The 139136-nt window shown below is 33.1% G+C and overlaps 20 protein-coding genes across 29 annotated transcripts in view; 9 read left to right on the forward strand and 11 right to left on the reverse strand.

Moving 5' to 3' along the window:
• Positions 1–417, forward strand: part of LOC107906445 (protein TOPLESS) — an 8147-nt gene extending 7730 nt beyond the window's left edge. For both annotated transcript variants that reach the window (XM_016833431.2, XM_041093663.1), the window contains exon 27: positions 199–417. The gene's annotated coding sequence lies outside the window, so the exon portion shown is untranslated. The remainder of the gene's footprint in view (positions 1–198) is intronic.
• Positions 418–1986: 1569 nt separating this feature from the next.
• Positions 1987–4991, forward strand: LOC107906446 (DEAD-box ATP-dependent RNA helicase 35). Of its 2 annotated transcripts, none has more exons than XM_041093664.1 (3): positions 1987–2211; positions 2393–3302; positions 3908–4991. In XM_041093664.1, exons 2-3 carry the CDS (start codon positions 2404–2406, stop codon positions 4770–4772), a joined length of 1764 nt encoding a protein of 587 aa, XP_040949598.1. In that variant the 5' UTR covers positions 1987–2211; positions 2393–2403; the 3' UTR covers positions 4773–4991. The 2 variants fall into 2 exon arrangements, with proteins under 2 accessions (XP_040949598.1, XP_016688921.2); XM_016833432.2 differs by having other exon boundaries at positions 2015–2211; positions 2360–3302.
• A 165-nt stretch (positions 4992–5156) lies between these two features.
• On the reverse strand, positions 5157–6397 carry LOC121202869 (uncharacterized). Of its 2 annotated transcripts, none has more exons than XM_041093666.1 (3): positions 6268–6397; positions 5570–6133; positions 5157–5427 (listed from the first exon to the last, which is right to left on the reverse strand). In XM_041093666.1, the coding sequence occupies exons 1-3, from the start codon at positions 6299–6301 to the stop codon at positions 5354–5356; spliced, it is 672 nt and encodes a 223-aa protein (XP_040949600.1). In that variant the 5' UTR covers positions 6302–6397; the 3' UTR covers positions 5157–5353. The 2 variants fall into 2 exon arrangements, with proteins under 2 accessions (XP_040949600.1, XP_040949599.1); XM_041093665.1 differs by having other exon boundaries at positions 5565–6133.
• Positions 6398–8399: 2002 nt separating this feature from the next.
• On the reverse strand, positions 8400–9900 carry LOC107906447 (arogenate dehydrogenase 2, chloroplastic). The gene has a single exon (XM_016833433.2). It carries the CDS (start codon positions 9898–9900, stop codon positions 8785–8787), a length of 1116 nt encoding a protein of 371 aa, XP_016688922.1. The 3' UTR covers positions 8400–8784.
• A 2377-nt stretch (positions 9901–12277) lies between these two features.
• LOC121217696 (pyrophosphate-energized vacuolar membrane proton pump) lies at positions 12278–18075 on the reverse strand. 2 transcript variants are annotated; one of them, XM_041093668.1, is made up of 9 exons: positions 17623–17956; positions 15356–15930; positions 14851–15230; positions 14387–14473; positions 14230–14300; positions 13970–14142; positions 13180–13590; positions 12868–12927; positions 12278–12742 (listed from the first exon to the last, which is right to left on the reverse strand). In XM_041093668.1, exons 1-9 carry the CDS (start codon positions 17870–17872, stop codon positions 12536–12538), a joined length of 2214 nt encoding a protein of 737 aa, XP_040949602.1. In that variant the 5' UTR covers positions 17873–17956; the 3' UTR covers positions 12278–12535. The 2 variants fall into 2 exon arrangements, with proteins under 2 accessions (XP_040949602.1, XP_040949601.1); XM_041093667.1 differs by having other exon boundaries at positions 13970–14300; positions 17623–18075.
• Positions 18076–24986: 6911 nt separating this feature from the next.
• Positions 24987–27969, forward strand: LOC121202870 (protein FAR1-RELATED SEQUENCE 6). Of its 2 annotated transcripts, XM_041093670.1 has the most exons (3): positions 24995–25133; positions 25340–25506; positions 25848–27969. In XM_041093670.1, the coding sequence occupies exon 3, from the start codon at positions 25848–25850 to the stop codon at positions 27855–27857; it is 2010 nt and encodes a 669-aa protein (XP_040949604.1). In that variant the 5' UTR covers positions 24995–25133; positions 25340–25506; the 3' UTR covers positions 27858–27969. The 2 variants fall into 2 exon arrangements, with proteins under 2 accessions (XP_040949603.1, XP_040949604.1); XM_041093669.1 differs by lacking the exon at positions 25340–25506 and having other exon boundaries at positions 24987–25133.
• A 6620-nt stretch (positions 27970–34589) lies between these two features.
• LOC107906451 (pentatricopeptide repeat-containing protein At3g29230) lies at positions 34590–38000 on the reverse strand. The gene has a single exon (XM_016833441.2). The coding sequence runs from the start codon at positions 37499–37501 to the stop codon at positions 35699–35701; it is 1803 nt and encodes a 600-aa protein (XP_016688930.1). The 5' UTR covers positions 37502–38000; the 3' UTR covers positions 34590–35698.
• Positions 38001–40854: 2854 nt separating this feature from the next.
• On the reverse strand, positions 40855–44235 carry LOC107906453 (adenine phosphoribosyltransferase 5). 3 transcript variants are annotated; one of them, XM_016833443.2, is made up of 8 exons: positions 44113–44227; positions 43939–44022; positions 43697–43807; positions 42911–43003; positions 42093–42242; positions 41953–42011; positions 41740–41818; positions 40855–41098 (listed from the first exon to the last, which is right to left on the reverse strand). In XM_016833443.2, the coding sequence occupies exons 3-8, from the start codon at positions 43800–43802 to the stop codon at positions 41010–41012; spliced, it is 576 nt and encodes a 191-aa protein (XP_016688932.1). In that variant the 5' UTR covers positions 43803–43807; positions 43939–44022; positions 44113–44227; the 3' UTR covers positions 40855–41009. The 3 variants fall into 3 exon arrangements, with proteins under 3 accessions (XP_016688932.1, XP_016688931.1, XP_040949605.1); XM_016833442.2 differs by having other exon boundaries at positions 43939–44232; XM_041093671.1 differs by lacking the exons at positions 41740–41818; positions 41953–42011; positions 42093–42242 and having other exon boundaries at positions 43939–44235.
• A 9508-nt stretch (positions 44236–53743) lies between these two features.
• Positions 53744–56781, reverse strand: LOC107903238 (uncharacterized). The gene is made up of 5 exons (XM_016829277.2): positions 56616–56781; positions 56005–56147; positions 55524–55601; positions 54853–55378; positions 53744–54677 (listed from the first exon to the last, which is right to left on the reverse strand). The coding sequence occupies exons 1-5, from the start codon at positions 56642–56644 to the stop codon at positions 53888–53890; spliced, it is 1566 nt and encodes a 521-aa protein (XP_016684766.2). The 5' UTR covers positions 56645–56781; the 3' UTR covers positions 53744–53887.
• Positions 56782–58384: 1603 nt separating this feature from the next.
• Positions 58385–60589, reverse strand: LOC121217697 (uncharacterized). The gene is made up of 5 exons (XM_041093672.1): positions 60189–60589; positions 59656–59755; positions 59462–59561; positions 58973–59052; positions 58385–58824 (listed from the first exon to the last, which is right to left on the reverse strand). Exons 1-5 carry the CDS (start codon positions 60412–60414, stop codon positions 58590–58592), a joined length of 741 nt encoding a protein of 246 aa, XP_040949606.1. The 5' UTR covers positions 60415–60589; the 3' UTR covers positions 58385–58589.
• A 17566-nt stretch (positions 60590–78155) lies between these two features.
• On the forward strand, positions 78156–89260 carry LOC107906455 (pre-mRNA-processing-splicing factor 8A). Its single transcript, XM_016833446.2, has 23 exons — positions 78156–78665; positions 79251–79467; positions 79591–79981; positions 80409–81686; positions 81784–81869; positions 81945–82442; positions 82537–82841; positions 82923–83377; positions 83463–83589; positions 84090–84331; positions 84439–84562; positions 84651–84840; positions 84927–85034; positions 85237–85490; positions 85614–86230; positions 86328–86434; positions 86581–86835; positions 86920–87393; positions 87490–87651; positions 87774–87971; positions 88049–88327; positions 88453–88695; positions 88819–89260. Exons 1-23 carry the CDS (start codon positions 78403–78405, stop codon positions 89008–89010), a joined length of 7065 nt encoding a protein of 2354 aa, XP_016688935.2. The 5' UTR covers positions 78156–78402; the 3' UTR covers positions 89011–89260.
• Positions 89261–89562: 302 nt separating this feature from the next.
• On the reverse strand, positions 89563–93184 carry LOC107906456 (PTI1-like tyrosine-protein kinase At3g15890). The gene is made up of 5 exons (XM_016833448.2): positions 92857–93184; positions 92494–92612; positions 91903–92050; positions 90514–90776; positions 89563–90425 (listed from the first exon to the last, which is right to left on the reverse strand). Exons 2-5 carry the CDS (start codon positions 92535–92537, stop codon positions 89810–89812), a joined length of 1071 nt encoding a protein of 356 aa, XP_016688937.1. The 5' UTR covers positions 92538–92612; positions 92857–93184; the 3' UTR covers positions 89563–89809.
• A 1350-nt stretch (positions 93185–94534) lies between these two features.
• Positions 94535–96109, reverse strand: LOC107902758 (protein TOO MANY MOUTHS). Its single transcript, XM_016828883.2, has one exon. It carries the CDS (start codon positions 96026–96028, stop codon positions 94559–94561), a length of 1470 nt encoding a protein of 489 aa, XP_016684372.2. The 5' UTR covers positions 96029–96109; the 3' UTR covers positions 94535–94558.
• A 222-nt stretch (positions 96110–96331) lies between these two features.
• LOC107906459 (transcription factor IIIA) lies at positions 96332–99636 on the forward strand. Of its 2 annotated transcripts, XM_016833451.2 has the most exons (7): positions 96332–96518; positions 97047–97218; positions 97342–97467; positions 98155–98443; positions 98567–98802; positions 98966–99109; positions 99223–99636. In XM_016833451.2, exons 2-7 carry the CDS (start codon positions 97087–97089, stop codon positions 99376–99378), a joined length of 1083 nt encoding a protein of 360 aa, XP_016688940.1. In that variant the 5' UTR covers positions 96332–96518; positions 97047–97086; the 3' UTR covers positions 99379–99636. The 2 variants fall into 2 exon arrangements, with proteins under 2 accessions (XP_016688940.1, XP_016688942.1); XM_016833453.2 differs by lacking the exons at positions 96332–96518; positions 97047–97218 and adding an exon at positions 97885–98065 and having other exon boundaries at positions 97341–97467.
• A 156-nt stretch (positions 99637–99792) lies between these two features.
• LOC107906457 (uncharacterized) lies at positions 99793–101830 on the reverse strand. Of its 2 annotated transcripts, none has more exons than XM_016833450.2 (4): positions 101264–101830; positions 100579–101134; positions 100226–100317; positions 99793–100139 (listed from the first exon to the last, which is right to left on the reverse strand). In XM_016833450.2, the coding sequence occupies exons 1-4, from the start codon at positions 101755–101757 to the stop codon at positions 99995–99997; spliced, it is 1287 nt and encodes a 428-aa protein (XP_016688939.2). In that variant the 5' UTR covers positions 101758–101830; the 3' UTR covers positions 99793–99994. The 2 variants fall into 2 exon arrangements, with proteins under 2 accessions (XP_016688939.2, XP_016688938.2); XM_016833449.2 differs by having other exon boundaries at positions 100579–101155; positions 101264–101800.
• Positions 101831–103501: 1671 nt separating this feature from the next.
• LOC107906460 (SNF1-related protein kinase regulatory subunit gamma-like PV42a) lies at positions 103502–104965 on the forward strand. The gene is made up of 3 exons (XM_016833455.2): positions 103502–103974; positions 104078–104429; positions 104511–104965. Exons 1-3 carry the CDS (start codon positions 103550–103552, stop codon positions 104850–104852), a joined length of 1119 nt encoding a protein of 372 aa, XP_016688944.2. The 5' UTR covers positions 103502–103549; the 3' UTR covers positions 104853–104965.
• Positions 104966–105113: 148 nt separating this feature from the next.
• LOC107906462 (phosphatidylcholine:diacylglycerol cholinephosphotransferase 1) lies at positions 105114–107086 on the forward strand. Its single transcript, XM_016833457.2, has 3 exons — positions 105114–106161; positions 106326–106463; positions 106642–107086. Exons 1-3 carry the CDS (start codon positions 105739–105741, stop codon positions 106954–106956), a joined length of 876 nt encoding a protein of 291 aa, XP_016688946.1. The 5' UTR covers positions 105114–105738; the 3' UTR covers positions 106957–107086.
• Positions 107087–107518: 432 nt separating this feature from the next.
• LOC107906461 (palmitoyl-monogalactosyldiacylglycerol delta-7 desaturase, chloroplastic) lies at positions 107519–109841 on the forward strand. The gene is made up of 5 exons (XM_041093674.1): positions 107519–108239; positions 108318–108458; positions 108545–108685; positions 109191–109297; positions 109407–109841. Exons 1-5 carry the CDS (start codon positions 107667–107669, stop codon positions 109603–109605), a joined length of 1161 nt encoding a protein of 386 aa, XP_040949608.1. The 5' UTR covers positions 107519–107666; the 3' UTR covers positions 109606–109841.
• A 10316-nt stretch (positions 109842–120157) lies between these two features.
• LOC107906464 (protein LURP-one-related 12) lies at positions 120158–121999 on the forward strand. The gene is made up of 2 exons (XM_016833459.2): positions 120158–120879; positions 121441–121999. Exons 1-2 carry the CDS (start codon positions 120655–120657, stop codon positions 121834–121836), a joined length of 621 nt encoding a protein of 206 aa, XP_016688948.1. The 5' UTR covers positions 120158–120654; the 3' UTR covers positions 121837–121999.
• A 10651-nt stretch (positions 122000–132650) lies between these two features.
• The window catches only part of LOC107906465 (pleiotropic drug resistance protein 1), a 7366-nt gene continuing 880 nt past the window's right edge, over positions 132651–139136 (reverse strand). Inside the window, exons 3-24 of the mRNA XM_016833460.2 lie at positions 139082–139136; positions 138913–138997; positions 138659–138818; positions 138403–138479; positions 138117–138170; positions 137934–138024; positions 137538–137839; positions 137055–137336; positions 136654–136970; positions 136398–136558; positions 136199–136302; positions 135818–135974; positions 135629–135730; positions 135345–135466; positions 134925–135257; positions 134550–134840; positions 134382–134465; positions 134153–134286; positions 133827–134054; positions 133552–133723; positions 133183–133437; positions 132651–133095 (exon numbers count right to left, since the gene is read on the reverse strand). The exon at positions 139082–139136 is cut by the window's right edge and continues 34 nt beyond it. Of these exons, the coding sequence (XP_016688949.2) occupies positions 132838–133095; positions 133183–133437; positions 133552–133723; positions 133827–134054; positions 134153–134286; positions 134382–134465; positions 134550–134840; positions 134925–135257; positions 135345–135466; positions 135629–135730; positions 135818–135974; positions 136199–136302; positions 136398–136558; positions 136654–136970; positions 137055–137336; positions 137538–137839; positions 137934–138024; positions 138117–138170; positions 138403–138479; positions 138659–138818; positions 138913–138997; positions 139082–139136 (3824 nt within the window). The 3' untranslated portion in view covers positions 132651–132837. The remainder of the gene's footprint in view (positions 133096–133182; positions 133438–133551; positions 133724–133826; positions 134055–134152; positions 134287–134381; positions 134466–134549; positions 134841–134924; positions 135258–135344; positions 135467–135628; positions 135731–135817; positions 135975–136198; positions 136303–136397; positions 136559–136653; positions 136971–137054; positions 137337–137537; positions 137840–137933; positions 138025–138116; positions 138171–138402; positions 138480–138658; positions 138819–138912; positions 138998–139081) is intronic.

Raw genomic sequence — 139136 nt, forward strand, 5'->3', positions numbered from 1 at the left:
TGTATTGTGGTTACATTATGACAAACAATCAAGTTCAGAATTGCAAATAGAAAAACCACCACCTCCTATAAGTTCCTCTGCTTTATTGTCAAGAAAGCATTACTGTATTCTTGGACTTGATATAAGTTTCGATTTTCTAGTTGTTTTCTTGCTGCTTTCTTCTAATTTACCCTTTTCTTTTTCCTTTTAAATTTGCAGGTAGGCATCAAGAGTTGTGATCTGAGTACAACATGCAAAGTTGTAGATTTAACATATTTGTTAGATACAATCTTAAGGTAAATTGCATAGTAGTATTTAATAGCTTTAAAGTGTTCTCTCATCCCTTATTTGAAGGGTACTTTTTTTCTTTCCCATCACAATGTTCTTTTTGTATCAAATTTACATGTTTTAGAAACCAGTTTTCTTTGTTTGTTGCCATCATGATTATCTGATTGACCTAATCACTGTCTCGTCCTTTCTTCAATTTCTTTTGGTGGTACAAAGGAGACTGCACCCCGGGGATAGGGGAAAGGGTTGCAAATGCTAGGATTCGAACCCCAAACTTGCTGGATGCCACCTCTTATAGGTGGCCGCATAAATCAACTAATCTAAACTCTGGTCCATGTTCTCCTCCAGTTAGTTGTTGGAGATTTAGTTTGTTTTCAACATGCAGTGTTTCAGACTCACTTGCAGTATGGTAGAAGTTAGAATCTAATAACATTTTGGGGACCATTAGGAGCCAAAATATCAGAAAGTTTGATGAAATATAAAGTAGTTTAGGGTTTATATGGGTACATCTGAGGAAGATGGAAATGAACGTGGAGGCTGAGCAAAGTGTGGGGTATGAGATAACTATCATACTATAGGTTATATATATAGTATACGCTGACGATGCAAAGCTGTTTCAAAAGGTCTGAACTGTTGGTTTTGGAAGGCAGTTTCTTGAACTTGATATGGAGAAATAGATTTTAATTCCATTTTTATTATGCTCCATGAATGTGTAATCATTGAAATTTGTGTATATTGCTTTAGTAGCATATTTATCAAAATACCTGTTTTTAGAAAAAAAAAGAGAATTTAAACAAGTTTTTACAGTATGGGGATTAGGAAGCTTTTGTGAGTGTAGCCTCTACTTGAGTTTTTGGCAATGAACCTTAGAATAATACCCTTTGAAGGGCATTCCAATGCTACACCTACCCTCTCCCTATTTCTTCATAAGTAAACCCGCCAAAATTTCCATCGACCTAACCCAACCCCTCAAAAAGTGAATATGGTCCCAATATGCAGCTGACCTGACGTTGACCAATTTAGTGGGATGAACAATGATGTTTTCAGAATCCCTACTCGGAACTGCAGTTACTAAATTCAGAGCGTAACATTCTGCCCCTCAAAAAGAAGATTAAGGTAGTTGACTTGTGTGATTGTCCTTAAAAGACGATGATATGTAACATGCTTTGGATTGGAATTTCAGTATCCTAATTACCTCTTTTGTACTAAAAAAAATAACAAGTTGCATTAACTAACATAAAGATTACTCGCTACCAAGAAAATATAACCAGATTTACGGTTGGAGCAACCTATAATGAGTAAATCCCCTCAAATTAGCAAAAAGTGAGTTCATGAAAAATCAAATCTTATGATTAGAGGTAGAAGATGAGATAACACGATTTAAATCCGTGTCAACTAAGTGTTTGGTAAAAATTTTAATTATAGTTCTATTCAACTAAAGTTAATGCTTATGAATATGTTAAAGTTTATATAATATAAACTATTATATATAAAATAACTTATCTCTCATTAGAAAGTACATATAATTAAAAAAAATACTAAATACGATTGTAATATAAGATATAATACCAACATGATATTGATACGTAAATCTTATGCACTAATTTTGGATTATTTTCAATTCTAAAATTTAATTAAAAATTATATTTTATACTCTATTTGAAAAAGTATTAAAAAATTATTTATTTATATAAAGCTGAAATGAATATAATATATATAGGATGTAGATATTGACAAATGACAAGTTTTTCAAAGCAGCGAGCCCATTGGACCGCTCTCTACAGTTTGGAGTTGGGTCTTCGACTAATCCTAGATCCTTCTTACAACCTTGCCCGACTCATCTCATCTCTCTCTCTCTTAATCAATTGGACACGGCGTCACCCAACCGCTTTCCGCCACTGCACCGTCTCCGCCTGCCGCCGCCTCGTTGCTTTACCCAACAAGGTAATTATTGGAATTCTGATCTCGACTTTCTTTCTTCCTTCCATCCCTTCTTCGTAGCTTCTGTATTCAAGTCGCGGAGAATTTTAGGGTTTTATGCGTTATTTGTTCGGCAATTATTTTTTTTACGATTTTTCCTTCGTATTTTTAGATTATAACTTAGGGGGTTTTTTGGGCGATACAGAAAATTAGAAAATGGAGGAAGATGATGATTACGTTGAGTATATTCCGGTAGCGAAACGCCGCGCTATGGAAGCTCAAAAAATCCTACAGAGAAAAGGCAAGGCTTCTGCGCTTGAAGATGAAACTGAAAAAGCCAATGTGGCCGAAGTAAAACCTAGTTTACTTATAAAAGCAACTCAGCTTAAAAAGGATCAACCCGAGATCAGTCAAATGGAACAAATTGTACAACAAGAAAAAGAGATGATTGAACATTTATCTGATAGGAAAACCCTCATGTCTGTTCGGGAATTGGCAAAAGGGATTACTTATACGGAACCCTTGTTGACTGGGTGGAAACCACCTTTGCATATTCGAAGGATGTCTCGAAAAGATAGGGATTTGATTCGAAAGCAATGGCATATTATCGTTGACGGGGACGAAATTCCTCCTCCTATTAAGAATTTTAAAGATATGAAGTTTCCAGACCCAATATTGAAGAAATTAAAGGCAAAGGGAATTGTGCAGCCGACTCCAATTCAAGTCCAAGGTCTGCCTGTTATCTTGTCTGGGAGAGACATGATTGGGATTGCGTTTACAGGGTCAGGGAAAACACTTGTATTTGTGCTTCCGTTGATTATGATTGCGTTGCAGGAGGAGATGATGATGCCAATTCTTCCAGGAGAAGGCCCTTTTGGGTTGATCGTCTGTCCTTCAAGGGAGCTTGCTAGGCAGACATATGAAGTGGTGGAGCAATTTTTGATACCTATGAGGGAGAATGGATATCCCGAACTCAGGCCATTGCTTTGTATTGGTGGTGTAGATATGAGGTCTCAGTTGGATGTTGTGAAGAAAGGGGTTCACATTGTTGTTGCTACTCCCGGGAGGTTGAAGGATATGCTTGCCAAGAAGAAGATGAGTTTAGACAATTGCAGGTATGACACTTAATCCAGCGCTTTTGGTAACACCATCTTCAATTAGTACACCATCGCCAATTTAGTATGCATTGACTGATCTTAGGAGTTAGGTGCTAAAATGTCGCAGACGCATGCTGGGAACAAGCTACCTTTGTTTTGCCTATTAATTTGTTCACACTTGTTTAAATATCTCTGTATTTTTGCCAATTTGTAGTGCTATCTGTGTAATTATTCCTGATGAAAATGTGTATCGTTTTTTACATTGGTTTCCTTTCCATTTTTTTTTCATTTCTTTTCTAAGATGTTGGATGGTGTCAAATCTCTTACATCCAATTTAGTCTGGGTTAATTGTTAATTTCTTCAAGTTGCATTTATTGGGAAAAGACTTTTTTTGTTTGTCTTTATTGTTGTTGATTTTGTTTAGAATTCTCTATGTAATTCGGGTATTTTGTAATTTTAGGTGTTTCTGCATCGGTTTTATATGCTTGTACTTGATTTCAAAGATAACAAATGTGTTGGATCTGTTATAGCAAGCTTTCTTACCCCCAAAACATAGATTTATGTATTCCATTTAGTCTTTTTAGATAGGTATTGGTAATCGAGCAATTGTTTCTCTTCTGTAGGTATTTGACATTGGATGAAGCAGATAGACTAGTGGATTTAGGCTTTGAAGATGACATTAGAGAAGTGTTTGACCATTTTAAGGCTCAAAGGCAAACCCTTTTGTTCTCTGCTACCATGCCTACCAAAATTCAGAACTTCGCCAGAAGTGCTTTAGTAAAGCCAGTGACTGTTAATGTTGGGAGAGCTGGAGCTGCAAATCTTGATGTGATTCAGGAGGTCGAGTATGTGAAGCAAGAAGCAAAGATAGTCTACCTCCTTGAATGCCTGCAAAAGACTCCTCCACCTGTTTTAATATTTTGTGAGAATAAGGCCGACGTGGATGACATCCATGAATATCTCCTGCTGAAAGGAGTTGAAGCTGTGGCAATTCATGGAGGGAAGGACCAAGAAGAGAGAGAGCACGCCATTTCATCCTTTAAAGCTGGCAAGAAGGATGTGTTAGTTGCAACTGATGTTGCTTCTAAAGGTTTGGATTTTCCTGATATTCAACACGTGATCAATTATGATATGCCTGCAGAAATTGAAAACTATGTCCACAGAATAGGACGAACAGGAAGATGTGGTAAAACGGGAATTGCAACCACATTTATAAACAAGAATCAAAGTGAGACAACCCTGCTTGATTTGAAACACCTATTGCAAGAAGCCAAACAGAGGATCCCGCCCGTCTTAGCTGAGCTCAGTGATCCAATGGAAGATGTGGATGCAATCACCAATGCAAGTGGCGTAAAGGGGTGTGCTTATTGTGGTGGATTGGGCCATCGTATCCGAGATTGCCCCAAGTTAGAGCATCAGAAAAGCATGGCTATTGCAAATTCCAGAAGGGATTATTTTGGGTCTGGTGGTTACAGAGGAGAAATTTGATTTATGTTTGTAAGTGCTCTGAATTCGTTTTGGTTTATATCAAACATAAAGAATGTAGGAGTGAAGCCCCTTTGCATCTTGAGTTGTGGGGCCTTAATGCAAATTGTGTTTCTTTCTTTGACGTGAATTAATCTACGTTCAATTATGGCGAGAATAGAATCATGTGCCTTCTTGTTTGTTTAGTAAATTTTGTACATCTCATCATTGAGATTTTTGTTTTGGGATACTTCGCCTCCTGTTTGTTTTTATTTTTTAAGGATTATCTTTATGTTCTCGTATGGTGATCTATGAATTGAAATTTAAATGAAGCCTGTAGTCAGGCAAATAGTCAGGCAAAAAGGATATAATTTCCATTGGCCGGTAGTGTAAGGGATAAAGAGAAGGTGAAACAGGGGAAAAATCTTAAATTCAACTCATTGTCACTCTTGACATAGGGTTTCTCAAGATTGTAAATTACTTGAGCATTGAAACTTGGAAAGTCCTTTAAAATGATACTTGATAAACTTATTCAATTACAACGAAATTTTATGTCTTATTGTGTGGATGTGTAACTCTGACCAAGTATTGCTAATGCATTGGCATTAGGATCTCCAGAACGTGGATTTTCCAATAGAGCATGTAACAGACTGCTCTCGGCTGTTCCTTGACCCGGTCCCTGTTTAACACCATGTTCATCAGCATCACTGTTAATTATCTTGCTACGAATTTCTACTCCTTAAAATTATCATCTTGTCCCAAAATACGTAAGAAATAGCAGAAGCAAAAATTAAACCAAGGCTCAAACTGGAATACCTTACAAGGTTTGATGATCAAAGATCCAGAGCTGAATGTGTGTCCATCTTCTTGAGCCTTAGGTAGGAGGGTGTACCGCCGTGTCTCTAATAACTTGTATATTTCATTAACTAGTTTTTTCCTTTCCGCCATTGTCTCTAAGAGTGCTTGCTTCATAATTTGACTTTCTTCCTCAAGGATCTCCAACCTCGTGTTTAGGTCTTCAGCTTCACTAGCCTGCAAAACTGCCTTACCTTTACAAAAATTGCTGCATACCCTTTTCCTTGGATGACTTATTATAACTCCAGATTGATTCAGTTCCTCTTTTGAACTCCAAGACCCTTCATTCCGAAGATCGGGAAACAAGTGTTCTTGTTTCATTATAGAATCTGCTGAGCTGCTTGTTGCATGCTTACAACTGCTACTGTATGCTGCCTTGAAATTCTTGAACTCTGAATCTAATCCCATCTCAGGTGAAGCAAGTTCTATCTTCTTCCTAGGTAGAAATTTTCGAAGAAGTTTCACGGAATTTTGGTCTATCAGTTCTGATAGGACCAAAACAACACTCTCTGCGATACAATGGAGCAATCCTGAAAGCCAAACATAAACGCTAGTTGTTTTTAAAAAAAAGAAAACATTAAAAACTTCATCAATAGACGGTTTTATGCAAAGAATCACTGAAACTGTAGTTGAAATTATAGTGAATGACGGTTGCTTTGCTTACCTGAGAAAGATACACCCAGTGACATGGACAACATTTTTTAAAAGAATGTTATCCCCCTTGTTTGCTTGTCTTCTAAGAGAGTTTGGACAGTGCAGTGAAAAGCAGCGCGAGTGGCAACTGCAGTTGAAACAAACTCCTTTTTAAGTTTGCATATGAAAGACTGATGGTTTTGCTGTTGAATTTTGAGAAAGAGTGGGAGTTAAGTTATCGAGAAATTGCTAAGCACTTTCACGGAGAATGTCACTCTTTCAAACACTTGCCCCTCTTTGCAACCATTCCATAGGTGACCAAAGTCGGTTTCACTTAACAAGATCTTCTCTAGTCGGAAATTTAAAGAGGAACTATCTACATCCGAATTCACTTAATTCATATGATATATGGATTCGTTTATTGTATGCTTCCTATTTGAATTTGTTTCCAATATTCAAATCTGTTAAAGAGAGAAAGGAATTTAAATATATGGGTAAATTTACCCCCACTTCCCCCTCAGTACTTCGACTGCTAACCATACGTTCAAACATACGAGGATGAGATGGTATATGAATCGTCGGTCAAACTAACTTGTGGTTTTATGATTATTATCACATCAAGTTCAGGCTAAAACCATAAATCTTCTTCGCATACTGTTTAATCATACAGTTTACACCTTATGGTCCAAGAAAAAGATGCCATCACTCAAATAGTCGCACCAAGTGCAATGCAAGGAACCTCAGTAACCTTCAACAGCTAAATTACGTTTCTGTGAAGCTTCAAACATTCCAGGATGGATGTATGGCACCATTTTACAGAAAACAATAGCTTTATTTCGACACATACATACATCCATAAGGAAAAAGGCTTTGTGCTATGCAGTCATCTCCTTTTCCAATTATTGGCCTAATCAACAGGAACTTCGACGTCAAATAAGATTTATTTGAGCAGACTAAGCAACAAATGAAATCTAACATATGTGCGAAAGTTATGGTGGTCATACAAACATTCCCTCTTCTTCAACAGTGATTTCAAGCTAGTCATTAAGGATAGCTTTAGTAACATTATAACAAGCATATTAACAGACCTTAGTGCAGGTTTCTAAATGTTTCTTAAACCGTAGAGTTCAGCATTTGCTTTTTATCAGAAAGCCATTACTTCTTAATCCACTGCTATATGGCCCGTACCATGTTGGGGTACATGGCTAGCCCATAGCCCATATATCTCATAAAAATGCCTACCCAATGGACCTAGATATCACTGCTGCAATGTGGCCGTATTTTATTTTTTCCTTTTCTTGATAAGAAAAAACTGAAAAAGGTGGAGTTTATCCGAGCTCAAATTTGGTGTTAATTGAATCTTTTCACCAGTCCATAATGTGAGCTGTGTTTCGAATTGCCACTGAAGAGAACAAGTACAGAAATGGAGTCGAAAAGGTTAATGAACCTACCTCTGAAGATAAACAACATATATGCTACACAACTATCTGAACACAACATGATTGCCCCCTCATTTTAGATTTATACCCTTCATTTAAAGTATCATTTCTGATTTGACATTGGCATCAACAACATACACGCTTCATAACTCTCAAGGCATAGTAACTCACAAAGTTTCAGGCAAATTTTAGAATCTTAAACTTCTGACATGGGAATGGAGAGACTGACAGGAGCTTGTTTCCACAAATCCATGGCAAAGTCATTGAAAGTGAATATAGGCTATCATAGAAAATTTTCAGCGCAGCTAATATAATACCCGGACTCTTTATTTTTCATAAAGTATTTAAATTGGACACTGTATAATACATATGAAAATATGATCTTCCTGTATGAAAGTCCTTTAAAATTGATCATGCTCATGTAGGAGTAGGACACATCTGCATCCAAGACTCATCCAAATCAGGGTAAATACAGGCTAAAAGTTCATAACTGTTATGAACAATTCACAACCGTTTACTGATATTGTCCCATATCCAACACTCATTTGAGTAAAACTATGATAAACAATTGCAACCCTTACCCTACTAATGTTGTCCTATCATTCCAAGCCAATAATTCCATTATCAGGCCACAAAAATCTCAATAACAACACTAGTTAATGTCATTTACAATTAAAAAGGCTACAGTATTGACAATTAGCAAAAATAATAAATTCTCATAGGATAGAAAACAGAATAAATCTATTTATGATCTAGCCTTACATTATATTGTCCAAAGGAGGTTCAATCTTACCCCCCAAAGATTTGAAGCACAACTTCCATAAATTGGGCAACAAAATCTCAAATGTCCTACAAAGACCTAACACATATCTCATTAGAACCACCTCGAATGCAACTTACCAAATCCTGAAACATTCACTTGGATGGATTGGAAAAACATTAAACAAGTGAATTTTACCAGGTTCAAGCAGCAATAACTAAGCTAATTCCATTTACAATTATCTAGAAGACCACAAAGCTAACATCTTGACAAAATAGCAATAAATTCTCATACCATAGGGAGACAGAGAAGCTCTGTTTTTTTTTTGTTGTTTTTCACATTTGCTTGTTCAAGATCCATCTTGTCTAACATTATCCAATGGAGATTCGGTTAAACTTCCATTGCCATGCAACTGCTGAGCCAAACTCCTCTTCTTCTCCAACTCTCCATTATTATCCCCAAACAATTGCTTCCTATAAATCTGATGGAGCCTCCCAAACAAGTCCTTCTTAATCGACTCGAATGCCATATCCAACCTTTCCAACTGCTCCAAAGCGTTCTGGTTATACATAAACAACCCATAATACAAATCAAAGCTATCCCCTTTAGTATTCTCCACCAAATTCAACAATGTCTCGTACCCTTTGGTGTTAATAGGCGAAGACTCCAACCCGAACTTCTCCAGCACTCTCCCCATGGTATGGGTCACGAACTGAGACCCCGCCGCGTACTTATCATGCTCCATGCAACTCATCTCCACCATTCTACACCCTTCTTTCTCGAAAATATCCAAAAACTTGTCGCATCTCTTTATCCGACTCTCCTCATCCCCGATCCTCACTTTGTCGTAGACAAAAGGAAGCCCCGCCCACGAGGTTTTACCACTTTCGGGTCCAAACATGGGATGGGTACACAAGATATCGAAATCTGGGGGTAAATACTTCAAGAAAAGGTTCCTGGGGAACTCTTTAACAGAAAGCACGTCGACGAAAAGGGTGTTGCGACGCAGTCGTTGAAAGGGCAGTTTCTGAAGAAGAGTTTCAGTGGAAAGGATGGAAGTAGAGAGAAGGACGACGTCAGGGTGTTGCTCGAAAAGGTCGTGTGGGTCGGCGTAGAAGGAAACGCCGAGGTGGTTAGCGAGGTCGGCGTAGTTAGTTCTGGAGTGGGCGAGGAGAGTGTGATGGCGGAGGAAAGTTTTGGATAGGAATTGGCCGAAGTTACCGAAGCCGATAATGGCGATCTTGAGGGAAGTTGATTGAATGTAGCGGTTTTTGAGATGGGACTCGTAGTCGAATGGTTGAGCTGCGTCTATGCAGTTGATATGGAAGGAAGGGAAATGGGGGGATTTGGAGGGAGTGGGGAGAGACGTTAGTGGGAGAGGGAGAGAAATGGAGTGGGAAAAGGAGAGGTAAGGGAGGGGTTGGGGATTCACAGATCTTATGGTTGTGGGAGAGAAAATCAACATGGTTGAATTCTGGAATTTCAGTTTCAAAATTGAATGAATTGTGAGATTTCCTTTTCTTATTCAATAACAATTAGAATAATTCAAAGAATGGCTCAAGTGTCGCCAAATGTTTATTTTTATATTATTCAAAAATATCAATTTTTAAAATGTAAGAAAATAAACTTTTACATTTTTTTGGTGTTTTTTTTTTTTCATTTGTTCAAAGATCACTTGTACAGTTGTACATCACCAAAGGCAAATGTAAAGGGGAGGGAGGCCTAACCCCCAAAAATGACAATTATAATTTTACCCTTTGTAAATTATTAAATTATTATAAATTTATTTTAAAGTAAAAAATATATATATTTAATTTTTTTTAAAATAATAAAATCATAAACTAAATAATAAAAATATATAACTTTAACTTCTCTAAAATTTATAATTTAATTCGCCACTCCACTCCACTCCACTCCGCTCCACCATTACTGGTCCAAACACCACAAAGATTTCAGCGAAAAAGCATTATATTTTAAAATTCCCTCTTGCTGAGGATAAAAAATAATCCAAAGAAAGCAGTCTTAACTGTGCTACGCCTACCTTGCGATTTACAATAACACAGGAAGAAGATAAGGTGAGCATAACGTACACCAAGTTTTAATGATAAGAATAAGACAAAAGCAATACGTACATTTACAATTTTTATATAAATTTCACTGTATTCTTTGTATAATGCATTTGTAAATGATGTAATTACTCTTTTTTTCCCGTATAATAAGCTAATAGTTTCACTTTATTTCCCCTCTAGTAAGGTAAACAGTTACCTTAATGGAGGGGAGGGTAACCAAAACGCTGCAGTTTCTTTTAGGCTCTCACCAATTTTTTTGGCAAATATTTTTGAAGTCTAATAAATTTAAATATTAAATAGATAAAATTTTAATTATTGTTATTAAAATCATAATTTGAAGCACAAATAAAAAATATTAGAATGAAATGATTTAATTAATTGTTATTAACATATTTGTGAAGAAAGAACTCGTCAAAAAAATTTTAATATAAAAAAATCAAAAAGAAAAGAAAAAGAAGAAAAGAGAACTCATCAAAATAGGGTTTTTTACCCAAATAATATTAAAAAAATACCTAAATGGCATGTTGATTCAAATGGGTGGAGGGTGATAATTTTTTAATTACTAGGTGTACCACTTGATTCAGACACAATCTCATTAAAAAAAAAAAGGTATAAGGACATTATGCCTATTTGATGGGCGGCACCAGTGACCCCTATTTGATAGGTGGCATTAGTGGTGCCTATTTGATAGGTGGCACAACTAGTATCCCCCCACACTCTCCCATCCGGCTCATTTTAAATATTTATTAAAATACCTAAATTTTACATATTGCTTTTAATTACAAAAAAAAATCAAAAAGTTTTATCCACATCATATTTTTTGCTATACTACATTAACAAAATAAATATATCTTATAAATTTCAACTCAAACTCCAACTCAATAGTCTCATTCACAAATTTCATCTCAATGGTTTAATCTTTTACCTACATAAAAAACAAAAAATTTATATTAAAATAATAAAAATAACATGCCAATAAAAAAAATATAACAAAAACATAACACAAACGATACATAATAAACATGAATATTATTATTATTTTAAAATGATAATAAGTAAAATGTTTTGGTTTAAAATAATATATATATATAATAACTTGCCAGCTTAATTATTATCAAAAAATATAATTTTTTTTGTATAGAACCTCAAAAAAAATTTTATTTTTAATATTTATAAAAAACATAAAATAAAATTTAAAAACATAAACTCTTATTCTCAATTATAAAATCTTAAAAAATTAGAACATATAAACTAATTCCTAATTTATCTCATAAATTTCAAATTCCATATCAATACTCATATTTTATCTACATAAAAATAAAAAAATATTAAAATAATCAAAATAACATGTTAAATGAATTTCATAAAAAATAAATCTAATCAACCTAAAACACACATAACAAATAAATTATATAAAAAATAAAATATTATTTGCACATAACATAAATAGACTTTTTTATTTCAATAAACATTAAAAATATTATTTACACATAACATAAATAGACTTTTTTACTTCAATAAACATTAAAAATAAATTATTAATAAATAAAAATATAAAATAAATACAAACATACTCTTTTTTTAACAAAATTGTGTCAAAATCAAAGTAGTGCCGCGTATATACCACCCTCCACCCATTTGAATGTACCATTTTGATACATAATTCTTGCAACATGCCATTTTAAGTTTTTTTTTTTAATATCAAAATATCATTAAGGTTAAATGCTGGAAAAGATTTTTTGCGAGTACAAAATTTCAAAATTAAGCAAGCTGTTCTAGAACTGGAAAAGTAAGATATCCCACCTTGACTCGTCCACGATAACAATGATTGTTTTCGGTGATCAACCTAACCCATATCTCAGTTATCATCGATATCAACCTATCAAAAATAGCAATGACTAAAGCTAAGCTTCGCTAACTATGAGAGTTTGGACGGATACAGAAACTTAATGGGTGAACAGGAACAACACTCTTACATAGGGCCTGTAACTAACAAGTCACCCTCCCTACTGCTGCTTCCGCCCATCCCCTCTAAAAGATCTTGAAAAGCAAGCCACCGTGAGTGGCAAAGAAGGGAGCAAATACGAGTGACTCGACTGCCATAAGCTTGATCAGGATGTTGAGTGAAGGGCCAGAGGTATCCTTGAGTGGATCACCAACCGTGTCACCAATGACAGCTGCCTTGTGAGGATCCGATCCTTTTGGACCCAGGGTCCTCGCGTGCTCTGAGGCACCAGCCTAACAATCAAAATATAAGGATCACTCATAAGATATTCTGAGGGCACGATGAAAGTGGCATAACAAATAAGCCAGTAAACAAGTCAGAAAAAAATTCGTCTTGAATTTTCTCATTAACTATTTACCTCAATGTACTTCTTGGCATTATCCCATGCACCACCAGTGTTGGAAGCAGATATTGCAATCTGTCAAAGAACAAAGCCAAGTAACAGTAATCAATGCATTTTTAAGTTCACCCACTTTTCCAAACAAACTCCATCATGCTTTCACGAGTAGTTTAAATTGGGGCAAAAAGATACAGATTAGCTTATGTCATGGGGCTAGACCATCCGCGGCCCATGACACTTACAGCTAGCATAAGTATAGTTCACAAATAAACCAAAAATAAAAAAACACTGAATGTTGTCAGAAAAACTAATCTTGTTTCCCAACTTTACCTGAACACCAGAGACAAGGGCACCAGCAAGGACACCGGCAAGAGTCTCAACACCAAAGAAAGTTCCAACGATTAGGGGAGTAAGCATAACAAGGGCACCAGGAGGAATCATCTCCTTGATAGAGGCATCAGTTGAGATTTTGACACAGGTAGCATAATCAGGCTTGGCACGACCCTCCATGAGACCAGGGATGGTGTTGAACTGCCTGCGAACCTCCTCAACCATCTTTAAAGCTGCACTCCCCACGCTTTTCATGGTCATAGCAGAGAACCAGTAGGGAAGCATGGCACCAACTATTAAACCAATGAAAACCTTCGGGGTCAAGACATCAACAGTAGAGATAGCTGCAAGGCTCACAAAGGCACCAAATAGAGCCAATGACACCAATGCTGCTGACCCAATGGCAAATCCCTGGAAACATATAGAGAATTGTATATCACATATGCAATCAATAATTAGGAATTTCAGCCTGAAAAGAAGTTTAAAGAGAACTTGGGCATTGTAAAAAAGATAATTAACTCAGAAAATAAGAATGCCATACATAAATGACCACAGCGCAGTATGATAGACAGTAGCTCAAAGTGTTTTAGATAGGTTACCGAATGGAAATCAAAGACTCAAATCAATTTTGGGGGTTTCATAAAGAGATCAAATTCACACATGTTTCAGGAAGCAGAAACAAAATAATAGCAGAGTTACAGCTTTCCCATGCATCATTTATGCTATACCATGATTAAAGCAACTACAATATCCTAACAACGGTCTCTAGGAAAAGAATTAAATACCGCACCTTTCCAATGGCAGCTGTAGTGTTTCCAGCAGCATCTAGTGCATCAGTTCTCTCACGAATGTGATGGCTCATGCCAGCCATCTCAGCAATGCCTCCAGCATTGTCACTGATGGGACCATAAGCATCAATGGCCAACCCAGTTGCAATGGTGCTTAACATTCCAAGGGCAGCAACTGCAATCCCATACATGGCAGCAAAGCTAAAACTAACAAAAATGCTGATCGCAATGGCAAAAATTGGGATGATCACAGATTTGTAACCTAAAGCAAGGCCAAATATAACATTGGTAGCTGCTCCTGTCCTGCAGGAATCGGCAACATCCTGCACGGGACTAGAAACACAGGAAATGATTGATCAGGATATAAAACCTGAAGCAACATTGCAATAGATGATAAGTCAAAAGACTGTTTCCAGTACCTGTAAGCATTACTGGTGTAGTACTCAGTAACAAAACCAATAATAAGTCCAGCCCAGAGACCAACACCAACGCACAAAAATAGTTGCCTGCAAATAAAAAAATTTCATTTTAGTGGTTGCAAGTATCATGAGCAAGGAAAGCTCAAGTGTGAAACAAGATACTAGGCAAGACATGCTTCTTGCCACCTGCTTCAGGTCTTTATGAAGTTCATAGTAATATTCATGTTACTAAAACACAACAAATCGGGGCAATTTTCTCAAGATATGTTGATCTTAAGACACTAATTAAACCAGGATAAACTAAGTGGTAACTCACCTATCAGAGTTTGAGGAGTTAAAGGTCCTAACCTTTCCTAATCTCACAAAATTAGGAGCATCACTGAGTTATAGCATGCACCCAGGTGGAAAATCCAGAAACCACTATTTTATAACATGCATACTATGCAACAATCATGTAATCTTACCAGTTCTTAACAACTTTCTGATCCCCAAAATTGTAAATGGTGAAGGACGATGGCACACCAACCCAAGTAACAATTGCAATCCCCACAGTCATAAGAACAGTAGATATAATAAGCTGCTTCTTCAAAGCTGGTTCGATTTCTTTGACAGCCTTAATTTCGAAGAAATCCGTAGCAAATAGGGTTGTGATCAAACAGACAAGAATACCAACAGAACTAATGAGCAGAGGATACAACATGGCAGTGAACTCGTGGTTTATTCCAAAAGAGGATATAGAAGCAACAACAAGAGCAGCACAGGAAGATTCAGCATATGAGCCAAATAGATCAGAACCCATACCAGCAATATCCCCAACATTATCGCCAACATTGTCGGCAATGACCTGAGTTACAAAACAAATTTAAATCATATACGGTTCTAGAAGCGAATTAATTGCCTCTAAACAGAGGTTGACAAGCATATAATAAAGATGGAATAACCATATCACACAAGAATAATTTGGCTTACAGCTGGGTTTCTTGGGTCATCCTCTGGAATGTTCCTTTCAACCTTTCCTACAAGATCAGCACCGACATCAGCAGCCTTTGTATAGATACCACCACCAACTCTTCCAAACAGTGCCATAGAGGATCCCCCAAGACCATAACCAGTAATAGCCTCAAAAAGGCCTTCCCAGTCATCACCATAGTACAGCTTGAATAGATTGATGGCAACGAAAAGCACCAACAAGCCATTGGCAGCGAGGAGAAAACCCATTACCGCGCCAGATCTAAATGCAACAATAAAAGCCTTTCCAACACCCTTTCTTGCTTCTAAGGTTGTTCTTGCATTGGCATATGTAGCAATTTTCATCCCAAGGAACCCAGAAAGAACAGAGGTGATAGCACCAAGCAAGAAGGATATGGTACTGAAGATAGCAGTGGCAAGAGCTGGTTTGCACGTCTTCTCCTTATCATAGGTGCAAGGCTGGCTCTTTGAGCTGAAGCCCTCAACAGAACCCAGGAAAAGGAATATCAAGATAGCAAAAGCAACCATGAAGATGCCGACATACTGATATTCAGTGAAAAGAAAGGATGTTGCACCTGTTACACCATGCATCAATAGATTAATATAGATAATCATCAGTCACAAACAAGGGACTGTCAATAGTTCATGATATCAATTAAAGTGTTATTGATTACATATAAAAGAAAAGAGGACAAGATGACATTTTCATTCTTCCCTTCAATTAATAGGCAGGTTATAATTGTCCATTGAATCTTAGCTCGATTGGCATGGACATTGTTGCCAATGCAGGAAAACATGAGTTTGAGTGCGCTGAAGCACATTATTCTCCTATTTATGAGTTGGGAAAAAGCTATGCTTAATTCTACGCATTGTATCAAAAAGAGCATATATAATCAGAACTTATGATAAGATTATTAAAAAACAAAAAATAAATAAATAGGTTATGATTAACTCAATAAATTATAGAGACAAATTTTAAGATATCGTATTTTTTGTTATTATTATCTTGAAATATATTAATGTAATTCGACAAGACAATATGATATAGTTTTATTGTTATTTTACATATATTAATTACAAAATACAGTATTTTTATTATTATTGTTAATACGATTAAAACATAACTATTTGTTATTTTTGCTAGCTAGAGCCATATACTATTTATAATAATAAATTAATACTAGAGGGAATAAACTAAAAACTTCATTTATTATTTTCAAGCCATTGGATGAAAATATAACTATATATTTGGTTACTAACTACAAAAAACGAACGCTTATATTAGGTCTGGCAGAACACATAAGATAATAACAGTTTTTGTTTCTATTATTATATTATTGAACCATTGAACCCGAAATATTCAGAAAACAATTATTTCGCAAACAAAATTTAACCCTTCCCAAAAGTGATAATAAATAAGAGGTGCATATGATACGTTCATAAGACACGGCAACAGTTTCCAAAAATAAAACAAAACCCAAACCAATAAAAAAGTTTAATCTTAATCAGATTAGTATCACTATCTTTTTAGTTACATAACTATAAAACAACCATCAATATTCTATGCTGATATTTTATTCTCACTTATTATTTCAAGATATATGTGCATATATGAAAATGAGCAACGTGGGGAACACGTGCCGAGCGCATTAATAAAGCCAAATAATTTATTTTAGATAAGACAATATATCACGACTACTAATAATGATAACACCAACAAAGATAGAGCCTGTCCCAGTTATGACACCATACCAATTTACCAAATTAAATCTAAATCAAAATCTAATCTGAGGATCAGATTAGAAAAATATGAATAAGTACAAAGTAACATTGGGAGATTTTTTATAAAACATAATTTTGGTTAAGAACTATTCAACTAAATTTTATAGTTATAAACCCTATCATTAAAGAGCATTCACAATCTGAGATGATTAATTAGAGATAAGTTTAATAATATTTAAAAAAAAACGAGAACTTACAAGGTAACTTTTTTTTTAAGTTCAAAACCGCTTTCGAATGCCGCCTTGCAAGGTTGCAATAGTGAAATAATTTTTAACCAAATTACAGATTAAAATTTTTGAACAGAAGCAATGAAGTTGAGCGTTAAGATTACTAATTTCATTTCCACTTTAAATACACCAAGGTTACCTGGTAATTCTTGCGGCTCAACATAAGTCCACGAAATGAAATCATTACTCAAAAATAATATTACGAAAATAAATAAGAAAAAAAAGGCCAGATCTAACATCAAAATCCAAAGATTTCACCTTCGGAGATAGCGCTTTGAATTTCAGCGCACTTGGTGACGACACTGGGGTCATTAAGTCCTTCCTCTTCCTCAATCAAGTAATCACTGTAACCGTTCTTGTTGCTATTCCCCGATGCATGCCGCTCCGGGTTAAGCTTCACGCGCGACACCAACAGCCACTGCACCAACGAGAAAGCAATTCCAATCACGGCGCACACTGGCACCACGATCTCCGTCGCAAACTCCGACAACAAAACCGCTCCCATCATTGACAACGCTACAGTCCTCCCGCCTTGAGACAGATAAGAGTGGGAGATAAACAGAGAAATGGAGTGGAGCCTCTTTTATATAGGGTTCCGGTAAAATTATACGAGAAAAATATAGGATATTGGCTAACTCCGAGAGAGGAATCCCCTGCAAACGAGTCTATTATGATATTTTGTTTTTAACCTCTAAATTAATTGATTATATTTATCAGCAGATGATTTACTGTGTATGATGGAGGGAGGATGATAGCGGATCTATCAGGAATCAATCACTTTAGCGCGTACTTTCGATGCATCCTTGTCCAAATCAACTTTATTTTATTTATTTTAGGATAAAATATTCGATGTTACGTAAAAAATAAAATAAGATAAATATAAGTACTCTCCAAAATAATTTGAGAGATTTGGGTTTAAGAAACAAACTGGAGGAGGTAAACTTAAAATTATTCCATTTGAGAATTTAAATAGTCAAAATTGAGATGATGTGATGTGAGAGTGTATTTGTTCATGGTGAATAATATTTTTAATTGATCTATATTAGGTGAAGGCTACAAAGTTGTCGTAAAAGGCCGGAGACGAACTCCAGATAAAATTAATGAGCCCCTTGACCTTATAGAAAAACAGTGTGTTTATTTGGAATCATAGGTGACTCAAAATCTTATCCATTCGTTCCAGTTTAAAATGGTGGTAACCATTTTGTGTATCAATAACTCCTTCAAGCTTCATTGGCTTTAATGAAAAGTAGCAGAATACGACACCACTAGAAGAATTGCTCATGGGAACTATTTTACTAACAATATTCTTTTCAATTTTTACGTTTGTTTCATAAAAAGATCGATTGAAAGCAATACAATTTTATTTTTTTTGGGAAAATTAACTTTTCCTTTTTAAGACTGGCAAGCTCCTAACTTGATTTTTATAAGGACATTAACTTAGAATAAATCAATTTTTATTATTTTTAATTTTTAGTTTTAAAATTTTAAAAATACTGAAATATTGACTTCAAATATTATTAAATATGCACATTTATATTTAATTCTTATAATAAATTATCATTATAATTAATATAATTTATTATTTTAATAAAACCATCTAATATTATACTTTTATTTTAATAATACATTTTAATATTAATAATTTAAATTTTAAATATTTTTATTGAAAAATATTTTATATTAATATTTTAATAATAAACATAAATATTTTATAATATAATAAAGTATTTACTTAAATTCTACTTAGCTCAATTCTCATGTGTCATTATTCAAGTAAATCTTGATGATGTCGACATGTGATGGAATTTAAATCCAAAATAATTTGAAAGAGAACCGCATACATAACATTGGTATACATGAGACTCAAACCTAAACCACATTAGTCGTAAGGCTTCAATCTTCCCAACAAACCAATAGATCATTAACAATATTAATTATTGCTAAATAAATATAAAATATTATAAGTATCTTTTTTTTGTGAAAGGATATGTTTTTATAATGTTTTATAATAAATATAATGTATACAGTGTTTATTTTATGAAAAACAAGTTTCGAAAAATAATCTCAAAAAAATTTATTAAACAATAAAAAATATTTGATGTAAAAGCATTCAAACACTAAAAAAATTTTAACAAATTGCCAACTTTTTAGAAATTTGTTATTCTAAAAATTTATTCATTAAAACGAATATAATCTAAATACGAATTATTCAAATATAAAATGTTTCGAACTTAAAATAAATTGAAAAAGAGTGTCGAAAATTTTTAAATTTAATCCGATATAATCTTCCCAACGAATAAATCTAGTCTCAAAACTCAATGAATATGCTAATAAGGCCTCAAAATTCCGAAATTATAAATTATTAAATATTCATGATCGAATCTGGCTATACTTAATTATTAAGTATGAGTTTCCAGTCTCATTTTTTGTAACTTTAATAAGTGAGTTTTATGCAATTATATCCCCATTTTCCGTCATTGATGGAAAAAAGAGAGAGTTAAATTACAAGTTATAAAACAATTCATTGTTACATCTAAAATACATTATTTTCTCTTTTTTTAAATAATTAATTGCATTTTTTAAAATCAATATCATTTTATCCAGGTTTATGGTTATTTTATTGGTTACCATTTCACAGAAGTGGTGGGGGTTGTAGATTGGATGCGAAAGGATAAAGGAGCAGCATCTCCTATGCAGCTATAGCAATAACTCAGCAAAATGGCTTGGCTTTTCTTTTCTTTTTTTTCCCTTTAATTGGAATGGAACGGCTGTAGAGGGGAACGCGAGTTGGATGGCGTGCAAGCCATCGCTATCGGATAATAATATTTCTTGTTTCTTTCATTTTATTTTAATAAAGAATAAATATCCTTTTTATTATTTGGAAATACAGTGGACACATTTAATATACAAAAAAAAAAGACTTTAATATAATACTTACTGACATATTTGTTTGTTTCTTTTTAAAGGACGAAAAACATGGTTGGGTGCCCTCATGAATTATGAACAAATGTAGCTTGGTTGTATTTTCGCGTTTTTATAATTATTTGGCATTCCCATTATTTCATCTAAATTGATTTGTATAGTAGGGTTTATCTTCAAATAGGAATACATGACCGCAGGATTGAACTTTTTAAGACTAGGGCTTTGCCAAATACCAAAAACCGTGCGGATGTAAAATATGGTATATTGTTTCTCTCGATGCAGTGCTTGCTTGTCATAACGCTATCCTATCCATCTCGCAACCCAATGTTGCAGCTGTCATTTTTATCTTTATTGGGTCAAGTGGACACTACGTAATTAATTGGAAAACAATAATTAAAATACCATTTTTTTTATATATTATTCAGCTAATTCAATCACGTATTTTAAAATTTTATTATATATTTAATTCGGTTAAATACATTTTATATATTATTTTATAAATGTTATTTTGGATTGTGAACTTTCAATAAATACAATTGTATAAAAGTTAAAATTTTATATTAAAAATATCTTAAACAGGGACAAAATTAGGGGGCTAACAGTTCTTGGCTCCCCTTAAAATTAAAAAATTTTCATATAGTTAATTTAAAAGTTTTAATAAAAATAAAATTACACTTTAACCTCTTAGAATATAAAAAAAATAATTTAATACTTTAAAAATTATAAATATATAGTGTATTAAAATAGTAAAATTATATTTTTTTATCGTAAAAAATATAATTTAATTTTAATCTCCTAAAAGAATTTCTAATTTCGTCCCTGGTCTTAAATTGACTTTAATTTGATATTATAATATTGTGACGAAGAAACATTTTTATTAAATTATTTAAATATGATTTTGAAAAATAACTTGTATTTTATACAAAAGCCTATACTTTTTAGACATAAAAATAAAAATATGCATTATTAGGTACAAATGATTAATTTCTATTATTGCTCATGTTAGAATTAAGTTATCATTATCTTGGGTGGTTAAAAACATTTTTTATAGGCAGGTTGATTTATTTCCTCGTAAATGAACGGGATTTATGTGAATTGATGAGATGATTAATTAATCATTTTACATTATATTACCCTTTAATATTTTTCATGCTATATTAAAAAATTACTAATGATTTTTCTTATTGTTTTTTTTGTATTTCTAATTATTATTCGAGTAATAAACTGTAAATATTTTCGACAAGTGGAATTGATTAATCATATAGCATTTATTCTTATAAAAGGCCGTTTTTACATTTTTGACAATAACAATAACATGTTTTTTATACGATAAAAGTTATCTCGTATAATTATTGAATTTTTAAGATATCATAAATATAAATAAAATTAATAGAAAACACATATACTTAAAAAGTATTTTTTTTAAAATAGTCTTGAAAATAATGAAAATCTCAGCATCTCTATATTAAAATGTATTATTTTAAATATATTTTTTTAACTTTATAATTTTTTTCACTAATTACATAAATTTTTATTACCTATTTGGATAGTTTTGATTTTTTTCACTTTATTTTTTATTCCCAATGTTTATTTTTTATCCATTCTAATATTTATTTTTCTCTCAAATTTTATTGTAATTATTTTGATTCTCAAAATTTACTATTTTTATTATCCATTCTAGTTTCTCTCTCTTTTGTCTCTTTGACCTTTGATAATGTTAACACATTGTGGAGCTAGGTACAATATTATTTATAATTTAAATGGTACCTAAATTTTAATAAATACTTAACATTTTTTTATTGAAGAGCGATATTAAAAATAAGATAAATGTCTTCTATTTTCAATTCAAATTTAAGTAATGTTGTTTTTTTATTTCACTTAACGAAAATCAAAAATTAAAATTTGATATTTATTTTGTAAAAATTTATATATAAGATGTTTAAAAATCAAATAAATTGATTAAAAAATAAATCTAATTGAAAATAACAATAAATTGATTATAAATTAAGTCAAACCATGCAACAAGCGGTGATATTCTTAATTTTTATATAATATTAAGGTGAAAATAAAGATCACATTGTTTGAATTTATGTCAAACAAATATCTAATAAAAATTTTAACAAGGTGACATACAAATCAAGACATTTGAGTTATTAATACAACACAAACTCTATAAACATATACTAATACGTTAATATTTAAAGAGGTTTGAAACCAACTTATTAGGAGAAAAAAAGTGGATTTGATGTGGTGTTTATGGAAATATATGGAAACAAATGAAAGAAATTCGATTCAATAACAAATACTCAACAAGATTGTACAGTCCTAAATCAAAAGACATTTTATTTACGGTGATCAATTCCACACCGATTTTGATTGTTTTAATCGTATTGTTTTAATATTAAAATAAAATATCAAATGAATTTTTTGCATCGGTAAAAATTTTAATTCGTACCGATCAATTCGGATCATACTTGATAGAATATGTAATATTAAAAAGATATTATTTTTTATAGTTTGCTTTATTTGAAATTTTGAAATGTTAACACTTGCTCAACCAATAAAAAAACCTATACTTAATTGGATAAACTTTAAAATTCAAACTATAAAACTAAAATATAATAAAAATAAACTCACTCACCCCTTTTACCTTCTTTTATCACAAGAGGAAAAGAATTTGAATGCCTAAATCCTTAATATTTCACCCTCTGGCTTAATTTTAAACATCTCTTTCAACCTTTATATGTATGTTAATATTGAATGGGCAAATGTTGTGGATTATATTGTTGTTTAATACATGATATTTTTTCTTCTTCTTAAATTTGGATTTATTGGCTGAAAGATTTTTATTTTGGATTTTATTGATTAGTATTTTATACAATTAATAAATATATTTATATTTAATTTGTATTTAATATCATTCATTTAATATTTTAAAATATTAAAATATGCATATATTAATTTTTAAAAAATCGATAAATTCAGAACAATAAGTCGAAATAAATCAATACCAATTCCAGTATAAAAGTGGCGTGCTCATCGATGCAATACTGACTAGCCTGCAAATATAGGAGAGCTAATTTCCAATCTAAAAATCAGTCATTCATTAAACACACCCATTTCAATTGGAAAGCTCTGAAAATGGCCCAGAGGCACTAACCGCACAAACTTCTCAAACTTGGTCTTAGAAAAATAATCGTCCATTGCCTATGTTTTTTAAATGGGATCGTGATCAAATCAGTGAGGTCACTGATTCACCAATCTGACCGATTCAATTAGTCTAATTAAAAAGTAATAAAAAATTAAATAATATTAGTTCAATCAATTTATACTAATTCTTAAATTAATTAATTAAAAATCTCTCTTTAAATAAATACTCCCGATCTGATCTAATTCAAATAACATTGTCCACCACCGGAAGAAAAAACATTTTAATTTGCAAGCATATAAAATAAACATCTAAATGGGCTTAAATTATTTATTCACAAATAAAAAATAAATTTGTATAAAATACTAGACTCCTATTTCAAAGTAACTTTATCCATCTTCATCTCCTCCTCTAGGATGATTGGATTAGGACAGAAACTTCATCCATGGTCGAGCCTACCACATATGTAGCAGAACAAAGTAAACTGCTTATATTGATATCGCGCATAGACTGGTTTGCGCAGACAACACAATATTTTTCCTTCTCCTCAATGGAGCGCGAATGTCTACTCAAACCCGGACATACACAAAATTACGAACACCACTTGAAATTGACTTCGCATCATAATCAACAATTTTTTCAATGAAGTTCTCACACTGTTTTTGCGCATATTTCTGAAATCATGCGACAAATCATGAATTTAAATCCAAAAATCTGTGAAGTATAGAGAAATTTAAAATCTATTCATTTTGTCAACGATAAAAAATCAATAAATGATTATTAAAAGTTCAAAGAGCTTCGTCAATAATCCTATCCAAATAATAGAAAGGGGTACCACTTTTCCCCAAAATCAATAATAAACACCTCCGCAGATGCCACAAATTGGTCACGTTTGTAGTAAAAAAGCAACCCACCAAGCAAAGACTTGTCAATATCCTCTATCAGATCCCCGAGATCCAAGGCTTAAGATATTGAATGTTTAAGTTCAAGTTTCATTATGTTCATTAATGCAAGGGAGGATTCTCAATTTATTTATGTATCATAATAATTTGATTCTAATCGTAATTATATGAATATAGTGATTGTATTTATAATCAAACTCATCGAATTAAATAAATATTTCGATTTTTAAATAAATCTAAATAAAATATCAAAGCAAATTAAACTATTTATAATTATTTTGTATTTTTACTCAACCATTACACAATTAAGCAGATGAAGTAAATACTTCAAATTCGTCACTCCCAATCCTAAAGCGTTTGATATGATATAGTTACTTTCCTAGAATTTAGGATTTTATTCAATACCTTCCAATATATATTAAACATTGCAAAATAATTTTCTTGACAATCACATTCAAGTGAATCACATTTCAAAGAATTACATTCCATTAGAATCATAACATGGGAAAGCACCAAATGCTACTAATTGTCTAGTTTAATCAATTACCAACATTTTTCATAAATATCCAAAGATTTGAAGGACCTCTCTGAAAGAAGAACGATAAAGGCAGGCCCTTATAAAATTAATAAAGCATTAGGGTCTTTGAAAAAGCAATTATACCTAATGAAGTCTTTATCGACATAAAAACAAAATCCTTATGTTCTCCATTGATCTCGTTAAGAAAAAGGGTTGAACTAATTTTTCTTCACTCTGTTCTCAAGACTTTGAAAGATCAGTTCTTGAATCAATTCTTATGGTAATCCTCTCGTTTTTTTTAATGAATTTTTCTAAGTTTTTTAAAGGTTTTTGAGCTGAACTAGACTGTCATCTATGCTTTGAATAAGATCAACTCATTTACTTCTTTCTCTCTAATTTTGGGTTATTCTGGCTTTGATCTTAATTAAGAATTCAAGTTTAAATATCACCCTGTTTTTTAATTAATTTGAACTTCTCTTTGCAAAGGGTACCCACACTGAGTTATTGCTCTTTACATCGCATCTCTTAGTTTCATTGTTAATGGAGGATTTCAAAAGCATAAAGTAATCGTTAAAATAGATGGCGAAGTATTTGAAAGAAAAGGAAAAATTGCTACTGGGCTTAATCTCATTATGCCGTGTTTTTATGCCTAGGTAATTACTCTTTTCTTCTTTATTGAGTAATATATACGAACCCCTGATTATTCAATAAGATCCTTGTTGATTTGCAAAAAGAAGAGTTCAAATCCGCTGTTTGGGGGTTTGATGATGGAAATGTCCTTTTGTTATCTGTTGGAACACTGCACGGTGTAATACATAATTCATGTAATTGATGTGGTGAATACCCCTCATGTTGTATACATTGCTCTCTAGCTGAACCCCGATTTTGTCTTGGTAGTTGGTATCCATGATTCTGTTTGTATTTAGAATCTAGCTTGCTTCATGTTGCTTATCATTTTATTGATTTGTGGATATTTGATGTACTTTTGTTACAGATGGATGGAGTTTCTCTTAATACCGATCCGGTTGTTGATGATGATGCTGATGCTGATGAATTTGAAATTGAAGGAGACTGTGGAATGGCCAAATGTATTAGTCAAAGTGGTGTAATTCAAGGAGAGAATCCGCTGCCTCCTGTTGTCGGAATGGAATTTGATTCGTACGAGGATGTATATTACTTTTACAATTGTTATGCCAAGGAACAAGGATTTGGTGTTAGAGTAAGCAATACGTGGTACCGGAAGACCAAAGAAAGATACAGAGGCAAACTAAGCTGCAGTAGTGCAGGATTCAAGAAGAAGAGTGAAGCAAACCGGCCCAGACCTGAAACGAGAACCGGATGCCCTGCGATGATAAAATTCAGGTTGATGGAAAACAAACGGTGGAGAATCATAGAAGTTGAGCTTGACCATAACCATTTGATCAGCGCCGTAAGTGGAAAATTCTACAAGTCTCATAAGCAATTAGGTATTGGAACCAAAAGAGCACTGCATTTGGACAGCGCAGAAGAAGTTCAAAAAGTTAGACTTTTTCGAACAGTGGTTATTGATGTTGAAGGAAATGGAAGTGTGGAAGTCAGTAGTGGAGAATTCCGGAGTAGTCATAACCAAACCAGTCAATTAAGGCTTAAAGATGGAGATGCACAAGCTATTCATAATTATTTTAGCCACTTGCAATTGATTGATCCAAATTTCTTTTATGTGGTGGATCTCAACGAGAAAGGATGTTTGAGGAACTTATTCTGGAGCAATACAAGGTCAAGAGTTGCTTATGGTTACTTTGGTGATGTAGTTGCGGTTGACACTATATGCTTAACAGACAAATATCAAGTTCCACTGGTTTCATTTATTGGAGTGAATCATCACGGACAATCTGTGTTGTTGGGTTGTGGTTTACTTGCTGGTGATACTATCGAAGCATGTACATGGTTGTTTAGGGCATGGCTTACATGCATGTTAGGGCGCCCTCCACAGGTCATCATCACTGATCAATGCAGAACCCTGCAAGCCGCTGTCGCTGATGTTTTTCCAAGGGCTTTTCATTGTCTGTGTTTGCCACGTATAATGCAAAAGGTTCCAGAGAAACTTGGTGGACTGTATGAATATGAATCAATTAGAATGGCATTAAATAATGCAGTTTATTACTCTCTAAGGCCTGAGGAGTTCGAAGCGACTTGGGAAGATATGATCCACCATTACGGACTCAGGAATCACGTTTGGCTTCAAATGTTATATGAAGATCGCAGACAATGGGTTCCCGTTTATTTGAAGGAGATATTTCTTGCAGGAATGCTTCTAACTCGGCCAAATGAGGTTGTGGAGTCATTTTTCGATGGCTATCTCGACAAACATACTTCTTTGAAGGAATTTTTAGACAAGTATGATCAAGCTCTACAGGCAAATCATCAGCTTGAAGTTTTGGCAGATATGGAATCAAGAAATTCAGGTTTTATGCTACAATCAAGATGTTACTTCGAGTTGCAGCTTGCAAAACTGTACACAAACAATATCTTAAGGAAGTTTGAAAGAGAGGTGGAGGGAATGTACTCATGCTTTTGCACGAGACAAATAAATGGCGAGGGAGAAGTAATTACATACATGGTAAGGGAACAAATCGAAGTAGATGGAAACAGAAGGGAGTGTAGGGATTTCGAGGTTTTGTACAACGCAACCGAAATGGAGGTGCTTTGTGTTTGCGGTTTGTTTAATTTCAGAGGATATTTGTGTCGGCATGCACTTAGCGTTCTTCACCAAAATGGCATTGAGGAGATCCCGCCTCAGTACGTTGTATCACGATGGAGAAAAGATATTAAGCGGAGTTATGTTCTGAATCACAGCAATGGTGGTATTGATATTAATAACCCAGTTCATAGGTATGATCATCTGTACAAATGCATTATGCAGGTGGTTGAGGAAGGCCGAAAATCGGAAGTTCGTTACAAAGATACAGTTCAAGCATTAGACCAGATATTGAGGAAGCTTAATCTTGTGGAGGGTCGTTTATAAAATATTTTTGAGACCCTAGATCTTAGAAGATGCGTGTTAGAGTGCTTTCATGTAATTGCCACCTGTTTTTTATTTAAAAAAAAATTAATGGTGAAATGTGCTTTTCATTTAACATGTGAGCTCTTATAAGTGTAAGTTGTCACCAGTTTTTATACTCCCCAAGAATTGGAAAATTAGGAGGAGATTGAATGTTTTAACGATCGAGTTCTTAAATAAAAATCAGAAAATTGAATGTTCTAACGCCATGAAGAAACAGTGAGTCAAGCGGGGGAGTAAGGGTATTTGGGAGTATGAGCGGAAGGGAATATAGACTCTTTAATTACAAAAGGAAAGGTTTACAAGAGAGAAAACTAAAAAGTAAAGTAGTTGGTAATTTACAATATGCTATACAATTGAGCTTTCCTCCCTATTTATAGAGGAATTTTAAAAATTCTATACAATTGTATTTTGAATCCCGTACAATGTTTCTGATAAGGACTCGGCTTCTTTGTGGATGTGGTTGCTTCTACGTCTCCTTCTTTTTGCATGGCTATGGTTCTTCCATGTGTCATGCTTGCATTTATGACCGCTGTTATCACTGCTTGTGTCACAGCTACTTTTTATCATCTCTTACATCATCATTGTTTTAATGATGATTAAGACTTGATTAAGACTTTTTGTCTTCTTCATCAGTTTATCCATCCAAATTATGAATAGTAGATATATCTTGATGACAATTTTCCTATGTACTTCTGATTTGTTGCAGAATGTTAGATGGAAAATCTTCAATGTCCATGGCTGCTATCTTTTTTAGCAGATTGATGCCGTCATCATTTTCTTCAATAAGATATGAATAATATGCTAATATTCTTCTTCTATCAGTTCTGAATTGATAATTTCTTTCTTGAAGAAGATATTTAGATTTAGCCATTAAATCAACACCGGCTTGGATTTGATAATAGCTTAAATTATTTTGACACTTGTCAATTGTTTTTGCCAAGTATTCTTTATCTTCATTTACAGCAGATAGACGGGGGCTTTCGAGCATTCTGTGGATTACCTATATTTGATATGGCTGAAAAATTTTTCTTTTTTCGAAATACCAATAAGAGTACTTATTTGTATATAGAAATAATAAAAAAAGTCATCGTTTTTTACGATGGTTTGTAATAAAGATTTTACTACAGCTGGAAAATCTTTTAAAAGATGAAAAGAAAAATTTTGTATTACTATTTCTCTAACAAAACCCCATTCGATACTTGTTATATCAAACGGTTCGTGATCTAGTCTAAATTTTATAGCTGAATATTCTTTGCTTATAAAATTTGTAAAAACATACGATTGTAGAAAATATTCAGAAAATGATTTTTGAAATTGAATTATCTGTTGGTTACAGATAGTTTCGTTAATATTGTTGAATATTTCCATAGGTAAAATCTGTCTAGATTTGTTATATAAACAGATTCTAAATACTTTATTCATAGTAGGATTGTTTTTCCCTTTATGAATAAAATATTGAATAATATCAAGAAGATTGTTTATCTCCTTTATATCCATGAATTCTAACTGGAATTCATCCCATTCTCTATATAAAATAGATTTTAATAATAAATTTTCAGCTTCATTTTCTTTAGTTATTTTTTCAACTAAAAATGATGAAAATCTGGTAAGAGCTCTTCAGAAATTGGCTCTTTGATTTGAAATATGGGTTTTCCATATCTCATTTATAAAATCATAAAATTCTGGTGATAAACTAGGGTTATAAAAATCTTTAATTTTTGAAAGATCTTTTAGCTCCCTTAATGACTTCAGCATAACTTGTTTGTGATACTGAATTCGGATTTTGGGACCATTGTAATTGACTCACCGTTTTTGGGGTCAATGAAAAAGTATTTCTCATTGGTTGGTTTACTATAGGATAATTTAAAATATTTGATCCAAGTGGTTGGTTTACCATCGGATAAGACACATAATATCCTTGGTTAGGATAAAATGGTATTTGTGCAGGTTCAAATCCTTTTTTGGAGTTTGATTCTGCTTCCCCTTTGTTGGGCTTTTTGTGAACGGTTGTCCATTCACCAACTATTAGAGGTTGTTTACCTCTATCCATGAGGCCTGCTCAAGAAATCAAAATATTAGTAAATACTAATTAATTTTAATAGGTGTAAATTTTTTATTACACACTTTTATATTATTTCCTTCAAGTGGAATTTCTACAAAATCTTCTTTTATTGATAACCAAATAGAATATTTATCAATAGTGAAAGGTAAATACTTACAAATAAAATTATTTCCTAATAATAAATCTGTTTTCATTTTTGGCAAACAAACTATTTTAGGAATCATAAATTTAACATTATTTATGTAAATTGGTATGTTTTTAGCTTTATATTTTATTATATTTTTACTCCATATATTCCCAATATTTTTATAGGTTTTTTCATTAATTCCCATCTTTCTACAGGAATCGCATTTTCTCTGCAACTACAAATTGTAGCTCCAGTATCAACCAAAGCATTTAGAGAATATTTTTTATATTTTCTAAATTGAAATGTAACTTTAATCGTTATTTCAACTTTTGACTTTTTAACAATTGTTGAAGTTTGAATTTCTTCCATTCTAGTTTTTCTAGAATTATTATTAGGTTCAGTGGGAAATATAAGAATTTGTACAGTTTTTATTCCTATTGGTATACTATTTGTACTAATATTATCCTCTTCTTCTTCTGGTTGAGAGGTAGAGGGTAAAACTAAATTTTCATTTGTATTTGTTATACAATTATTTTTAAAATACAATTTATTACCTGATGACATATATTCTATAGTACTAACTGGTTTAGAAGTACTAGAACTATTAATTTTTTCCATCATCCAATCTCTTGGAATTGACAGATTTCTTATATCTAATAACCTTGGCTGAATTTCAGTAGTGAACCTGTTTGGTTCAAAGAGTTTAATAATTTTATTATTAATCTCTTTTATTTCTACTTCAGCAGTATTAGTATATTCATTAATGGAAGTCCAGCTAATTGCTAGATCTTCTGCTAAATCATTAATATTAGAATTTTTTGTCTGAATTCTAAGACAAAGACACTCTTCTATTAGAGGGTCTGTAATAGAAATAAAGTAATTATGTTTAACTTTAAATCCTATTACACCCGTATGTAAATTAGATTGAATACCTCCAATAAGTGCTTTTATTGGATTTTCAAATTTTTTATCTAAAAGAACTGCTATAATAGGAATATCATGACCTATTTTAAATAAAGCTCTAATAGTAATCATGATTATACCTAAATGAATATATCTAACTTGAGGATATTTCTTTCTAATCCTTTTAATTTTTTCTTTAGTAAAGAGAGGGATTTCTATTAATCCTCCTCTTGTATCTTTAGCGACTGTGTTACCGCTAATTTTTTCTATATGTCTCTGAGTTCATATTTTAAACTTAGAGATCTTATATATTTCTTCTTTAGAAATATGATTTTTATTTATCTTTTCTATCATTTCATCAGAAAAGTCTTTTTCTTCTCCGATTAAATTTCCTAATTTAATATCCTGTTTTTCAGGATTCAGAATTTCTTCTAATTGATTATTAGAACTGCTTCCTATATTAAACATAAATATATATTCATCGTTACTATCAAAATCTGTTTCTGATATTAACTCATATAAAATTTCTTCAAGATTTATTTACTTTTGATAACATACTTCTAAATCTTGTTCTTCAAGACTTTTTATCATTTTTCTAGCATTTTTTCCTTTATTAGGACAACTACTAGCTATATGACCTTCTTCATCACATATAAAACATTTACAAATTTGTTTCTTTGGTTTGGAATTCTTTTTCCTAACCACTTTTTGATTTTTCCCAGAGAATTTTTTATTACCTGGTTTTTATTTTTTTAATTTATATTTTTTTACGTTTTTTATAAGTGTTGGGATATATTTGTTTACACCCAAATTCCCATTCATTTTCTAAAATTTTAGAACAATATTTATGACTTAACTTATTTTTGACCTGTTTAGCCGCTTTACTTTGCAAACAATGTAAAGTTATTCTTTCTTTTGCAAAGTTAATTCTATTACCTATAGTATCTATATTATCTTTTGAAAGCCCTGAGTTTCTACAGTGCTTATCTAAATAAGATACATATTTGTTTATACATATCTCATCCCAAGGTGGGGGTAACTTATGAAAGTATTGGTTTTTCCAAAACTCTATATTTTCATTTTTTAATTTCTGATATTCATGAAGAAATTTTTTAGAAAATTTCTCTAAATATCTAATATCACATAATTTTATTTTTGAGAGTGTGTAACTAGCTACACTATCTTGATCTTTTTTATCACAATAACCACAAAATTCTGTTTTTAGAATAGAGGTTAAACCTTTTAAAAGATCTTTAGGAGATCCTATTTGATTTAATCAAAGCTCCTTTTGTTCTTTTCCTTTCTCAGACTCTTCCCATCGTCTAAGAAATTGAAGAACAACACCTTGAAAAGTTCCAACAAAATAGTTTAAAAACTTTTCTTTTGACCTAGTGTTGTTGTTTACAACAATAGTCATTGACTGTGCCCAATCATCTATAACTTTTTCATAGTCTGATATAGGAGTATTAGTTAAATCTAAATATATTCCTCCTTGAGCAACATTTTTTTTATTTAAATCATCTATTCTTGGTTGAACAGGTTGATTTGAAGTTTCCCCTGGGTATTTAGGTTTTACATCATTAGTAGCTATGTTTTCGGTTTTATTACCAAAAACCATAAAAATTTTTCATTATCAAATTCAAAGTCTTTATTAGAAAATCTAAGATAATCATCTGTTTGACTATCTGACTCTACTTTTCTTTTTCTATATGGATCTGGTGATTCAGTATCCATGGGTTCTGGAATATCAATATTTTCATCTTCAGATGAAGTGGTTTCTTCATCAGAATTATAAGTTGAGACTTTTATGTCTTCATCCTGATTTGTTGAAGTTTTTTCTTCATCAGATTGTTTCTTTAATAATTCTGTTTGTTCAGAATTACTTGAACTACTACTATCATCATATTTTAACATATAATGATAATTAAATATACTAAAAAGATCTTTATGTTTTTCATAAAGTTCTTCTATTAATTTTAAATATTCAACTCTTTCTAGTTGATCATTACTATTAGTAAATTTTTCTTTCCAATGTTCTATAAGAGTTTTATAGGACTGGAAATCATATTGTTTTTGTTTATTATCTTTTTTGCGTTTTTTATGTTTTTTATAAATTTTTAACATAAAAGCTGACTCATCAGAAGAAGTGTTTTCTTCTTCAGATAAAATTAAAATATGATCTTTACCATAGAACTTGATTAACTTGTCTTGGCCATAGAACTTCCAATCTCATACCAAAACAAAATACTTCAATTGTTTTTTTCCACTGCTAATCTCGTTTTTTAACTAATAAATTGTTTGATTATATTAACATTTACCCAGGATCTTTGCAACCGAGTCAAATTCATTACTTGGGTACATGATATAGACCTAGCTTTCCCCACTTCAAAACTCATTTTAGTTTTGAATCCACCATTTCATTTATCTAAATATATACAAAAATAGAGAAGGGGGGGGGGGGAAGTTAACCAAAATGCATTAGCCTGCACACGCTTTCAGTCTTCACCAGGTTGTCCAGCCGTGGCAGCCGAATGAATTTTATAAGTAGGCTATCTGATTGAGTGTAAAATTACTCGTCCTCACCTCCAAACATCCCCATCATGTCTTTGGCTGGACCCATTTGCTTCATCAAGTTCTGCAAGCCTCCCATTCCCCTGATCTTGGGAGGGAGGGCCTTGCTCCTGTGCTGAGCATCCTTGTTGCACGACAAGGAACTCAATTTTCCCCTTAGGAATTTCAAGCCCCTTCATCTTGCTCCATAGCTTGGCTAGCCACTTGTACTCCCATCTCCATTACCTCTTGAATACGACCACATCCCCATGCTATCTGCATCATCCTTGACACATTGATGAGCTTTGGATTTGAACTATCCAACTCTGCGGCATGTTAAACAATCAAAGCCATAGGAAAAAGTAGTGATCCTTTTAAAATAACATTCCTCAAGAATTGAATAAAGCAGGAATGTAATTGCCTTCACTCGTCTTCGAGTCCATCATGGTTATGTAGTGCTTGATCTTCACCTGGCTTTCTTTCTTCATTACCTTTTGGCATTAATCTAGCGCTAAATCCTGGTAAGCATTGAGAAAACCTGCCGAAAAGCAACCAAATTAAATTACCATCCAAACCCTTAAAACTATGAGCCCTGATGTAAATATACTTAAAAAAAACTAGTGACCAAGCAAGTCAATGTAAATGCAGAAAGAATTTAAACCTATTTTTTGAGGGAGACATGTCACGTTCAGCTTATTGGAATGTACAAGTGCATCCTGATCAAATACAAGGCAGCAATGTGTGCTGATCTTGCATCCAAGCTTAGTCATCAATTATTAGACAAGCTTCTTATCATAATACCAAAGTACTGATAATTCTATTTCTCTTGCAAATAATGTTTATAGTTTAAACTAAAATGTCATCTATGGAGCAATAAGCCTGTTATCAAACTTGCCAGAAGATTTAATATCATTTACTAATTTCTTTGAGTAACATACTTCAGAGAAATTAATAGCTAGCACAATATAATATTTTTTTTATCAATGTTTCTCCTAAAGTCTAAGGGGGTATAAACCAACCAAAATTGAACATTACATCATTAGCTTTCAAATAAATGAACATGCCATAAGTTGCACGCAATATGGCAAAATCAGTACAAGGCACAACCATTAAAACAAGAGTCTTCAACTTTACTCGAAGGAAAATGCAGCAGAAACCGACAAAGATTCAAAGAAACCTGCCCAAATCGACCCATGTTTAGTATGGTCTAAAGTTGCTCATACATACACCTTAAGATAAAGTTCTGTTCTGAAAGCTTATGGAGAAACTCAGGCTGTTGATCCATAGGAACAACTTCATGAATTTTGTCCATGAATCCAGACAAATCACGCATGCCTATTCAGAAAGATAAGCAATAAGATGAAGTTTCCAACAATCAGCCATCTTGTAACTCACAATTCAGTGGTCAGAAGGATACACAAGGAAAAGAAGAAATACGCCCAAATGACGGCTCACAAAAATGCATGATTTCCTATTTGAAGCCTAACAACCTCTTGGGTGATTTTGTGCTTGCTATGACCGGCAGCTAGGTCATTGAGATAGATGAACTTCTTCATATTAATTTGCATATCACGAACGAGCTTGAATTGAATGTTGGATTGAAGAAGTGCTCTCTACTTTTCAATATTTGAGTATACAATTATAGATGGACCATAAGGAACCATACATATTGACTAATAAAAACATTGCATGTTTTGAAGATAAATTAGACCACACTTTAGAGCTTATTGTATGTCTTTTGCTTTATACATATATATAGATGGACCATAAGGAACCATACATTGACTAATAAAAACATTGCATGTTTTGTAGATAAACTAAACCACACTTTGGAGTTTATTATATGTCTTATGCTTTATACTGCAGTTTACTTCACTCAAGCTAGTGCTTCTGTAACTCGCGCCTGAGGCAATATAAGGATTCTAGCACCACGACTGCGTTGCACCCCTGACAACACAGTTGCAGGCATAGTGCATTAACCTTTCCATGAACCCAGTTTATTCTAGATTCCAGAACTTCTTATATAGATGCTAATGAATCTTTTAACAATCAATTTTGAAAAAGACCGCTTGAGACACATTGGTTGAAAGCGATTGGATTATAACTCGACCGTTGAAATATGTCATGAGTCTCCTAGATTCAGCAATATCTCTTTTCACCTCAGTCCCCATATCCAAACTCTTGAACATGTGGTATATATCCACATGATCTACATAGTTTAGTCAATCCCCTCAAGGCTCCATATATTTCCTTTGTTTCAGGGTGCCTCTCATCTAAGGAATAAAACTCAACTACACAGTCATTAACCTCAATTGAGCTACATCCAGGTACTTTTTTATAACCAGTATCTCGCATTGCAACTTTTAATCTTGCCACGTCTTTCCACCTACCAAGATCCCCATATATGTTTGCGAGTGTGACAAAATTAGCAGGATTTTTTGGCTCAAGTTTATCAAGCTGTTCAAGAGCTAATTCAGCAACTTCAACATTTCTGTAAACACGAGATGCTCCAAGTAAGGCAGCCCAAATAACAGCATCAGCCTCCATAGGCATCTTCTTCACAAAATCCAGAGCCTGTAATAATAGACCAGCTCGGGCTAGAAGGTCAACCATACAACCATATTGCTCAATTTGAGGTTCAATTGAGTAATCCTCTACCATAGACTGGAAATATGAAAGGCCATCTTCAACTAAACCCATATGCGTACATGCACACAGAACACCTATGAAGGTAATTCCATCTGGAATGACTCCACTATTCTTCATTTGACAAAAGAGATCTAAAGCATCAGCTCCACGCCCATGCATTGCTAAACCCCCAATTATTGTGTTCCAACTTATCAAATCCTTCTTGCTCATGCTTTTGAACACATCAACCGCATCCTTTATCATCCCACATTTTGCATACAAATCAATTAACGCATTCCCAACATAAACATTTCCTTTATATCCATTGTTCTCTGCATAAACATGAACCCACTTACCCAAATCCAAAGCTCCTAATCTAGCACATGCAGTTAACACAGTTACAAGTGTAACATCATTAGGAAGAACATTACCATCTATTAGCATCATCTTGAAAGCATCCAAAACCTCCAAGAAAAACCCATTCCTTACATACCCTCCTATCAATCCATTCCACGAGAAAGCATTCTTCTCAGGAATCTCTTCAAACAACCTCTCACAAGCCTCAACATCCCCATTAATTGCATAGCCCTGCAAAATTGTATTCCACGACATTACATCCTTTTTAGGCATCTGATCAAAAAGCTTCCTTGCTTCCACCATTTCCCCCACCCCAATATAACCCGAAACCATAGTATTCCACAACACAATATCACGCTGAGGCGCCAAATCAAAAAGACACCTTGCCTTAACTAAATCATGACAAAAGATAAACCCATTAATCATTGAAGTCCAAGCAACAATATTCCTGTCAACCATTTCATTAAATATTCTATAAGCTGCTCCTATCAGTCTACAACCTGAATACATCTCCATTAACGAAGTTTCCACGAAAGGGTTTCCTTTAAAACCACTCTTTATCACAACACAGTGCACCTCCTCGCCTTCTCTTAAAGCATTACACTTCAAACAAGATTTAAGAACAATAGGAAAAGTATAGCAATTGGGTGCAGAAAAAGATATGTTTTTCATTTGACTAAACGAGAGTATAACTTTCTTATAGAACCCATTTTCTGCATACCCTTTAATCATTGAATTCCATAGAGCTGTGTTTGGGTCAGGATTTCTATCAAACAATTTCTGTGCAATGCCCATTTGCTTCAGTTGGACGCATGCCGTCGTAAATCTTGGAGCAATGTAACGGTTTTGGTCAAAGCCACGAGTGAATATTTGCGTTTGGATTTGGAGGAGATGTTTTAAGGTCTTACATGATTGTATGAGAGAAATAAACGTCTCTTCAAGAATCCAATGAGGAGGCTTTTGGGCAATTTTAGCCATTATGAAAGAAAGGTGTGGCTAATTTCAGCAGACTAAGGAGATGAAGGCGAGCAATGCCGGAGCTTCTAGGAGACAGAAGCCGATAGCATCGACGGGATATCCTCCAAGAACGATCTCCTACTCCCGCACACTGCCGCACAGCCCCTCTCTCTCTCATTTAGGGGGATAACTTTGGGTTTGGAAGTGACTATACTGTTTGGTTGTGGATTCTTTTTCAAAGGATTTGCCTTTGAGCTTAGGGTTTTCTCATTTGTAGGATCTCTTTCCGTCTTATACAGCGACCGTTATGTTCTTTGTTATATTATTCTTTTATTACGATTATTGAAAAATGGGAGCCGGCGGCTGCTTGGGAGGATTATGGAACTGCGAGGTGGTGTGGGTCAAATCTTCAAGTACGAACACAGATTATCAATGGCTCTCATTTAGTGATGGTGACACTAATGAAATTATTCATAGCCAAATTCAACGAAAGAAAAAATGAGAGTACCGCAAAATTTGAATTCCCTAATTCTGGGATAGGGGACGTGAATGTGGGAGTACAGGTAGCGTTATTACATTTTATTGATTTGATTGAAAGATTAATCAGGTAGTTACAACTTATATGTCACCTGGATTTTATGTTTATCTATAAAAATAATTTTTAACAATAAAATTAATAAAAATTTTAATAAAAATATTAGTTTACTTTTTAATTTAACGCATAAAAATTAATTTTTGTTAGAAAAAATTATTTTATAGACATTTTTCTATATATTATTCATGGTCTCGTTCAATTAAAAGATAGTAAATAATATTTTTTTCACATCATATGTACATTTGGACTAAACTTATAAACCAAATATGATGTGTCTTCTTTTAATTGGTCGGGATCACGAATGATATGATGAAAATGGTCTATAAAATAATTTCTCGACTGTCAGGTTGATTACATGGTATTTTTTAGTAGGCTTAAGGGTTTAAAAAGCCCTCAAACTTTTAAAAAAAAATAATAATTAAGCCTCTATTTTTTTTGCATGTACTTAAACTTTCAAAATGTATTAAAAATACCTTCAAACTTTTTCAAAAAAATAATTAAGTCATGGGTTTTTCTTTTGGCACTCAATTGAGTACTTGAACTCTAAAATGCATTAAAAAAGCCCTCAAAGTTTTTCAAAAAAAGCAATTAAGCCCTTTTTTTTTTGCACTCAATTGTCAAAATGTATTAAAAAGACCCTTTAACTGTTAACTTTAACAGTTGATCATTAAAGTTAATTGTCCCTAATTTTTTTCAATTAAAGTCAACACGTATCACACTCACAGCGTGACATGTGGCAAAAAAATATAAAAAATTTATTAAATTTTAATAATAAAAAATTTAAATTTTGAAAAAATATAAAAAATATTGTAAAATTTTATAAAAATCATATATAAAATTATAAAATGCATCAAAAAGGACTTTTAACCATTTACTTTAACCATTGATCGTTAAAGTTAACGACCCTCAATTTTTTTCAGTTAAAGTCATAACGTGTTGCAACAGTGTAACATGTGGTGAAAAATGATAAAAATATAAAAAATATAAAAAATTTATAAAATACTTCTGTTGGTACGATAATTTTTATATTTCTTTATATTTTTATAATTTTATTACGAATTTATAAAATTTTATAAATTTTTTCTACATTTCTATATATTTTCTATTTTTTATAATTTTTAATATTTTTATATTCTTTTATTAAAATTTAATAACTTTTATAACTTTATTTTTTTAATCATTTTTTTGCCACATGTCACGCCATGGTTGAGACATGTGGTGGCTTTAACTTAAAAAAATTAAGGGTTGTTAACTTTAATGGTCAACCATTAAAGTTAACGATCAAATAGCCCTTTTGATGCATTTAGTGTAAAAAAATAGGGCTTTAATTGAAAAGAGGGCCTTAATTGTTTTTTTTAAGTTTAAGAGTTTTTTTTATGCATTTTGACAGTTCAAGCACCAAGTGAGTGCAAAAAAAAAGGATTAATTGTTTTTTTGAAAAAATTTGAAGGTCTTTTTTATGCATTTTAAAAGTTTAAATACTCAATTGAGTACAAAAAAGGGTAATGACTTAATTACTTTTTTTAAAAAATTTTAAATATTTTTTACACCATTAAGCGTTTTGAGTATAAGATGTTTATGGCATTTTTACTATGGGAGTGCCATGGGTTGATTAATTGTCGGGCTTATTTGTGAGGGAATCCACGCATTGGAGATGTCAGCCTCTTAGACCCAAACTTTGAACAATGGTGATCGATTCTCCTGGTTTGCACTTCAGAAAGATGGTATTGTATTGTTTGAAAAATGAATTTGAAGGACTTCCTTAAAATAGAATGCTTCTAATTTAGGTTTTAGCTAATCTAAGTATTTGGAAAATATATTCTCGAGCATTGCTTTGAATAAGAGTGATAGAAGGGAAGTAATCAGGTATCTTAATAACTTTGATCATATGATTTGCTAATATTCAGCGTTTTCTTTCAGACTTAGATTTTATTATTTCTAATAAGCATGTCTTGCGAGCTGATAATTAATCGGCCCATTGTTTAGCTGATAATTAATGTGTCCACCGGAGAAGGCAGTGAGTTGGGATGAGGTGGTTTTTTCCCCGCGCAATCTCGACTATATTTTAGTATAATTTTATTTCGATTTAATTTGAAATTAAATATCAATTCATCTACTTTAAACTTGTTTTTAAAATAATCAAAACTATACTCAATTTTAATTCCGTCCAACTCAAGATGCTGCCATTTTTATTTTATTTTAATGATACTATTAATTGCTTTGTAAGTATAATTACGCTAGAGAAAATACTGATATAAATTTTATTATTATATATTTTAAATTAATATTATATTAAAAGGCATTTTAGTAATTATTGAGCATAAAATAATCATAGGAGTTTAATTGATTTTTAAAATTAAATTTGTTAATTTTTTTAGTATACTTTATTGGATAGATATTACACCCTAAATCTATTTACAAATTTTCCTTTTATTAAAATATAAAACATTTGAGTTTACTTTGAAAACTATAATTTTTATTTAACTCTTTAATTTTAATATTATAAAATTAAAATTGTTTAATTTCCACCGTTATTATTTAAAAAAACTAGAAAGGCATGGACTCAAATACACATATACACATTTTTTTTTTAATTTAAGAGTGAAAAGAAATTATGGTAAAAGTATGCGAAATAAGTGTAGTTTAAAGAGAACTAATGCAACACATTTACTAATTTAAAATTTCCTTCTATTTATATAATTGAAAAAAAAAACAATACGAAGCACAAAAGCGTTAATAGAAAAGATTTATGATAAAATTGGGTAAACAACGGACCAGGTACTGGAATGCCACAAAAATATAAATAGATGGATTAAAAACTTACATGAAAAGTAAAAGTAAAAGATCCTCAAAAAGAAGTACAGATGAACATCTTTCACGGCAAAGAGGATTACAAATTACAACCAAAGGTTAACCCCGCCCCAAAAAAAAACACTAATCACTTTTTGAAGTGGGATTGAGTGGGGAACCAAAGCTTGCTCCCAGAATCAGATCGTCGTGTCTGCATGTTTCAACTCCATTAACTGCAAAACGAAAATATATATATATTGATGAGCTCTCACTGGGGAGAGACACACTCTGTACATCGTTCTAAAACCACAACATATGATCAGTTATGAATTGAGTGTTGGATGCGAGTATAAAATTATACTGATATCCGATTATGAGACAGTTTAAATTGAAGTAAAAAAGTTAAGAGCAACATTTCCGAGTCCCCCACTTTGAGTGAACATCCATCTACATCCCGAACTAGAAACATCTCGTTGAGACATTTTAACAAACGAATCAAGTCTTTTTAAGTGAAAAGAAAACCAACAAAGTGTAACAGAATGGTACTTAAAAAAAGCCATAAGCATACGAGTGTTTGACATAGACAAAGGAAAAAAAGAAGAAAAAAGCATGGTCAAGTTGCTTGGGCTTGCTAGGAGTTGACTTCATGATGAGACCGCAATATCTTGAGATTGTACAATGCATTATTTCTTGTAGAAAAGACAGTAAAGCATTAATATATAAAAGCTCAATTATTGGGATTGTGAATCAATCATTCAAACAATGTTTATGCACCCGAGTCTCGAATACGAATATAGTTAATTTTTTTAAAATTTTAATACGTGTTGGACTCAAACTAGTGGAACTTATTGCAGGTGTACAATTAACTTGATACCAGAAGGTGCAGAACAATTAATCTGCTGCCGTGGCTCCACAAGTATATACAATGGCTTTCCATTTAGTCCATGTTGTCCCTGCAAAACATACACATACTAAGTTTTAAGTTTTAACCAACATATCTAAATGTATATCGAACACGTGCTGGATATGAGTAGTTTAGGAAGAATGAAGAGTTCAGGCAACATGTGACAGGTATCATATACATTACCTTAACCTCACGCAGGCCAACAACGCATGCACATTCAACCACATGAGCCCCGGCTCGTTCTAGTAAAACATCAGTCAGAAAGCAGAAATTTCAGCCATGGAAGTTTCAAGTAGATGGTTGGGATGAACTACAGATATTACCTAGTAAGCGTATTGCAGCAGAAAGGGTACCCCCTGTAGCCACCAAATCGTCGATAACTAAGGCACGTTCCCCGGGTTGAACAGCTCCGACGTGCATCTCTAGACAATCCTTGCCGTATTCAAGTACATATGATTCGGAGATCACCTCTCCTAGTGCCAAATATTTTTAGAAGAGCTTAAATTGATTGGTATGTACTCGGTTAACGATCTATGGCTTGGCTGACAATACGGGATGACATTCTTTAATCAAATGGTTACATAGTGCCATTGCACCCATTGACCATAGACAAGAGTTGCAGTTTGGAAATTTATGCAGGCAGTACGTATGTTCCTAAGACCAAATTTACTAAGCATTTCCCATTTCCCCTTACCAAGGTTTTAAAGTTCTCTTTGGTAATTTTAGAATCTCAAGATGTTTTCCATCCCATACACATGTCGAATATGCATCAAACACGAATATCAAACAAAATTATTTCAAGAAAATTGAAAATTTGGATCAACATAACTATTAGCTCTTTTCTACCGGACAAGCATATCATAATTCTCCTTCATTTCATCCAAAATTCAAAGCTTTTCTATTTGAAGTCAAAATCCAAAGAACTAGTAATCAATCAAAGTGAAAAGCTAGAAACCATATTCATTGCTAGTGTGTATATATTAGGATTTATATTTAATGAATTAACAGTGTATAGAAAGTGTTGATGACATATCTTATAAAATTTTTAAAAATAAACTTCATTTTACATGATGTATTATTTGATTTACTGATAGTAAAAAAAATAAAGCACCATCGGTACATCGGGGCAATATTCCTATACCTGGCAACTTTCTAGGTTTACGTAAGGGAACAAACTTGGCACCAATAGCCAGCGCAATGGAGGGGCCAAACATAAATCCTCTTGCTTCAACACCTACAAAGTCAATTCACCATGTGAACAAAGTTATAAGCAATCATAGTACTACCTTCAATACTTTATATACCTCAACATCTTATAATATATTTTTAGATGAAAAAAGAAAAAGTTGAGTATTATCGGGTTAGACGTGTTAAAACCAATTTGACATTCAACCATGACATAAGCATCCACAAATTTCAGTCATAGGATTTGGATGAAACCACATTAGTCACACAATTCTAATATAAAAAATAATAATTATAAACCAAGAAAATAAAAACAATAAAATTTCAGGATAAGGAAATCAACCCTACCCACTTATATATACTATTAAATTAAATAGGAAAAGTAAAGGAAAAAAAATGTCATAATAATAACCTATTCAAAACTAGCAGTGCATTTCAACTTTTGCATGATAATAATGAATAAAAAAGAACCCAACTTGACTTAAAATTTTCTCTGCAATTAATCCACCCCTATGAAGAGAGAGGACAAAAAGCACTCAAAATTATACTATATATAAACAAAGAAAAAAGAAAGTATAATTAAAATATGGAATAAAATAGTTAATATATAGAAAATTAATAGGAATGTAAGAATGTTTCGAAATTTTACTTACTATAAATTATGCATGACACAAAATCACTGATAGATCTCATGAGAAAGGAAATTTAAAAACAAACAAAGAGAGAGAGAGAGAGAGGATACCAGCAACAACAGATATACCCATATCTCTGTAACGATCAACAAATATGTCGACAGTATCTTTGAAAGCCTTGTGATCAAGTAACAGTGTTGTTATGTCTTGGAACATAATTCCTGAACATAAAATATATAACCAAGAAAAAGTGCAACATTTTACTACCCCCAAAAAGGCACCAGCTTTACAAAAATTTTGCTTAAAAGAAACAAAAGATTGAAAAAGCTGAGGAAGAGAAAAAAACAACAACCTGGTTTTGGGAAGTGAGGCACAACTCTAATGGCTTCAGAAATGGCCTTCAACCTTGGGTCACCTTGTAAACCATTCTGATCTCCTGCAAACATGTTTTTGTTCCTGTAATAAAAGCTTGCTTTTACTGTGTTAAATGGGCTAATTACTTTGAGAAAGAAAGAAAAAAAAAAACCAGTGTTGTTGTTGACTTCTGCTGGGCTTAAAACTTAAAAGAAAGCAAAAGAGAAAAATAGAAAGAGAAGGGTGAATAATAATGCGTATATCTTTGTTGGCAAAAGCACCACTGAAGAAGATCCAACTGCTCAGTGCTCATTATTTATAGCCTCCTTTTTTCCAATTTTATTTTACTTTTTTTTTTTTCATTTTCTTTTTAGAGGGTAGTGCTGCTGTCACTCTCAAAATTGTTATATTTCCAGTCCGTTTGATTGTGAAATATTTGTTGCTTTACATTTAATATTTAAAAAAAATAGCATTTTTAAGATGCAAAATAACAATATGATTTCTCTTCAATTTGATGGATTTGAGTTGGGGTAACTTCATTATCATAAAGAGATCATTTAACCCTTCATATTAGACTTAACGATATTTGCTGTTACTATTTATCGAATTTTTAAAAATAAAACAATTATATATTTCTCTATTTTAGTGTTGTATATTCATATTATTTTTTTATATGTTTTCATATTATATTTAAAATTCTCAAATCTTTTTCTATCGTAGTACATAGGCAAAATAGTAGGTGTTGAATTTTATATAAGATGGGTGAGTAAAATTAAAATAAATATATTTAGACTATACATAACAAATACATTGCGTGGAGTAAAAGGGCTGGTTAGATAAATTAACGGGAATGCAAAATAATTATTAAAAAAGGCGAAATAAAATCCAACCAAGCTACATATATTCGTTAATTCATGAGGACAACCAACCATGTTTTTAGTCCAATCAGAGAAAATAAAAAATCAAATTTCTCATATGATGATGACAACTAGGACGAGCATTCCATCAATTGTCGATTGGTTTAATCATGAAAATCTGATTTTAATCTTTTTTCTTTTTCAAATAATGTAACTAAATTCATCCTATCTTAATCATTCATATTATAACCCAAATGACTTAATTCAATATTTTTATTTTTAATCATCCAACTTAAATTAATATCTTTTTCTTAATTTTCAGCAATATATTGCAAAAAGAATACTTACTAAAATAATAAAATTCGGAATCAACGTGTCACTTGCGGTTATTTACCACTAAAATAATAAATTAAGCATAGAAATATTATTAAGTATTGGAATTTTTTGGCAATATTTTTATTTGTTTATATCTGTAAACTTCAATTTTAATCAATTCAAAAAAACTCGAGTTTACCCTTTAATTTATTTATTTATGTAAAAGAGTGTTATTTATTAGAATAGAAATAAATGTAACCGCATTAAACTACAAATAAATTAAACTGCTCTGAATAAGATTAATTAGTATATTGCTCCAGACAAAAGAATTGAACCGATTAAATTATAAATCATTCTGAATCGGTTGGATCGTGATAAAAACCGTTAAACTAGCAATTAAATTGATTAAACTAAATTTTTAAAAGTTTTAAATTTTCAATATTTTCTTTAATTAAAACAAATTGATGATCTAATTAAAAATAAATTATATCAACAATTTAATCACAGATCCAATTCTAAAAATTATATTTCAATAAATAAATTCGGATACAAAACAATCTAACACTTAAGTAAGACGATGAGAACAACACAGCATATAGTAGTACCTTAAAATTTTAAATATTTTTTTGTTGTAGGAGGTCCCGCAATAAATACCTGAATTTGATGACGTGGCATTAGAGATTTATTCATTACTGGTTCCCTTTTAAATTGAACAGTATAGATCCAATTAAGGCAATTCGACCGTTGAATTGATATTTTGAAACCATGGTTCCATTAATTATAAATAAATGCACTAAAACTACTACTCTTAAATTGAATGGCACATATAAATGAACAAAAAAATAAAATCGAACGGTACATATAAAGACTAAAGTAATACAAATATTATTCATTAGTTGATAATAAGTCGTATTTTTTTAAAGCTATAGTTCAAGAATAATTAGATGTAACAACGATTATTAATTTATAATCATTCATTTTTATAAATAATAATATTATTAAATATTTAAATTAGTTTAAATTCATTACAAATGGTTTTTAATTAATTTTTTATTTGGTTTTATTGATTTTTTTTGGGTTCAACTATTTCTTAATTTTATAATATTGGTTGGATCATCGTTATTTGATTTAATCGATTTTTTTATTGAACAATTTCGATTTACAAAATTTTTTATCATCAAATTATTTATGAAATTTGTGTGGATGAGAAAATTGTTAAATATTAAGAAAAATCTAATTGAAAGTTATTTTATTTATGTTTCAACTCAATTGGAAAAATTTTTAATTGTTATAAGTATAGTTTTTTCAAATAGAATTTTTGACTTATAAATAATAATTTAATCTGATTAATTTTATTTTATTGAATGTTTTATGCTGTCTCTCTCTATATTTTTTAATGTTTTATAATGATTTTTCTCACATCTATAGATGTGTAAATAATTGAAGTCGAAGTAGGTTTAATATTATCTCTTAGGTGTGAGATGATCTAATGTTATTGTGCCTTCTCTTACAAATTTCTAAAACAATTAGCTCCTCGATTTACACATATTCTTCAATTAAATTTTAATTTAATTGTGAAATTATAAAAATTTTAAAATATATAATATATTTTAATATAAGACATCGTAATTTTAGTGTTTTAAAAATATTACTTCAACTAAAGTTTAATTTAATTTTTATATTACCTTTTTTATAATTTTTTCAGTTCGTATCGTGAATGTGCCATTTATGAATAATAATAATCAACTTTGAAATATATAGTTTTCACGTTTTTTCTTTCACAAATTGAAAAACAAAAAAGAGTTAACTACAAGAAAAATAGGGCAAACTACATCATTAGTCACTAAATAATGGGCAGGTTTTCGTTTTAGTCACTTAACTAAAAAAAGTTACAATTTTGTCACTAAATTATTTAAAAGTTTTAATTTAATTCATTGATCTGATAAAATAAATGCCATATGGCTTTTTCGGTTAGCATTGCTTGCACCAATGAAAAGTTCTCTTTCTCATTATTTTCTACATTTTTTTTCATGAAGCAATTTTAGACATCACGAATTTGCGAACTAAAATTCAAATAGTTTTTTTTTTCATCTTCAATACTAACAGTCAGATCGACTTGGATCTAAGGTATGTTCTTCTACTCATTAATGAATACTGATCATCGTACCGATCGTCAAATCGTTGCTTGAAGTTTGCTAACGAAACTTAAAAAAAAAACTTAATAGCCCAGTGATTTAAATAAAAATTTCCGAATAATTTAGTGACTTAAATGAAAACTTTCAAATAATTTAATGATCAAATTATAATTTACTCTAAAATATATTTTGATGCAACTCTTTTTCATTTTTCTCAATATCTCTCCAATGACAAATCAACACAATCGCATGCTTGATTATGATTTTTTTGGGTTAGGATATCCAATTTTTCCTTTTACAAAAATTTGATTATTTCATCTTTCAATAATGTTTTTTTCTAATATACAGTCTATAGAATGAGAAAAATGGTAGCTATGAAGTTTTATTTTTACATATTTTCATAAGTGACTCTATAATATCATGTAAAGGATAAACGATCAAAAGGCTTTTCATTTTCATTGGTAATAGCCTAAATTGCTTTTTAAATAATAAAATGGATAAATTTAAATATGATTTTAAATTATAAATAAATGAGGTATTGGTAATGTTGGCAAAAGTTGAAGTTTTATATGCTTAAGTACTCAAGTTTGAGTCCTATCACGAATAAGTATCACGTGTAAGTCTTTAATCCCATCATGTGTAAACTTTAATTCGATGAGTCGATTTTAAGTTTTAATTCATTGTGCTTGTGTTTTGTATTAATTTGTTTCTAATTTCTAAATGTTTAGACATGTTTTTGCGACTACATTATGAAAAAAATCATTGATAGCAATATGCCCCAAAAGATGTGGATATATGGATTGATACAAGTGGAGAACTTATAAATAATACACACAAAGAATAAAAACATGAATACAATAAGTAATTAATGTTATTCAAACTTAACTTAAATCTGCGGGGTTTTGCCTAACAAGAAATTGCATCATTTCATATAATTACAATAGAAAATTTAAGTCCAACCCTCACATATACTAGGAATTCTATCATAAGTGTGTGTGAAAATCATATATTTAGAACATAGATGTGTGTTTAAAAATAACATATAATAAATAACATTATTAAGATATACTGATGATAAATGTAGTAAATTGTACATATTAAAATAGAAAAACATAAAAAAAATATTAAAATTAAAATTTGATTAAATAGTAATTTAAGATTTTATTACTCTAATCGGCATGGGTTCCAATTCCATTATATGTGTATTTCTGTTGATTTTTATTAAAATAAAAAAGACTAAAGTACTCTCAAATAATATAACTCATTTTAATTACAGAAGAACATCTTTATAATTTTCTCAACTGAATTAAGGCCCGATTGATAGATAATACCAACTTAATAAAAAAACTTAAACAATAATATAGATGTTACAACCTCTCTCACCTAACCATCTCTTTCTCTATTGTATCACTTAATGAACTAAAAAAGACATTAACCCTTTACTACTAAAAAGTACAAAAGTAATCACTAAAAAATATAAAATAAAGCAGATAAAAGAAATCCCTTAAAAATAAACTAAATTGTGCACACACTTAAGCTTTCTATGGAAAGCCATAGCAAGTATCACAATCTTTATCATCTAAGTGGGATAATTTTTCACATAGCAAGTAACACACTTACACCATATGCAGTATAGTCGGCTTAAAAGTCGTGGCATGAAATATGTCAACATCAATTTTCATATAATATGATGCACCTTAGCTTCTGCACTAACATACTATATTTATATTAGTAAACTATATATTATATATCAGCACCTTTTTTTTCAGCAAAGAGGAAGACATGATATCTCAAAAAGCCGAATAATTGGGAAGATGGGGAGGGACACATAAACTAACAAGAGCACTGTTCATGTGCACGCGTGTGTACTGTCAACCATGATCATCACCAACGTCATCTGATTTTATTTTGGTTTTCGGTGTGCGCTAGGGCCCCCCCCCCTTCCCCCCCTCTAAACATCTTAACATGATAACATCTCTCTACTCCAGGTTTTATCAAAAAATAAAAAATCAAAACGATGGAATAAATTACATATTCTTCACTTATTTATTTTTATTATAAATATCTTATTTTTCATAATTTATTAATTTTTATAATAATTTATTTTCGTTCACAGAGCGAGCGTGAATTAAATATAATTTTAGGAAATAATAATTAAAATTAACTTTTGATGAATCCATTGAAAAATTATATTAATAAGAGGCATTTATTTGGGGTACCTCAATCAGAAAAGGTAAATAAATATAATCAACAACCCATCTTCTAAAGGAGGTTACTTTTTAGATCTAATCTGATCTTTCAAAAGAACTTTTTTTATGGAGGGGGGGGAACAATGATTGGATGGAATCTAATAACTCTAATCTTACGCTTACAATTTCAATTGTTATAAATAAAAAAAAGGATATGAGAGCAATTTGAACAGTAAAAGGTTCCGCCCTTAATTTTTTTTATTTGCTTGTTTATATTATTATTTAAAAGTTTAAACGAGTTAATATCACCTATTAATTAAATTATTTAAGTTTTTTTATATTTATTATATTTATGTAAAATCTAGAAATATATATTATATATAAAATAGGATTTGATTCTAAGTCATCCTAATTTTTAATATCTCACTTTTACATTTTCAACAAAAGTCATAAGTTTTCATACAATTTTTTATAATTTTTTTACACATATTTTTTTCTCCTATACTGTGGGTATGTCATAATTTAGTCTTTATGTTAATAATATTTTTTGATCATACCAATAAATGTTGAGTCCAGTGATAAAATAAATTACATTTCTAGTGAGAAAACTTAGGTTTTAACCTTGGAGTCAACATTCCTAGGAAGGGCAACAATGAACCCAAAAAAAATATTCTCTATGAACTATAAAATAAATATGAAAGTCACCTTCATTCTAAAGAACTATGGACTATAAAATAGATATAAAAGATACCTTTATTCTAAAGAAATTTGATGAATTATATTATATAAATGTTGACATGTTTTTGTATTTATATAATTTTGTATTTATTTTCATTTGAATTATTTTATATGATTTTATTCTATATATTTTCTACCGAAAAAACTATATGTATTTAATATTATCAAGTCTTCGTATTGTTATTTATTTTGTAAGTAGTATTCGAATATTCTTTTATTCAAAAGAACAAAAAAAAAGACTCGAGTTGTTATTTTGTATTCATTGTTACGTAGAATTATAATAAATTGGTTAATTTACTTTTATTTGTTGAAAAATAGATCCGGTATTAGATTCAATCTATTATTTCTATTCTTTTATTTTGGTTTTACTTCTAATATGAGTTTCAAGGCCTAATTTTAGGTCCATAGATGTAATGGACTTACACTACCTCAAAGCTCAACAACAAGGTCAAAGATCAGAGTCAATATACGAGGATAAATCTTTTCGAGGAAACGAGGAATAATATATGCACGGAATGTGTGAAATGTATTAAAGTAAATTCCACCAAGCTGTCAATTTTCAAACTGAAAAGATTAATCAACTTGCGACAAATTTCTGAATGGGATCCAGGCATTTCTGGATTAAGATGTCTTATAGTATTCGAAAATCTATCTCTTAGTTTTGAAACGCACTTTGAATCACTAGATTTTGAGTTTGGGCTTTTAATTCGAGTTTAAATAAATTGGGCTCGGGTTTTAGGATTAATTTTTATTATACATGAGTCAAATATTGTATTTATCAGCTATTATTATTTTTTTATTTGAATTTTTTATAACTATTAAGTATTTTAAATTATTTAAGAGTTGTATGTCAACAAAAATTTTTAGTTTAAAACTACTTCTTGCTTAGATTAATTAGAGATATATTATACTTAAGAGTTTTATTTAGATTTATTTAACATGTTAGTTTCTAACATTTTAATTATTTCATTTGAAGTTTTCAATCTTTTAAAGTGATTTCATTTTTGACATATTTTTTTCATTAACAATTGAAAAAACTTCCATCATGTCATATATATATATAGATACATCTAAATGATATTCCACATAACCTACAACATAACGATTAAGGACCAAAACAGAATTATTTCAAAAGGCTATGAACTCTAACAAAATTATTCAAAAGTTTGAGACTAAAGTGAAATATATATATATAAAGAAAGTATGAATGTAGTTTACCCAAAGTTCCTTTAAAAGAAAAAAAAAACCCAAAAATTGATAGAATAAAAGAGTTGTATTAGTTGAAATGTCGATGCTTTTATCAATTTGTCCGAAAGACTTATAGAAGAGACTTTGTTCATATTTTTTGGTTGAGAACTTGTGGGGTGCATGCGGTTGGTACGAATGTAATGATCACCGTATGATTCATTAATCCGTCTTACAAATATATAAATAGGTTGGTGTTGGTAAAAACTATTTTCACAGCAAATGTAATGTTAAATGGTATTCTTCTAGATAAATATTATTGTCAAGTCATGGTATTTAAAAGAAGGACATTTTGTTTCTCCACTAATTTCAATTCAATGTTCTAGAGAGCATGAAGTTAATTTTGATTCAATTGATATTTTAAACCTTAGTTTAATTAAAATAATATATGCAATCACCCTAAGTGACAGTCAATCAATTCAAAGTTTATTCCTGGTTTTTCAACCTTAAAAACAAATTTTTTTTGGCAGATATTCTTTTAAGAATGGGGGGACAAATGTTGATAAAATTAACAGTGTCTTTCACGATATCCTCATGCAAATTTGATGTTGTTGAATATAAGTAAAGTTGCAATTGGAGATTGTGTTCACAAGACAAAATGGGGGAGAGCGACACCAAATCTAAGCAGTACAGCACTGGGTAGATCTTGTTTACATTACATGCAATGCAATATTGCTTGCATGTTGCAATATCAACCAAAACTGTTCCTGGACTCTCATACTTTTTTATCAAACGATTCCATTATTGGGATGTTCAGGTCGGCTGGTACATTTATTCAAACCACTTACAATGGTGAGGACGGTGCCATACCATTTTACAAAACAAAACAAAAAAATTTGCATTGCTTAACTACAAGAATATAATATGATGTTTTAAATATACGAAAATAATTCCTGAAAAAGTAAATATGCTTATACGTATATATATTCATATCTGATATTTAAAGGGGAGAGGATCTCTCTAGTTTGGTTGTTATAGATTCTGTTCTTTTGTGTTAAAGTTGAAATAGAAGAGCATATATCAGTGTGGTTTTGTTTATCTTTTCCTGCTTCATTTTTGCTCTAAAATTTTACCAAATAAAATTTTTCTTGCCTCAGCTCTGTTTGCTAAAATGAAATAGGATGCATATGTACTAAGAATATTAATAAATTTTTATTATCTTATGTTTTATATAGTGATTTAAAATAGAGAAGTAATGGAGTGGGTGGGGCTGTTAATAGATGGGCAGAGTAGAGCATGATTTAGTTCATCATCCCACTTTCAGTAACTTCATATCCACAAATCAACATGTGGTTTATATTGCCTCTTGTTAAAGAGGAGAGCACTTTTGTATGTTCCCTGCTTAAATGATTGGTTATTTCATATTCAACTGTGATGTATTCATTCAATGAGTTATTATTGATTTAATATTAATATATATTTCAGTTTGTTTAAATATACGTTGGACTTAAATATTTTAAGAAAAAATAGAAACATGGAGAGAAATACATATTACATTAGTATTTTCTTTTTTGACTTGGTGGATTTTAGTCCATTATGATTATGTCCCCTGAAATGTTAAAAAGAGTGTTGAAATAAAAGATTTGTTTGCTTTACAGAAAAACCTTTCTATTTTTCATATATGTAGATGGTTTTCCAGAAGCAAAGGGATGGAAATCATGGTGTATCTTTAAGATTTTCTTTAGGACATTTTTTGTGATTTTATGATTGGGGACTCCTTTGGTTAACAAGATCTTTGATTTGTGATGTTTCACATTGATAAAAATAAAGGGGGGGGGGATTTCAATGTTTAAAAATGTCAAAAGTTGAGGGATGCAATGTGTTTGGCCCATGATTTAACCTTACATTACTTGACTGCTGATTCTCACACCACCTTATTAACACGGTTCATAAATGAACACGTTGACTTTACAGTTACTTTCTCATTTCCATTTTCAAGTCGGCTTGCTTTCATGGCTGCTTCTTTGTTTGATTTGATTCCTTACCATTCCATACTTTTTCTTTTCTTTTCATCCTCATTGATGATTGATTAGGATAGCATTAGTTATATCCTCAATTACTTCAAAATTTCAATGCTGATGGATTAATACAGACTTCTAACTTGGTTTTATCTCAGATATATTGCTTAAAATCTTAAAACCCTTTCTGAAACTTGTTAGCAATACATCCCAACACTTTCCGCTGGTAAGAAATATGTAATTCCAACTCCAATGTGTTGAATGTAAGTGCGACTCTGACATAAACATATTTAAATTTTATAGTTTTTTCAAGAATTTTGAACCATAAGTATACACCATATCTGAATACATGCTGGACATAAATACTTGAAGCAAAATGAATATTTGCTTTAATATAATATTTTTTTTCAAGTGCGTGGGAAACACAAAAACAGTTTTATATGGTCTGATCACTAATTCCTGAATCCGAGGACAAATTCAACTTCTTATTCAGCCAAAGTTTTACAAGCATTAAAGTTGTCGTGGAATTCCTTGGCCACTTTTCATATCTCCTACCATCTTGCTGAACATCTCCCACAAACCGATCCTGTCTTCTGAGTGGATCATTGGCTGCTTTGAAGTTTCAACTACATCCCAAGACTCGATAGGCAGACCAGCCGGTTCGTTGATATCATCTATAATTCTTTCTCCACTGCTATCTTGTTCTAACAAATGGCACAAATTGTCCCATAAACCCATTCTGTCTTCTAAGGGGATCTTTGGCTGATTTGAAGTCTCAACTACATCCTGAGACCTGACAGACTGAGTAACAGGCCCCTTTCGCAACGCTTGCTGCTCTTCGAACTCACAGAGGGCATATTGAATTCCTTGGCCATGTTCCAAACTATCACTAGTCTTTGATAAATTGTCCCATGAACTGGTTCTGTCTTCTAAGGGGACCTTTGGTTGATTTGAAGTCTCAACTACATCTTGAAACCTGGCAGACTGAGTAACAGACCCCTTTTGCAACCCTTGCAGCTCTTCAAACTCGCTGAGGGCATATTGAATTCCTTGGCCATATTCTGAGCTATCACTAGTCTTTAATAAATGACTGATTCTGTCATCTATGTGGATCTTTGGCTGCTTTGATGTCTCGGTTACATCATGAGACTTAACAGACACGGTGACCGGTCCTTTCCGCAACCTCTTTTCCTCAGCAAACTGGTGGATCGCATCTTGAATTCCTGAGAAGGCCACCAGGAATTCTGCTGCTTCAGTTTGGTTCAATAGCTTCTTGACCACCAGCTCTAATGCCTTGAACCTGTTGTACAAGTTTCCAAATAGCAGTCAATTATACATAATTTCTGAAACTATATGAAAAAACCTTGTGGTTATTTCTCTATAATGGTATATTTAACTATAAAAATAAAAAATTTATGTGGTGTGGTGGATAGGTTAGATCTTTTATATTTGTAATTAAGTATGAAGGAATGAACCTGAGCTTTTGAGCCTTGGTGATGACCCGAGCAATCTTCAGGAACTCGGATTGAATACCATGGGAGGCAGAACCCCCTGATTTGCTGCTGTTCACTGGAGCAAAGGGAAGGTAGAGAACACAGGTAGCTTGAATCTCTGCCATTTCCTCATCAATTACTGCCTCCTCGATGCGCATCTCGTGGATAAACTGAGATATGGCTGGCTGCATAGCACTTGCAGTTGAGTCTGATAAGAAAGACAAAGGAGCCAGGCCATGCAAGAGTTCCAGAATAGCAGAAGGTCTCCAGTCACCAAGCCAGAAAAGTGAGGCCAACTCTTGTGGAGCCGCCCATTGCGGCCAAAGGAGCTTTGACACATCCTCCAGATGACTTGGGACCATAGCCTGGTTGTAATGTGCATGGAACCTGTTCAACTGTTCCTCAATCAGTGCCTCGAGTTCCCTTCGTGCTTTGAGCTGTTTCTCTATCTTGGCTGCTCTGCTTTTCTGCTCTTGCCTCCAAAGACCATGCTTTTCCCTGTGGAGCCCTTCATGGAATAACCATTTCACTTTGAGAGCTTTTGCATACCAAGTGTATCAAAAAAGCTTTAAAATGCATTGCCCTAACCCATTCCATGTAAAGCACGTTGCCTATTTTACTTGCTATAGCTTTTGTAGCTTACTAATGATAACCTGGAACGTCATGATTTCTGAACCTGGCTTTACTTCTCTTCTGGGGTGTAAGGAGTTCATGCTGCTCATTGCTACAATCTACCAAATTGCAAAATAAAGAATGCATCAATGAAAACAACAATTTGGTCTTTCGCATCAGAAATAATATGGTATATTGAAATCAGAGTCTAACAAATAATATCAACATAAGCTATCCTGGTTTTCTACAAGACGGACAACCTTCTTTATGGTACAAGGAAATCTGAGGCTGATAGGTTGCTAAGTCCCCAAAGGCCAAGATAAGATATGCCATATCCCGTAGGGACGTGCATTCGAGATTAGCACTGGAAAGCAGCCACCAAGGCGACTTACCGGCCATAGAGGTGAACGGACTTAGTATTGAACTAAGCTAACCCTTGGTTACTTGACATAAAAGTTATATTTTCTTAGGATTTAGGAACAAACAAACAAACAGAAAGTGAGAAATTTCATCCTCATTTACCTCTCTGATTTGCCTCACGCTTGACAATGTTCATGCAATGGAATTTATCAATTATCTCATCAATCACTCTTCCAGATTCTTTTTTCTTGTGTTTCTTTCCAATTTCCTTTTGCTCTTCCTCATCATTCTCTTCACAGGATCTCCTGGGAAAAAAGGAAAAGAACAACAACCAACTTTCCTTTTGGATATCTTGAATTTGGATGTTAAAATGACAAGAGAAAATGTTGGTAGACGCCACCCAAAATAGTTGTATTTAACACTTTGCTTCTTTTCCAAACTAATTAACCCATGTTCAATGCATCAAACATATTTCAATCAAGAAACAATATACTAAAACCATAAGGATTTAATAAAACAGATTCAACGGTTCATTTCATTTCCATTTTTCTTTTTTTTCTCTTTTTTTTTGACAATAAAACAAGAGATTTCTTTCATATTGATTTTCCTTCCAAGTGAATAACAGAAAAATAAACTTTTGGGTTCTTTTTCAACTTCTTGAGAGAGGTGCTTGGTTGATTTATTACCTCCCGAGCTTTGCACGGGCGAATGGGATATACAGTTAAAAGAAACGAGACAAAGAAGAATAATGTTAAACGTAAAAAGAAGCTTACAGCAGAGCTTTAAACACTGTTCCCTGCATTTCCTTCTTCTCTCTTTACGGTTTCTTCAATGGTGAACGAACGAAAACTGAAAAATCCTTGAAAGAAAAAGAAGTAAACTTTTTTTTATCAGTTTTGTTGTTAGATATTTGGTCCAAGGAAGACTAGAAGTAGGCTTTATCCATCCAATCTGAGAAATCAAGCAATTTAACTATTAGTAGATTAGTAGAATATGTATAAAAAAAGAATTAAAAAAATAACTTAATGTTATTTAAATAGTTATATAAATCAGGCAATTTCTGAATATTTATATGAAATAACATTTGAAGTTTTAGTAAAAATGAAAAGTATGATTTCAATAATAATATATGAAATGTGTATATTATTAAAATGAAAATATTATATTAAATTATTTATTATGGTGTTATCATCAATCTTGAGTCAATGTCATGTTAATTTGTGACACCAACTCAATCAAATGCATTATTAATATATATATACATGACTGATGGAGGTAATAAAGTGTGCATACTAAAACTAAAATGTATAATATATCAAAATAAAACTTTAGTTGAGTGGTAAATTAAAGTTTTTACTAATGCAAATTGCATGGATTTAAATTTCACTATATGAATATATTTTTATTGGAATTTTAAGTAAAAAGATTAAAAGAACTTTGATGTAATATTTTAATTACAAAAGATATTTTCGTAACTTCCTAATCGAATTGGTGAGTTTGTTGAGGGTGACATTAATTTAGTCAAAGGTTTTATTAATAGTATAGACTCAGTTAGGGGTTTTATTAATAGCATAGATATATTATTAATGGAGGTAATAAAATGTGCATAACACAATTAAAATGTATAAGCATATTAAAATAAAGTTTTAGTTTATTGGTAAATTAAAGGTTTTACTAATGAAATTGATATAGGTTCAAATTCAATTATATGCATATTTTTATTAGTTTTTTATGGGAAGAGACTAAAATACCGTCAAATAATATGACTTATTTTAATTATGGAATGATATTCTCTTAACTTTCTATTCGAGTTAGTTACCCGATTGAAGGTGACACTAACTCAATCAAATGTTCTATTAATAATATAGATGTTAGGTTACGTGTTCTTTGTTTTTTTTTTTAAGTTTCTGTATTTAATATTTATTTTTAACGACCAGATTCGAAAAAATTAAGTATATTTTTTGTTTAATTTGAAGATTCAAAAAGAGATTAAAATTATACATTATATAAAAAAACCCTATCTAAAATTTGAAGAGTGGATTTAATCTTTAATACAAATTAAAAAATCTAGATATAAAAATTTATAACCAAATTATTTTCCTTGTTTAATATCAGTAGATGTGTGTTGGCCAAAAGAAAAAAATTTTAAAAACATATATAATTTGACTTCATGGTAGAATGAAGAAATTGAATATTCAAGTATCGCAATTCCAAATAGTAAAACTCCGACTTTGATATTAACGATTCAAAATCTCCACCTTAACGAGCTTCCTTCACTTAATTGTAAGAAGGTGTTGGCTCTTGAACTTCCTTCACTTCAAGTTTTGCATTTCAAGCTTTACAATTTATGCATTACACGTTATAGGAATTCTCAGAAATCTCTTGAGATATAGCATACCTTGCCCATTTCTTCTTCTTCTTTAATTGTAAAATCTATTTGAGAGTTCTTAATCATTGATCCATGTTAATGATTTTGACTAACAAGTTCAACTGCGAGCCCAGCAATGAAAAAGCACACACACACACACACACACACGAGAGATTAGCATCGGAAATTGGCTGCCCATATCATGGTATGTAAACAATTGCATTTAAACTAGTCCTGGTAAGTGAGCAATTGACTCTACACTAAAATCCGGGTTCACTGATATAGAACGTCAACAAACAATATTTCAGACCAATGGCACAATGCAGTGCAAATGCCTTTGCCTTTTTGTTTTTACAAGTGGTGGATGATCAGAGGCTCCTCAAAGGTGCAGATTAAACCTCGAATAATGGTTCCGGCCTTCCAACCTCCTTCGAGAAGCACTCTGCGATCTGGTGTGCGAGAGCCATCGTCTCAAGAAGTGAGCAAACTTGAACTCCGGCAGGGACATTGCATGCTCTTCATCGTGGTAATAATCTTGATCTTCATCCTCCTCTTTATGATGATTCACAGGATTCTCTTGTCTCTCTTGATCGTGACTCGATCTTGGTGAAAAGCTAAAGGCAGAGCAATTGGTTTTTACTTGTTAGTAAGCACCACCATGAAACGTTTGATTAAATGAACATGGGTCACCCAAAGTATAAATTGCATTGCTCGTTACTATTGAGGATTAAAGGATAGAGAAAAGTTCATTAGATTGCGTACCATTTGCAGGGAACACCGTGGTGTTTTACACGTCTTTTTATTGGTGATTGGTTCATCGACATGTGCTTGATAAATTCAAGCTGTTTGCACCAGATTACCAACATCAGGTGGTAAAAAAGAAATTGAGGGAAAGAAAGAAAACAAACAAACTACATATTATGGTCTGATGAAGTCAAAATCAAATTCAATGAACAAAAAATGTAAGGGCTTATAGACAAGAAAAAGAATTTTGAAAGGAAAAGAAATTTAAAGAAAACGAGAGAGAGAGAGAGAGAGAGAGAAGAAAAATAGTAAAATTTTTATGTTAATGCATGAAAATAAAATGGCAACGAAAGAAAAAAAAAGGAGAAAGGTAAATGGCTAAATGCCCATATCTAGAAGATTATTCATGCATATTTTTTCAAAATTTACATTAATTTATAAAAATATAATGGTAAAATAATATAATTGAGAAGTTTCACAAAAACTATCAAGTACGGAAAACAAAACCTGATCACCATCTTTGATCCCAAAATTTTTAATGCAAGCCTTGTTGTTAACCAGCTTCTGACCTTCATAAGCCAAGCAAAAGTGCCCCCAAACATGTGCCCTAGTTTGATCCCAAAATTATATTAAATAAAATCAAAAGCATAGCAATCACTTATAATGTAAAAGTCCATCAACCAGTTTAAACAAGTAAATACCATGAAATACAGCCTTGAGTTTCCCCTGCCATTTCTGTAAAAAGCTCCTCTATTGCTACCTTCAGCTCTGCAACTGTAGCATTCCTTCCTATGTTAACATCTGCATAATCGAAAAAACTCTTTCAAGAATAATAAACAAAAGAACTGTAATTATCTATTTCAGATCTTTTTTATTTTTCTTGAACTAATCCTAATCTAGTGATTCTTTTGGTTCGTTAAAACTTAAATTCAGTAAATCAATTCTCCAAAAAAATGTATATATTATTTTACAACGAGATTATAGAACAAAATCACAGGATTGATTAATCCTTTTTACTTTAAAAATAGAGAAAAGTTGTATTTTCTTTCGGTTTTAAGATGCAAAAGGCTAGAAAGAAATTTCACCAACAAAAGGGATTCATTATATCTTTTCATCTCATCTCACCTCAACTTTTCTTTTCACTTTTGTTTCAGTAATTAAGAAAATTATAATAATTGCTAATAAAAACAAAAAGCAAAAGCACCACAAAAAGAGAGAACCGGTGGAGTTTTACCAAAAAGAGAACCGTCGAGCTTTAGAACAGAGAGGTTGAGAAGATGCTGATCAGGAAGCTTCCTATACAACAACTGCCGTTCAACGAGAGCATCGTCCTCGTCGTCGCCGCCACCGCTTCTGACTCTGTTAAATTTGAGCGAACCTGAACTCCCCCTCTCCCGCAAATTCAAAACCCGTAAGTTATAGCTACGAGTACTGAGAGCATTCTCCTCATAGATTTCCATACGTAATCCAGCTCTCGAGTTTTACCCTTAGGATTTTCTCTTCTTTATTCCTTAATTTTCTTTTTATATGAACCTCGACGAGCGATGCAGAAGTGAGAAAGAAGCGGAAGCGGAAGCGGAGAGTTCGTTTCTGATATATATTTTTGGTTCGCTGCAAATTCGTTTTTTGAGAATTGACCGTTAAACGGGATGTTTTGCATTTTGTTTTATTTGTAAATTTGGAATTTTCACTCAACTCTCTGGTTGGGAGCCTGACGTTTACTCGCGTTTCTACGAGTGTTTGCACTACATTTACTGTAACTAAGATGAGCGCGTGTTCAACAAATTTGAGTTTGAAGTACAATACACCTACTCTTCGGTTATTGATTGTACCGAAAAATAAAATTTGAGTAGGATAAAACAATAAGATCTACTTTTATAATATATTTTTGAAATTGATTTAACAAGTAAAAAACGTTTGTTTTTAGATTTTAACCTTTTTTAAATGCTGTATTATTTTTAAATTATCTTCCAAAATCATTTTTCAAGAATTCATGTTTTTAAGGTGTAAAATTTAGTATAAATTTCTAACTACAGGAGAAGACTATTTACAAGCCTAACTCTAAACCTCAACCCTCATATAGATATCGAGTTTTGTTTTAACATTTTATTATCAAGGTGTTTTCTGAATAAAAAAACCTCTAAAATGTTGAAAGTTTTGGGTTATTTATAGATGAAAATACTAACATAAAAACGTAAAATGCTATGTAAAACTGTGTAAAGTGTTCAAAATTCATCTATAAAAATATAGAGGAAAGGTGAATATTTGATTTCCCTCCAAATAAAATATTTCGTATTTTGATTTTAATATTTAAGTTTTTATCATTTTGTGAGTTTTATCTATATTTATATTTTATCATCTCAATTTTGGTATTAATTATTTGATTATATTGTTCATATTGTATTTTATTGAATTTGTCGTTTAAGATTTATCACATTTACATTTTACTGAATTTTTCATTTTAAATATTTTTATCATTTAAGAGATCTATCACAGTTATAATTGAGAATTTTAATTTTACTAAAAACACATTATTTAATAAATTTTGAAAATAAAGAGGAAAAATCACGTGCAACATTCGTGACATGTGAACCAATTAATGTATCTTTTATTGTTCATATTATTATTTTATTTAACTAGTTTCTTATTGGTGATGTATAAGTTTAGTTGTATGTATCAATTAAAATATATTAAATTTATTTTATAAATTTGCATAAATTTTTTTATGATTAATATTATAAATAAATTTAAATCATTTTATGATTTATTATATATTTTGTAATTCAATATTTTATTTGATAAAAATATTGTCTTAAATTATTATTATACAATTTCCTAAATTAAACATGGATGAAAATGTGTTTATGAAATCTATTAAATTTTTATTTATGAAACCTATTTATACTAAATGTTTTAAAAAAATTTAAAACTCAATCCTGTAAATATTAATATAAATTCCATGAATTATAATTAGAATAAAATTATTTGAATATTCTAAATATATTACTAGCATAAATGTTAATATAAAATCCATGAAATTGATATAATAAATCACAATTACAATAAAAAAATCCATGAATCATATTAGAATACAAAATTCATTTTGCATAAATTATAATAAAATCAATTTTTATTTATTAGTTAAAATATATTTTTATATAAAAAACAAATTGCGAAATAAATTCAAAAATTAAAATCAATCTCAAAATCTATTAAAAACATAAATTTTACCGTATTTAACACAATTATACATAGCTAATAAAGTTATCTTCATTAAAAAGAAATGTAATAGCCCATTTTCAGTGAAATCGAAACAGTGGTTTCGGGACCACAAATTCGAGTCAAAAAGAAAAATTATTTAAATATTATTGCATGATCTGCATTATGATAGGAATAACGTAAGAAAATTTTGTTATGAAAATTTTACCAATTTCATGATAAATTGTTATTAAGGATCAAATTGCATGAAATGCAAAAGTTGAATTCTAGTAGCTAGAAGAATCAAATAGCTATGGAATTCAAAACTTGAGGTCCTTATATGGTCATTAGACCATTAAATGTAGTTAGTAGATAAGCATGCTTAGTCACCAATGGAAAATTAAATAAAGAAAAGGATGAAATTGAAAAGAAAAAGATGATAGGATGATAAATAATAAAAGAAAAGAAAATATCATTTTATCATCATCTTCCCAAAATTTTCTATGGAAACCCTATCCAAGAGAAAGAAATTCAAGCAAGCTTAATTGGCTAAGTAATCTTGTCTCGTTTTTAGTAATTTTTATATTTTCGAGATCGTAATAACCTAATTTAGCTATTTTGGGGATTAATTTGCAAAGTTATCAAAGTATTAAATTTTTTCCATGGATGAGTATGCTGAAGTTTTGAAATTCATGGTAGAAAATGAAAGGTTGTTAATAGATAAACAACTTTTGTAAAGGAAATTTTCATGAAATTGTGATTTAGGGACTAAATTAAAAAGATGTAAAATTCATGGAAAATTTTTGAATTTTGTGAAATACATGGGCTGTAAATGTTATATGAAAAAATTGGTTAGGCTTGGAATAAGGATTAAATTGTATGAATTTCATTTTCTGATTTTATGGACGAAATTGGAATTTATCAAAAGTATGGGGGCAAAATGGTACTTTTGCCTAAGATGTAAATTGGATTGAATTGAATATGAAATCTATTAAATTGATGTTAAATCCATTTATGTAGATCCGGAAAGATCAAATAATGAGTTAGATCGAAGAAAGAAAAAGTGTCAGATTAGTAGATTTTCGTATACGAGCAAGTAACGAGATAAGTTCGTGTAACTAAATTGTGTGTATATTTATATGATTGAATTGAATGTTGTACATATGAATTGTGTAATTGCTATATGTATGAAATTTACTACATTTTTATCAAAGCTTGATAAATGTTAAATCCCGTTTGAATAATGAAATTCAATGGATACAAGATTTCCCGTATTGGTTGTGGTCCTACATATGTTGTGGATACACCACAGCTCGAAGGAGCCTCCTGTTATAAGCCCTCTCGAGCTTCCCGTTACATGGTTACTGCAAGCATCCCGATTGGTATTGATCCTGCATGTGTTGCGGACATACCGCAGCTCTTTGTGAGTGTCTTGATATATGATCGGTATTGATCCTGCATGTATTGCGGACATACCGCAGCTCTTTATGAGCGTCCCGATATATGGCTCTTCATGAGCTTTGCGATATGACTCGCTGGAATTTCCTAATTGTAATACCTCGAAAATTAATACAGTAAGAAAGTAGGTATCCTTGATAGTAAAATAAGAAAATAAAGTGACAAAAAGGGAAATTTTGAGTTATGGCAACATTGAGAATTATATTATGACATATTAATTCAATAAAGGATTAAATCGCAAAAGTGATAAAAGTTTTGTTGCCCAAGAGTAAATACTCAAAATTTGAGGGATTAAAGTGTAAATATGAAAAAGTTGAATGACCAATAGTGTAAATATTTTAAGGGTGGAATAATCTAGAAACTAAGGAAAATGGATGAATTAGGACCAAATTAAAAAGGTGAAGAATTTTGAGGGACTAAATCACAATTTTACCAAATGTGATGACTCAATGATGGAATTTTTAAATATTATAAAGGGCAAAATGGTCAATTAGAAGAAAGATAAATTTAGAAGATAATGATGATGTTGGAGATATTTTATATTAAATAAATAAATAAATATTAGTTTATTAATATTTTAATTTGATTTTTAAATGATATTTTATTATTTTATTAGTATTTTATTTAGTATATATAAGAAAAGGAAGATGAAGAATCATCGATTCCACCATATTTCCATGCAACTAACGTGAGAAGAGAGGAGAAGAAATAAAGTTTTACTTTCTTTACAATTTGGTCCTTCCACCAAAAAGTTACCATTTTCACCTAGAAATCAAAAGAATTTCCATAACTTTCAAGAGAGAAGAATAACAAGGAGACAATGGGGAGCTAGAATATCAAGTTATATTCAAGAAATAGAAGCTGGAGGAGAGAGAAAAACAAGTTAAAGATTGAAATCAATAGCACAAGGTAAGAACATCAAGATTTCAATATATTTTTAAGTTTGATATTATTGAAAAAGTATGGAAATAATGTTATAGTAGAGTTTTCTTATATAAGGTCTTATGTTCTTGATATATTAGTGAAGAGAAATAAGTGAAAGTGATGGGAAATATTATAGAGAAAGGGAATAAGGGAGTTATACACCTAGTAATCAACATTTTGCACTAAAACAGTTTTAGACATCAGTAGTAGGTTAACCTTGAAAAATCACCATAAATTGTGGAAATAGAATTAGAGTATGAATAAAATATGAAAATAAATATTATTTAGTATAGTTTCTCATAGAAGAAACGGTGTAAGTAATGGAATTGTAAATCATGAGATATAATAAAATTTGTGAGACAAGGTCAGAATGAATTTGGGTTCCCCTATTCCGACTTGGAAAAATCACTAAAAATTGTAAAAAAATAATTATGGGTTATAATTTATATTTTTAAAATCCTTAATGAGTATATTTTCAAAATAAACAAACGGGAACATCATCCAAATTCTGTACAAAGAGATAATTAATTTTCAGTGAAGAGGGGTTGGAACTGTCAAATAGTGAAATAGGGGAAACTTTAAAGAATAAAATGTACTTATTGGCTAAACCAAAAATTATGAAAATTTTATGGTAAGAATATATGTGAGTCTAGTTTTAGATAAAATTTTTGTATCTCAATTCGGAGTTCTGTAGCTTAAGATATAATTAATTTAGTGACTATGACTCAAGTGAACAGCTTGTTATGAGTAAACAAGTTAATAGTGGTATTATGTATATATCAAGGAAATGGAATGGAGTGGAGGAGAAGGAAAAATATATGTGAATATTCAGCTAATATAATTTTATTTTAAAATAGCTAATTTACATGTTTTAGGTTCAGGGACTAAATTGAATAAAAGTAAAATTTTAAGGGTAATTTTGTAAAAATGTCAAAAAAGTGACCAAATTGCATGAAATGAACTTTTTTATTATTTAAATTAATAAATTGAATGAAATATTAATTTATATCAAGATTGGGTGGAAATTCGAGGAAAATAGAAAATTACCAAAATGTCCCTAAATTTTGGTATTTCTGCAATTTAGCCTGGTAAGTTCGTGTAACTTGGATTATATTCTTAGATGATTGAAATATATATATTGGATTGAGAAATTGATTTGAATTGTGAATATGAGAAATTGTGAATTGAATGAAATGAAAATGAAGCTTTGAATTACATGAGTAAATATCGGGTCTTGTAGGCCCTATTTGTTATGAATATAATATTTCGAGGATATGTTGTAAAGAATTATAAAAGCATGTTAAAAATTTGAAAGTTTTAATTCGAATGAAATTTTTTAATTCGGTTTAATACGTATGCAAATGTATGTCGTCTAGTAATTCCTCGTATCCTATTCCGACATCGAATACAGGTAAGGGGTGTTACAATGTGACATCGCCAGATTCGGTCATAACGTTTAGACCGGGTTTGGGGTGTTATACTGATATATGGCTATCCGGAGCTTCTTGATATTAGCTCTTCGAAGTTACCTGTTAAGCTCACATGAGCTTTCTCTTTTAAACTCTTACGAGTTTCCTGTTATAGCCCAGATAAGCTTCATGTTACATAGCTCACATAAGCTTCCTATTATATGGCTCGAGAGAGTACTTTCTGATTATGTGCTCTAATGAGGACCCCCGAATATGAATTGACGGATTACAGTTTTGTACATTTCAAGTTACTACATGTGTATCCATCGATATTTTAAATAAATTCTACGGGCAAAGTTCTAACATAGGCCAAACTGAACTTGAAATGGTTTGTTATGGAAATGTACATGTTATATGGAAATATGAATTGGAAAGCATATGTATGTGACAATTATTATACGATGAGCTCATTCATGTTCTTGGTATTTATGTGAATTATTTAACTAACATGATTAGGAAGTTGTGTGTTTTAGGTTTTTAGCCAAATTGTTTGAATGCCATTTATATGTTTATTTTAATGAAAACGAATGGTAAGTTAAATTTCCAGTTATACGAACTTACTAAGCATTATATGCTTACTTTGTTTATTTCATTTGTTTTATAGTACTCGGAAGCTCGTAAAGGTTGGAAGTTGATAGGAACATCATCAAACTATTTCCTCTTCTCATTTTGGTACAATTATAAAACTAAATTGAATTATAATGACATGTATAGATTATTTAGCCAATGATGACATGATAATGTTTTGGTTGTAACTAGTCATTGGAATGGCTAGTGTTAGACATATTTTGTTGTAATTATATAAGGCCTTATTATGCTTGATACATGTGTTGAAATGGTTGAATGCTGGAAGTCACATAAGTATGTTAAAGGTTGCATCAATTGGTAAAATATACTTGTAACACCCCTAACCCGTATTCGTCGTCGAAACAGGGTTTAGAAGCATTACCAGGGTTTACCGACCAAACTCAAATATTTCATATTACTTTCACAGCAGAAATTAGTCATAAATTTATCATATTATCTCTTATATGAGCCCCCGAGGCCCAAAACATACATTAGAAACAAGTCGGGACTAAATTGGAAACTCGGAGAATTTTTCGCAAAATTTCAAAAATTTCCAAGGTGCAGGGGACACACGCTCGTGGTCAGGCCGTATGGCTCACACGACCAAGTGACACACCCGTGTTCTAGACAATGTGGTATTTGAAGTAGGGCACATGGCCGTGTCCCTAGCCCGTGTAACTCTCTAACTTGTAATACATTTAAATTTAGGGGTCACGCGGCCAAGCCACACATCCGTGTGCCAAGCCGTGTGATCAATTTTGAGCATTCTGTTTTGAAATTTTAAGATGTAGGGGAAACACAGCCAGAACGCACGCCCATGTGCTAGGCATGACTGAGACGCACGCCTGTGTCTCTGTCCATGTGGACAAAATAATGTCATTTCCAAGCCTTATTCTTCACCCAATTTCACCTTCCACCTATATAAACATTTAAACACATTCAAGAGCCAATTCAAGACATTTAAACCTAGCCAAATTCAAGTCTTATGCATGACATATTAATACCTATGATCAAATGTCCAACTTACCAAGATAGCCTGATACTTATAAACATGTTTTACCAAATACACTATCATAGACTAATATCCAATATATTTACATGATTTTCCTCATCCAACCCTTTAAACATACTCATCAAGCATATTAAGACTATTTGCATATCAAAACATATCATTTAATAGCCATTCCAATGGTTAATTTCAACCAACATTAAATTGCCATCAACGGTAACTTTAACCTATACATGTCATTATTATCAAAATTAGCTTACTATTTATATAGATACCGAAAAGTCCAAGGGATAGTGTGATGTAGCTCTGACCAACTTCCAAACTTTACGAGCCTCCGAGTACTATAAAACAGAAGAAATAAGACAGAATAAGCATTTAATTCTTAGTAAGTTCGTATAATGAGAAATTAACTTACCATTCATTTATTTATATAATAAACATGCATAATTCATCCAAAGCAATTTGACAATTAGCCTAACACATATAACCTCAACAAACATGTTAATCATGTATTTCATGTGAATAAAACAAACAAGGAAGAGCTCATCAGGTATACAAATAATAGTTTCATTTTGATTTCACATGTTCTCATGTCAGAATTTCATCCGTTGAATCATTTGAAATCTAGATGGATACTTGAGTAGTACACCTGAAGCGTACAACACTACAAATCTGTCAATTCACATCCGAGAGTGTTTTTATGAGCACTTAAACGGAAATCTCTCTCTCAAGCACTATAACGGGAAGCTCATTGAGTCTTGTAACGAAAAGCTTATCCGGGCAATATAACGGGAAGCTCACAAAGAGCCTATAACAAGTAGCTCCAAAGAGTAATTAACGAGTAGTTCCGAAAAGCAACTAACAGGAAGCACCGGATAGCCATATAACGGGAAGTTCAAGCGAGCACTACTGGAAAGCTCACAAAGAGCCTTTAATCGGGAAGCTCACGAAAATCCATATAACGAGACGCTCATAAGAGCTGCGGTGTGCCCACAACACATGTAGGGTCACAACCGATCGGGATGCTCCGAAGAGCATTTAACGGGAAGCTTGCAAGAATACTATAATGGGAAGCTTGAGAGGGCTTGTAACGTGACGCTCTTTCGAGTTACGATACGTCTGCAACATATGTAAGAACACTGTCATTTCGGGAAACAAAACCCTGTATCCATCAAATATCATTATCCAAACGGGACTTGTTTATTTATTAGGGATTTTTCAGTTACAAGATCAATTACATACACATATATGATATTTACACAATTACATATTCAACACTTAATACAAGCATATAAATATACACAATTAAGTTACACGAACTTAACTCGACAATTGTTCGTGACTTGTAAATTACAAATCTGATACTTTTTCTTTTCCACGATCTAACTCCGTTTTTGATCTATCCAGATCTATACAAGTAAATTTAACACCAATTTAATACAAGTTACATTCAATTCAATCCAAGTCACATCTTAGGCAAAATTACCGTTTTACCCTATACTTTTAATTAATGATGATACCATCCATAGGCTCGAAAAATAAAATTCATGCAATTTAATCATTATACCAAGCCCAGATATTTTTATATATATCAATATCAGCCCATGAAATTTCAAAATTTTTCCATGAATTCAACAACTTTTCAATTTAATCCCTAAATCATGATTTCATCCAAAATCTTTTAATAAAATACCTTTAAATATCCATTAACATATCAATTTCATCATATAATAACTAAAATCATATAAATTTATCAACAGTATCTTCCAAGACTTTCAACAAAATAAAAAACTAAGGAAAGAGCAAGAATTAAACTTACATGAAGAAAATATTGAAAAACCAGCTTAAACCCTCTTCAATGGTTGTTTTAGAACTAAAAAATGATGATGAAAATGTTTAAAATTTCAATTTCCCTTTTAATTCACTTAAATTTGGCAAAATTTACAATTTTGACCTTATTTCACATCAATTTCTTGATTTTTCTATGCTTATGCCGCCTCAGCCATCCCATGTGGGTCCAATTGCCCTTTTAGTCCTCTTTTATTCACTATTTAGGCTATTTAACCACTATTTCTTTAATTAGTAAGTTTTACACTTTTTTTAATTTAATCATTTTTAATTAATTAACTACCAAAACGTTAAAATTTTCTAACAAAACTTTAGTACTACCTTAATGACACTCCATAAATATTTATAAATCTATTTATAGGACCAAGATCTCAATACCTCTTTTCTAAATCACTTAACGTAATAAAACCTTATAAAACACAAATTACTAATTCAAAAATCTTTTAAAAACCACTGTTTTCGACATCACTAAAAATCGGACTGTTACAATACTATTATGTTTATATGACCAATTAGGTAAGATTGAATACTTGGAAATATAAGATGTTATGACATGAATTGAGCTTGAAATTGGCTTGAGTTGAAGGTTTTATTGTAACTTGTAATTGTGCAAAATTGGTTGGTTAGGTTGATGACAAGTTGGGTGAGAAATGTGGCATTGGAAATGACTTAATTTCATCCACACGGGTGGAGACACAGGCGTGTCTCAGTTGTGTATGACACACAGCCATGCACACAGGCGTGTGATTTGTTCGTGCGTCCTTTACATCTTACAAATTGAGAAACAAAATGCTTCGAATTGCTCACACGGACAGAGACAAAAGTGTCTCAGCCATGTGTATCACACGGGCGTGTGAACCTTGCACCTTAATTATGCAAGTCAGTATGCTCACACGGCCTAGCATACGGGCGTGTGGCTCAACCGTGTAACCAAGTCAGAATAGCCCTTTAATTGGATACAACCTGGGACACGGGTGTGTCACTTGGCCGTGTGAGCCACACGGTCCGGCCACACAAGCGTGTGTCCCTTGCACCCAGGAAAAATTTTAAAATTTGGCAAAAAATTCTCTAAGTTCCCGATTTAGTCCTGACTTGTTTCTAACGCATATTTTGCGTCTCGTGGGCCATTTCAGGGACAACATGATTGAATATATTTGATTTCGAATATCATTAGTAAACGATATGAGCTAACTGTATTTGATCTGTAAACTCCAGTAATGCTCCGTAACTCTATTCCGACAATGGATATGGGTTAAGTGTTACCAAAAAAATGTAGAATATATATTTTTATTCTTTTTAATTTTGTACAATAAACATGTATGCATGTTTATATTAATACTTAAAAATTTAAATTATTTTTAATTCTAATCACAATAAACATTGTCTTAATTTGTCGATAATTTCCCAAGACTTTAAAGAGTGTCTATGTCCAAACAAAACTTGCATGATGATCATAATTTCTCTCTTGTATTAAGAAAATCTGTCGAATCTAGCAATAACCTCCGCTTTCTATTTTAATTCCTAAATCCTCTAGGTTCAACATTTAAAACCTATAGCAAGTTTTTTATTTTTTCTTTCAATGAAAGCTATAAGGAAAAAAGTGATAGGTGATTAACATTTAAAGATAATTATACTTTATTAAAGTTTCGTTAAGAAATTTCAAAGTTCTTGCTCCCAAGAGTGCTTGGTTGAGAAACCCTAGAGATAGCAGTAACTACTGTGGCTGGGGATGGAAGCAAGCGATGGCGACGATAGAGAGGAAGGGAATGAGATCGATCTTCTTGCTGAAGAATTAGTTCAACTATCAGTCAAAGGGTCGTTGATGGTACCAAGTTCCAAACCTACATTGATTTGTACGGTTTGGACGGGGAAATTATATAACCCAGATAGTTTTAGGTCTCATATGAAAAGTTTATGGAAGACAATAAAAAAGTTTGAAATCAAATTGGTGGGACAAAACTTATTTCTAATAATTTTTGAGATGGTAAAAGATCTAGAGTTGATTTTGGAGGGGAGACCTTGGCTCTTTCATAAAAACTTAATTTTATTTGACAGGTTACACCAAGCGGTGGAAAGAGATCAGATAAAGTTAACTTCATCCCCGTTTTGGTTAAAAATTGAGTCGTGTTTCCCAGAGTTCGACAAGAAGTATCTATTGCATGCCATCGGTTCGGATCCTCAGATCTGAAATCAGTGAAGATTTTTGCCGACTCAGAGTTAATTTGGATGTTCAAAGACCAGTTAGAAGAGGTATTTTTGTTTCTAATGCTTATGTTAGTAAAGTTTGGATACCCTTCAAGTATGAAAACTTGCCAATATTCTGTTTTGAATGCGGAAGAATGGGGCAATGAAGAGGGAGGAGATGCCAGAAGAACAGGAAGGTATTTTGGAGGTAGAGGAAGCTGAGAAGGTGAATTTAAAGGAAATGGGGAAGATGCTAAAAGAATATGCAGGTAGATGGAGACAAGGGGAAGCTGAGAAGGTGAATAATTGTAATAGAGAGAAAAGCCAAAATCTAAATCAAGAGAAACAAGAAAAATGGATAAGCATTCAACATGGCACAACAACGACAAAAGCTGGAAATAATACGAGGAAGAGGAAGCCCATTGATGCAGATTTTACCAGTGATCATAGAGGAAAATGAGACAGAGATGGAATTAAAAGGTTGAAACAGGATACTTCAGACTGCTACAAATGCCCTATGGAAATGGTGACAGACACTAATGAGCAAATTGAAGTTCAAGATTTATTGATATCGGCGGCTGCTAATAGGCAAGCCGACCGGACGCAATGAAAACCATCAGCTGGAATGTTCGTGGATTGAGAAGTCCGCGAGCTGGAAGAAGGCAGCATTACTTCCTCAAGCAACACAATCCCCAAATGGTCTTCTTAATAGAGACCAAAGTTGATAGACAGAGGATGGAAAAAATCAGACAGAGATGCGATTTTATGAATGGTATTGATATAGAAGCACAAGGTTCGAAAGGAGGATTATGCTTAGCATGGAAAGGTGACACCAAAGTAAGTATACGAAGTTTTTCTAGGAATCACATTGATGTTCTTGTTGAAGAGGAACAGGGTAACGAAGAGTGGAAATTTACAGGTTTCTATGGCCCTCCATATGTCCACAATAAGAGTGATTCGTGGGATTTGCTAATAAATCTGGGGCAAGATAACAGCCACCCATGATTGGTAAGTGGTGACTTCAATGAGATCATGTATTATCTTGAGAAATGTGGGGGTGCCCCAAGGGAAGAGAACAGAATGAAGGCATGGGAAAGGGGAAATTTACCAGAGACAAATATTGGAGAAAGACTTGATACGGGGTGGTAAATGACAAATGGAGGCTCCTTTTCCCAACAGGTAGAGTTAGCCGGCTACCCCACACAATGTCAGACCACTACCCACTTCGAATTAACACAGATGGCGAAAGCATTCATAATGGTAATTCAAAATTTAAATTTGAAGCGTGGTGGTTGATGGAGGATACTTGTGAAAAAATAATTAAAGAATCTTGGGAGTCAGGAACAGGCCCAGTAGCTGAGAAACTTGGAAAGTTGCAAGCAGATTTATTAGATTAGGCGAGAAGGATTAAGAAAGGTCGAGAGGGGCTAAAGAAAAAGTTAACGAAGCAGCTGGAAGTGTTAATGGGGAAAGAAAGGAATGACAACACAATGACAGACATTGTAGACACTAAGATCCACCTAAATATGGAAATTGATAAGGATGAAATATATTGGGAACAAAGAGCAAGGGCAAATTGGCTGAAAGTGATTGATAAAAATACAATTTTTTTCACAGCTTTACTACTTCTAGAAGACGTATAAATTCAATATCCAAATTGGAGAAATCTGTGGGCGGAGAAGCAACTGAGGAGAGTGAGATTAATGATGTGGCCACCTCCTATTTTCAAAAACTTTTCACGACAAAAGGAAGGGCAGAATGTTCATATCTCTTATCGTGAATAAAGGAAAATATTTCATCTGATATCAATAGAGAGCTAATGTTAACCTTTACAGTAGAAGAATTGTATGCGGCATTAAAGGAAATGTGACCGACAATAGCTCCAGGATTTGATGGTTTTCCAGCCATTTTCTTTCAGGCATATCGTAGGTAAGGAAATAACCAATCTTTGCTTGGAAATTTTAAATAACGGTGCAAGTTTTGGTAATTTAAATCACACCAACATTGTGCTGATCCCAAAAATTCCAAATCCCACAAGCATAGTTAATTTCAAACCTATCAGTTATGTTCAGTAATCTACAAAATGGTGGCAAAAACAATTACAACTCGACTACAAGCAGTTATTGGAAGATGCATTGATGCTGCTCAAAGTGCGTTCGTCCCGGGAAGGCTAATAACAGACAATGTGATACTAGCTTATGAGATCTTACATACTTTTCGGCAAAAGCGCACAAGAAAAAAAGGATGCATGGCAATTAAACTTGACATAAGCAAAACCTATGATAGGGTTGAGTGGGGATTCTTGAAAGAAGTGATGTTACGAATGGGCTTCACACCAATGGGTTAAGCTGATTATGACTTGTGTTTCCACATCCTATGTAGTTAATACAAATGGTAGAAGTGGAAGAGTTTTTTCACCGTCTCGAGGCTTACGTCAAGGAGATTCGCTGAGCCCCTTTCTTTTTCTGATTTGTAGTGAGGGGTTATCATCTTTAATGAGATTGGCTTCAGAAAAGGGACTGATAAAGGGTGCAAAAGCAAGCAGAAGAGGACCGAAAATTTCACATCTACTCGTTGCAGATGATTGTATGTTGTTTGAGGAATCATCTGATAGGGGTGCCAGTATACCAAAGGAAATTTTGAAGGAATATGAAAAGTGTTCTGGACAGTGCGTTAATTTCAACAAGTCTACCATATTTTTCAACACCAATACGTCAAAAGAAAAAATGAATGAAGTTTCAACAAAATTGGGGGTTAGGATCTCAACAAACTTAGAATGATATCTAGGGCTTCCAAACATGGTTGGTCGACGAAAGAAGGAATCCTTTTAGCATTTAAAGGAAGAGGTTGCTACCAGGATTGATGGGTGGAGTACTAGAATGTTATCTCATGGAGGTAAAGAAGTCTTTATTAAATCTGTGTTACAGGCCATTCCAACGTACGCTATTTGTGGAGAATTTGAAAATATTTTTGCTAAATTTTGGTGGCAAAAAACGCATGGTAGGAGAGGTATTCATGAGTGTCAGTGGAAGTACTTATGCCGTCATAAAGAAGAGGGTGGATTGGGCTTTAGAAATATGGCTCAATTTAATGTTTCACTTTTAGCTAAGCAAGGATGACGTATTATAAACAATCCAAATTCTTTAGTTGCGCAAGTATTAAAAGCGAAATATTTTCCAAGTGTTGATTTTTTAAACTCACTATTGGGGAATAATATATCGTATACATGGAAAAGTATTTGGGCTGCTAAAGGCATCCTAGCAGAGGGCTTATGTTGGAAGGTGGGACGAGGTACAAAAATTTTAATCAATCGTGATTATTGGATTCCAGTTTTATCGCGTGATAGATTACCAGTTTTGAGTTCAAATTTGAATGATAGTAAAGTTCCAGAGCTAATTGATTAAAGTAGTAGAACATGGAAACAAGAGTTGGTAGAGCATACCTTTCCGGAGGATGTAACAGAGAAGATCCCCAGTATCCCACTAGCTGAAACACCGCACGAAGATTTCCATGTTTGGAGCGTTGAAGCAACGGGTGAGTTCACAACACGGAGCGCCTATAAACTATTACAAAGCATTGAAAATAACCCTGAAGCTTATGCTTTACAAAATGACTACAAGGACTTCTACAGAAAACTATGGCTACTTGATCTTCCTTCAAAATTAAAATTACAGTTTGGAAGATATCTTGGAATTTTCTAGCTACGCGAGCTAATATGCTACTTAGAAGACTGACGAACACGTCAGTATGTCCTCGCTGTAGTTCAGGAACTGAAACTATGGACCATCTCTTCCGGGAATGTCCTGCTACAATAGCAGTATGGAGAGAGTTATCTTTTCATAGGTTTTTGCAAGACAATCAAATGGGGTTTCTACAGTGGCTAACCTGGGTTTTCTCACAAAGCTCGACTCCTCAGCATCGAATCTTTTGTGTTGCAGTATGGGCCATCTGGGGAGACAGGAACAATAGATTGCCTAAAAAACATGGTAAATCTGGAAAAGAAGTAGGGAGATTTGTTCATAGCTATATTTCAGATCTTGATGCAGTTGGTTAAAATAGGTTGCAATCTTCCATATCTGTAAAAATATGGACAAAGCCAGTGGACAAGGTAGTCAAAATCAATTTCGATGCAGCATACGACGGTAGACAAAGTAAAGCGGCTATTGGGGTTGTGGCCCGCGATAAGGAGGGTTCAATTCTTCTATCATGTACAGAGGTTCATCAAAGAGTTCCCTCAGCCTTTGGGGCGAAAGCAATAGCGTGTCGTAAAGCCCTCCAGATCGGCGTTAACATGCAGTGGGAAAAAGTTATTATTGAAGGGGATTCTTTATCAATAATAAGAAAATGTAAAACAAAAAGCCCCAATAAATCATTAATTAGTGCGTATTTACATGATATTCATCAACTTCTGCTTAAATTCAAGGAGTGTAGGTTTGAGCATATCCCAAGATTAGCAAACAACCTTGCGCATATATTAGCAAATGAAGCGCTGAAGAGTAGAAGAGGAGCCTACCTGATCGGACGAGTCCCTGAAGCGGCAGAAATCCAAGCAGAAACTGAGAGGGCAAAAGAACCAGATTGAAGGAAGAAAGCGATAAATGAAGGGATGAGAGTATAGAGAAGGGCAGACATCAAAGTTATTTCAGCAGCCCTAGAGTAATCTCAAGCGTCTTGGAAAAGTAAATAAAATTGAAGAGATAAGACGTTTGTAGTCTTTTAAGACTGATTGGGCAGGTAGAATAGTAAACATTTATTAGAATCAGATTTTGTTTCCTTTTTCTTTTCTCTAGAAGATTTGGTTTTTCAATTTTTGTCTTTTAGTTTTCTTTTGATGGGCTCAATTTTTTTAATTGGGCTCGTTTGTTGTTTTTTCTAGGATATTATGTGTAACATTTATTTATTTTAAAATAAAGCCCAATCTGAAACTTATTTCAAAAAAAAAAAGATAATTATACTTTAAATTTTAAATTATAATTTTAATATATTTGTGATTATTAAAAATAAAATATATTAATGTTAAAATAGTTTTATCTAAAAAAATGTAAAGGAGATAATTTTATAGGTAAAATAAATTATTTAAATTATATTTTTATTTAATTAAATATCTAACTAAATTTAAAAAAATATAAATAATAAATATTTAAGTTAAGAAATAAGAGACATAAATATTTAAGTTAAAAATATGATTCTTTTTTTAAAATTTTGTAATAATATTTTTTAACTCATTGTTTACAAATTTAATAAATTTAGTTATATTTTAATATTGTAGTAAATATTTTTTTATGGTTTTTTACATTTTATATTTTTTTAAAATTTAAATATTTTTATATTAAAATTTACTGTATGCATAAATTATTTAAATTTTATAAATGAGTTATAACTTATTAGATTCAAAATTTTAAGACTATTTTGTAATAAATATTATTTAAAAAATGGTAATAATTTTTAAAATTAATCACCAAAAATTTGTTTTTAAAACTATTTTGTAATAAAATTTATTTATATTATTTTTAGAAAAAATATTTTTTTATGTTTTAAAAATAGGAAATTAAATGTAGAAAATTGAGAGGGTGCCACTTGGCACAAATATAAGGTACATACCTTGTTATATTATATATATATATATGATATGATATGGCATGATTTATCATTAAAATATTTTTTATTATTTAAAACATTTATCACATTTATAAATGAGAATTTTAATTTTATTAAAATATTTGGTTAAATAAATTTAATTAAACAATATAAATAAAATTTATTAAATGAATTATTATAATAATTAAATTATTTTATATTTTAACTATTATGTTTCACTTAACAAAAAAAGAAAAAGTTATATCATTTATAAATTTTAAATAAAATTTACTTTTATTATTTTATCATGTGTCAATATGAGGTTGCCAAATGTCACCATCCTATTGGTGCTCAGTACCACGTTAGAGTATTTAATAGAGTTAGTCAGATACTTATAAAATGTATAAAATTGACTTACGGTTTTTAAGTTTAGGTGTCAGTTAAATCGAATAAAAAAAGTTTAAGTGCCAAGTAAGTACAAATTACCAAGTTCAGATACTTCATATATTTTAAAATTATTAATAAATATAAAATAGTGTGATTTATTAAATAAATAAATTTAAATTAAATTATCATAATTTCATGTTCTGAGTTAAAATAAAATTGTAATATATTAGAATAAAAATTAACTATTATGTTGGATGAAATGGTAAAATAAGAAAAATGTATATTATAGTGTATTCGGTTTAGATTTCAAATCTCATTACAAGCAAGCATTTTTATGAATTTATTAAAAGTACTTAGTAAATTTGAGACACGAGTATAGGTTACATCAGTTCAATTTATAGATTTAAATTGAATTATAAAAACTTAAGAGATCGGGCCTTTTAAAGGCACAAGTCACCTATCATGTTACCTTGAGAAGGGTTTTTAGCCCAATAAAAGAAGAGCCTAATTGGCCCACATCGAAGTTTTTAGTCGGTTTCCCATATAGAGGGCCATAGTGGCTCATAATCCATCACGTGCCTCACTGTCACCGCCACTTGTTTTATCACTAAAATTATAAAAGCCGAACGATCGCTCCATTTTTGCTCCAAAAAATCTCACTCTCTTCGCAGAGGGAGGAGAAAAAGTAAGATAAACCCAAACGCCAGCCCTCCAAAACCCTAATTTCAAAATCATTTTCATCGAACGAAGTTCGAAATCCTCTTCGGTTTCTTCCTTCAAGCTTGCATTGGGGTCGTTAGAGTATATATTTATCGGCCAAAGTTGTCATGTGGAACAACAATAATAACAACGCTCAGATAGCGCCGCCGGGAACCGGGGGATCCACCATCCCACCGCCTCCAGCTGCCCAGCCTTCGTACACGGTTCTAGCTCCGCATATGACTCCGCAGGAAGCAGAGGCGAAGCTGGAGGAGAAGGCTCGGAAATGGATGCAACTTAACTCTAAACGGTATGGGGATAAGAGGAAATTTGGTTTTGTCGAGACGCAGAAGGAGGATATGCCTCCTGAGCACGTCAGGAAGATTATCAGGTAATATATATTGTTACATGGTTTTAAAGATAGTTTAGCCAGATTTGATCTATCATGTTTTGTTCATTTTCCTCATCAATATTGTTTTTTTAAGGTATTAAAGATTGTTAACACTAGGTCTTACCGATTTCGAGAATTGCTAAACTGGTTAGAGGTCGGTCATGGGATCTTGTAAAGTTAGTTATTAGTTCTCTCATCGATAATTTTTTTCTTATATATTTTAATATTTAAAGTATTCTTTAGGATTATCTATGTATTTATGTTCTAAGTTAGAAATATTCACTTAAGGGATTTTATTTTTGCAATTTTTGTACGAGAGAAATTTGCATGGAAATAAATTGCAAAATATAGAGACATTTTATCTAGGATTTTTTTTCTTGATTTTGAATAATTTTATCCTCACTAGTATGACCTTTAACCATATTTACATATTTCTTTTTTAACTTTGTTGAAGGCATGCCACTCTTGGTTGCGTTTCCAAAATACATAGAGTCCTTTTCTATGATTACTTTGTAGTTCGATGTTTTGATAGTATACACTTCATTGGCAAGATATTCATGGTTAGTTTTGTTTTGTTTCTGACAGAGACCATGGGGACATGTCTTCAAAAAAATATCGCCATGATAAACGTGTGTATCTTGGAGCCCTTAAATTCATTCCTCATGCAGTTTACAAGCTCCTTGAGAATATGCCAATGCCTTGGGAACAGGTTCGAGATGTGAAGGTTTTGTACCATATTACAGGAGCAATCACGTTTGTGAATGAAATACCGTGGGTTGTTGAACCAATCTATTTAGCACAGGTATGCTCATTACCTTCTCCTCTTACAACAATTCAACACCAAATTAAGTTCTATCTGATTTGAATTATTCTTGGAATTAGTTACCTTTCTTGTTATTGATCGACTTATCTTTTATTTCGACAGTGGGGTTCAATGTGGATCATGATGCGAAGGGAGAAAAGAGATCGTCGTCATTTCAAGAGAATGCGGTTTCCACCATTTGATGATGAGGAGCCTCCATTAGACTATGCTGATAATCTGTTAGATGTTGATCCTCTAGAGCCGATTCAGTTAGAGCTGGATGAAGAAGAAGATTCTGCTGTGTACGCTTGGTTTTATGACCATAAGCCTCTTGTAAAAACAAAGCTTATCAATGGCCCGAGTTACAGGAAATGGCATCTTTCTCTTCCAATTATGGCCACTTTGCACCGGCTTGCTGGACAACTTCTTTCTGATTTGATTGACCGTAATTATTTCTACTTGTTTGACATGGAGTCATTCTTCACAGCTAAAGCATTAAACATGTGCATACCTGGTAAGTTTCCTGCCATCTATACTAAACTTCTTTTTCCTATGTCCATGAATGATCTGAAATTTGCAGAGTTTGGCTGTTGGGGTGTGGAGACACACAGTTGATTGTGATTCAGTTATTATAAATTTAGTGATTGAAGTAGTTTTCTAGAACCTTTCACTCGTATCCTGCTTGCATTTACTAGTACTATAATATGTATTGACATCTCTAATTTCAGTCTTCTTTTTTCTTTGTTTTTTAAATGGGTGGAAAATACTGGAATGGAAATTTGTTGTGATGATGGCATGCCATTGCTTCCGTTATGCCTGGTTGTAGGTCTGAAATCAGATTTCTTTGATTTTGATAAGTTTATGGTGTTGAGTTGGTTTCTTTTGCTATTTTTTCTTTATGCTGCTTGAACGCTTTCTCATCCAGCTGTGCATGTTTTCAGGTGGTCCTAAGTTTGAACCATTATACCGTGATATGGAGAAAGGGGATGAGGACTGGAATGAATTTAATGACATAAACAAACTCATTATCCGGTCACCTCTTAGGACAGAGTATCGAATTGCTTTCCCTCATCTTTATAACAATAGACCCAGGAAAGTAAAGCTTTGTGTGTATCATACTCCCATGGTCATGCACATTAAAACAGAAGACCCTGATTTACCGGCATTCTATTATGATCCTTTGATACACCCCATAACTACCACAAACAAGGAGCGACGAGAAAAGAAAGTTTATGATGACGAGGACGAAGATGATTTTGTCTTGCCTGAAGGGGTGGAACCTTTGCTGAGTGACACACAGCTTTACACCGATACTACTGCTGCTGGGATTTCTCTTTTATTTGCTCCACACCCTTTTAATATGAGATCTGGTCGGGTGCGACGTGCTGAAGATATACCACTTGTGTCAGACTGGTACAAGGAGCACTGTCCTCCATCTTATCCTGTTAAAGTGCGAGTAAGCTATCAGAAACTGTTGAAATGCTTTGTGCTGAATGAGCTGCATCACAGACCACCAAAGGCTCAGAAGAAGAAGCACTTGTTTCGGTCTCTCCAGGCGACCAAGTTCTTTCAAACGACAGAGCTTGATTGGGTTGAAGCAGGTCTACAAGTTTGCAAGCAAGGGTACAACATGCTGAACCTTTTGATACATAGGAAAAATTTGAACTACCTTCACCTGGATTACAACTTCAACTTGAAACCTGTGAAGACTCTCACCACAAAAGAGCGCAAGAAGTCACGATTTGGCAATGCTTTTCATCTTTGTCGGGAGATTCTGCGTTTAACAAAGCTTGTGGTTGATGCCAATGTTCAGTTTCGACTTGGAAATGTTGATGCCTTCCAATTGGCAGATGGTCTGCAGTATACTTTTTCCCATGTTGGTCAGTTGACTGGGATGTACCGTTACAAGTACCGGCTCATGAGACAGATTAGGATGTGCAAAGACTTGAAACACTTAATTTATTATCGCTTCAACACTGGGCCAGTGGGGAAAGGACCTGGATGTGGATTTTGGGCACCAATGTGGAGGGTATGGCTCTTTTTCCTTCGTGGCATTGTGCCTCTTCTAGAAAGGTGGTTAGGAAATCTGCTTGCACGTCAATTTGAAGGTCGACATTCGAAGGGAGTGGCTAAGACTGTTACCAAGCAACGTGTTGAGAGCCACTTCGATCTGGAACTTCGAGCTGCTGTCATGCATGATGTTCTTGATGCCATGCCAGGTTACTATCAACTGTCATTAGTTGTTACCTTTCACGATCTTCCTTTTTTTCCCTGTTGGCAATTCCTTCTAACAGTACGTTTATAATTAAATTGCAGAGGGAATTAAACAAAATAAAGCTAGAACAATATTGCAGCATCTCAGCGAGGCATGGCGCTGTTGGAAGGCGAACATTCCGTGGAAGGTAAAACCTTTTTTTGAATGACTTGCTTGCTATTTTTGTCACCTGTGCTAGTTGTCATACTGATTTACTCTTTAGGTTCCGGGTTTGCCAGTTCCCATTGAGAATATGATCCTCAGATATGTCAAGTCTAAAGCTGACTGGTGGACAAATGTTGCGCATTACAATCGTGAGCGTATCAGAAGAGGTGCAACTGTTGATAAAACCGTTTGTAGGAAAAACTTAGGCAGATTGACACGCCTCTGGCTAAAAGCTGAGCAGGAACGACAGCACAATTATTTGAAAGATGGGCCATATGTCACTCCAGAAGAAGCTGTTGCCATTTATACCACAACTGTGCATTGGTTGGAATCAAGAAAATTTTCTCCCATTCCATTTCCCCCTTTGTCTTACAAGCATGATACAAAGCTACTCATCCTTGCACTGGAAAGGTTGAAGGAATCTTACAGTGTAGCTGTGAGGTTAAACCAACTCCAAAGAGAAGAACTGGGGTTAATTGAACAGGCTTATGATAATCCTCATGAGGCCTTATCAAGGATCAAGCGGCATCTCCTTACCCAACGTGCCTTCAAAGAAGTAAGTTGGTGGCCCAGTATGAATTTATTTTGCTTTTGAACTTCTTTGTATTCTATACATGGTTTCGAACTTAAAAATGGTCTGTTCTTTGCAGGTTGGAATAGAGTTCATGGATTTGTACAGCTATTTGATTCCAGTGTATGAAATTGAGCCCCTTGAGAAGATTACTGACGCTTACCTTGACCAATACCTATGGTATGAGGGAGACAAGCGCCACCTATTTCCTAATTGGATTAAGCCTGCAGATTCTGAGCCACCCCCGCTTTTGGTTTACAAATGGTGTCAAGGTATAAACAATTTGCAAGGAATATGGGACACAAGTGAGGGACAGTGTGTGGTGATGCTTCAGACAAAATTTGAGAAGTTCTTTGAGAAAATTGATTTGACTATGTTAAACAGGTTGGTTCAGTGTAAATATTTTGATCATCTCATCATTGGCCTTGTTGGAATTTATAAATAATATTTCTTTATATTTTGCAGGCTTCTGCGTTTGGTTCTTGATCACAACATTGCAGATTATGTAACTGCAAAGAACAATGTGGTGTTGTCTTACAAAGATATGAGTCACACGAATTCATATGGTCTTATACGTGGTCTTCAGTTTGCTTCTTTCGTTGTCCAGTATTATGGACTTGTTCTGGATCTCTTGCTTCTTGGATTGACTCGTGTTAGTGAGATTGCTGGTCCACCCCAGATGCCAAATGAATTCATCACATACTGGGACACAAAAGTTGAAACCAGGCATCCAATTCGTCTGTACTCTAGGTATATTGATAGGGTGCACATATTATTCAGATTCACACATGAAGAGGCACGAGACCTAATCCAGCGTTATCTTACTGAGCATCCTGATCCAAACAATGAAAACATGGTTGGATATAACAACAAGAAATGCTGGCCTAGAGATGCAAGAATGAGGCTTATGAAACATGATGGTTTGTGGAATCTTAAATGATTTGAATTTTTTTGGACGAAACTGCTTTGGAGATTCAGTCTCTAGTTTTATTTCTTTCTTTGCAGTTAATCTTGGGAGAAGTGTCTTCTGGGACATGAAGAATCGTCTACCTAGAAGCATCACAACGTTGGAATGGGAAAACAGCTTTGTTTCTGTCTATAGCAAGGATAATCCCAACCTGCTTTTTAGCATGTATGTGTCTCATATTACCTCTTTATTTAATGTTTTTGTTATATGTATGCAGCATTTAGTGCTTGAATTATTTTTAGTGGTTGACCAAAGGTTTTGCTCTTGGTTTCTTCTAATGAAAATGTTGAAAATTCCATTGTATTTTACCTCAGAGATGTATTAATTTGACAGCCATGTCAAACTATCATTACAAAGAATTCATGATATGTGAATTGATTATCTGGAGCTATAATGTTAGATGTTATAAGTCTATCGGTTTACTGGTTTTGTGCATTGACATAAAGTGATGCTCTGTGCTTGGTGTCTTGCCTATGTGGCAGAATGTGTTTTGTTAAATTTCATTATGAGTTTACATGTGACTTTGTTGTATGGGTAAAATAGCTTTGTGCAACGAACTTTTTTTGATAGTTTTAAGGTTTCCTTGTTAGTGGTATTGTTTCTGTCCTGCTATTTACTTGAAGAAACTGTTTGACTGATGCAGTATCTTTATCTCTGATGTCTAGGTGTGGTTTTGAAGTTCGAATACTTCCTAAAATAAGAATGACCCAAGAAGCATTTAGCAATACAAGAGATGGGGTTTGGAATTTGCAGAATGAACAAACAAAAGAGCGAACTGCAGTTGCTTTCTTACGGGTTGATGATGAGCACATGAAGGTCTTTGAGAATCGTGTCAGGCAGATTCTCATGTCTTCTGGGTCAACAACATTTACAAAGATAGTCAATAAATGGAATACTGCTTTAATAGGTATCTCATATCGCCTTTTATATTGGTCTTGTGAATTTTGTTTGATCTTTTGCTTTGTTGAACTTATTGGGTCTTCTTCCTCTTAATTTTTTTTCTTTGTTGATCAGGTCTTATGACTTACTTCCGTGAAGCAACTGTACATACACAAGAGCTTCTAGATCTGCTTGTTAAATGTGAAAATAAAATTCAAACACGTATCAAGATTGGATTGAATTCAAAAATGCCTAGTCGGTATGGTTTTTCTAACTGATCTCTCTATTCTTTGTGCCTCTCTTCTTTTTGGTCATAATAAGTTATTAAAACACTACCATGCTTTCAGGTTCCCTCCTGTCATTTTTTACACTCCTAAAGAAATTGGAGGACTTGGCATGTTATCAATGGGACACATATTGATTCCACAGAGTGACCTTCGATACAGTCAACAGACTGATGTTGGTGTGACTCACTTTAGGAGTGGAATGAGCCATGAAGAGGACCAGCTGATCCCTAATCTTTACCGGTACATACAGGTAAAGTCGATTGCACTTTCTTACATGTTTTTCGGTTTCTACTTTCTATATTGCTTTATTGTTTGATGATTTTCTGACTTCAACAGCCATGGGAGAGTGAGTTCATAGACTCACAGCGTGTTTGGGCCGAGTATGCTCTGAAGAGGCAGGAAGCTCAAGCACAAAATAGGCGCCTAACTCTTGAGGATTTGGAAGTGAGTTGTCTTGTTTTCTATTGTCGAGTGATTGCGATTGTTGTTTTCTAATTCCATTTCTCTTTGGCAGTTTCCTCTCGTTGTATCTTTTCGTATGATTGTTATTCTAACCATTTAGCATTCTGTACATTTTTTGCATTATATGATTTATCTGTCACATGAAAGTTGTGTTCTGATGATATTGTCCCTGATTTATTAACAGGATTCATGGGATAGGGGAATACCACGTATAAATACTTTGTTTCAGAAGGATAGGCACACATTAGCATATGACAAAGGATGGCGAGTACGCACAGACTTCAAGCAGTACCAGGTGCTGAAGCAGAATCCATTCTGGTGGACCCACCAAAGGCATGATGGCAAATTGTGGAACTTGAACAACTATCGAACTGATGTCATCCAAGCTCTGGGAGGTGTTGAGGGAATTCTAGAGCATACCTTGTTTAAAGGAACATAGTAAGTACTTGCTTAGTTTTAGTTTAGTTATAAATTTCATAGATAAATTGACCAGTTACTATACTTATTAATGATTTGTATGGTCATATCTTATTTTATGTTCTTCTATTCCTTATATTACAGCTTCCCTACTTGGGAGGGTCTTTTTTGGGAAAAGGCTTCTGGATTCGAGGAGTCAATGAAGTATAAGAAGCTTACTAATGCTCAGAGATCTGGTCTTAACCAGATTCCTAACCGTAGATTTACTCTCTGGTGGTCACCTACAATCAATCGGGCTAATGTTTACGTGGGTTTTCAAGTGCAACTAGATCTCACTGGAATATTCATGCATGGGAAGATCCCAACCTTGAAAATATCTTTGATTCAGATCTTCCGTGCCCATTTGTGGCAAAAAATTCATGAGAGTGTAGTTATGGATCTTTGCCAAGTGCTAGATCAGGAATTGGATGCTTTGGAAATTGAAACTGTTCAGAAGGAGACAATTCATCCAAGGAAGAGTTATAAGATGAACAGCTCTTGCGCAGATATTCTTCTCTTTGCAGCTCATAGATGGCCTATGTCGAAGCCTAGTCTTGTGGCAGAGTCCAAGGACATGTTTGATCAAAAAGCAAGCAATAAATATTGGATAGATGTACAACTTCGGTGGGGAGATTATGATTCGCATGATATTGAGCGTTACACTCGAGCCAAATTTATGGATTATACAACAGACAACATGTCTATTTATCCATCTCCTACTGGTAAATTTTTACCTACTTGTTCCTGTTTTTCCTTCTCTCCTGTATGCCCTTTGTTTTCTTTTGGTCAAAGATCTGATCATCTATTGTCTTTATGTAGGGGTGATGATTGGACTTGATCTGGCTTACAACTTGCATTCTGCGTTCGGTAACTGGTTCCCTGGATCAAAGCCACTGCTTGCTCAGGCAATGAATAAGATCATGAAGGTAACATGGTTTACTGTTTTACAACATCGGTGGACAGAAAATATAATAATCTATAATTCAGATTTTTGAAGCTACGTTTGTTTTTAAAAGATAATATATGTATGGATATTAAGGGTTGATCTAATTGTTTCTGTCTATTTATACAGTCAAATCCAGCTTTATATGTCCTAAGGGAGCGGATAAGAAAAGGTTTGCAGTTGTATTCTTCTGAGCCTACTGAGCCATATCTTTCATCCCAAAATTATGGGGAGATCTTCAGCAACCAGATTATCTGGTTTGTTGACGACACCAATGTTTATCGTGTGACAATCCATAAGACATTTGAAGGGAATCTCACAACAAAGCCCATTAATGGTGCCATCTTCATATTTAATCCCAGGACCGGGCAGTTGTTCCTAAAGGTTTGTTTCCTCATATAGCATTTCTTTTCTAAGCTAGTTTGTCTATTGTGAAGATCTCAACACGATCACTTTCGCTTCTTGCAGGTCATTCACACAAGCGTGTGGGCAGGTCAAAAGCGTCTTGGTCAGCTTGCTAAGTGGAAAACTGCTGAAGAAGTTGCTGCTCTTGTGCGGTCTCTGCCTGTTGAAGAACAACCAAAGCAGATCATTGTTACTCGGAAGGGAATGCTTGATCCTTTGGAGGTTCACTTACTGGATTTCCCTAACATAGTTATCAAGGGAAGTGAGCTGCAACTACCATTCCAAGCTTGCTTGAAAATAGAAAAATTTGGTGATCTGATTCTTAAGGCTACAGAACCACAAATGGTTTTGTTTAACATCTATGATGACTGGTTGAAGAGTATCTCATCATACACTGCATTCTCCCGACTTATTCTGATCCTTCGTGCACTTCATGTGAACAATGAGAAGGCTAAGATGTTACTGAAACCTGACAAGACAATTGTTACTGAGCCACATCATATCTGGCCTTCTCTAACTGATGATCAGTGGATGAAGGTAGGCATTATTGTTACTCATAGTGCATTCACCAATTAGTTTTAGAAGCATGCATCCTTCTTTGCAAGTGCATTAAAGCTGAATTTCGTGGCACAGGTTGAAGTTGCTTTAAGAGATCTCATACTCTCTGACTATGCCAAAAAGAACAATGTGAACACATCAGCCTTAACACAGTCCGAGATTCGTGACATTATTCTTGGAGCTGAGATTACTCCACCCTCTCAACAGAGGCAACAAATAGCAGAGATTGAGAAACAGGTTAAGCTCTTTCTGGTTTTTTCCCCCTCATTACTATTTATTTATGGTTGCTTGCTAATTTAACTTGGCTTTATGTTTGCTGAACTTCTATTTTATCTAAATTTATCAACTTATACTTTCAGGCTAAGGAAGCAAGTCAGCTGACAGCTGTGACAACTAGGACTACAAATGTGCATGGTGATGAGCTCATTGTCACGACCACAAGTCCTTACGAGCAAGCAGCATTTGGGTCCAAGACTGACTGGCGTGTTAGAGCAATATCAGCTACTAATCTTTATCTCCGTGTCAATCATATATATGTGAACTCAGAAGACATAAAGGTACATAACTGACTTACTGGAGATCTAATCATTTATCTAGATGCTTATGCTGATCTTTATTAAAATCAATGATGCAGGAAACGGGGTACACTTACATCATGCCAAAGAACATTTTAAAGAAGTTCATCTGCATAGCAGATTTGCGGACTCAAATTGCTGGGTACTTGTATGGAATAAGCCCTCCTGATAATCCTCAGGTTAAGGAAATTCGCTGTATTGCAATGCCACCACAGTGGGGTACTCATCAGCAAGTTCATCTTCCATCTGCTCTTCCTGAACATGATTTCTTGAATGATCTGGAGCCTTTGGGATGGTTGCACACACAACCAAATGAGCTTCCCCAATTATCACCACAGGTACTTTTAGAGTTTGCTTCTTGAAGTAAAATTTTAGTGGAATATTTCAATGTTGTAGTTTTGTCCATGACTGATCTAATATTATAAACTAATTGCTGCGTATTATCATGCATTTCTGATCACAGGATGTCACATCCCATGCTCGGATTTTGGAGAACAACAAACAGTGGGATGGAGAGAAGTGCATTATCTTGACTTGCAGTTTCACTCCAGGTTCTTGCTCATTAACAGCGTACAAGCTTACACCAAGTGGATATGAGTGGGGACGGATAAACAAAGATACAGGAAGCAATCCTCATGGCTACCTTCCAACTCATTACGAGAAGGTGCAGATGCTCTTAAGTGATAGGTTCCTTGGGTTTTATATGGTAAGAGAATATTTTCATCGAGTTGTGTTCTTTGAATTTCCTATCCATTATATTTCAATCAAATGTATATAATATTGGATGGGGTGTTGTGGGACTGACTCTTTACTTGTGTTGTACTTATAGATTCCTGACAATGGTCCATGGAATTACAATTTCATGGGAGTGAAGCATACAGTTAGCATGAAATATGGGGTGAAGCTAGGGACACCTAGAGAATACTACAACGAGGACCACAGGCCGACTCATTTCCTTGAGTTCAGCAACTTGGAGGAAGGTGAGACTGCAGAAGGAGATCGGGAGGATACATTCACCTAAGTCTGGGTTCATGTCAACCTTGTTCGTTGTTGTTTCTGTAGCTTACGCCTGTTAACACTTTGTGCCCGAAATATTAGTAGAGGCCTGACGTTTTTGTTTGAATAGTTGCATGTACTTTTTATACCATTTGTAACAATGCTGGGAGTTGTAAATATACGAGCAAAACCCTTCTGATTTTGCCCTCTAACAAATATTCTTTTGGTGTTTTACTTATTTTGGTGTTCATAAAGAAAGGGATTAAGAGTTTGCATTTTTGACTTATTAATCGTCAATTGAGATACGTATAGATTTAAGTGTTATCATGTTTTCAGTCCAATTCAACTCTAGCCTTTTTGCTTTGCAAAGGTGTTAGTTTTGAAGTTTGAATCCCCTATCTTTGATCATTTGGAATCATCCTTCAGAGGTGGATATAAAAAAGCATTGCCATTGCCGTCGGCATTGAGATTGATTTTCACGTCTCATATCACAAGCAGCAGATAGTGCCAGATATCTGAAACCAGAGATGATGTAAAACGCCCACTATAAAACCAGATGTCTAAAGTAAAACAAGAATTCAAGAAACATTTCGTTGACCCCCAGACATATAACATAGCACTCCTGAAACATAGTTCCATGTTACAACGTGGTGTTGCTGGCATCGGTAACCACTGCCACCTCTTACGAGAAGAAGATAAGTAAGCAAAAGAAAACAATAATATCTATATGTATATCAATTATACAAATTTTGACATCTAATACTTAAATTCGTCCTTGGCATCAGCCATCTTAAGGACTTCCGTGCCCAGTCTCCTTCACCGGATTAGGAATCCTCCTCTTCCTTAATTGTGTCTGAGCTCTCTTCGGAAGCCAATATCTCATCATTACAAACAGCAGACTGCGGGTTCTTGAACAGATCACTATTTTCTAGTTCACTTAATTTCTCTTTGGACTCCCCCTTGAGCAGCTTGACAACTTCAAGGATGGTAGGTCTTTTCTCGGGCTGAGCGTCAGCACATACAAGTGCGACTAGGACAACCCTTTTCAGCTCTTCTTCCACATACTTCCCATTTAACCTTGGATCCGCCAATTCGCTGAACTTCCCCTCAGAAGCTAGAGGGAGGGCCCATTCTGCAATCGGGCGTTTCACCGTTGGACTCAGTTTCTCAAGGGGTTTCTTGCCACTGGCAAGCTCTAGCAGAAGAATGCCAAAACTGTACACATCACAACTCTCCGAAGCTTTTCCTAACATAGCATACTCAGGGGCAAGGTAGCCAAGGGTACCCTTAACTCGAGTAGTCACATGTGTTGCACCATCAGGGATAAATTTTGCAAACCCAAAATCCGCAACCTGAGGCTGGAAATCTGAATCTAGCAACACATTACTAGCTTTGATGTCTCTGTGAATTATGTGTGGGGTTGAATGGTGGTGAAGGTAACTGAAGGAATCAAGCCAAAGAGTTGGGGTTGGCATTTTTTGTTAGAAAAAGTTATAGAATAGAGAAGAAAATTGGGTTCAACACTTACGCAATTCCTTCAGCAGAGCCAATTGCGATATTCATCCTTCTACTCCAATCAAGATGGCATTCTGATGAATGATGCCCGTGAAGATGTGAAAGCAAACTTAGGTTGGGCATGTAGTCGTATACAATCAGACGTTCTTGCCCTTCAGCACAGTATCCTCGTAAACTCAGTAGATTCTTGTGTCTAACTCTTGCCAATATCTCAACCTCAACCGAAAACTGCACTTCTGCTTTATTGCTCCACACCTTCAGCCTCTTAACTGCGATCTGCAAGTCTATAACTTTCAAAACAAGAACACGGTTGAAAGAAAAACAAAGCAATAGAAAAACATCAAGAAGGTTCATTTTGATTGTAACAGATATAATCATGGAATTCCAAAAGTGTTATCCAAATGGAAACTATTGATGGTACTAATGTGCTGTTTAGAGAACGAGAGGTGCTATTTTGAAGATCACCAAAGTCCTAAAATTACGCAGTAAGTACTAATGGTGACCCTTCAACAATTGATGAAACTACAATTTTTATTTGCCATAAAACTTCCCTAGCAAATAGAGAAATCGGTACTAGCTGGGTCCAGAGAAAAGGTGGTACAACATCAAAGTTGGCTATCAACTTTCCATAGGAAGAAGAACAAGAATCTAATGAAGTCCGATCCTAGCCGGTCCTAAAACAGTCATTATAGTCTATATTAGTCAGGCTTGGACACTGGTATATGTGGACAGGGTATATTCAATTTTATCCCAGGATTCTATGTATTTGAAGAGTCCTTGGAGGATCATACCCATGTTCTGGTATGTGTTTCCCAATCTTTATGATCTATTAATACGGTTAATTTTCTCAGTTGTTCCATTGCACCTATTATGAGTGAATGCCAAGCGATGTTGATTCACATCATTTCGATTTGGGATTTGTTACGACTTTATCACGTTAACCCTTTAACCTATCGCTGAACAGTTTTAGGTCGGAAGTTTTAACACTTCTGCCCTTACTACTGATTCCATTATAAGAAACTTCTGCACCATTACTTCAACAGAGTAGCACCTTTTCTACCTTGTTACATGAGATTCATATAGATATGAACCATGAAAATAACAGAAGCCAGTCCAGGAATATGCTTGCAAAGTAGAACAATTTTCACAAATAGTAAACTGGATTCAAACTATAGTAAGATGCATGCTAGAACATTCAATATTACTGAAGTTTTTGATGGATAAACAAGCGAAAAGTGAGCCGCTGATGGATATAACTACGTATTAACCGACAAATCTTTCAAAGCTTAGAAGTTAGGGAAACATAGGACGCCACAAAATAGCAATTTTCACTTGGTTAAAAGGGCGCCCCCCCCCCCCACCAAAAAAAAAAAAGGAAAAAAAAAAGTAAAATGATTCATACCTGTGATCCATCCCATAGCTGACCCCAATATACACTGCCAAATCCTCCTTCTCCAAGCTTGTTGTCATAATTAAAATTATTGGTAGCTGAATGTAATTCTTTCAATGAAAATATCCTCCATGTCGGCTGCTGCTTTCCCTTCTCTTTCCTGTTGTATCATACAATGTTAAGACATTAAAATCCAATCACAAAAACACGAAACAACTTAAATTAAGTGCATTAAAAGAAGATTCAATTTGACAGCCAAAAGAGCCTTTGCGTCTAAGACGGAAATCAGCATATCCTTGTGAATTTGATTACAGAGTGCGAGATTTCAAGCTTAAATGAAAGTCAACTAGCTATATCAAGCTCGATTAAGTATTTCCTTTTTCAACGGTTCCAGAAGGAAACAAAGTTCAAATCTTGAGATGATAGTAGATAAAAATGAAAAAGATAAAATTTAATCAACACCCAGATGATAGTTTCAAAAACTAAATAAAACCATTACCATTCCTCAAATCAAAACTAAAATTCAATAAAAAAAAGCTGCAAAACTTTCCAAAAGGAGTTTTGTAAAACAAAGAAAAGCAGTATTAACAATTATAATCTTACCGATCGACGCCTTTCCCACAACAAATCATAGAGCAGAACGCCATCTCAAAACCAAACTAAAAATCCCACTCTGTCTTCCTTTTTTTCTTTTGCCTTCTGTCTCAAAGGAAACCACTTCCCTGCAGTTTCAAAGACCTTTTTTTATTATTATAAAATTTGTATTTATACTTTGTACTTTAATTGCTCAACTTCAGTTTCCTTTTCTAAGCAGCAGATTCATATGGGATGCCAAAGGTAACGCTAGTGGGCAGTAAATTGTTCCAAAAAAACTTTCTCTCTGGGTTTTTCTTTAATTGTTAGTATCTATTTTTTGGGAAGAAATGGAGAAAAGGAAGAGTATATGGCAAGGTTTGCTGGAGTTACCTGTTCTTTTTTTTTCTGTCTTTTGTTTACTTTATGCCATTGGTTGCTTGCTGATTTGGCTGCTTTCTCATTGAATCTAGCTGTTTTCAATTCAAAAATTGCACCCACGTCCAGATCCCCACCCATGGTTCCATTTTATTAAACATTTTTTTTTCATTTTTACAGTTCTTTTCATAATCTTTTAACAGTTTATGCAAAAAATGAACCCAAAAAACAGTTTATGCAATGGAATGGACCCCTCTGCCTCCCTCCTTCTATAGTCTATATCACTCTGTCTCTTTTTTTATCGAAAATGGCCGCTTTCATTTTCATTTAGATTATTGGATTGAAGTTGAATAAAGTAATACGGTAATATGATAAATTATATTTAATGGGATAGAAGAAGCACTCATTCATGGTGATGATGCACCAAAATTTGATATTATTAAAGCCTTTTTCTGCTAAACGAAGCTTCAAAATTTGACCTGATATTGGTATAAAGTTTGTGAGGTCCAAGGAAAAGCAAATACCAATGTTGTAATACTAAATTAACACTATGCATAAAATAAAAACGATTATTGGTGGAACACCAGAAGATAAAAGTCTTTTAAATATATTATTTATTATTCACATTTAGATGAGGCTGGCCTGTATGAGATTTAACTCAACTGATTTTATTCTATGAAGCTACACTTTTGTTTATTTATAGGTGTGAAGCTTTGGAGTTTGAACTAAAGATATACTCCTCCTGAATTACGGGCTAATCTGCTTTAGTTGTTTGGCCTACCAATGATTGATACAAGAAATTAAAATAGCTTTATCAGCTCTACAAGACAAAGGCTGAATTTTGTCAGTGGAATAATAATAAAATGATATAAATCAATTGATAATACGCAAACCAATGAAGTTATCAGCTTGCATTTCAACCTTAATAACCTTTTATTTCCGGATAGGACTGAAGTCAAGTTTTTAGAAAATAAAATAGAGAGATGTGAAGGTGGTGTGTCCTCTTTAAATAATATTTAATTACGTAAATTTAAATTATTAAAAAAAACTAATTGTTTGAACTTAAAATTTAATAATTTTAATAAATTTAAGTAAATAAATTTTACCCCATTCATACACATACAACATACTTTAGATACGTATTTATTGTGCGCTGGTATTATCATTAAATGCTGATATTATATGATACCTAAGTTTTGCTCGTAAATTAAAATATTTGGTCCAGCCAGCTTTGAAGCCAAAAAGTGTCTTAAATTTGTTAGCTGATGCAATTAACAAGAAATTAACGCTTTACCTTAAGCCATAATAGAGTTTGAATAATACAAAATAATGACAGGTGGCAGTTCATTCTTGCAGGACTTGAATGCAACAATCAAATGGATGGCCTTGGAGATGCTGGAGTGCCCCCACAGAACCTACTTCTTTATGGATTCTTATTCTATTAAACTTTTAACACCTTTTTATCTTGGCAATCTGGTGCTAATTATTTATGGTTGTTGAGATTTATGTCTTCTAACATTATGACTACGTTGTTGGAGAATAAGTTTTGATATCCAGACCATGAAAGGCCCTGTCTTTGATTTGTTAAAAAGGCTCTGAAATATGAGAGTTGGGGGGGGTAGTTTTATGCTTTAATCAAACATCAATTGATTCATTTATGAGATAAATTAAGAATTTAAGATGCACAAAACTGTAATTTACAAGCCTTTTTTTTTATTTATTTCCCTTGTAAAGACAGCAAAATGAACAAAAATAGTGATGCCAACTGAGATAACCTAACAGAAACTGAAGTCTTACGAACTGCTCCAGCTGATACATTTATTGTTGTTGTCATATCCCCATTTGTGTTGTTGGACAAATGCTGCACTGTCCTTGCTGAACCGGGTTTAGGTGCATCACATAAACCGATGCCCCTATCAAAGGCATCTTCAAACCCGTTATTTGCATTATAACATAGTCCTGAATTGTTGTTAAGCCTAAGCTTGCGCCCCATCTTCCACACCATTTCTCTTCCAAATGGAACCGGGCCGGTTAAGTGATTATCATTCAGCCTTAGTTCACTAACATTCTTCAAGTCCCTGAAGTTGCTTGGAATTGACCCATTGAAGTGATTTCCGTCAAGATAAGCCACCCGAAGGCTGTTCAACCGGCCTAATGACTCGGGGATCGGTCCATGCAAGTTCATGTTCGATAAAACTAGGATCATTAAATCCTTCATTCCATCAAAGCAATCACTAGGAATGGCAGTTGATCCCATTTGATTGCCTTTGAGGATCAAAGCTTGTAGGGAAGTTAAGCTACTGAGTGATGTTGGAAATGGGCCGGACAAGCGATTATAACTCAAATCCATTAGGATGAGCTCTTTTAGCCCACTAAAAGAATCGGGTATGGAACCGGTCAAACGATTATGACTAAAATCGATTTTGACTAAAGACTGGCATGACCCAAGGGTAAATGGAATTGAACCCATTAAAAGATTTTGGCTCATATCCAAAACATTCAAAACCGGGAAGCTAAAAGCAGGAATTGAACCGTTTAATTTGTTCCCACTCAAATCTAACGACCTTAGGCCAGTGATCATGCCTAATGAAACAGGGACCGAACCGTTAAGGTTGTTCTTGTGAAGATCAAGAACCCTTAAACGAGTAAGATTTCCCAGTTCAGCAGGAATGGAACCAATATGCCCATTTTCCCTAAGGACCAAAGTCTGTAACGTGGAACCCAATTGACCCAAAAACTTTGGGATTGGCTGAGGATTACAAGTGAAACAACGGTAAAAAAACAGTGTCCTAAGATGAGGAAGCTTGGTAATGGACTCTGAAAGGTAAGACTTTGTCTGGTCACAAGTAGGGAAAGCAGTGTCATCGGACAATGCCCCGAAAGACAAGGAAACAACGTGGTAAACGTTATCTTTGTCCGGCATGCACTCGATGCCGTGCCACCGCCCACGGCAAACGTCGGGGATATCCGTGGCCCAATCATTCCCCGTGGCTCGCATTATATCGTAAACCGCATCTTGCTCTTGAGGGTTGGTCCGAGCCCCATTTTTGTTAATCGAAAACCCGGTTTGAGGACCGTCGATGAGAGTAGAGGGGACGCCGGAATCCGACATGATGACTGTAAAAGGCCTAGAGAGTTGGAAAAAAGCACAAAAGATGACGAGGAAAAGAGTGAAATATGTAGCCATTTTTGGGAAAGAGTGAGTGAAAAATGGTGGAGTTAAAGTTGATTTGATATAAGGATCAAGGGGAAGCAGCAAGTGGAGTAAATGAGAGGGGTCGGGTTCTTGAATGAAGGAAAGCTAATTATGCGTTCACGGGAAATGAAGGGGTTGAAATAAATTTTCATGTAGTATTATTATTATTTTTTTGCGCATTAATGTTTTTCACGAGAATTTCGTCCTTCCCATTCGAGATTGAGAACATCAAGTTACGTCATGTGGGGTCCATTACTAAGACTAAAACGACGGCGTAGAGCCTTAAATTAGGGTTTCAACTTTGAAACGAGCCCTTTTGCAACTTATTTTCCACTTGCCCCCCTCATGAACGCGCAGCTCAACCTCAACTCTGAAGGCTGGGGAGTGATATTGCCCTAGATTTCGACATCTGAGTTCAGAATTGCGCCGCTGTAGCTCTTTAAGAGGTGCCTTGTGGATTACTTGGTTGGGATTCTTAAAGGTACCAAATATTTGCAGAATTTCTACAGCAAAATTATATGATCATGCATCCGTAGGATTAGGTTAAAAGCTACTGTGATTTTATTCATATACATGTTGCTGAATTTTGAATCACGGACTTAATTAGATGAAGATGCTCATGGCCAGCATTCGATCGTGTTGTTGTATGAGCTAAAAACAATTGGATTTATTTATTTATTTTGAATTGGAATATAATTTTAATTATTGAACTAGCTGTTTAGTTGATCAGAAGTCTACTTGAACAAGTTAAAGTACCTTGGTATCTTTCTCGAGTCAATCTCAGCCTGAAAATGAAACTTGATTGAGCTCAAGCACTTCAAGCATAAAGTTTGGAGTTGAGCCTAGAGCTTGGTATCCTTTGCTTGGTTGGGAAGCCCCTAAACCTAGCAAGAGCACTAGTTTTTCTTATCTTTCATCCAAGTGTCTCTAATTTGCTTTGGTCTATATTTGAGGTCGGTTGAAAGGTCTACATGCTGATCCCTCTGTAATTCTCAATGATCACTTGCAGTGAAAACCCACTTTCTTCCGAGAAAAATAACTGTAATCAGATGGATGAAGAAAAAGGAGAAAGAGTATCAGGACCAATCTTCAAAGACATAAGGCGTTATTTCTGTGATCATTGTGGAATTTGCAGATCTAAGAAGTCTCTCATCACCACCCACATCCTCACCCACCACCCGGTACCTGCTTTGATTATGCATGGTTTATTCAATTTTTCTAATGACATAGGCCAATGGATTCTTCTTACTTTTCTTTAAACGGGTTTATACTAAACATTCTTTTCAACTTCGGGTTTGGTTCAGGAGAAAATAGACAATGGAGGGAAGGAAGAAGAGAAAGTTTCCACGTCAAATGAATGCCAAGAATGTGGTGCTACTTTCAGGAAGCCTGCTCATTTGAAGCAACACTTGCAAAGCCACTCTCTCGAGGTACCTTTCTTTTATAAGTATTTAGTTCCCTTTGTATTCAAGGTTTTTAATAATGTTCAATAAGCTAATTTATGAAACCTCTCTGCCCTTTTTAATTATATATATCTATATGTATATAATAGTTTTTGAATATTTAACAGTTATAGGTGACAAAAGCCATAGTGTAGAACATGATTTTGGTTTTTGTTAATTGCGTTTATGATAAATATATATATCTCAGTTTTCATGAAGCAAATCTTAGATAACCCAAAAGAAGTCCCTAAGGCAACAATCAAAGGAAGCTGCCCTTGCAGACAATCTGTCATTCCCCTTAATAACACCTATTGTTTTGTCTTGTACTTTAGTACGGCTTATGATTTATGGCTAGTTTGTTTTTCTTCAGAAGTTCATGTATATTAAGGATCAATACTTTTGCAGGAATTGTTTCTTTTTATGAAAATACCAATGGATGTTATAGTGTGAAGCATTGGATCCCACAAAGAGAACTCCAAAATGCGAGAGGCTGCCTTATTTGACTTGAATGAATCAGTATCAGGTTGGGAGACCTCCTGAGAAGCTTCATCAAGTGAGCCTCGGTCACACTGTGTGGTACTTGAAGGTTTGAAGAGTTGTTCATATGCAAGTATGGTTCATTTTGGTTGCTACTTATACAAGTAGGTTCTAATACTTACTTTTCTGTTTTTTCAGAGGCCATTTGTTTGTTTAGTTGATGATTGTCATGCTAGCTATAGGAGAAAAGACCATTTGAATCGTCACCTTCTTCAGCACCAAGGAAAACTTTTCAGTTGTCCAATTGAGACCTGCAATAGCAAATTTGCGTTTCAAGGCAACATGAAAAGGCACGTGAAAGAATTTCATGATGAAGATTCATCTTCCTCTGATGCTGCAAGCCAGAAGCAATATGTCTGCCAGGAAGTAGGATGTGGAAAAGTGTTCAAGTTTTCATCAAAGCTGAAAAAGCATGAAGATTCTCATGGTAAGTTGCTTTCCTTCTTCATTTCTCAAAATTAAAGCATGTGATTTGGTGATGACGAAGAGAAGTAAGCTGATTGGGAGGTGATGTTTTCATGCCTAATGAGTGCTGTTAAAATTATTACAGTTAAGCTGGATTCAGTTGAAGCCTTCTGTTCTGAACCAAGTTGCTTGAAATATTTTACTAATGAGCAATGCCTTAAGGCTCATGTGCAATCATGCCACCAATATATTAATTGTCAAATATGTGGGGCAAAGCAGCTGAAGAAGAACATCAAGCGGCACCTTCGATCACATGAATCAGGAGTTGCATCAGAAAGAATTAAGTGTGATTTTGGGGGTTGTCTCCATACATTTTCAACTGTAAGATACTTGTGAACCTTAAATATGCAATTTATTTACAGTTAATCATAAGAAGTTGAATGTGGTTGTTTTGGTCTGAAGTGTGGAATACTGAAATTCTTTTCTGATTATGAACCTTTTTTTTTTTCCTTTATCACCAAAATACTGAAATATTCTATTACAGAAATCAAATCTGCGTCAGCATGTCAAGGCTGTGCATGAAGAACTCAAGCCTTTTGCATGTAGCTTCTCTGGTTGTGGGATGAGATTTTCATACAAGCATGTCAGAGATAACCATGAGAAATCAGCGCTCCACGTTTATGTTCCAGTAAGTTATTTAGTTGTCAATGATTAAATGCTATTATGAGCTTGTTTATTTCGTCATAGGTATTTTTCGTGATAGACAAAGAGTAATGATTGTAACGACTGTTTCCTATTCAGGGCGACTTCATAGAGTCGGATGAGCAGTTTCAGTCAAGGCCAAGGGGTGGGCGGAAAAGAACATGTCCCACTGTGGAAATGCTTATTCGAAAAAGAGTTGCTCCACCACAAATGGATACGATGATGGATCCAGGGTCTATTCAGGGTTGCTCTTAACAGATGACGGCCAACAGGCCCAACAGAGACTAAATGGGTAAATACAGTTCAGCTAACTTGTATTTTTTAGGTTAATATAATTTATAGCATAAAATATCATAGGTTCTGCTTCTCTTTTCTTCTGTAGTAAACTGAAGTTAGTAATGGATGGGCAGATGTATATTAATATAGTGTGTTATATATGTATTGTTGCCATTTGTGGCTATTTCATCCATAAAATTAATAGTTGTAATACAATAAGCTTAGTTAATTGTAAAACGTCATCTTCACCCACAAAAGAGCCTTTTCCCCTACTGTGATCGGTCTCAAATGCCATTATTATTATTTTGTAAAATGAACGCTTTTAAAAATTCTGTAAATATATAGCACTTTAAACACAACTATGATAAAAAGAAATAACACAACACGAGTAACTGATTCAATAGTTACCGATGTTACTATTTAAAATTATAGTGAACGAAAGGACTGAGATTGGCATCTAAACGCAAATCCAAAATGGCATGGGTGAAATTATCATGAAAGTCTATGCATGATTATCATACACTTCAATCAGTGAGTTCGAGCAGCAAGCATAAAATAATTTACCATCATTTTCGTTAACAAAACAGAGTTAGGGTTACTCTTCGGCAGATGTCTTACTCCTTTTACGAGTTGCTATCTTCTTATTCTTCATATTGCTAGCAGTTATAAATTTATAATCAGAGACAGGCAGTTCACTTAATTTTCCAAACCTTTGCCCATAAAAGTGCCACATCTCTGCCCTGATCCCATGTTGTCAAATGAGGAAATAAAACATCAGTAGAGATTTACCAAAAGTATGCCAGAGCGATGTTGTTAGATGACTTACCAATACGCCAAGAACTGAAATGGTGCATATTTTGCATAGATAAGCTCAACATCCCTTCCAACAGTCTGTACAGTACAACTTTTTGAATGAACCTGCACTTGCTCGGACTCTAGGTCAGTGTCGAATATGAATGCGTCTCATGTGAGTATACTCAATTTATTTTATATGTTTTTCCTTATTGGGAAGATCATACTTTCGTACCCATAGTCGAACATATGTTATATATGGTTCTTGGACATGGATACTTTAAAAGAAAAGAAGTTCAGGTAACATAAGATTAAACCGCTATAGAAAGCTGAAAAAGAAATTCTTCAACAAGGTACATTGGCTAGGGGAATGAATGGGTGATTTACCTGCTTTAAATGCCTGATAGTTTCAGAATCAGCTGGAATCACGTGGTAAAATCTCATACACATGAGCACATTGGCACATGTGAAAGGACCGAATCCATCAATTTGACGCAGCCGCTGAGATAGCTTATCATAACTGGAGAAGCTTGTTTCCTTGCAATCTTCTTCCAGTTGCGTTAGTTGAATATTGCCTTGGACAACCCCTTGCCCAAGTTTCAATATTCGACTTGCTCGGTAGCCAAGATTGCAGCGTTTTGCAAGAAAACTTTCATCAAGGTTTGCTAGTTCTTCGGGACTGGGGAAGCTTCCCATGCCTACAAAGTCAAGGGGTTCTTGGGAAAGCTGAAGATCTGACACTGAATTATCTACTTTGGACTCTGTGAATTTGCTTTCTAAACGCATGGAAACTTTAGACACCCTCAACTTTCTCTTTGACTCCTTCCCTGCGGGCGTTTTAGGAATGAAATCATCTTCAGCAGCCTTTGAACTAGAAATTTGGTGTTGAATTTCAAACTGAAGCTCACAAAGTGCCTTAGCCATGCTCAAAGTTCTTGAAAACCTATAGAATGTAGGGGGTGCTCTTATTTAAATTTGGCCCCAGGTGTATATAGCGGCATTATATCAAATAGGTTAAGGACAGTGCAAAAAATTCAATGGTGATGAAAGGATAATATATGAAAATACATACTGGCAGTTACAGAGAATAATGCACTTGACCATGTCTTCAAATAGAGTAGGGGATCTGAAGACTCTCCCACTGAAACTCCTCAAATACTCAGTTGCTTCTTCTTCTCCATGTAATGCTTCCACAATGCTACGAAACTCTCTCACCTTGTTTTCCTCGGACTCCGACAACCGCAGCATTCTAGACACCTGGTTTAAAAGAGAGTGGCGGTGCGGTGGAGAGAGGGAGGATGCACCGTAAACGCGGAGGTAGAGAGTGGAAGAAGAAGAAGTGGGCGGCTGAGAGATGCGGACGGTGACTGTAAGAGGAGGAGAAGTGAGACGTAAAGGGCGAGAGAAGGAGCGGGAGATTGGATCCCAGTGGTTAGGGGCCAACATGAATAACCCATGGCTGCATATTGCCTTCTCTAGCTCGAATCCTTCCGCTGCTTCGCGTAGTGGCAACTCTACCAACAAGCTGCTACTGCCATTCCCATTCTCCTCCTGCTCCTTCGCCATTTCTTTTTCTGTATTTCGACTTTTCACGGACTACTTTGCTTCTATTTTTTCTACCCCTTAAAAAGAAATATATATATAGTATAAATATATGGTCGTATTTTTATATTCCACTTAAATAAATTATAATTTTTTGCAATTAATAAATTATATATGAAATTTTCAACAAATAAAAAACATTTACAACAGTTCATCCTTCTATTTTATATTTTATTTAGTTATTTAAAAATTAGAGTGAGAAAAACAACACATTTTTTTTATAATTTTTTTTAAAAAATCAGCACCTTTTTTATAATAAAAAAAACGTAAGACATTGCAATCAAACTTGCGTTTTTCACTATTGTTGGTATAAAATTATATTTATTTTCATTACAATAGTATCACTAAACTAGTAAATATATTAATTTTCACCTTTAAAATTATCATTTAATTAAGTCTTGACTTAAATAAAAAGATAATTAAATTTTTTATTAAATACCAGTTTATTGAATCGTATTATGATATTGTATAAAAAATTGGATCTTTATAGGTTAAAACATCATACTAGAATTGCTAAACGACTATTCTAACCCCTTCAGCTTAATTAATTTGTTGGGAGAAAAAAGTCAACAAGAAACATCTCTCAGAATGTCATCACTCAAAAGTATCTTGGTTGCATGTTCCTAGTGGTCATGTGCCAAGCCCTCTTGGACTGACCCGAGTTCAGTTTCACAAAGACAAGACCGGACACATGTACTTGCTGCCGCCCATGGTCATTTATTAAGCAGCTACATACATTGTGCTCTAATGGATTAGGCTTAGATATTTTCTTCACTTGCATCTATTTCAAGTTCCATCACATATTTACAGGAGCTTATAAAAGTCATGTTTCAACCAAATCCTTATCATCAATCAAGTAATCCTAAGAAATCTCATGACAAGTCACATCAAATTTAACCTAACAAGAGAGCATATGAATAAATTATATCAACAAAGTAAAGTAACATGAATCTAGGAACTTCAGATTACATTCTCAAACAGGTTCCAAACGCAACAATTGCATGTATGTATAGCATGTGATGGCATTAAAGTAGTTGGCTTTGACTTTTTTTAAATGAAAACTTATTATATATTTGTTCGTATTTTGATTCTGGGGTGATGAAGTTTGGTCAATCATAAATGTTGTCTGCTGGCAATCTATGCAAAGCTTGAAAGATGGAAGTGTGTATTACCCCCAGTTTAGTTTTAGGGGAGGAGCACTGGGTTACAGGCAGCTTTTAGGATACACACGTATTGATATTGCTTTCAATACTTTAATCAGGAGGAGGGAATTAATCATTAATTAGCACGGAACTTGAAGTTTGCCTCTCTAATATTATCTTAACAAAAGCAATTAACTATAATTTCTGGGTTTTTAATTGATCTGTTTCATTGCTGGAAGATGGATTAATAACTAAGCTAGGTAGGTAGGCTCGTTCTCAAACTGGGCCTGGGTTCCACCACGTGTATCAATAGACCATCTGCCACTCATCTTCTGCTAAGTGAATAATTGGGACCCAAGAAATGCCAAATGGCCACATAATCTGAAGGGCTTGCCACGTGTTACTTAAGGCCTTTGCCTCTTCTAGCACATCCCGCGTGGCTTCTCAAGCTTTAGCCATGCAAAACTAACTTTGACACGTGTATGTAATTATGGCTGCAACGAATAATCGCGTAAATGGATTTTCTTCGGACAGATAACCTTTCCTTCTATTATAAGTGGCGTAGTTTAGGCATCGGAATTAGCCAGACAGTTATACAAAGTACAAACCAAAAAATGCAGCAACGAAAGGACGAGCAAGAAGCCACTGCCGCTAAAACTACTCTGCGGTTACTGGAGAAGACGGTGAAAGATATGCTGGTGGACCAGGGGAGACTAGTGGAAGTACCTTACACGGCCACGCTAGGTGACACCATGAACGCATTGGTGGCGCTACCGGTTGCTGCGCCTCCAGGGCAATGGATAGGGGCTAGTGGCTCAATGATTTTGGAGTCTGATAAACAGACGGGGGCTGTGCGGAAGCACTACATAGGGATGGTTACCATGCTTGATATTGTGGCATATATTGCTGATGACGATGGTAGTAATGATCAGACGACGGACGTTGCTAATCTTGAGAAGAAGATGATGGTGCCGGTATCGTCGATTATAGGGCGCAGTTTTGAGGGACTTAGCTTATGGACTTTAAACCCAAACACAAAGTACGTATCTCTTTTATAACTTAAGAAACTTAATAGAGGATACTTTTTCCATACATTTCATGGCCCGTGAACTTATGGTAGTTTGTTGACCCGATTGGTGCAGCATTTTGGACTGTATGGAATTGTTTAGCAAGGGAATCCACAGGGCCTTGGTCCCAATGGACAGTCAAATGGAGAACATTCAAGGAGTTGAACTTGTGGAGTCTGCATCCAGCTATAAGATGCTTACACAAATGGACTTGCTGAAATTCCTCAAGGACCATGCCTCTGAATTGGGGGAGATATTATCAAGCAGCATAAAGGAAATAGGTTGCTTAAACCAGAATGTTTACGCCATTACCGATCGTACCAAAGTGATAGATGCCATCAAATGCTTGAGGACTGCTTTGCTCAATGCTGTCCCTATAGTTGAGTCCTCTAATGATTTTGAAGAAGATCACCGACAACTCGTAGATGTAAGTCTCTCTCTTCTCAAGGAGTTTATTTAAATCATTTGATTAGGTCAATCCCATTTTCGTAATTCGTGTTAATACCAGGGCGAAGGAAGGAAGCCAATTGGAACATTTTCAGCAACAGATTTGAGGGGTTGCCATCTTTCGGCACTGCAGACATGGTTGCCTCTAAGGGCACTGGAATTCACCGAGCTAGTCTCAAGGAGCCCTTTATTTGCATTCAAGGAGGGGGTGTCGGCGCCAAAGGAAATGGTGAGTTGCCAGCCGCAGGCGGCCCTCGGAGAAGTAATTGAGAAGATCGTATCGAAGCATGTGCACCGAGTGTGGGTGGTTGATGAACAAGGATTACTTGCGGGGCTTGTTTCTCTCACCGATATAGTTGGAGCCCTCAGGGTTTCGTTGTTGTCAAAGATTGACGTCATGTGATCTTCCTAGTCTTGTTGAGAGACGTAACATCTTAGAATCTTTGTTGTCTGCCTGTGCTTTCTGTATATTATAAAAACTTCCTACAAACCTAATTTTATTGTTGGTTAGCTTTTTCCTGTCGTGTATATTATTTTACTTACCTCACCAAAATATTCATGTGTTTTCAGACTTTTTTTAATATGACTGAGCAATTAAATAATATTTTAAATCTTAAATTACGGTTTATTCAAAATAATAATTCAATTTAACATAGTCAAATTAATAATAATAAATGGAATTAGACGCATGAATAAACTCTCATTAGCCTCAAATTCTATTATTATTATATTTAAATTTATATTTTAAATTCCGACCCAAATAAACTAAAGGGCAGATTTTCTGTTTAATGAATTATTCCCAAATAAAAATGTAAAGACATAAATCCCAATTCTATTATTCTCTTTGCAATTGCTCCTAGTTCAAAAGATGGTCTCTTTCTTCGTATAAAAGAAAGGCTGAGGTTAAATAAAAGTACGTAAACTAACTCCGAGAGAAAACAATATTTAAAACAGAATTTTTTTCGGGTTTTCAGGTGAGTTTGGATGTGTTCCAGCGCTGGCGTTTTGATAGATCCGTATAAAAGGTTTTTTGGCCAAACTACAATCGTTTAAACAAACTGAGCAGAGGAAAAATCAAACCCACGACAAATCACCAATGAAATCAAACTTTTCTAAATTTTAACAAAAACGTTAAAAAAACAAAGTTTTCTCCCTTTTCTGGGATAATTTTCTCACCTACATTTCTTTGGAAACTTTGCCGTTGTATTTTTCCTTCCCTTTCCCTTTATATATATCCATCCCGCAGTATCTTCTTCTCATGTTTCGTTCTATTAGCACTGTTAACAACCATGAAACGGGTATCTTCCGCTAATGTTTTCAGTACCATCGCCACAACGACCCTTCTTACCTCTCCTTATAGACCTCCCGATAAGGGTAACTGCAAAAGCAACAACGTTAAAGTTATGGGTAATAAGAAAACAGGCGTTCATGGCAATGTTGCTGATTATCACGTTTTCAATGGCGGCGTTCATTCTGGGAAACCCTCTTTCATGAAGTGGACACTCAATGACGTTGTTAACGTGGTGAGATCTCATCGGATACCATGTGTTTTCGCGGTGGGGATGGTGTTTTTCATGTACGTGGAATACACGATCCGGATGGTGCCTCATTCCTCGCCGCCCTTGGACTGGGGGTTCCTCCTCACCCGCTCTTTCCATCGCGCGTTGGCTTCGCGGCCGCTACTTAACACGGTTTTAGCAGCTCTTAATACGGTAGTTTAAAGCTTTTAATTTTTCTTTAAAGATCCTTTTTCTTTTTTCCCCTTTTTCTTGAAATTAATCGCTTGATGTACTTTGAATTTGTTTGCAATATTAAGCCAAAAAAAAAAAAAGGTTTGAACCCAATCCAACTTTGGTTCCATTTATGTTGTGTTTAGGTGTTCGTTCTGATGCAGACAGTTTATATAGTATGGGCATGGATAATCGAGGGTCGGCCAAGGGCTACAATCTCTGCTTTGTTCATGTTTACATGTCGTGGGATTCTTGGTTGCTCAACGCAGCTCCCATTACCTCAGGTTAATACTCCATTTTTATGTTTTTCCCTTTTCCAGTTTTTGTTTTATCTTTTTTTGGGCTAAGATAGCACTGTCTTTTTTCTTCTTCTTCTTTTTTTTTGTGTGTGTGTGTAGACATGAAATCGAGACTTTATTTTATAGATATTAATTTGATTGTAAATTGGCTGATGAATGGCAGGAATTTTTAGGGTCGGGGGTAGATTTTCCAGTAGGGAATGTGTCGTTTTTCCTTTTCTTCTCAGGGCACGTAGCCGGAGCAGTGATTGCATCGTTAGACATGAGACGAATGCAGAGACGGGGAATGGCTTGGTTATTTGACATTCTCAATGTGCTTCAATCACTCAGGCTGTTAGCTACCAGGGGTCACTATACTATTGATTTGGCTGTTGGCCTTGGTGCTGGAATTTTATTTGATTTTCTTGCTGGTAAATATGAACAAAGCAAGACAACGAAAACCTCCACTTTCTCTCGTTCCATGAAAGAGATTTGTTAACCCTTCACTCTTTTAATGATTTCCGGATTTAGATGCTACTCAGCAAGCTTCTTATATGTATATATTTTCTATCATACTGTAAACATTATCATCTGGCATTGGTAAATGGCAAACACAAAACTCTCGCAAATTAAAAATTCCAAAAATTAAATATACCAATACCAAACATGTATCTATTTTGATATTTCGAGTATGGTAACATAATTATTAAAGGGTCCGAAAATGATGAGATTTTGAGTGGTACCTATCACCGACCGTGTGGCCGAAAAGGGTCGAGTTGAGACGGAAAGAATGACCAAGTTGTTGCCATTCCTCGCACGCTTTTGCGGCTGTTTTTAACTTCGCTAGACAAAGAACTCAACTTGGCAAGATAGGAGGATAACTTTGCTTGGATAGGGAGAGAGAGGAGACCTACAAAAATATGTAAACCATGGCAACTAGATTAGTTAAAACAAGTAAAGGGCTAAAACAAACAAAACCTGACTACAAAAGTATATGGATGTCGTTTCACCACATCTCTTCTAATCTAAACAAGCAACAAATACCACCTTCCTTTTTCTATTATCCACAATTTCTTCCCGCATTTTAAAAGACTATATAATTTGACAATAACCCCAAAATCTTCAAATTTTGGCTTTAGCTACAAACCGACCATGGCTTCTATAAAACCCAGTTTTTCTTTTGAACCCACTAATTGAGTCGACACCATAATGGCTTTAATCATATCTGCATTGTTAAAGCCCAACTCCTTACCTTTTTCACCTCTTCAAAGAGTAACACCAACAGCCAAAACTAGACGTTTCTCTTGCAAAGTCCTAAACTCTGGCCATCCAGACTCGGAATTAAATCAAATACAGAGAAAGCAGAGTCCTTTGGGCTCAAGTTTTGTAACTCAATTACGTAGGAGTTACAGCAATGGGGAAGTGTCGGCTTTGGCTAATGGGGTGTCAGTTGTAGCAAAAGAACCAGACCATGATTTGAAAACCCAGGGTAGAATTTTGTTCTCTGATGTGGTGGTGCAAAAGAGGAGGGAAGTGTTTTGGAGGGGAAATTGGAACGCTTTGGATATAGCCTCTGCAGGTATTGTCTTGGCCATGCATTTACTCAGCCTTTGCGCACCTTTTTACTTCAATTGGCCTGCTTTTTGGCTTGCTGCTGGACTCTATTTGGTAACTGGACTGGGGATTACATTGTCTTTCCATAGAAATCTTTCTCATAGAAGCTTCAAGCTTCCGAAATGGCTGGAGTACTTGTTTGCTTATTGTGGAGTACAAGCACTTCAGGTCTGTTCTTTTCAATTCCTTGAGAAATACTTCCATGCGAATGGCAATCTCATTTGATTGTTGGTTTGGGGATTTCAGGGGAATCCAATTGATTGGGTTAGCACACACAGGTACCACCACCAATTTTGTGATTCTGAGAGAGACCCCCATAGCCCCATTGAAGGGTTTTGGTTTAGCCACATGAACTGGCTCTTCGATACCAGCACTGTAATTGAAAAGGTACGTCTATTTCTCTATCTCTTCCTCAAACATGTAAGGTCTCATATATATATATTCATTGTTTTGTATCAATGGAACATTTGCAGCGTGGAGATTCAACCAATGTTGGGGATTTAGAGAAGCAACCCTTCTACAGGTTCCTTCAAAGTACCTATATCCTTCATCCAATCGCACTTGGAGCTTTGCTATTTGCTCTTGGTGGGTTCCCATTCCTAGTCTGGGGAATGGTAAGCATGTTCCTCAATTTCTCTATCATTCTATATTTTGAGGATTAGCCTATTTTGTTTGATTAGTGGGCCTTCCACTTGCCACAGAGCTAGTGGACCTACTTTCACGTGAACAGAACATAGCCCAAAATGACAGAAAGTTGAGAAAGCAAAGCATGCTAAATTCTAGCTTGTGGACGGGATCAGAAGCTGGAAAAGTCTTATCCACTTGATTCTTTAAGCTCTGCCATGCTTATATTGATGCAGTTTCGACAGTTTAACCAAAACATAACAAAAGAATAAATAAGAGTACATTTAAGAACAGTACAAAGCCAACGCTGTAAGAATCTTGAGGTTGAGGTTGAGGTTGTCATGCCTGTTGTGTTACACTTTGATTAGTAAGAATGAAGATGAAACAAATTTGGGTTGGAGCAGTTTCTATAAAATTTAATTTTCCACATGTGAAACGTGCATTAGTGAAGAGAAATAAGCTCATCTGCATGCGTTGACATGAAACAATTGGCAGGGTGTGAGGACAATATGGGTATACCACATCACTTGGCTTGTAAATTCAGCTTCCCATGTGTGGGGGAGGCAAGCATGGAATACTGGTGATCTGTCCAAGAACAATTGGTACTATTACTGACTTCCCTCACTCGCTCATATATATTTATACATATATATGGTTCTTGTCTGTTGATATCTTTTTATCAAGGTACTGGTAAAGAATGTTTTCTTTCAGGTGGGTGGCATTGCTTGCATTCGGAGAAGGTTGGCACAATAATCACCATGCATTTGAATACTCAGCCCGACATGGTCTGGAGTGGTGGCAGCTGGATTTGACATGGTATGTAATCAAGTTTCTTCAAGTTGTTGGAGTAGCAACTGAGATTAAGCTACCTTCTCAACTTCACAAGCAAAAGATGGCTTTCAACAACTGAGGTGTCTCTATTGGAAACCCTTCTATTCTAATCTTCAGGGCCTCAGGCCTTCATTTAAAGGAGCTTGCTTAACAATGATGACCCTTAGCTGTGAACTAGATTTCCTCACTCTTTACCTGAATTCAAGTTCCATTATCAACAGCCTACCCCAAAAGTTCTTAAGGCTTGAAACTGCAACATTTCGCTGTGTTTGTTGAGACCTGTTGCAATAAATATAAAGGTTGAACCATAGTTAATTTATAACTTTGATTCTTTTCATTGTTAATAAGTATTTATTATTTATTATTATAAAGTTTTTATGCCTGCAATTATCATAATTAATTCCAGGCGGTCGTAAATATTAAAATTATTAGGAGATTAAAAAATCAAAAGACTAATCTGAATTTAACATTAAAATTAGGTATGGATGAATTGTGAATATTTATTATATTAGGAATACAGCCTCGCTATGCATGACTTGTCTTTTCAGTTATATTTATTTAATAATTAAAATTATAAAATAAATGTTCAATATATCAAATTTTATTATTTTTATTTTTTAAGATTTTAACTTTTTAATTATATGGTTTTTTTTATAATTTAGGAATTTAGATTTATGGGTAGAATTTTTATTTTACTAAACGTAAAATAATGTTTAATAATTTTTTGATAATAATATTTAATACTTTTTTTGTTTTTGAAAGTATTTTTTAATTTTATTAAGAAATGAAATATTTAAGTATACAATTTACCAATATGTTTTAAGTAAAATTCTTTTCAAAAGTATTATGAAAATAAAAAGCAAATTACAAAAAAAAAACTCTCACAATTAAAATATAAGGGTAAAAGTTTCAATAAATGTAATTTAGTAATTAATACTAAAAAGTAAAAATGCATTATGAAAAAAAAAAGGTAAATACCAATAATTCAATTTTTTTATAGAGATAATTCAACTTTTTAAATTGATAGATTAATTAGAAAATTAGAGAGATTAAAATGACTAATAACCTTAATTACTCTAAAAGAATTAAAGCAATTGTGAAGAGAAAGACCATTTTTAACTCTAAAGACTCCAAAGGGAGTAAGTGTTATTAATTGGATATAATATTCGGTTTTTTTTTGAAAGGTTTTATTTTATTTTATTTTGTGAATGAACAAACTATCTAAATGAAATTAATATAGACAAAAATTTACTATTGTATCAATTTTAAGAACAAGTAGTAATTCTTTAGGAATGCCTTTGAACACCTGCGTATCTGTACTCCTTTCTGTAGCCATATTAGCAATGTGATCTGCAACTTGGTTTCTTTCCCTTGGAATATGCTTTATCTTCTATTGTTGCAATGCTTGTAAGTTTATATGGATTGTAACGTCCCATTTTTGCCTGGGGCCCAATATGACCCAAACCAAAATCAAGCAAAAATTAAAACCCAATTAGAATGCCGGTCCATTTACAACAGGCCCAATATGGCCCAACAAAACCCAAAACAAAAAACAAGCCTAGAGTCCCAACCCAAATCAAAATTAACCCTAGCCCAAAACTAAACCCTTTTTAGCCAAAAAACCCTAGGTGCGCCGCACCTAGGTCTGCCCCTAGCCGCCAGCCTCCTTGCACACCCTCTGCCACCATTGTCGGCCACGGGTACCTGCAGAAGAAAGGATCACACGCAACAACACAATCCAAATCGCAAACGACAAAAAAATAGAAGTTTAAGGATTTTAAAATCGGTTATATAAGCCGAATACGAGCATTGTAATGATTTCTTCCTTTTTTACGAACATTAGAAAAATAAAAACAGAAAACAAGTTTCGAAGGTATATTTTCTTTTTTTTTCTATTTTTTTTACATACAACTAGTAAGAACAAAGAAAGAGAAAGAAAAACCTCGCCTGGAATAGCCCCTCAAGTCCGGTCGTCGGAGTCCCTTTTCCCGTTGTCGGAATCAGACCTAAAAGGAGGGCTAGGGGTGCCCTCTCTTGGTCTTTTAGGCCAAAGAAGGTTGGATCTTTGAGCACACCAAAAAACCGGGGTTGAAATGCCTCTTTTGCGCAACGCCGGCCACCGGTCATGGTGGCACTACAGCGGCGCTCACGGCCGAAACTCTAGGCCGAACGGGGTGGGGAGCTCTCTGAAATTTTTTTTTAAATGAGATGAAACTGATTTTCTTTGGTTTTTTATTTTATTTTATACTAAGTATGGAACGACACCGTTTTGGGCTTAAGCAGCCATGGCCTAAACGACGTCGTTTTACATCATTCCCCCCCAATAACCGCGCATGCGACCCTACCCTCCAGGGGATCCGCGCGTTTTGGCTCTGAGGGGATATTTGCGCAATCGGCCCCTCCTGCTTTGCGGCGTGTTCAATACGATCCTTTTTTATTTTTATTTTTGATTTTGGCTACAAAGTTTGCTTCCGATTCAATCTGGTCCTTCGACCATGCGCAGATGCTGCCCCCTAAAGCGGCGCCGTTTAAAGGACGGGGAATATTTCCGTTTTGGTCCTCGGCCTTCGCGCACCTTTGATTTTGGTCCTATTCGTTTATTTTAATACAGTTTTTACTTTAAATTCCATTATTGTCCCGATTTAATCCCTAATATGTTTTATTTTAACGTTAACCTTTTTTCTTCATATTATCATTTTTAGCAGTTTTCATTATATATATATATTTATTCATTTTTTAATTTTATAAACATTATTTATAATAAACCGTACTATATCATTTTAGATATTAAGTGTTTTAAATTATTCCATATATTATTTATGTTGCAATGCTATATATGTTATGTTATCTTAAACGTTTCATAGATTATCTATGTTAGATTATATGTATTATTTCGTTTACTCGTATTTTCATGCTATGGTAATTCATTCGTATATCATGTTGTTCAAAAATTATTTCACCATATTATAAATTGTCACCCCCATCAACGCAACCTTTTTGTTCACGCATTATTTCAAACATTACATTTTTTACCCAAACATGCAAAAATGAAAATTTCATATAAGGCAATATTTTGTGTATTGGCGATTCGAGAAAATTGTACCCTAACTTACGGGATTTTGATTTTCCTCGATAAATTCAAATACATGGATCTTTTCAAACAAAAGTTTTTAAATGTTCTCGGTAATTAAAGATCGTGTTCTAACTTACAGAATATGGTCTTTTCTAAAATCGAGATAATTGAATATCTTTCAAATAAGTTAATTTTTCGGCATGTATTCTCGTATCAGGAATTCGATACGTTGTGTCGTAACGCATTGGATATGACATGTTGTTTTCTCGATATGAGGATTTTTCTAAAAATAATAAATGCGATATTTTGCATTTGGAAATTCGAGAAAGCGTGCCCTAATGTGCTGGGTTTTGATTTCTCATTTGACCAAATAGTCAAATATCCTCTTAAAACTTCAAAGTATGGGTTTTTAAAACCATAAGGTGATCTTAGTTTTGATGGTTTAAAGTATCGTGTCCTAATGTGTTGGATGTGATATTCTTTCAGAACAAGAGAATCTTAAATTTCAATCCATGTTATTCGAGTTTTTTTTAAGAATCGTATTTTTAAAACTCTTCAAAATTTTCAATCTTCGGCACTAAGACACTAATTAATCAACTATGTACCAATTTTGGGCGGATCGAGGGTGCTAATCCTTCCTCGTGCGTAACCGACTTCCGAACTCGTTTTTCTGGATTTTTGTAGACCGAAAAATAATGTTTTAATAAATCAAACTATTTATTAAAACGATCAAATTGCGAGGTGATCCGATCACACCTTATTAAAAAAAGGATTGGTGGTGACTCCCGTGTTCGTTTTCATTTTCAAAATTCAAGTCGACCCCGTTTTTACAAGAAAATAGTGTCATCATGGATCCTTCGTATCAACGTTGTGGATGAATTTGCTAAGTGTACATCTTGAATAACTTTGACTACCTCTAGATTATCAATGTGGATAACTTCTTTTTGATACCCTCTCCTTTAGATGAGAGTCAATCTATCTAAAACCCCAAAGTTCAACATAAAAAACTGAACATAATCTCAAATAACGGTTGAAACCCGTGATCCGTTTCCCCTCCTTGCTTAAACGCTACCCCCAGCAACAACAAATCCTGCATCCATTTTAACAGTCCCATCAGTGAATAGATGACTCCAATTACCGTTAAATATAATACTCATCAACTAGAATTATTAATTCTCTTTTCGTTGTTGGCTACTTTCAGTTACAAATTTTATTTTGTAACTGATTTTTTAGTTCAACTTTACTGTTTACATTTCTAAACATTAAATGATATTATTATGGTGTAATCATTTTGTAAATTATTAATTAATTTAGATTGAAAACGTGTGAATGAATTAAATTTATATAAATATAGAAAATGTCCAAGTCACACTTAATTTTTCTTCTTTTTTATAACCTATGCTTTTTGAGCGTTAGAACAAAAATCAAAGCAATATTCTCATAGTTAATTAAGAAAGTATTAAAAATTTTAAATTTAATAAGTTATCCAAATGACCATAAAAAAAATGAAAGATAAACTTTCATTTTGTAACCTTTATATAGAAAAATATTTAAGTTTTAGGAGATTGAAAGTTCAAATAATACACTAAAACTATATTTATAATTGGTCAAATACCTTATTACTTTATAATACATGAATTTTAACTATTTAAAAATATTTTTCAGTTATTAAAAAAAAACAATGAGATTTTATGATCAAAATTACAACCTCTAAGAAACTAATTAAAAAGCACAATTAAGAATAACCTTTAAAGTTCAATAAATAAATTAAATTAATAGTAGTAAAAAAGCTCGTAATTTTAATAATTTTATTTAAAAAACCTTAAATTACCCTACTCACTCTTGATGGAGTTGAAAATAAATATATAAACTTTGAAAATAAAAAATAAATACATAAATGAATTTATTTAGCCATTAAGTAGAAATTAACAAATCACAAATAATTAAAATAGAACAATAAATTTTAAAAATTATATTTGAACATTAAGTAGCAACAAAATCGCAAACAATTTAAATGTAAAAATAAAATTTAGAAATTATAAAAAAAATTATTTCTTTTCCAAAATACCTAAATTATCTTTATTAAATTATTATACTACCTAAATTACCTCATTTACTTTTAATGGCTGACAAAGGAGCGTTATGTGATTACTATACTACTGCTTTAGATTTAGTCACGTTTAGGGTATTTGAGAGGTCAACGAAACTTGGACATGCAGCCAGAATATTGGGTATATATTTGATGTATTTTTGAATAAAAACATACTCTTTATTCAAAAGATAATCATGTAATGTCATCCCATCCATAGATGTAATGCAATTGTCAAAGATGTCATAATTTGGCTTTTGTTTAACTTAACTAGTTTTTAAATTTTTCGACAAGTTTTGATTTTCCTTAAACATAAATTTTGAATATCGCACAGGTGGGTGATGTATAAAGGCAATAGAGGAAAATTGTGGGAATCATAATCTATATTATAGCATCATCAATTTGACTAACATCTTTTAAAGCAAAAGAATATATTCATTTTCTTTTTAAAGTTTGTCATTGTATTTATTATTTAAAAAATTGTAATTAAAGCATAATCTTTTATATGTTTAGAAATATTGAGCAGTAAAACGTTCCATCATACATTGTAACATAGTATCCTAACCAAAGAAACGTAAGGCATGAAATGATTTGGTGGAAATTAAGTCCACCAAATTCAATTATGAGAGGAATGGGGCAGCAACACCCCACACCCTCCACTAATTATATGATTCCATCAAAAGTCTGTATCATTCCTCCATCTCATTTTCGCATTTTCTTTTCTCTGTTGCATTTACTACAAATTCATTCTTTTCCATCAAAATATTTTAAGGTAAACTACTTCCAACTATCATTTTTTTTTAATTTGGTTTTTCTGTTAAGTATAGTTAAATATCTAACGTTCTGCTAACTATCTATTCAATCATAACTTCAAAAAATTTACAAATAATCTAAATTTGATCTTAAATTAAAAATATATAAAAATACATAAATATTTTGAATAATTTTAAAATATATATAAAAATAAAAATATGCATAAATATTTTTGTTATAACTGGGGTAACCAACGTAAAAACACTAAACAGCAAAGAATCAGAAAGAAAAAAAAATGTACATAGAGATTTTCAGATCTTTTTAAAAAGATCAACTCCAATTTGTGAGGCGCGTTACAGTTCAAACTCTCAACCGGCTTTGCCTTCTTTTTATTTTCTCCCTGTGAAAGAGGTCACTGCTTAAAAAGTTCTAAACAGTGAAAAATGTCGGTTGTCGATTATAATTCTAAAATGGCTCTTTTCTTCTTCTTTTTCAATTATTTGTTTGAATTATAAGAAGATTTGACAGATCGTCCATGAATTTGTCTTTGTTGAAAAATATGGATCCATATGTCTCATGCATAGTGGCACCTTAATGTTCTTTGACAGTTTCACATGAGTTTTGGAGGGGTAGAGGTGTTCATGGGCCGGCGGCCCTGCCCGATGATCCGTCTGAAATATGGAAGGGTTCGGGTAAAAATATAAGCTCAAAATATGGGTTTGGGCAAAAAAATGAGGCTCGTCCCGGCCCGAATATAATAAATATTTATTTTTTAATTTTTAATTTTAAAATATTTTTTATTTTTATTTTAAAAATAATTTTTTGGTGTTTATTAAAAAATAGGCCAGACCGGGCTTGAACTTAGAAATTTTCTCTGGGCTGGGCCTGGATAAAATTTGAGGCTCATATTTCGGGTCGGGACGGGCCTACCGCCTAGGCCTAAGACACGGACAAAATTTTTTCCTGGAGTTGACCCGGCCCATGAACACCTCTAGAGGGGATGTTAGGTTCCGGGTTTTGTTGCACATTATTACGTGTTATATAAGCTATTTGTTCATTACGTATTATTAGTTTTCGAACCATATTATATAAGTAATAAAAAAACACATTTAGCTAAATGGTACATATAGATCCAATACGTTAAAAGTTGGTGTTAATTACATAAAATGATTTCTATGGTTTTTCCAAATTTTCATCATTCTTTCAACATTTTTATTCTATATGGTATACGGAATTAAATTAGATATAGATTCTCAATTTAATCCCTTTTTTTATGAACACTCCAGTTTAAGATAAAACTAATGTTTTAACTGCATGCAATAATAAGCATCAATGTGTTGTTTCATAATAAGTTGCTTTATTTTATATTAATGGTCTAAAATAATAATTAGTGTTGGTAGGAATACACTGATATTTTAAAAAACAAATAAGTAATGACAACTGACAGTCTAATTCCTACTAATTAAGGTCCGGCCTCTTTAAAATAAAAAAAAAATTGTATTTAAATTTCTTTTTAATTTATAAAATTTTAAATTAATAATGATAAAATTACACTTTAACTCAAATTTAATTAATCATTTAAAAATAATTAAAATGATGATATTATATTTTTATTATTATAAAAATATATAATTTAATTCCAACCAACCCAAAAAGAATTTATGGCTTCCCCCAGCTACAAAGTTCTAATTATCTCTATTTTCTACATAACGTATAATATATGTGTGTACGAGAATGGGAATGGATAAGAAGCAGGAACTGGAGGTGTCATGGCCATGGTTCTCTTGTTGATGACATCATCGATTTGCATTATTGAGCTTAAATTATTTTTCTTTCATTTTCCTTTGGATCTAACGTATAATCTTGTATTGCTTTTTCCCGGCCCTTGTTCTCTGGCTTTTCTGCTTTTCTTTTACTGGGTTGCTGAGGAAAACTGGGAAGACAGTGTTTGTCTATTCTATAATTATAATAATTGTTTTGAAGTTATTAGAATTATACAGGTTGAGAGTACAATCTGAAAAAAATATGGAAGCATTAATAATGATATTATTTTAATTTTGATCTATTCTTACCGGAAAACTGCTAAGTACATTGGTAGGCATAAAAAAATCTATGATTCGTAAATGGATAAATTAATTTAATTTGTTTACACAAGTGGAAAGTAAGTTGAGTCACGGCAGGCATATATTTTATGAAATTAAGTGAATATTTGATATGGTGAAAGAAAATAAACGTTAAAACTAGATATGGAATCTATTGTTTGTTAGGCCAAAATTTGGAAGAGATTTATTCTTTACTATCAAATTGTAAGCCATCAATGGTAGAATTAAGCAGTACAAAGGAATTGATCCATGTGTTTTGACTTTTCATGAATTAGGTATAAGTGAATCAAATGAAGACCTCTCGTAATAAAATTGTTAAAAATAAATATAATTTTTTATTATCTTTCCTTATTTGATAAAGTTGTCGAAAAATATAAAATGATAAATCTGGTTTTAGTAAAAACTATAATTTGATATATTTATAGACTGATTTTCTGGGTAAAATATCAAAAAAGCCCTATTTTTTAAAAATTTATCGAAATGAGCCTGATATTTTATTATTTACCGAAATGGGCCATTTTCCTTGAAATTGCGTCCACGTCAGCGCGATGTCAAGGGGTGTGTCAGCAAATCGCGTCCACGTCAGCGCGCTTTGCTTATGTGGACACAAATCGCGCCTACGAGGACGTGATTTTCTGACACATCAGCAAAACGCGCTGGCGTCCACGCGATTTGCTGACACGTCCCCTGACATCGCGTTGACGTGGACGCAATTTTGGGGAAAATGACTCATTCCGGCAAATAATAAAATACCGGGCCTATTTCGGTAAATTTTTTAAAAAATAGGGCTTTTATGTGTAATTTGCCCATTTTTTGGTATTTTGCCCCTAATAATACATATTAATGTATTACTATAATATGTAGCTCAAATTATGTATTGTAGTTAATATTCATAATATTGTAGCTCAAATTGTCAATCCGTCTATACTATTGTACTAATAATATATATTAATGTAATATTGAAGAGTTAATTGATTAAAAAAATAAATGCAACAAGTATAAAAAAGATTCAAAATTATTACGAACAAGATTTGAACCAAGGTACTAAGGGAAAAGAGCAAGCATCTTAACCAACTAAGCTAAACTAATTAATTAACATATTATAAAAATACTGTTATTATCTTAATTATATTACTTACGTTCTAATGATTTATCGGACCTATTCCATACACGTGTCAAATCAGAAAAAATAATACAACAATTCTGTAAAAAAATCCGGTGTTTATTTCAAATAAATAAGGAAAATAATGATTTGAATGTTTCAAAATTCAATTTTAAACCGAAAAATCAAAATTTAGAGGCAAAAAGGATCTTTTTCGACGAAAACTGCGGCAAACCGTCTCAATCGAAAAGTTATTCGAAATAAAAAAAAACCGTCTCAATCGGACAACCGAGCCAAAAGTTATGGCCTTTTAAAGTTTTCCAAGCTAAAAAACATAAATTGTTCATGAATTATTGCTTCCACGTCAGCAAATCGAGCTTTCGTGGACGCGATTTGTTGCCACGTAAGTAATCGCGCTGACGTGGACGCGATTTGCTGACACATCCCCTGACATTGCGCTGACGTGGATGCGATTTCGGGAAAAATGACCCATTCCAATAAATAATAAAATACTGGGCCTATTTCGATAAATTTTAAAAAAATAGGGCTTTTATGTGTAATTTGCCCTGATTTTCTTTCTCTCTTTGAAAACTCTTATTCCTACTTTCCCTAGGGTTAGGTACCTTTTTGTTATGTAAGAGTGAGTAATTCTCGTTTATTACAAATTATAAAATGACAAAATATCTCTGATTTATATTTATTGTTAATATTACTGCTTTTATCTAGTTTAAATAAATTTTAATTTTCATTTAAATATAATTATTTTTGAAAATTGAATAATCTCAATGAATGGAAATTAAAGTCGGTCAGAAGTTTTAGAAGGTAATGAATAGCATCTACTTGGGAACTATAAACATCATACGAATAATTATAAAATGAATCAAATAGGGTTTGTATGGAGTTTGAGTTGGATAAAACTTCAACTTACTTTTGAATTTATTGCTATTCTACTACCAATTGGTATCAACAGATGTCATGTTAGTGGTATCTGTAAAAAAAATGAAATAAAGGCAATAAAGGAACAAATATCCTCTAATTGTTCCTTTCCCATTTGTGAGGTCTTCCCTCACTTTCCATTAAAGCTTGAATAGGACATCATGGTGCAACATTAAAAAGAAATTATTAATAAATAATTTTATAATTTTATAATTTTTATGCATGCTTCTGCTTAAACCTTTTTTCTATCTCACATTTTCATTTTTTATTATAAAAAAATCACTTTTATATATTAGAAGTGAAATAAAAAAGTGCCATATGTGATATGGCCCACTCTTGTAAAATAATTATTTTTTACTTTGGTTTTAGTAAGTGATTGAGTTAACATGAGTTCAACAAAAAGAATTGTTTTTTTTTTATATATTAGTAAAATTTTAAGGAATTATTTTTAAGCATCGGATTTCTTTCAAAACATTAATAAATATATGAGATGATTATTTTTTTTCAAAGGAAATAGTAAAAAGAACATCTAAAATCATAAATGTATTAATAGGTCGGCTGGGCACATGATGAACCAAAGTGTGGGCAGTGCAACTTTGCTAAGCAATGGATAAGTTATCGTTTTTAAAACATTGTCCGAGTTGTAAGGGTAATCAACCGAGTTGCACCATGGATAAAACTGAGTCGTACGTATTCGATTCACTTTTTCATAGTTTAAGCTCTGACTTGTAATTCGAGATTCATTTTCTCTTGGGGCCCCCTACCCAGATATTTTTTAAGGGAAATGGAATAGTGGCTTTAACTTCGATATAATTAGTAATAATTAGTGTAATTCACATGTCCGAATTTCAGCATCGACTTCTGATAACCCACTCATCTTCTTCCCAGAAAACACTATAAATTCTCCCTTAAACGCTTTACCTTTCCTCAACGTCTACTTTTTTATATTTTCCATTCCTCACATTTCTCCACAAAAAGTCTTCCAATTTTTTTCCCAGTTTCTCTTTGCTGCAAAAATCAAAGGCAGTGGGATCTAAAGAATCGAAGGGTTGTTTGTATTTTAGGGAAACGAAATGAAAACAGGTTTGGTGGTGGATGGCGATTATGTATATGAAGAAGAGAAGCATCTAACTGTGCTTAAAACTTCGCTTTTCTTCGCCAACGATGGCTTCACTGTTTACGATTGTAAAGGTCAGTTGGTTTTCCGAGTGGACTCGTACGGTCCTGACCCTCGTGATAAAGCCGAAGTTGTTCTTATGGATGCTCATGGAAGATGCCTGCTCACTGTCAGAAAAAAGGTATTTTTTTCTTTCTTTTCTATTTAAACGATATGTCTGGGTTCTGTTCAGTGAAATGGGACAATAATTGGATTTTCTTTTATGGGTTCTTTTATGATCTGATCTGGATTAATGGGTATAGATTTGATTTCCAAATGGTTTAAGAAACTTTTGACAACTCGCTCATGGTGGCATTTGAACGATTTGATTCGGTTTGTCTGAATCTGTTTAATGAAATGGGACAATATGATTTGATTTGGATTTGGATATATAAGTAAATATTTGATTTCCATACGCTTTAAGAACTTTGGTAACTCGTACATGGAAGGTAACTCGCTTAGATACGTTTTTCCCCTTATAATTCTCTTTTCCCTTTTTTTGGCAAGTTCAGTTAAAGGGATAGTTTCGGTTTTTATCTCAATTGGATTCCCCATTTACGGAAAGCAATATACAAAATCTGATTTAGATTTTTACTAAATGGGGCATTAATGATAATCTATTTCTGTTTTATTCGCAAAGGAGAAAGAAGTATTTTCAATTTAAGTGAGTTAACTCGTCTTCTCCCTTATTTTACCTGAACAGAGGCCGAGTTTGCATCACCGGTGGGAAGGGTTTTTAGGGGAAAGAACAGAGGGTCAGAAACCGATCTTCAGTGTGAAAAGATCGTCCATAATCGGACGGTGCGGGATGACAGTGGAAGTGTTCAACAATCCAGGGCTGGAGTACCAGATAGAAGGGAATTTCGGACAACGGAGCTGCACGATCTTCAACGCGGCCAAGGAATCAGTGGCTGAGATTAAACGCAAAGTTGATGCTTCCACTAACGTGGTGCTTGGTAAAGACGTTTTCTTGCTTTCTTTAAAACCCGGTTTTGATGGGGCCTTTGCTATGGGTTTGGTGCTCGTTCTTGATCAGGTTAACGGTGGTGATTACGTTGAAAATGATGAGGCGGAGATGATCCCTACCACAGAGGATTAATGTGCTGTGCATTTTATAATTTTCTTAAACGAAGAGATGTGGAAAAAGAAAGCTGCTTGTATATTATTACAAAAGTAATAAGAGTTTCCTTTGAAAGAAGACTAAAATTCGTTTGGTATAGAATAATTAAATGAAGAATTGGAAAACCAGAGCTTAATTTTCATTTATTTATTTATTTTTCACCTCTTTTATAAATATTTAAAACATAAATTATTTTGGTGGACAAATCAAATGTTTATCCACATTTTACTTTTGTTTTAATAGTTCATAAAGAATATAAAGTACAAATCCTACTTTTATTTACTACACACCATGAAGCACAAATTTAGAATATAATGTGTTTAAGCTTGATTGGAGCCAACCAAATCACTAATCCAATTGACTTTCTCTTTTACATCTTTTAGGTAGTCGCAACTCTTTTAATACAAAATTTGGTAAATATTAGATGATTATTGACCAACCAAATCCAAATTTATCAACTTTTGTTAGCTCAAAATGTCTCAACTTGCAGATTTTAGGTGGCCTTGCTTTTGAGAGCCTATCAATTTATTTTCTTCCCATCTAATTATCCTTAGAGGATGCCGAGACGCATCAATAGAATGTCAATAATTCAAAATTAAATTATAATTTGTGCAATTTATTATTTCTAATTTTAATTTATTTTTGGAAAACTAATTCCTTCGGGAAAACATAAAATTCCCCGAGATTCTTAGATTTAGACTACTAAAATGAAATTAGATCCCCAAACATATAATTAGATGGAAGCCTTTTTTTTTGTCAAATTAATTGTTTTTGTACAACAAATTCATGGTCGGCCACAAAAGAATAAGTGGACGTAAAAGTGAGGAGAGGAAAGAACATTTCATACATGTGGTGCAGCATTTAAATGCAATTTAGGCAACATTTAATAGATTCCAATAGGTTTCATGGTCACACCCGGTTTGATTAGTAACCACCGCTTCTCTCTAAATAAACAAACCAAAGACTACACTCTTCTTTATAATTTATTAGTTTTCGGTATTATATGCATTTATGCATTTGTATTTTTATTTCTTATAATTAATAATATTTATTATGAGTTTGAATAAAAGCAAAACAATAAATCTATCTTGAAAAATTGTCCAGATATTTTAAAAGTTAAATTCCCATAAATACAACTTAGTTTGAGAATTGATATTAGAGTATGAGTTAATTTTCATGTTTAACATAATAATATATAAATTAATTTTGAATTTATATGTATTGAAATTATCAAATTAATTATTAATTTTTAAATTTAATGTTAAAACATAATTTCATTTTTTTTAGTTGTAATGTTAAAAACTATTTTTTAACATTTTATGTTTTAAATATTTTTCTGTTAAAAATAAAATAATAATGTTATTAATTAAAAAGTAAATTCAAATTGTACCAAATATAATCAAACTGAACATATATTAATAACCATATTCTCATATGTACCAATTGAACAACATCAGCACAATCACTTTCTAGTTTAACTTTTTGAAAGCCTTCGTTTCAAGTCACCTCTAATTTGTCTCAAATAACTCATAGTTCCGAATGAAAATAGCAAATAATAATTGGATTCGACTAATCACAATGCACACCAAGTTCATGGTGCAAAGTATAGAATCAAAACTGCAAACAAATGTTGTCATTATAATATTACATTCATATGGATATAAAAACAGAGTTGAGAAAAAAAAACCTAAAAATGATTTTGATCTTGGCACTAAAATGTTTCATTTTCAACTTTTAAACTTCATCTTTTTACTTGTGGAGTTGCATAAATAATGCGGATTTTTTTAGATGCTATTTTTTGAAAAAGATTAAATGTCGAATGTTATTTATAATGGTGAATCTTAATTTTAATTGATATATAACTATAACGTTAACTAAATGATAATTATTTTTTTAACTCTAATAATTAATTAATTAATTAATATACTCAATTGTGTAGTTCAAATGAAGAAAACTTTATTATACAAATAAAAAAAATATTGTTGATATGATATTATTGAATGTGATTTATAATGGTAAATTTTAATTTTAATTGATATACACCCATGACACTAATTAAATGATGACTAATTTAAACAAATAAAAGCAAATATTTTTTAATGTCAATTTAGTAATATAATGAGCAATAAAATGTATTATTATCGATTCAAAAGTTTTAAAAATTCGTGGTTTTATATATATTATTATAGATTATAGATAAAGAATACATTATTAATAAAATAATTATAACTATAATTATTTTTATATGTATTGTATTATATTATCGATTTTATAGATTAAAAAAATGGAAAACACAGATAATACAAAATAATAATTATTAATTGATTATTTTTATTATTTATGTAATTAAAAAAACTTGAATTTTTATCATTTTAAATTTATCCAATTATATTGAGTGATTTTGTAGATTTATAATTTTATTAATTGATAATATATTAGGTTATTTTTTGAGGTAGAACTTTTAAGAGATAAAATTAATTAATTTCACATTAATATATTATCATGTTAATTAATATTATTTTTATTATTATCACATAATAATATTAATAAATTATTATTCTAATGTCAATTTAATTTTTTTTCAAACTCGTATTTTTATATATGTTATAGATTATTTTTTAAAATATTTCATACCTTTTTGCTTTTTTGGTCAGTAAGTTCATTTTTTTGGGGTTGGATAAGCTCCATTATGGTAAGAATATACTCATTTGAGCAAAAGGGTAAAAAAAATGTATAAATCAAGATTGAAATCCATGTCATTAGAAAAAGGCTCGAATATTATATTGAAGAAAAGGGAAGCTTATGAAATGACTTTAATTAATTTATTAATAGAAATTTCAAATATAAATTATTACATATAAAATAAAAATAAGATAAATTAATAATTTAAAATTAAGGTAAAAGATAATGACAAATTTATGTGAATCTTTCAAATCTTACAATTATATTATTGATAAATTATGCAATTATCATAATTCATTATAAAATTACAAGTCATGTTTTTTTTAAAGGTAAATTCATTAATTCATTTAATGAATGAAATCATACAATTCAAAAGAAAAAAATGAAACTATACAATTCAGAGAAAGAAAAAATAGTAAACACTCGTCATAGATGGTGAAAGACAAGCTCCAGCAATACAACAAAAGCTTTAGCCTTAGTATCAATAGAACATTATGACACGTTGATAATTAGCATTGTTACAACTCAAGCACGACGTATCTGGAGTGATTGCAAGCACTTAATATGATAAGGAAATCAATCCCGGATGGTCCAAAGTGGTGAGCAAAAATCGAAAAAAGAATCAATCATTCACCAAACTAGAGAAGACGACAACAAAATCATCCCCAAAATCATTGTAAAACTAAGATTACATGTGTAATACCCTGAAAATTTTTACAGTATGGTATTATTTTTGATATAGTAAGGAAATAAAGTGACAAAAAAGAGAATTTTGAGTTATGACAACATTGGGAAGTATTTTATGACATATTAATTCAAGAAAGGATTAAATTGTAAAAGTGAGAAAAGTTTTGTTACCCAATAGTAAATACTCAAAATTTGAGAGGTTAAAATGTAAATATGAAAAAGTTGAAAGATCAATAGTGTAAATATTTTAAGGGTGGAATAATATAGAACCTAAGAAAAATGGATGAATTGGGATCAAATTGAATAGATGAAGAATTATGAGAGACCAAATTGTAATTTTACCAAATTAAGTGATGACTCAAGGATGGAATTTTAGAAGATCTAAAGGGAAAAATGGTCAATTAGAAGAGAGAGAAATCTAGAAAATAAGGATGATGTTGGAGATATTTTAGATTAAATAAATAAATATTAGTTTATTATATTTTGATTTGATTTTTTTTCTTAATGATATTTTATTATTTTATTTAGTGTATATATATATGTGGAAAGAAAGATGGAAGCCATCATCCCACCATTTTTCCATGCATCAACATGAGAAGAAGAGAGAAAGAAAGAAAGTTTTGCTTTCTTTACAATTTGGTCCTCACACAAAAAATTCACCATTTTCACTTAGAATTCAAAGAAATTTCCATAGCCACCAAGAGAGAAAATTGATAAGGAGACTATAGGGAGCTAGAATATCAAGTTAGATTCAAGAAATAGAGACTGGAGGAGAGAGAAAATCAAGTTAAAGATTGAAATCTATAGAGCAAGGTAAGAACATCAAGATTTCAATATATTTTTGAGTTTGATATTATTGAAAAAGTATGATGTTAATGTAGGGTTTTATTATATAAGGTTCTATGTTCTTGATATGTTAGTGAAGAAAAATAAGAGAAAGTGATGGGAAATACTATAGAGAAAGGGAATAAGGGTGTTATAAATTTAGTAATCAACATTTTGCAATAAAATAGTTTTGGACAGAAACAGTAGGTTAATTTTGAAAAATCACCATAAATCATGGAAATTTAATTAGAGGATGAAAAAATATTAAATTAAATTGATTGAGTCTAGTTTCTCATAGAAGAAACAGTGTAATCAATGGAATTGTAAATTATGAGATATAATAAATTTTGTGAGACAAGGTCAGAATGAATTCGGGTTCCCCTGTTCTGAATTTGGAAAAACATTAAAAATTGTAAGAAAATTATTATGAGTTATAATTTATATGATTATAATCCTTAATAAGTCTATTTTAAAAAGGAACAACGAGAACATCATCCAAATCCTGTACAATGAGATAATTAATTTTTAGTGAAAAAGGGTCAAAACTGTCAAACAGCAGAATAGAGATGACTTTAAAGAATAAACTGTACTTATTGGCTAAGCCAAAAATTATGAAAATTTTATGGTAAGAAGATATGTGAGTCTAGTTTCAGAGAAAATTTACAGATCTAATTCGGAGTTCTGTAGCTTAAGATATAATTAATTTAGTGACTATAACTCAAGTGAATAACTTGTTATGAGTAAACAAGTAAATAGTGGTAATATATATATCAAGGATGTGGAATGGAGTGGAGGAGGAGGAAAAATAATATATGTGAATATTCAGCTAATATGAGTTTATTTTAAAATAGCTAATTTACATGTTTTAGGTTCAGGGGCTAAATTGAATAAAAGTAAAATTTTAAGGGTAATTTTGTAAAAAGGTCAAAAATGACCAAATTGCATGAAATGAATTGTATTATCATTTAAATTAATAAATTGAATGAAATATTAATTTAGATCAAGATTTGGGTGGAAATTCGAGAAAAATGAAAAATTACCAAAATGTCCCTAAATTTTGATATTTCTGCAATTTAGCCCGATAAGTTCGTGTAACTTGAATTATATTCTTAGATGCTTGAAATGTATGTTATTGATGAAACATTGATATATTTGATAAAAATAAAAAAAAATCCCGGTTGAATGGAAGGAAAATTCGATGGATCTCTGAAAAGGAATTGACGGTAAAAAGAATCTAGCCCGGACGGGTGATCCTATCTTGATATAGCCTTCCTGAAGAATACGTGTGAAAAAGATCTAGCCCGGACAGGTGATCTTGATATAGCCCTCCCGAAGAATATGTGGAAAATGGATTTAGCCCGGACGGTAATCGGAATTAGGGTTTGAATTTAGCCTGGACTGGTAATTCAGATCCAAGCTCATTAGAGTAATTATCGTTGCAGGGGATTTAGCCTGGACTGGTAATCCCAACAATACTCTATGAGTTTATATTACAGGGGATTTAGCCTAGACTGGTAATCCCGCTGTAAGAAATGAGGTTCGTGGGAGTGTGCTCTCTTGCAGGGGATTTAGCCTGGACTGGTAATCTCGCTGTAAGAAATGAGGTTTGCGAGAGTGCGCTCTCCGAATTGAAAAATGTGCACACATGAATATGAATTGACGGAACTGAATTTGTACACTAAAGTATACCCTTGAAAATCCATCGAAATTTCGAGAAATCAACGGGATAAAAATAGAAAATGATAAGTACATAAAATCATGAAATTAAACTTGAAATACATAGAAATGATAATTATTTGATATACTAAAATATGACATGGAAAATACATGTATGTGAAACTTGCCTAATAATTATGCATATTCAAGATTATGAACTGCTACTGGAATAAATATACATTGAACTTATAAAAAAAATTATGGTACATGAAATATTGTCATAATGAATTGAATAATTTATATTTAAGAAGAAACAACAAGAAAATGATACGTATCATGACATGTAAATATGAGGCTATCTTTGATACGTTGATACAAGAAAAATTATGTGTATTAAGACGAGTAATAAATTTAAGTGAGACATGGTTAGAAAATAAATTTGTCAATATTAAAGTACGCTAACCAATGTTGTTGCTTGAAGTTTAGGCAAGTGTCAAATTACTGTTGAATGGTAATATATTTAATTATAAGGTGTATTGGAATGGTAAGTGCTTAGATGAAAATATAATTGAGTTTATGAAAGAGTGGAAAGGTTTCAGTTATGCAATTTCTTATGAAAAGATTTGTTATGTGATACGCCCGTATGAACCCTGCACCTAATTCGGAAATAAAAAAAATTAAAATCTATATATATATATTTAGGATTCTGCGAAAAATTTCCTATAATTTCGATTTAATCCCAGTAGGCTCCTAATAAATGTTTTGGGCTTCGAGAGCCCAATAGAGGGACGTTATGATTATTTTTGGAATATGAATAATAAATGATTCAGAATTATTGAAAATATTCAGTAAACTCCGGTAATGCCTCGTGCCCTATTCCGACAACGGATACGGGTAGGGGGTGTTACAACATGCATAAGCAAGACTAAAAAACGTGCTACAAGAGTAGACAATAACTTCTAAAATTGAAGACTTATTAAACAATGGAAAAACAAACAAAAAAAATATAAAACTTAAAGACAACACGGGTTCAAATTGACACGTGAAATCATTTATTATTTTGAAATACTTTCAAAACGGAAGCAAATTAAGAAGCCGACGAAGAGCCACCCATTTTCCAAAAAAAACTAATGGTGGCCGGTGGATTTTTAGCAAATGAAATGCACCGTCATCTATCTATCACAACTTGTGAAGACAACAAAGATACTCACAAAATAAATCTGTAAATTGAAAAGAAAGAAGACATGTGTAGTGAATGAGAATAAGAAAGAAAGAAAGGGTTGATGGGAGAGGACTAATTTTTAAGGTTTTTAACATAAATTTAAATAATTTATATTTATTTCTAAGGTTTTTTTTAATTTTTTAGAATTATTGCTAAGAAAAATTAAAAAAATCAAATTGACATTTTAGCTATAGTATAAGGACTAAATTAGTAATTAACCATTTAAATTAATGTTCAACGTCATCATTTAACATATAAAATTTAAAGAAAGAACTAATTTACAAGTTTCGAAATTAATTTACCTATTTTTTTAATAAAAAAGTATAATGAAAGAAGGTTAATTTTATAATTCAAAATGAACCTCCTCATATTTTTATTTATTTACTTTTTCATATATTTTTTAAATTTTGTTTATCATTTTCATCCACCCACAAGTGGGTGCCTCGTATTTAAGGTTTTTGAGTGTGGCTCAAAAAATACGGCCAAAGAGACGTCTCCATTCACACGGCCGACATTTCATTTCAAAACACGTCGCAAACGGCTCGTAGTAGTCGTCGCTGTGCAATCTTCCGACAATCACATCAACAAAGTTGGAACTTACGAGTTACGACAATTTAAATATCAATTGTCAAGGTCCATCGTCTCCTTTGAAAGGGATTCCTCCACCCTTTATATTTCTGCCGTAACCACCATGGCACCCTTACTTGACCTGTATTATATTGATGGAGTTCTTTTACCATAAAATTGGTTAAACTCTGCAGTTATATTTAATTTGTGTATGAGATATCACCTCATCACTTTATTGATGAACAAATTTTACGACTTAGAAACCCTTTAAATAATAATATCGAATTTGATACATAAAAATCAAAACTGTTATTTATTTTTGTCATTTTAGTTTTCTATATTTTGTTTTAATTTACATACATACATACATAAACAACTATAATATGAAATTAAAATTAAACCATGGAAAAAAGGGGACAAAACTTGGATATTTTGGGATCAGCCCCTAGATCAATATCCAATTAATTCTTTTGCTTTTTCATTCTTATGAGAAATTGCATGGTGTGAAGGCGACGAAGGAAACAAAAGGAGCTCTCTCTCTTCTCTTCTAACATCAAAAAGAAAAGGAAAAAAGAATATATGCATTATAAAAAGTGGCTATATTAGATACACGTGGGTGGACAACATATATTAGTTAAACAATCAAATAATTTTGATAATTAGTTTATATAAACCCTGAAACTTAAATCATTATGTTAATAACTGTGTAATCCAATAATTTTATAAGAAAAACCTTAAATCCTATAAAAAATTATATGTTAAACTTTTCTATTTATAGTTTATGTGCTCAGGGTAAAGTGTATGATGAAGAAAGCACAATAAAACCTGTAAATTAAAGCATTAATTTAAAATGTATTCATTATGACGAAATAAATAAATTATTTATGAATAAAAGCGCTTTGACCCACAAATGATAAATTTCCTTTTAGGTCCTCTAGAAATTGTTATATTTTTTAAAGTTAATACAATGACAAAATTTCTTATTAAATCCCAAAATATTTATGATTCAACTATGGCCCCTCCAAAATGGTAAATTTATAGTTCAATTCTTCTAAAAATTGTAATTTTTAAGTTTATACAATCATAACATTATTATTTAATCCCTCCAAAAGTTTATACATTTCATTTTAATACTCAATAACTTGTGATACTTTCACAAACTTCGTGTGGGGCTAATAGTTTTCATTTCCCGTCTCATGGAAAACCCTTTTCGCTCCGCTTAGCCCTATCTCCCTCTAGGGGTATTTTAGTGATAGGTTCTATAGGAACCGGACGATCCTATTTGTTCAAATATCTAGCAACAAACTCCTATGTTCCTTTCATTACAGTATTTCTAAACAAGTTCTTGGACAATAAGCTTAAAGGCTTTCTTATTGATGATATCGATATTGATGATAGTGACGCTATTGATCGTGACCTTGATACGGAGTTGGAGCTTCTAACTATGATGACATCTTATTACATGTATAATCGACAATTTTAATAATTCTTTTACAGTTTTTTAAATACGTTTTTTTAATAATTTTATAGTTTGTTTTACCTTTTTTTTTAGTAATTTTTACATTTCTTTAGCATTTTAATAACTTTTTTACTTTCAAATTTTAAATACTTTTAAAAAAAATTACAGTTATTTAATCCCAATAAAAGATTTATATCCATCACTTTAGAAATATGGTGACCATTTGGATTCTTAGCTCCACCCATTGTAAAGCAAACCCAATCCTCTTCTTTCGTTTTCTTTATATTTCAATTTCCATATTCGCTCATTCTTTTCCGATTTGATCGTCAAAGTCTTACATCGGAACCTTATTCTGACCTCTTGATGGAGATTTCTAAATCTATTTTAGTATTAAAGCTTGATATTTGTTTTCTAATAAAACTGAATCCTTTTCTCTTTTAAAAAATAGGATCAAGCAATAATATTTTAATATTATTTTCAACGTGACCTAAAATCACTTTAAATGATAAAAAACGAGTGAAGTCAGAAAATTCTTTTGGGGAGTTGTAATTAAATTGTATACTTTTACAATAATAAAAATGTAATTTTACCGTTTTAATGGTCTATATTTTTATAATTTTTAAAGGATTAAATCAAATTTTTGTGATTTTTGAGAGAACTAAAATACAATTTTACCACTACTAATTTAAAATTTTATAAACTAATAAAAAACTTAAATAGAAAATATTTTCCATTGCCCGGCCCCTGCAATTCCCACTATCAATTTAATTTGTGAATAAACTACAATTTATCAAGACCACTTTTATGTTAACATAAGACTAATATCGTCAATTATACGATTTAAATAAAGGTTGTTTTAGTTTTAAATCTCATTTTTATATAGAAACATATGAGAAATTGGTTTAATATTTTAAGTTTGTTCATTTAATTTATTTATTGGTTTCCTACAATAGAATGATGGTTGAACATCTCTTTTTTTAATTTGACTATTGATGGATCGTATAATATAATCCGACAAAATATAGAAAAACATTTTTTTTGGGATTACTTCGTCTTACTACATTTAACATTGATCGTATCCTCCAATAATAGTATGATTTTGATTTTATTATTTTATATTATATGTATTATAAATATAGTGATGCGGTACAAAAATTTAAATTTAAATTTTAAAGATGATAATATTAAAAGAAATAAATATAAACTTTAGATTAATTATTTTTCATAAATAATAAAACATACACGAAATATTTAGGAGTTGTTAATACAAGTTAAAAAGTATCCTTTATTAATTCCACATGTCAAATCTAAAAAAAATCGTTCCGATAATCTATACTGGTATGCATATAAAAAAACCTGCAGTTAATACATATTTTTCTTCAACTTATAAAATAATTTAGGATAAATTATATCTACGTTGTAATATTTCTTTAAATTTATTTACTTTAATTAAAATAATTATCTAAATTAGTTACGTTGCTACTAACGGATTACTAATGTGGCACATTATCCCATTGAATAACGGACACATGAAACAATTTTTTTAAAATTTTGACCATGTACTAATTATTCAATGGGTTAATGTGTTAGGTCAACAATCTATTAGTAGCAAACATAAATTTTAATAGTAGTAACTAATTTACATAATTATTTTAATTAGAGCGACTAAATTAAAAAAAAATTAAAAGGAGAAAATAGGATAAACTCAATTTTAAATTCACAATGAGCAGTGTTTATCCAATAATATATATTAAATGCAGAGAGAGTAAATAAGCAATATAGTTATAAGTAGAGACTAAGTGAACCCATGTTTCTATATCCTCATATTTGGTATCGAAATCCTATACAAAAATCATTGGAACCAACTCGTATTAAGCCTTCCCTATCGCCTTTGAAAATTGAATAATTTGATGGATACCGCAAACAAAAAAGCGAAAAGCAATGCCCATCCAACGATCACAGCAGCCACCACGCCCACAAAATCATGCCTGAAACCAAAATATTTCTTCAGAAACTCTTCAGTGGTTTCTCCTGCATCAAGGACATCCTTTACATCACCATACTGTGACACTATCAATCCATACAAAGTCCAAGCCATCGGGCAAATCCAATAGTTCCACCTCCACCATATCGGAATTCTCTGCAAATTTAACCATCGGCAGAGTGAAAAAGCTTGCAAACAACAATAATATGGATTCCCCCCAAGAGCTGAGCTTTAATGGATTACCGTGCGAGGGACTATGAATCCGGTGAAGAGATTCCAAAGCCCATAAAATGCAGTGGAAATGATTGCAGCAACGTGGAAGTTTGGTGTTATAGCCATGGTCATCATGCCAAAGAAGGTGAAGTATAGCAATGTGAAATACATGAAGAATATGTACCATAAGAATTTAGCAGCACTCCATTCGAATGCCATCATTGAATACACAATGATGCCATAAGTCGCTGCTTGCACTAAGATATATGGTAGCTCCACAACAACCTGGGGATAAATAAAATGGTCAAATCACTTAAAGGGCGATGCTCAAACGTATGCTAAAAGCTACGTGAGTGTCAGGGTATGCATCGGGTCGTGTCTGACACAGGTATTTCTCACCTGTGCAAAAGCATAGGCCATAGGTGAATACATTCCAGCGGCTTTTTCCCTATAAAAGACTGTTCGCTCGATGTGGACTATTGGTTGTATACTGGCAGCATTTTGGACACCAAGAAAGAGAACAGCGGCATACATAGAACCCATTGAATTAAAGAGGTCTTGATATCTTGTTCTGTGGTTTTCAAATGTAGCAGTTAGATTTTAAAAAGGGAATAAGAAATTTAAGGTCGTAACTTTCAACATCGGTTCGAGTTTAGTTTTATGTAGTTGTTTACCTTTTGGAGCCAACGTTCCAGAACATTGTTCCAAACATTAAGGCTATGACAGTGGTGAAGAAAAACCTTACGGCAGTGTATGAGGTATTTCGCCAGTATGACCATCGCTGTTTCCATAAGCAAACCAAGAACTGCGAGAAGAATGACTGCGAGTACCGAGTTGGGAAATGAAGTTGCTTTGAACCAGGAGAAGGCACGTTCAATTGTTCAGTAAGTGCTTTATTTCTCCTGTGAAATATATCACATGAAACAGGTTCAGGCTACTGTTTTATGCTGAAATCCTATGGCAATATGTTCAGATGCAAAACTGTCATCTTTTCACTTACTTGTGCAGTTCTGACCTTTCGTATAAATCAGCAAAATCAACCCCCAAAGCCATCTCCTGCTCCGGAGTTGAAACTTCTAACATCCAAGTTGCTGGGTTATTGCCGTCTTTTATTCTGCTGATTCCCTCAATTCCCTTGGTGATTGAATAACAAACTTTTAAGTATATCATCAGCAAGTAACCATGAATGATTGATTTAATTTTTTTTTCTGTTGAACATTGAAGTTTACCTCAAAGTACTTTATCATGTCACATGAATTGTGACCCAATGGCCCTACATATATCTCTTCTCCCCCTTGCTTCAATAACAATAGCTGCAATGGATGTAGGTCACAAATCAAGCTTGGTTATAATTGAACAAGAGCTTACACTTCTTTGATGCTTTTAACATTTCTTACCTCGTCAAAAGCTTCAAATATATCAATGCCAGGTTGATGGATGGTGCATACAACTGTTCTTCCAGTGTCTACTGTGTTCCTAACCGTTCTCATAACAATTGCAGCAGCTCTTGCATCAAGCCCTGAAGTTGGTTCATCCATAAAAATTATTGAAGGGTTGGCAACTAGCTCAACCGCAATAGTTAGCCTCTTGCGCTGCTCGAGTGACAAACCGCTTACACCAGGCAAGCCAACTAAAGCTTGCCTCAAGGGGGTCAGTTCAACGAGTTCCATGACTTCCTTAACGAACATCTGCAAACAATTGTAGAATCTCAGTTGGTTTAGATCACGAGTAAATGAAATTGCATATATTGACAGCATGCTTTTGGACACTACCTTCCTGGTTTCAGAATTCACTTCAGGATCTAACCGGAGCCAAGCCGAGTAAAGCAATGATTCATAGACCGTTAGATGAGGGGAATGGATGTCAGTTTGCTCACAGTAGCCGGATATACGAGCAAATGTTTCTTGCTTTTTCGGGAACCCAGAAATTTTGATGCTTCCCTCAATGTACCCTCCAGTTTTCCTACCAGCCAGTACGTCCATCAAAGTGGTTTTACCAGATCCACTAACACCCATCAGGGCAGTGAGAACACCAGGCCTGAAAGCACCGGTTATCCCCCTCAAAAGCACCAATCTATCTTCAGTCACTCCCTGGGCCTTCATTTCCTGAAATTTCATTTCTAACTGTTATTATTCATAACCATTTTACTTCAGAAATAATCTTCTCCATTCTACAACATATCTCAAGTGCACCTGAGGCATATCTATTGCATAAATAATCTTCTCAAAGGTAATGCAGTGTTGCAGAAATGGAAGAATCATGCCCTTTTCCCTGTACTGTATTGTATCCGGATCAGCTTCTGTCCTCAACAGGTCTGTAAAATTAATTATTTTGGCATTAGATATCAAAATGTGCCGATTGTAAGACATTTGCTTCAACATTATAAATACACAAGTTCAATCCTTGGTGTTGATTCTAATCTGAGCAAATATAAACACACTATTATCAATGCCATTATCCATCCAAGTTTGATTACCAGTGTTGCTTCCCTTGTGTTGCAACTGAGCATCTACTCCATTTCTATCATCATCTTCATTGTTTTGATCTCCTGATTTTACCCTCTGGAATTCATCCAAGGCTGCACCATATATTGTCAGCACATCATTATTTGTACATACACATCTATCAGTTAAATGACTTGGAGTAGAGAATTAAAGACACTCACGATTGAGATAAGTGAGAGCTAGGGTATTTAAGAAATTTAATACTAAAATGAATCCCACCAATGCGCCAACTCCTATCCAATACCAGTAGGCCTCTGAAAAGAACCCGCGAGACTTTAAAACTAAAACTCCTAGCTTTTCGGTTGTAAATGGTAGAACCTATATCAGAAAGTCAATAGGAATTAGCTTTACTTGATAACCTGGCAAACAGATGATCAAATGGATAGAGTTAAAAGGGTAAGCCAAGTGCAAGGAGGCTTCATTATTGTGGGGTTTGGGCAAGAGTCAAATGTAGACAGCCTTAACCCTGATATGCCCCCTCAACTGATCCACCAAGGCACACCCTGAAATGCTCACATGACAAAACCAGTTCAAGAAAGTACATGATTCCAGCTCTCTCCAAGGAACTCATTAATTACTATAGCATTCTGGGAGTACATCATAGGTGATATCCAATAAGCCCAGATCCACCATTTCCTAACCTCATCTACAGGGACATACACAGACAAAGTCATCAATATTAATGTTTAAAACTTAACATGTTATCATGTATGTATAAGTAAAGTTGCTCGCTTCTTATACCTTGAGACAAGACATATCCACAATTTGCAAAAAGAACAAGCAGGCAAAATGAAGCTAATGTGTTAGTAACAGTCATCTCCCTACCCAATGCTGCAACTAGTCGAAACAGCGCAGAAGACATTTGGTTCGTTAGCACCAGCAAAAGAAACTGCTTCAAAAACCTGCAACACTCTATGTTCCGGTGAATGAAGACATATGAGATATGCAAATCTAGTATGTCATAAGTATAATTCTTCTCCTTTTGCTTTCAGTTTACCTAAAAATATCAGGATCCAGGCCCATGGCATAATAGGTGACTACCACCCAGAGGGCAACCTCTATGAATGATATGGGAATGTTCAAGATCCACGTAGGGAGGGCATATACCCATGCAGGATAGAATAAGTTGTCCCTTTGCTTGAAGAAGACTGGAAGCCTAAGACCAGTCATGGCAAGATCTAATAATCCACTAAACATGAACATAAATACAGAGAAGAACACAGCACCCATCTGAACTATTCCATCAGTTGGAGTCTTCTTATGCATTTCAGTTCTCAGGAAGACGGTTGATCCTATCACTGCCATCACTACAAGCTACAAGCACAAACATAAAACCCCAGTCCTAATCAACTGTGCTAGATTAAGACTAGAAAAAGACACTGCATTGTCTAGTACTACCTGTATAAGCTTGAAGATGTATATGAAGGAGTTCCTCTTCATCAACAAAAGTTCTTTTGAGAAGCAAGCTTTGATAAGCTCCATTTTGTTAACACCATAATTCTTGGTCGTCAAAAGAGTAGGATCACTTCGATTCTTATCGAAGGGAGTTGCAAGATCATCCTGCAATCTTTTTCCCACATGGAATGATTGGAATGCCTCCGCAAATTCTTCCACCGTGACAAAACTGTAGGCCTTGTCAGTTTGATTCCAATACTGTCTCTGATCTTTCCTCGATGTAACCTGAAAATGAAGCCTAAAATTAAATATACGACACTCCCAGCTCTATCCGTGGTGCACACCTTAAATACCATAACAAGAACAGTACTATCTGCACAATGGAAGGTATTTGATAAACATTGTAGCTTAATTCTCTGAATAGTCATTTATGATTGCTGATGATGCATGAAAAGTTTGACAGAGAAAAGCAATATGCACTCTTACTTCTTGTAAGAAGTCTGCAACACCCTTTCTTGCTGGACATTTGAAACCCATCGATTTGAAGAACTCAAGCACATTTTCACGGGGACCCTGGTACACAATCTGGCCATCCGACAAGAGAACGATATCATCAAAGAGTTCGAAAGTCTCTGGTGCTGGCTGTAGGAGAGAAATGAAGGCAGTTCCGTTCAGAATGTGAACTTTTTGCCTCAGCGATTTGACAATTTGGTATGTGGTTGAACTGTCCAGGCCAGTGGATATCTCATCCATGAGTAGCAGTTTTGCTGGCCCAGCCAACATTTCACCTATAAGACCAGAGAGAGTTTGCATTGTACTAAGGCGTTGGAAATTAAAGTGGTGCACATGATAAAATTAGAATCTAGTGGACCAACGCTTTACCTGTTGTTACTCGCTTCCTTTGTCCTCCTGAGATACCCCTAATCATTTCATTCCCCACCAGGGTATCTGCACAATTTTCTAGACCCAAAATCTGCAAGCATGGAACAAGGTAATTAGGCATGAAGCAAAGGGGTTTCTTTTCTTCACTTCCATTGTCTAGGTTGTTGATCTGAACCACAATACCTTAATAATGTAATCTGTGATTACACTTGTTTCTTGACCCCCAACGGATGCTGCCTGGAATATTAGAATATTGTTACAACTAATAAAATAGAATAAAAGCCACCCAAATTCAAGGCCTTGATTTCATTCACACAACACTGATGTCAAACCGAGATAATAGTTTCCATAATTTATTTAACCCAAAAATTTCCCATCACCTTTTCTGTTCATATAAATCCCAAATGCTAAGAAACCAAATTTAGGCTACATATGCATTCGGTTCAGTTGTAAAAAGTAAATTTCTTACCTTCATGAAGGCATCAATATCAGGATCAGGTTTAATATTTGCTGCTTTCTCCCTTCTTGCCAATTCTGCTAGCATCTCTGCAATCACAAGCATGTTGATTAGTTAAATTTTAAAACAAGAATTGTTTAACTCATGCATGCATATAAGTTGGTCCGGCCTATTGCTCTTTCCTTGTGCCTATTTATGCGTAAAAAAACCAGATTAAAAACTTGATAAAAAAAAAAGGAGAAAAAACTTGGGATACTCTTTAACTAACCATAACTGGGCCCAACACCCTGGCATCTAGCAGAGAAGGCTATGGTTTCTCTTACTGTCCATTCTGGGAGATGAAGATCATTTTGACCAATGTATGCAGCAATTCTCTGTGGCACAAAATCTTTCATTTCATGCCCATTGTATGTCACCCTCCCTGAAAACTGTAACAGATGTTTAAGCTTCTTTAGATGTTAATCAAAACTAGTATACTAACACATATAGCTAAAATCTGAGAGAAGAGTTCAGAACTTTCACCTTTAGGTCACGATTAAGCTTTCCTGCCAATGCTAACAAAAGTGTAGTCTTTCCAGAACTTGGAGGACCCAACAGCAATGTCATTCTGCATATAATATATAAACAAATGTATAATGAACTAAAACCCAAATTAAAAACTAGGTAATGTGAAAAGGGCATAGCTTCTCACCTGCATGGCCTAATGGTTCCACTTACATCCCGAAGAATAGACAACTGTTTCTTTC

The sequence above is a fragment of the Gossypium hirsutum genome, chromosome D05, assembly GCF_007990345.1.
Source record: "Gossypium hirsutum isolate 1008001.06 chromosome D05, Gossypium_hirsutum_v2.1, whole genome shotgun sequence".
Lineage (NCBI taxonomy): Eukaryota > Viridiplantae > Streptophyta > Magnoliopsida > Malvales > Malvaceae > Gossypium > Gossypium hirsutum.

Excerpts from the sequence above, each read along its gene's own strand:
- LOC121217696 (XM_041093667.1), bottom strand. The coding sequence starts at position 17,872 with ATGATGGGAGCGGTTTTGTTGTCGGAGTTTGCGACGGAGATCGTGGTG. Across the intron at positions 15,931-17,622 it reads TCAAAGCGCTATCTCCGAAG|GTGCAACATCCTTTCTTTTC; the intron begins GTGAAATCTTTG and ends ATGGTGTAACAG. Across the intron at positions 14,301-14,386 it reads TACACCAGTAATGCTTACAG|TCCCGTGCAGGATGTTGCCG; the intron begins GTACTGGAAACA and ends CTGTGTTTCTAG.
- LOC107906459 (XM_016833451.2), top strand. The coding sequence starts at position 97,087 with ATGGATGAAGAAAAAGGAGAAAGAGTATCAGGACCAATCTTCAAAGAC. Across the intron at positions 97,468-98,154 it reads TGCAAAGCCACTCTCTCGAG|AGGCCATTTGTTTGTTTAGT; the intron begins GTACCTTTCTTT and ends CTGTTTTTTCAG. Across the intron at positions 99,110-99,222 it reads CGCTCCACGTTTATGTTCCA|GGCGACTTCATAGAGTCGGA; the intron begins GTAAGTTATTTA and ends TTTCCTATTCAG.
- LOC107902758 (XM_016828883.2), bottom strand. The coding sequence starts at position 96,028 with ATGGCTACATATTTCACTCTTTTCCTCGTCATCTTTTGTGCTTTTTTC.
- LOC107906453 (XM_016833442.2), bottom strand. The coding sequence starts at position 44,032 with ATGTTTGCAGGAGATCAGAATGGTTTACAAGGTGACCCAAGGTTGAAG. Across the intron at positions 42,243-42,910 it reads TAAACCTAGAAAGTTGCCAG|GAGAGGTGATCTCCGAATCA; the intron begins GTATAGGAATAT and ends ATTTGGCACTAG. Across the intron at positions 42,012-42,092 it reads TGCTGCAATACGCTTACTAG|AACGAGCCGGGGCTCATGTG; the intron begins GTAATATCTGTA and ends ATGTTTTACTAG.
- LOC107906462 (XM_016833457.2), top strand. The coding sequence starts at position 105,739 with ATGAAACGGGTATCTTCCGCTAATGTTTTCAGTACCATCGCCACAACG. Across the intron at positions 106,162-106,325 it reads TTTTAGCAGCTCTTAATACG|GTGTTCGTTCTGATGCAGAC; the intron begins GTAGTTTAAAGC and ends TGTTGTGTTTAG. Across the intron at positions 106,464-106,641 it reads CGCAGCTCCCATTACCTCAG|GAATTTTTAGGGTCGGGGGT; the intron begins GTTAATACTCCA and ends GATGAATGGCAG.
- LOC107906456 (XM_016833448.2), bottom strand. The coding sequence starts at position 92,537 with ATGGCGTTCTGCTCTATGATTTGTTGTGGGAAAGGCGTCGATCG. Across the intron at positions 92,051-92,493 it reads TGTGGGAAAGGCGTCGATCG|GAAAGAGAAGGGAAAGCAGC; the intron begins GTAAGATTATAA and ends ATGATACAACAG. Across the intron at positions 90,777-91,902 it reads AGCTATGGGATGGATCACAG|ATCGCAGTTAAGAGGCTGAA; the intron begins GTATGAATCATT and ends ATAGACTTGCAG.
- LOC107906461 (XM_041093674.1), top strand. The coding sequence starts at position 107,667 with ATGGCTTTAATCATATCTGCATTGTTAAAGCCCAACTCCTTACCTTTT. Across the intron at positions 108,686-109,190 it reads CATTCCTAGTCTGGGGAATG|GGTGTGAGGACAATATGGGT; the intron begins GTAAGCATGTTC and ends AACAATTGGCAG. Across the intron at positions 109,298-109,406 it reads GATCTGTCCAAGAACAATTG|GTGGGTGGCATTGCTTGCAT; the intron begins GTACTATTACTG and ends GTTTTCTTTCAG.
- LOC107906455 (XM_016833446.2), top strand. The coding sequence starts at position 78,403 with ATGTGGAACAACAATAATAACAACGCTCAGATAGCGCCGCCGGGAACC. Across the intron at positions 79,982-80,408 it reads ATTAAACATGTGCATACCTG|GTGGTCCTAAGTTTGAACCA; the intron begins GTAAGTTTCCTG and ends GCATGTTTTCAG. Across the intron at positions 88,328-88,452 it reads TTCCCCAATTATCACCACAG|GATGTCACATCCCATGCTCG; the intron begins GTACTTTTAGAG and ends TTCTGATCACAG.
- LOC107906460 (XM_016833455.2), top strand. The coding sequence starts at position 103,550 with ATGCAGCAACGAAAGGACGAGCAAGAAGCCACTGCCGCTAAAACTACT. Across the intron at positions 103,975-104,077 it reads ACTTTAAACCCAAACACAAA|CATTTTGGACTGTATGGAAT; the intron begins GTACGTATCTCT and ends CGATTGGTGCAG. Across the intron at positions 104,430-104,510 it reads ATCACCGACAACTCGTAGAT|GGCGAAGGAAGGAAGCCAAT; the intron begins GTAAGTCTCTCT and ends TGTTAATACCAG.
- LOC107903238 (XM_016829277.2), bottom strand. The coding sequence starts at position 56,644 with ATGCAGGGAACAGTGTTTAAAGCTCTGCT. Across the intron at positions 55,602-56,004 it reads GCGTGAGGCAAATCAGAGAG|ATTGTAGCAATGAGCAGCAT; the intron begins GTAAATGAGGAT and ends GCAATTTGGTAG. Across the intron at positions 54,678-54,852 it reads ACCAAGGCTCAAAAGCTCAG|GTTCAAGGCATTAGAGCTGG; the intron begins GTTCATTCCTTC and ends CTTGTACAACAG.
- LOC121217697 (XM_041093672.1), bottom strand. The coding sequence starts at position 60,414 with ATGGAAATCTATGAGGAGAATGCTCTCAGTACTCGTAGCTATAACTTA. Across the intron at positions 59,756-60,188 it reads GCTCGACGGTTCTCTTTTTG|ATGTTAACATAGGAAGGAAT; the intron begins GTAAAACTCCAC and ends TCGATTATGCAG. Across the intron at positions 58,825-58,972 it reads CACGGTGTTCCCTGCAAATG|CTTTTCACCAAGATCGAGTC; the intron begins GTACGCAATCTA and ends CTCTGCCTTTAG.
- LOC107906446 (XM_041093664.1), top strand. The coding sequence starts at position 2,404 with ATGGAGGAAGATGATGATTACGTTGAGTATATTCCGGTAGCGAAACGC. Across the intron at positions 3,303-3,907 it reads ATGAGTTTAGACAATTGCAG|GTATTTGACATTGGATGAAG; the intron begins GTATGACACTTA and ends TCTCTTCTGTAG.
- LOC107906464 (XM_016833459.2), top strand. The coding sequence starts at position 120,655 with ATGAAAACAGGTTTGGTGGTGGATGGCGATTATGTATATGAAGAAGAG. Across the intron at positions 120,880-121,440 it reads TGCTCACTGTCAGAAAAAAG|AGGCCGAGTTTGCATCACCG; the intron begins GTATTTTTTTCT and ends TTACCTGAACAG.
- LOC121202869 (XM_041093665.1), bottom strand. The coding sequence starts at position 6,301 with ATGTTGTCCATGTCACTGGGTGTATCTTTCTCAG. Across the intron at positions 6,134-6,267 it reads ACTGGGTGTATCTTTCTCAG|GATTGCTCCATTGTATCGCA; the intron begins GTAAGCAAAGCA and ends TTTGGCTTTCAG. Across the intron at positions 5,428-5,564 it reads TGATCATCAAACCTTGTAAG|GGACCGGGTCAAGGAACAGC; the intron begins GTATTCCAGTTT and ends GGTGTTAAACAG.
- LOC107906451 (XM_016833441.2), bottom strand. The coding sequence starts at position 37,501 with ATGGCTAAAATTGCCCAAAAGCCTCCTCATTGGATTCTTGAAGAGACG.
- LOC107906457 (XM_016833449.2), bottom strand. The coding sequence starts at position 101,757 with ATGGCGAAGGAGCAGGAGGAGAATGGGAATGGCAGTAGCAGCTTGTTG. Across the intron at positions 101,156-101,263 it reads ATTATTCTCTGTAACTGCCA|AGCACCCCCTACATTCTATA; the intron begins GTATGTATTTTC and ends AATTTAAATAAG. Across the intron at positions 100,140-100,225 it reads TTTCAGTTCTTGGCGTATTG|GGCAGAGATGTGGCACTTTT; the intron begins GTAAGTCATCTA and ends ACATGGGATCAG.
- LOC107906447 (XM_016833433.2), bottom strand. The coding sequence starts at position 9,900 with ATGTTGATTTTCTCTCCCACAACCATAAGATCTGTGAATCCCCAACCC.